Raw genomic sequence first — 144,179 nt, 5'->3', positions numbered from 1 at the left:
AACATAACCTAGGAAGGTTACTTGAGTCTGATGGAACTCACATTTCTCGAGTTTACAAAACAGGTCGTTCTCACGTAGTCTCTGAAGAACCCGTGTAACATCAGAACGATGAGCCTCAAGTGTGGGTGAGTGTATGAGGATGTGGTCTAAGTACACCCCAACACACTGTTGCAACATATCTCGTAGGACATCATTAATAAATTCCTGAAAAACAGCAGGAGCATTACATAGGCCAAAGGGCATTACAAGATACTCATAATGCCCGCACCTGGTGTTAAATGCTGTTTTCCATTCGTGGCCCTCCTTAATCCTAACGAGATTGCACGCTCCTCTCAAATCAAGTTTAGTAAAGACCGTAGCTCCCTTGAGGCAGTCAAAGAGTTCCGTAATGAGCGGAATAGGGTAAGCATTCTTAATGGTAAGTCGATTAAGACCCCTATAATCGATACATGGTCTTAACTCGCCACCCTTTTTCTTCACAAAGAAGAAGCCAGCCCCTGCAGGAGAGCAGGATTTGCTGATGATCCCCCGCGACAGAGCATCGGCAACATACTCCTCCATAGAACAATTCTCTGCAACAGACAGAGGGTGCACCCGACTTCGAGGAGGAATGGCTCCGGGTTGCAGGTCTATGACACAATCATAAGACCGGTGAGGAGGCAACGTACCGGCACGCACCTTATCAAACACGTCTAGGAACTCTCGGTACTCCTTTGGCAATTGAGATACCGAAGAAGTGCACAAGACTTTAACTGGTTTTCGAAACAAAGTGGAAATACATTGAGGACCTGCGCCAGTCAAGACTGGGATTGTGCTTTTGGAGCCAAGGATAACCCAGAACAACTGGAACTGGAGGGTTTCAAACAGGGCCGGTGCTAGGATTTTTGACCACACAGGCGAGGATACATTTTGCCGCCCCCCTTCCCGATTACAAAGCATTCAATTTCTAGTCTTTGACAAACTGTTACAGAGATGTTCTAACAAAACCTACAGATAACTATTTTATCTATAATTATAGAGATTATATATTCCCCATTTGAATGTATATTTGTGTGTGTGCTAGTGCGTGAGTAGTGCATGTATGTATGTGTGTGTGCAGACATCCCTGTATGTGTGTGTCTGTATTTATGTGTGTATGTCTGTCCATCTGTGCATGTGTGTGAATGTATGTGTTTGTATGTAAGTGTGTGTGTAATGGTGCGTAATGCATATGTGCATGAGTGGTATATGTACAGTATGTATGAATGTATGTGAGTATGTTTGTAGTGTGTGAATGTGTATGTATGTGTGTATATATTTGTATTTGTGTGTGTGAGTAATGTATGTATGTATGTCAGTGTATGTGTGTATGTATTTGCAGTGTGTGAATGTGTATGTATGTGTGTGTATGTATTTGTATGTAAGTTTGTGTGTGTAGTGGTGCGTATGTGTGCGAGTAGTGTATGCGTGTATGTTTGTAGTGTGTGAATAAGCATATGTGTGTGTATGTGTTTATATGTAAGTGTATGTATGTGTGTGGGCGTGGGTGCATCAGGACAAGCACATTGAACTAATGTAAGCCATATTTAATATTTATACACCTGGGGCATTTACAGAACATACTAGACAAACGCATATTAAAAACTTTTAACCACAGGGACACAGCTAGTACTGACCAATTTGTACGGTATAACAGAAGGCACAAGGCAGGTAGCCACTTGCCAAACTTCAGTTCAAAATAATCAGCAGTCAATCACAGTGCCGCTCCCGGGCCACACCGAAATCACTCTGCCGCCGTTGGCCAAGGTTGCCAGGTGTCCTCCACAAAAATACTGAACACCAAAGCTAAGGGATGTGGCGGTGGGGGCGGGTATTAAAAGCATTATATACACACACATGGGGGATTAATATATATTTAAGTTATTAAAAACAATAGATGCACAAACACTCACACATATGAAAAACTTTTACCATTTAAGGGGAAATACTAGCCCAAAATTGTACTAAAATATTTAGATAAATATATTAATTTTACTAAAAAAAAACAAAAAATAGAAAACATTAAAATATTAACCCTCCTTTTCAGGATGTATAGACCATTTAACATTTTTAATGCAGTGATTAAATAATTAAAGGTGTTTGCATAAAATTAAAAAATAAAATTATTACATTATTAATAGTATAAGTAAACTTTTAAATCAAATTATTTAAGCACTTGACTGCCTTAGAGGGCTGCACATCTACTACTAACATAAGGTATGACAGCCCTCTATGGTGAGCAAGGGGTTAAATACTTTGACTTCCTAGACTAAAGTAATGAAAAAAAATTCACAAACTGTAGTAAGGTTCACAACTCTGGCTCTTACATATAGCAGGGCCAAGGTGTAGGTCTGTTGCAGCTCATATGTCAGAGGTAGGGAGCAAAGAAGCTTTAAAAAAAAAAAGAAATGAGCAGACATTCCAGCTGCTGGCCTGGCTTCCTACTCTTCCTTCCCCCGTTAATTTATTGTCTCTCTCTACAACTTTAGAAGACGTCCCTCCTCCGCAGCATGGACAGACCTGTTAGCTTTGATGTCTCTGACAAGGCAGTTCCTTATTAACCCCCTGCACTCTCCCTGAACAAATTAAAGGTGGAAGATAGGCAGAATTGCAGAGAGCTAAAACAATTGTGCACTTAAAACTGTCCGGTCAAATCTCACACACAACACTGTCCTCTCATGCAGCCCTCTGCATTCTAATTTCCCCCCGCCCCCAGACCAGACCCCTTCCCTCAGATCCCTGCCATCCTACCTCCCTAGTACCGGTCTGGCCGTCTGGATGTCACTCGTGGCTCAAGAATTTTTTCACTTAGAGGGGTGACTGTCAGTGAGTCACGCTGCACCAGGCATGCAAAGCATGATTTCCCTCTCAGACTCCACACTGACTACTAGTGCGTAGGCAGCGCAAGCGTGCTCCATACAGCACATGCCACATAGCAATGTACCCAATGTAGGAAGTTGCAGCCAGGGGCGCAGATAGAGATGAATGTTGATTGAGCTGTGTCTTGACTCCTCCGGCTCCTATGTGTGCGCACCCTACAGGCAGCTCAGCTGCAGCGCATGGCAACATAAACATTTTTAGTCATGCTTTCAGGCAGATCCACTTCGGCATCTCCCGCCCTCGGCGCCCACCTGCTGGGGGCGCCATAAGGCGATTGCCTATTCTGCCTTGCACAAGCGCCGGCCCTGGTTTCAAAATGGAGAACCCCAACAGCCATGGACAACGGAGCAGTTTCATGAGTAACGAGTGCGGGCTGAAGGGGCCTGCCATCAATGGCCTCAATAGCAAGCGGAACGGACCGAGGCAAAACAGGAATGGAGTGCTTTGATACAAAAGCACTGTCAATGAAATAGCCCGCAGCACCGGAGTCAACAAGAGCCTGAGTGACTATGGAGGAGTCCAGCCAGGAAAGGACAAATGTGACCAAAGGTTTCTCCTTAAGCGGTTCCAGGGACGAGGATAAACCACCCAAGGTCTGCCCCCGACAGGACCTTAGGTGTGAGCGTTTCCCGACCGTGTAGGACAAGACTTCAAAAGGTGGCCCTGTAACCCACAATAGAGGCAGAGCCCCTACCTCCTCCTAAAGGCCCTCTCCGCCGCGGAGAGACGCGTGAATCCCAACTGCATCAGCTCAGCAGTACCTGGTGACTTGGGACCAGGAGGCATGGGAGGAGAGGGAGGCATGGGTGGGAACGATCATGTAGGAGACAACGGAACAGGAGGCTTCCGCAAGCGCTCCTTAAAAGAGGGCCTCTCTCTGAGTCTGATGTCACTTAGGATAAAAAAAGACACCAATGCCTCGAGATCCTCTGGTAAATCTCTGGCAGCAACTTCTTCTTTAATCGCATCAGATAGCTCATGAAAGAAGGCGGCAACAAGGGCTTCATTGTTCCAACCTACCTCTGTGGCAAGCGTACAGAACTCAATAGCATACTGAGCAACAGATCTTGTACCTTGCTGAATGGACATGAGTCGTTTAGCAGCAGAGGAGGAGCGAGCCTGAACATCAAATACCCTTCGAAAGGAGGCCACAAATTCAGGGTAATTTGAAATCACAGGTTTATTAGTCTCCCAAAAGGGATTAGCCCAGGCAAGAGCTGTGTCAGAGAGTAACGAGATGAGAAATCCCACCTTAGTTCTGTCAGAGGGAAACGTCTGAGGTAACATCTAAAAGTAAATGCCCACCTGGTTCAAAAACCCTCTGCACTAAATAGGATCGCCTCCATATCGCTGAGGTAGAGGTGCAGAACCGGACATGCTCCTGGTAGGCATAGGTGCAGCAGCGGAAACAGGAGCAGCCATAACTTGCGGGACACTTTGGCCCAAATGTGCAGTGCTAGTCAGCAGGGTTTGCAGAGCTAGTGCAAATTGATCCAAGCGGTGATCCTGTACATCCATCCTGGAAATGATGGCAGGTAAAGGTGGATAATTAGCAGCATCAGGATTCATGGCCTTTGCGTAATGTCAGGGTGCCAGGAATCAGACTGAGACGAGAAGTGCAAAAATAATCACACCTTTATTAATAGCAAAAAATAATAAAAAGTCCACAAGTCAAATAACAAGCCAGAAGTCAAAACCAGAGCTGGTAGTCAGACGAGCCGAGTCAGGAGCCAAAGCGAATAGTCAGACGACCCGGAATCAGGAACAAGGAAAACAGCAGAGTCAGGAACAAGCCAGGGATCAGGAACCAGGAAGGACGTCAGACAGCCAGGTAATACACAGGAACTCTCACAAACAAGTCTGAGACAATGCAAAGGCAAAGCATACTGAACAGAGGCCCTTTAAATAATAAGTGATGACATCACAATTCTGAGACTGCATCCTGTCTCACATGGATGATGCACACCAGTCTGGCCATAAAAGGAAGTGCAGGAAATGAGCAGCATCCCCCACAATGCACCATAGTCAGGAAGGGAGGTGAAAAAAATGGCTGCCAGCAGCACATGGCAAACACAACAGGGAAAAAACCCTGACAAACAGTCAATAGGATTTTAGCAGCTCTCATTCTATTGGCTGATTCATCATCCAATAGAATTAGATCTGCTTAAATCCTATTGGCTGATTTGAACAACCAATAGGCTTTTAGCAGCTCTAATTCCTATTGGCTGATTAAAAATTTTCAGCCAATAGGAATGCAAGGGACACCATCTTGGATCGCGTCCCTTGCATTGAAGATTCAGTGTACGGCGGCGACCGTATGAAGAGGATGCTCTGCGCTGAATGTATGAAGAGGATGCTCTGCGCCGAATGTCTTCAGGATGGACCAGCTCCGCATCTCCGGGATCAAAATAGAAGATGCCGTCTGGATGAAGATTGAAGAGGTCGTCTAGATGAAGACTTCTCACCGTCTGGATCAGGACTTCTCCGCCGGGATGAAGATCGTTCAAGCGGGACTTCAAAAACTGTAAGTGGATCGTCTTGGGGTTAGTGTTAGGCTTTTTTAAGGGTTTTTTGGTGGTGTTTTTTTTTTTAGTTTAGGGTCAGGAAAGTAAAAGAGCTAAATGCCCTTTTAAGGGCAATGCCCATACAAATGCCCTTTTCAGGCCAATGGGTAGCTTAGGTTTTTTAGATAGTTTTTTTATTTTGTGGGGTTTGGGGTTTGTAAATTTTTTTTCACTAAAAGAGCTGATATCTTTGGAGCAATGCCCTACAAAAGGCCCCTTTAAGGGCCATTTGTAGTTTATTCTAGATTAGTTTTTTTTTTATGGGTATTAGATTAGGAATATTTTTTTTATTTTTGATAATTTGTTAATAACTTTAGTATAGTGGCAGCGATATTGGGAGTGGCAGATTAGTGGTTAAAGGGACAGTAAACCTTAAAAATAATGTTATATAATTCTGCACATAGTGCAGAATTATATAACATTATATTAGCCAAATATTATTTAAACATAATTTCCCCTATTCATTTTTAAAAGAAAGCGCTGTTTCACAGACCCGCTCTCTGCTCTCTGCTGAGCGGGTCTGTTATATTTCCTCAGCGCATCGGGCCAGCTGTATAGTCACAGCCTGGCCCGACCGCGCCATAAGACTAAGTGCAGCTCGCTCCAGTTATTAGGGGGTTAATAACTGTAGGTAGGTGGCGGCAATGTCGGGGGCAGCAGATTAGGGGTGTTTAGACTCCGGGTTTATGCTAGGGTGTTAGGTTTAAACTGTATTTTCTTTTTCCCCATAGACATCTGTTGCGCTGCGTTACGGAGCTTTTGTTTCCGCGATCGCAGGTTTCAGACTTTTTTTAGCCGGCTCTCCCCATTGATTTCTATGGGGAAAGCGTGCATGAGCATGTCAAAACACTGCTGCTTTTGTGTGTGGTATGGAGCTCAATGCAGCCATATCGCCCGCACAAGCCGGGGTTTTTTAACCTTGTAATGGCAGCGCCATAGGGGGTTACATAACCAATTTTTTTGTGTTCTTTACTTTCCCTATAGCGCTAAAAACTTGTAATCTAGGTGATTGTGAATAATTTTATGTCTTTATTTATTAGTGATATGGGCCTGTCATTTTGACACTATTGTTTACTCTTCCCTGGTTTGGGGATTACTGCTATCCTAGCCTGCAGCATTTCTTGTGGGATTGTATTGCCTTGCATGAACGCGTTGAATATTTTTACCAGTTGTGGGACCAGTACATCAGAGAAGGTTTTATAAAATATTCCTGAATAGCCATCAGGTCCTGGAGTTTTATTTATTTGAAGATGTTTTATAGCTAATAGAACTTCCTGGGATGTAATAGGGGCATAAAATTAATCTGCTTCTAATGAGGAGATCATAGGTAATGATCTATTTTTAAGAAAGTTAAGGAGGTCATCCTTTTTAGTGGTCGTAGTTTGATCTGTTGGGAGATTGTATAGTTTTTGATAAAAATTGGCAAAGATGTTTGCAATGTCTAATAGGTCATTAGTCGGCTGACCAGTGGTTTTAAGTCATTGAGGTACAGTTGGGGTTCTCGTAATGTCTTGTAATTTGTTTGATAACATCCTGTCTGGTTTGTTAGCTTGAACAAAGTACTGGGTGTCTAATAATTTAATAGATCTGTGTACATCTTCTATTAATAGTCTATCTAGTTCATCACTTTTTTGTTTCAGTTGTTTGGTAAGATTATGTCGGGTTTGAGCTATTGCCTGTCATTTTAGGGTTGAAATATAATTTCGAAGTGTCTCTATTTTATGCCTCTTGAGTCTAGTTTGCTTTTTTGATTCAGTTATTAATACTCCTCTTATATAGGCTTTTAATGCTCCCCACGTATATATATGATTGGTGGTGGATCCCTCGTTAAGTTGTAGTAATTTTAGTTTTAAATTTCAGTGTAAATAAGATGCCTTTAAACACGTTAGGGTTTAAAGTCCATGATCGTGTTCGTTTAGGATTAACAACACCTTCCATGTTGACTGCTACCTTTGTATGGTCTGACAAGGACAATTTATAATTTGAGCTTTTGTTACAAGAGGTATTAATATTTGACTGAGTAAGACATAGTCAATTCTAGAAAAGGAGTTGTGTACTAATGAGTGAAAAGTAAAGTCTTTTTCCCCTTGGTTCAAAGTTCTCCATTCGTCAATTAAGTTAAGGAGGCCTATTTAACAAAGGTCTTGCGGACCTGATCCAACAGTGCGGATCAGGTCCACAAGACCTCACTGAATGCAGAGAGCAATACGCTCTCCATATTCAGCATTGCACCAGCAGCTCACAAGAGCTGCTGGTGCAACGCCCCTTCCTGCAGATTTGCGGCCAACGGGCCGCCAGCAGGGGGGTGTCAATCAAATCGGTCATACTCGATCGGGTTGAATTGTGGAGATTCCTGTCCGCTTGCTCAGAGCAGGCGGACAGGGTTATGGAGCAGCAGTTTTTTGACACGGGCCCTCAAGCTCCAATCGGAGCTTGATAAATGGGCCTCATGGTCTGTGGTAAAGTCTTTTAGTAGTGAGTAGGTTGGGTTTCATCTTTGTCCTTGTTGTTGAGTTCCTCTTGTTCTATCAATTGTGTCGTCTAAGGTCAAGTTAAAATCCCCCCCTAAACCATTCTATATTTCTTCCAATGAGTCAGTATATGGCTAATTTTTGAAAGGAATGGGGCTTGTCATTCATTTGGAATGTATATGTTAGCTATTAGAACTGGAGTGTTGTGTATTAGGAAGTAGTGTGAGTGCCGCTGCAGAAAATCCCATCAGTGAGAAAAAGACCTGGTCACAGCCAAATACAGGGGTAGTGTGGAGCCAGTAAAAAAGCGGTGGACAGCCGCGCACCAATACAAGAAAGAACTGGCTACTGAGCAACAGCGTGAGCATGTGAAAAACTTCTTCTTTATTCCATATAAAACATGAGATACAAGACACAAACGGAAGGGCTCAGCTATCTTACGCGTTTCATGCCGTAAGGCGCTTACTTATAGATACAGTATCATTTATCAAGGTTTCAGCGCTTATTCATCTTGATATCCTATTGCTGTTTGGGCCTTATTGTTGCAAAAGTATTGTGTGTCACTCCCGTTTAAATTTGTTTCCCCCTTCTTACTGGATTGTCCAATAAGCTTTATTAGCTTAGTTATTTAAGTCCAGTTTTTATTAAAAGCTTGGCCTTAAGTTTATGGTAGGGGATTTGTGTGATTGGGGTAGATTTTGTCTTTTGACTGGTAGTATAGCACTTTTTTGCCCCAAGTGCATTGGTGTATTCTTTACTTCGTGTCAGGGGTGTATAGGCCTTACCCTTATTCTGCTCCTTTAGTCCTCCGTGTGTCAAGCGATCTCCTTGACTCTAATATTTACTGCCCGAGTTGTTGCCACTAATTGCTGTGTGGGATTCTGGGGGCTGTATTCACGATTACGCTGTAGTAGTATGGCATCTATTGCAATCGCGGCAACATTAAAACAAAATTTAAAAAAAAACGAATCTAAGAATAAACTAATAAAATTGAATTTTGTAGGGCATTGCCCTGAAGCAATCAGCTCTTTTACCTAAAGAAATTACAAAGTACCCCCTAACAGTAAAAATTAGTTTATTTTTTATTTTTTTATGGGCAGCAAAAGAGCTGATTTCCCTTTTAAGGGCAATGTCCATACAAATGCCCATTAAGGGGCAATGGGTAGATTAGGTTTTTTTAGATTTAGGTTTTTTTATTTTGGGGGCTTGGTTGGGTGGGGCGATTTACTGTGGGGGTACTTTGTAATTTTTTTAGGTAACAGAGCTGATTGCTTCAAGGCAATGTCCTACAAAAGGCCCTTTTAAGGGCTATTAGTAGTTTATTTAGGGGGTGTTTTTATTTTGGGGTGGCTTTTTTGTCTTTATAGGGGTATTCGATTAGGTTTCATTTGTATTATTTTGGATAATTCCGTTTATTATTTTTTGTAATCTTAGATTTTTTTATTTTTCGTAATATTAGACTGTTTTTTTTTCTAATTTTAGTTTTTCGTTTATTTCCGTTTTTTAAAATAGTAATGTTAGGTTAATTTATAGTTTAAGCTTCGTTTTTTTATATTTCACAGGTAAGTTTTTATTTATTTTAAGGTAGTTATATTGTAACTTTAATGTAAAGTTAGGGGGTGTTAGGTTTAGGGCTTAATAGTTTAAATTAGTTTGTTTGCAATGTGGGGGGCCGGCGGTTTAGGGGTTAATAGGTTTAGTTTAGTATTATCGATGTGGGGGGCCGGCAGATTAGGGGTTAATAGGTTTAGTTTAGTATTTGTGATGTGGGGGGCCAGCGGTTTAGAAGTTAATAGATTTAGTTTAGTATTTGCGATGTGGAGGTTGGCGGATTAGGACTTAATAGGGTTATTATAGTATTTGCGATGCGGGGGGTGGCGGTTTAGGGGTTAATAGGTTTATTTAGTGTTGGCGATGTGGGTGGGTGGATGTTTGGGTGGGCGGTGGGTTAGGGGTTAATAGGTTAATTATAGTATTTGCAATGGGGGCGGTTTAGGGGTTAATAGGTAGTTTATGGCTATTAGTGTACTTTGTAACATTTTTGTTATGAGTTTTGTGAAACATTTTTGTTTCGCAAAATCCATAACTACTGGTCTTTGATCGCGGAATGGATCGTTGCGGTATAAGCTATAACGCTAGAGTAATAGCCGGACCGCACAACCTGTAATATGGGTATATTAGCGGTATAGCCGTATCGCCATGACTTGTAATATGGGTGCCCTTCCATTCCACGCGCAAAGGCCAATTTTTCAGCGGTATAGCCATACCGCACAACTTGTAATCTTGGTGTATGTGAGGTATCAATTATTGCATTTTTATCATAGACATTTGAAATGCAATCTGTTCTATGGAGCTTTTTTTGGTAATTCCTTCACTTAGTAAATACTATTTTTTGGATGCAGTAGATAGATCTAATGTAATTGTTTTCTCTTAACATTAGAATGTAAGTGGTCATGTGATTGGTAGTCACATGATCAGAAAAGTAAGAATGTAATGTCATGACATGTGGGGACTGACTGTTTCCCTATACTTGTAAATTATTTTATAATCTGCAGCAATCCTATAAAATGTGAGATAATATTTACATACAGTATATAGACTGAATATAGTTACAAATAAGGATTTATTAAAGGGACATAAAACAGTATGAACTAACATAAGTTTCTAAATATATAATTCAGCCAAACGTTTACCTGCAAAATGGTTTTTGTTTTAACCCCCCATTAACCCCTTTAATTCAGGCATAGTTTTGTTTGCAGCAAGCTCCCCCCTGGGCATTTCCATATAAGGGAGGTGCTATCCAGGCCATAGGTTCTGCAGAAAGCACTCGTGCTCCTGCATGGTAGGGGGCAGTCACATGGCACCTAACTAAAACAGTGCACAGTATAATGTTGAAGCTTTCACAAAGCATGCAACATTATGCTCATGGAAACGAGCAAGCCTCTTGGCAACAAACAATAGCCGTACCTGTTGTCCCTCCTCAAACCCCTTGCTTGCATAAGTAATTATCCTCACATGCACACTATGTTATATGATACCACAAGGTTTGGAGTAGGACACTGACAAGGGGGGTGGAGCATGCTACACATGGCAACACTAAATTGTGAGTCATTTTGCAGATATTTGGAAATTTTATTAAAACACTTTTTTCACACACTGTTGTACCTCAGTTGACCCTTTTATAATATGCACATAACTCAAAATGTTTTATGACACTTTAATAGTATTTGTGAGTGTTCCAAGCATTTTATTAAAGGTCCCAATGAGCATGTGCAATGAGTATTTAAACTGATTGTCTAATTGTAACCTAATGAAACAGCCATGCTGTGAGAGAGCTGTGAGACATTGTTAAAGGGACACTGAACCCACATTTTTTCTTTCATGATTCAGATAGAGCATGACATTTTAATCAACTTTCTAATTTACTCCTATTATCAATTTTTCTTCGTTCTCTTGCTATCTTTATTTTAAAAGCAGGACCATCCCATTTTAGGTTCAGTATTTTAGGTTCAGTACCATGGATAGCGCTTGCTTATTGGAGGATTATATTTACTCACCAATAAGCAAGCATAACCGAGGTTCCCAACCAAAAATGGGCCGGCTCCTATGCATCACATTCCTGCTTTTTAAATAAAGATAGCAAGAGAATGAAGAAAAATTGATAATAGTAGTAAATTAGAAAGCTGCTTAAAAGTGCATACTCTATCTGAATCATGAAAGAAAAAAATTGTGTTTAGTGTCCCTTTAAGGTCCTTTTATTAACATTATACATTTGATTTTGTTGTTCCTTCACCGGGTTGGTTGGAAGCAGTCCTGTCTCCATGTGAGCCTGTGAATCAGTCAGCTAGGAGGCTTGTGGGAAATTCCCAGCATGCAAAATATTTAGCAATCAGGTGCTTCATTTTTGTTAGTGTATTTAACATATTTCTTTTTAACACTGGAATAATTTTGGAAAGTAATACATACTGTTGGCACCCCTCTATTTGCTTTATTTTGTATGCTCACCATTTTGGGCTAAATTTACTTTACATTTCACACATTACATAGAAAGGAGAGATTTTAGTGAAATACGTGAAATAAATGTTCCACAGCAAACATAAGCCAGTATTTACCTTTGTTATGAGTGTAAGAACTACCTTTTCTACAATTACAGCTCTGATTGCAATCATTTTCAAAAGAATGTCGGTCATGTTTTAACATAGTAAGGCCCAGATTACAAGTGGAGTGCTATTAATAGTGCAGGGTACACTCTAAGAATAGCGCACAATCTGAAATTAAAAGTCAATAATAACTTACCAGAGAATGTAAGCGCAGCTGAATTTTTTTAAGCATTCCCTATACTTTCAATGGAAAGTGCAGCCTTTCTAAACATCACTCAAATCAGATTTTGCTCCACTTGTAATCTAGGCCTAAAGCAGATTACTATGTTATCAGATGATAGCCTGTACTGTTTATCTTAGATCCAGCATATACCTATATGCACTACTAATTTTGGACTGTGGATCATACTGTAAACTTTTCTGATTAAAGAAAATAATATTTCCCAAATGAATACTTCCTACTTGGGGCCTGATGATCAAAGGTTTGCTGCATCTGATGAGAAATCTTCAATTCCATCTTGCAATATTCATACTAGGTGAAATGTTCCAAAGCAGTGGGCTTTCCCTCAGTGGGCTTCTATAAGAGTAGGCCTTGCTACCTTAGAACATTCTGGCAACTTGCAGTGTGGAGGGTGCATATTTTAAATAGATATTTAATTAAATTATATAATGTGTGTTTTCAGAATCTGAAAGTCAGATAATCTATTTTAAAACAAAATTACCATAAATGATGTGTAATTCTAAAAATTGCTTATCTCGCCAAGACAGGTATGTGTGAAAATGTTTGACTTATTTTATTTAGATCATTCAAATTATCCTGCAAAGCTTTCTTGTTGCAATACAAATTATACCCCAGGAATGTCCATGGATATCTTCACTATATATTGTGATAACCATTCATTAAAAACAAATAAAAACCATTATCACATTATTGATTATTACATTTGTACTAGGGCATTATGGGTACACTGGGAAGTTGTGTAGAATATGATATTTATAAGCATAAAAGTCCTTCTGTTAAATTTGGCTTTTCCTTACTGGGCCCTACCATACATTTTGTCAACTGAATCCTGTTTCTTATAAATTAATCTACCCTTGTCTTCTCCACAGTGGCGTATTTAGGTTTTGTACTGTCCTAGGCACTCAAAATTTCAGGTGGGTTGATTTAAACCTAAATGCATATGCAGAGTGACTCTTATATATACTGTATATATATTTAAATATATAAAGGGGTACCCCAGCAGTAACACCCTCTTCCTTGATATTTAGCCTTGAAGTCAAGTTTTTGCTCACCAAAGTTTGCTGCCCCATGTATTATAGCGTAGAACCATCCCTGAGTTAATTTAGCCAACACAGAGCAATGACTTAACCCACTTTTATGCAGTGAAGTGATTTAATATTGGCGGTAACACACACTGAAGAGGGATTTAATACCAATATTGTCAGTGACATGAACAAAGCAGACATCATCATGTAACACACAGATCAAGGATTAAACACCCATATTGCCATCGCTACAAACACACAGCGCATATATTTAACCCCTTTTATTGCCAATAACACATAGTAGTTGATTTAACCCTATTATTGCCATGCCAGTTGACCGCACAAAAAAGTGAATAAACTCCCATAGGTAGCGGCTCCCAGATAGTGGAAGCTGGCTGGTCGCAAATGTCAACTGACCGTGGCGAAAAGCCGCCTGTTCAAACTTTTTTTTTAAAGCAGCCAGATATTCAAGTGCAGTGGACAAGTGCTGCCCCCCAAAATTTGCTGTCCTAGGCAGCGGCCCTGTTGGCCTATCCAGTAATATGACCCTGCTTCTCCAGGAATGCATTTTCCAGATATCACTTCCAAAGCCTGCAGTACAGAACGGATTTTGAGCTGTCAGACTTCTCTAAAAGCAAATCCAGAAATCCAATTACAATACATTGTGCACTGGGATAATATTTTGCAGGAAGGTCCTGGATTTCCTAAAGAGATGTGCTTACTTATTTTTTGAGTCATTTCACAATTCTCATCCAGAAAAGAAACACTTAAAAAAAGGTGGAGAAATTAGGGAAACATTTATTTGAAAAGCCCACTACATTCTCCATTCTACACTCCATACATTTTTATAATAACATGAATTTGCACTAATAAGACTTAAATACGTTGGCTGAAAACACTGGTAATCAGGCAAAATAAATAAAATCAAACACAGGATCATATAGTATGGATTTCTTTATTGTTACTTTACAAAATTATTGTTACAGGTGAAATAACTTTTACTTTTAAATATAAAAGTGCTTCTTATTACAATAATTAAGGCCTGTTCTTTTATAATACAATTTCAGAAACTGTCCTACCATGAAGAGCAAATATATTGTGGTCACAGCACTGAAAATAAACATCACATACAAAGATGGCTTTGATAAATGATGAAAGGGCATAGTAAAACTTATGGCCATTTTGTTTGGAGGATTGTTTTTCCTCCCCTGAGAATGGGATTGTAGTTTGTGGAAGATGAAGTACTAAACCATATTATAGTAAAATGATGTTTATATGCTTTGTAGAATGTGTGCACTAATGTATCAGACCTGCTACATAATGATGGCACTGTTACACTGTGTATTCACCAATATGGCAACATATTGTGATCATGTTGCTATTACGTGCTGTAAAAGGATCAGCAAGATAATGCTGTAAATCTTTTGAAATTATTCATTTACTACGTTGTCTGTAAAGTACTAAGCATGAAATGTTTCAGAATTATTTTACATTTAATTTAGAGAATTTAATTTAAACGGTATAAACTTTAAATACAACAGTTAAAAACAAAAAAATGAACATCTTTTTTTTTCCTTCAAAAAAGAAGGAATTATAAAACAGGTATCACACAAAAAAAGTAAACAAAAATCATAAAGATAAACTGAAAACTGCAAATTTAAATAAAATAAATAATCTTTTTAATCCATATTGGGCCAGATTATGAGTGGAGTGCAATTTTGCACTTATGCAAGTGCGTTATTTGTGCTCCACTCAGTAATACTAGCACACAGAAATGTGCACTGGTATTCCAGGCACGGCCAGGAAGCCAAAAACTCATGAGAGCGCACTTCCATGAGCTACAATGGGAGCCTCGTTTTCATGCCGACAGCCACGGCAAACCACCTAGTGCAGTACAGGGAGCAAATCACGCAGCAAGATATAAATATATCTGTGCTAATATACATATATTTATGTATGTGTGTATATATATATATATATATATATATATATATATATATATATATATATATATATATATATATATATATATATATATATATATATATATATATATACTGTATATATATATATACAGTATATATAAAGTATCTCACAAAAGTGAGTACACCCCTCACATTTTTGTAAATATTTTATTATATCTTTTCATGTGACAACACTGAAGAAATGACACTTTGCTACAATGTAAAGTAGTGAGTGTACAGCCTGTATAACAGTGTAAATTTGCTGTCCCCACAAAATAACTCAACACACAGCCATTAATGTCTAAACCATTGGCAACAAAAGTGAGTACACCTCTAAGTGGAAATGTCCAAACTGGACCCAATTAGCCATTTTTCCTCCCTGGTGTCATATGACTCATTAGTGTTAAAAGGTCTCAGGTGTGAATGGGGAGCAGGTGTGTTAAATTTGGTGTTATCGCTCTCACAGTCTCTCATACTGGTCACTGGAAGTTCAACATGGCACTGATCTGTTAAAAAAGAATTGTTGCTCTGCATAAAGATGGCCTTGGCTATAAGAAGATTGCCAAGACCCTGAAACTGAGCTGCAGCACGGTGAGCAAGACCATACAGCGGTTTCACAGGACAGGTTCCACTCAGAACAAGCCTTGCCATGGTCGACTAAACAAGTTTAATGCACGTGTTTAGTGTCATATCCAGAGGTTGTCTTTGGGAAATAGACGTATGACTGCTGCCAGCATTGCTGCAGAGGTTGAAGGGGTGGGGGGGGGTCAGCCTGTCAGTGCTCAGACCATATGCCGTACACTGCAGCAAATTGGTCTGCATGGCTGTCATCCCAGAAGGAAGCCTCTTCTAAAGATGATGCACAAGAAAGACCGCAAACAGTTTGCTGAAGACAAGCAGAGTAAGGACATGGATTACTGGAACCATGTCCTGTGGTCTGATGAGATCAAGATAAACTTATTTGGTTCAGATGGTGTCAAGCGTGTGTGGTGGCAACCAGGTGAGGAGAACGAAGACAAGTGTGTCTTAACTACAGTCAAGCATGGTGGTGGGAGTGTCATGGTCTGGGCCTGCACGAGTGCTGCCGGCACTGGGGAGCTACAGTTCATTGAGGGAACCATGAATGCCAACATGTACTGTGACATACTGAAGCAGAGCATGATCCCCTCCCTTCGGAGACTGGGCCGCAGGGCAGTATTCCAACATGATAACGACTACAAACACACCTCCAAGACGACCACTGCCTTACAAAAGAAGCTGAGGATAAAGGTGATGGACTGGCCAAGCATGTCTCCAGACCTAAACCCCTATTGAGCATCTGTGGGGCATCCTCAAATGGAAGGTGGGGGAGCGCAAGGTCTCTAACATCCACCAGTTCCGTGATGTTGTCATGGAGGAGTGGAAGAGGACTCCAGTGGCAACCTGTGAAGCTCTGTTGAACTCCATGCCCAAGAGGGTTAAGGCAGTGCTGGAAAATAATGGTGGCCACAAAAAAAATTGACACATTGGGACCAATTTGGACATTTCCACTTAGGGGTTTACTCAGTTTTGTTTCCAACGGTTTAGACATTAATGGCTGTGTGTTGAGTTATTTTGAGGGGACAGCAAATTTACACTGTTATACAGGCTGAACACTCACTACTTTACATTGTAGCAAAGTGCCATTTCTTCAGTGTTGTCACATGAAAAGATATAATAAAATATTTACTAAAAATTTAAGGGGTGTACTCACTTTTGTGAGATACTGTATGTATATATATATATATATATATATATATATATATATATATATATATATATATATATATATATATATATATATAATGTGTATATACACATATTAACACATAAATATATATATGTATATAAGCATATACAGTACATATATATATACACAGTCCCCTATTGATTTCCATGTAAAGGCACTTTAGGTGCCGTTTTGGTTCTAACACCCCACATGCCCTCATATTTATTTGATGTTACTGTACTGTCCTCTTTATTTTGGGTGCAATTAGGGCAACTTTTTTCATTAACCAGAGGTCTGACCTCTGGTTAATTGCACTTAGTGCAAAGTGAAACCGCAAGTTTGCGGTAGCATTAACCAGTCATTTGTAATGGCTGGTTAGTTAATGTGTGCCCGTAAAATGGTCAAATTTGCTTCTTTACGGGCGCACGTTAAGATAGTGCTCCACTCGTAATCTAGCCCATTATCTTTTGACATAGTATGAAAAGAACTGAATTGTCAAAATTAAACTTTCATGATTCAGATAGGGCAATCAATTTTAAACAACTTTCTCCAACATAGGTGTGTCCGGTCCACGGCGTCATCCTTACTTGTGGGATATTCTCTTCCCCAACAGGAAATGGCAAAGAGCCCAGCAAAGCTGGTCACATGATCCCTCCTAGGCTCCGCCTACCCCAGTCATTCTCTTTGCCGTTGTACAGGCAACATCTCCACGGAGATGGCTTAGAGTTTTTTAGTGTTTAACTGTAGTTTTTTATTATTCAATCAAGAGTTTGTTATTTTGAAATAGTGCTGGTATGTACTATTTACTCAGAAACAGAAAAGAGATGAAGATTTCTGTTTGTATGAGGAAAATGATTTTAGCAACCGTAACTAAAATCCATGGCTGTTCCACACAGGACTGTTGAGAGCAATTAACTTCAGTTGGGGGAACAGTGTGCAGTCTCTTGCTGCTTGAGGTATGACACATTCTAACAAGACGATGTAATGCTGGAAGCTGTCATTTTCCCTATGGGATCCGGTAAGCCATATTTATTACGATCGTAAATAAGGGCTTTACAAGGGCTTATTTAGACTGTAGACTTTTCTGGGCTAAATCAATTCATATTTAGCCTTGAGGAATCATTTTATCTGGGTATTTTGATATAATAATATCGGCAGGCACTGTATTAGACACCTTATTTCTTAGGGGCTTTCCCAAAGCATAAGCAGAGTCTCATTTTCGCGCCGGTGTGGCGCACTTGTTTTTGAGAGGCATGGCATGCAGTCGCATGTGAGAGGAGCTCTGATACTTAGAAAAGACTTTCTGAAGGCGTCATTTGGTATCGTATTCCCCTTTGGGCTTGGTTGGGTCTCAGCAAAGCAGATACCAGGGACTGTAAAGGGGTTAAAGCTTATAACGGCTCCGGTTCCGTTATTTTAAGGGTTAAAGCTTCCAAATTTGGTGTGCAATATTTTTAAGGCTTTAAGACACTGTGGTGAAAATTTTGTGATTTTTGAACAATTCCTTCATGTTTTTTCGCAATTGCAGTAACAAAGTGTGTTCAGTTTAAAATTTAAAGTGACAGTAACGGTTTTATTTTAAAACGTTTTTTGTACTTTCTTATCAAGTTTATGCCTGTTTAACATGTCTGAACTACCAGATAGACTGTGTTCTGAATGTGGGGAAGCCAGAATTCCTATTCATTTAAATAAATGTGATTTATGTGATAATGACAATGATGCCCAAGATGATTCCTCAAGTGAGGGGAGTAAGCATGGTACTGCATCATTCCCTCCTTCGTCTACACGAGTCTTGCCCACTCAGGAGGCCCCTAGTACATCTAGCGCGCCAATACTCCTTACTATGCAACAATTAACGGCTGTAATGGATAATTCTGTCAAAAACATTTTAGCCAAAATGAACCCTTGTCAGCGTAAGCGTGGCTGCTCTGTTTTAGTTACTGAAGAGCATGACGACGCTGATATTAATATCTCTGAAGGGCCCCTAATCCAGTTTGAGGGGGCCAGGGAGGTTTTGTCTGAGGGAGAAATTACTGATTCAGGGAACATTTCTCATCAGGCTGAATCTGATGTGATTACATTTAAATTTAAGTTGGAACATCTCCGCATTTTGCTTAAGGAGGTATTATCCACTCTGGATGATTGTGAAAAGTTGGTCATTCCAGAGAAACTATGTAAAATGGACAAGTTCCTAGAGGTGCCGGGGCTCCCAGAAGCTTTTCCTATACCCAAGCGGGTGGCGGACATTGTTAATAAAGAATGGGAAAGGCCCGGTATTCCTTTCGTCCCTCCCCCCATATTTAAAAAATTGTTTCCTATGGTCGACCCCAGAAAGGACTTATGGCAGTCAGTCCCCAAGGTCGAGGGAGCGGTTTCTACTTTAAACAAACGCACCACTATACCCATAGAGGATAGTTGTGCTTTCAAAGATCCTATGGATAAAAAATTAGAAGGTTTGCTTAAAAAGATGTTTGTTCAGCAGGGTTACCTTCTACAACCCATTTCATGCATTGTCCCTGTCACTACAGCTGCATATTTCTGGTTTGATGAACTGATTAAGGTGCTCGATAGTGATTCTCCTCCTTATGAGGAGATTATGGACAGAATCAATGCTCTCAAATTGGCTAATTCTTTCACTCTAGACGCCACTTTGCAAGTGGCTAGGTTAGCGGCTAAGAATTCTGGGTTTGCTATTGTGGCGCGCAGAGCGCTTTGGTTGAAATCTTGGTCGGCTGATGCGTCTTCCAAGAACAAGTTACTAAACATTCCTTTCAAGGGGAAAACGCTGTTTGGCCCTGACTTGAAAGAGATTATCTCTGATATCACTGGGGGTAAGGGCCACGCCCTTCCTCAGGATAGGCCTTTCAAGGCAAAAAATAGACCTAATTTTCGTCCCTTTCGTAAAAACGGACCAGCCCAAAGTGCTACGTCCTCTAAGCAAGAGGGTAATACTTCTCAGGCCAAGCCAGCTTGGAGACCAATGCAAGGCTGGAACAAGGGAAAGCAGGCCAAGAAACCTGTCACTGCTACCAAGACAGCATGAAATATTGGCCCCCGATCCGGGACCGGATCTGGTGGGGGGCAGACTCTCTCTCTTCGCTCAGGCTTGGGCAAGAGATGTTCTGGATCCTTGGGCGCTAGAAATAGTCTCCCAGGGTTATCTTCTGGAATTCAAGGGACTTCCCCCAAGGGGGAGGTTCCACAGGTCTCAGTTGTCTTCAGACCACATAAAAAGACAGGCGTTCTTACATTGTGTAGAAGACCTGTTAAAAATGGGAGTGATTCATCCTGTTCCATTAAGAGAACAAGGGATGGGGTTCTACTCCAATCTGTTCATAGTTCCCAAAAAAGAGGGAACGTTCAGACCAATCTTAGATCTCAAGATCTTAAACAAATTTCTCAAGGTCCCATCGTTCAAGATGGAAACCATTCGAACTATCCTTCCTTCCATCCAGGAAGGTCAATTCATGACCACGGTGGATTTAAAGGATGCGTATCTACATATTCCTATCCACAAGGAACATCATCGGTTCCTAAGGTTTGCATTCCTGGACAAACATTACCAGTTTGTGGCGCTTCCTTTCGGATTAGCCACTGCTCCAAGGATTTTCACAAAGGTACTAGGGTCCCTTCTAGCGGTACTAAGACCAAGGGGCATTGCAGTAGTACCTTACCTGGACGACATTCTGATTCAAGCGTCGTCCCTCCCTCGAGCAAAGGCTCACACGGACATCGTCCTGGCCTTTCTCAGATCTCACGGCTGGAAAGTGAACGTGGAAAAGAGTTCTCTATCCCCGTCAACAAGGGTTCCCTTCTTGGGAACAATTATAGACTCCTCAGAAATGAGGATTTTTCTAACAGAGGCCAGAAAGACAAAGCTTCTGGACTCTTGTCGGATACTTCATTCCGTTCCTCTTCCTTCCGTAGCTCAGTGCATGGAAGTGATCGGGTTGATGGTAGCGGCAATGGACATAGTTCCTTTTGCGCGCATTCATCTAAGACCATTACAACTGTGCATGCTCAGTCAGTGGAATGGGGACTATACAGACTTGTCTCCAAAGATACAAGTAAATCAGAGGACCAGAGACTCACTCCGTTGGTGGCTGTCCCTGGACAACCTGTCACGAGGGATGACATTCCACAGACCAGAGTGGGTCATTGTCACGACCGACGCCAGTCTGATGGGCTGGGGCGCGGTCTGGGGATCCCTGAAAGCTCAGGGTCTTTGGTCTCGGGAAGAATCTCTTCTACCGATAAATATTCTGGAACTGAGAGCGATATTCAATGCTCTCAAGGCTTGGCCTCAGCTAGCGAGGACCAAGTTCATTCGGTTTCAATCAGACAACATGACGACTGTTGCGTACATCAACCATCAGGGGGGAACAAGGAGTTCCCTAGCGATGGAAGAAGTGACCAAGATTATTCTATGGGCGGAGTCTCACTCCTGCCACCTGTCTGCTATCCACATCCCGGGAGTGGAAAATTGGGAAGCGGATTTTCTGAGTCGTCAGACATTGCATCCGGGGGAGTGGGAACTCCATCCGGAAATCTTTGCCCAAGTCACTCAACTATGGGGCATTCCAGACATGGATCTGATGGCCTCTCGTCAGAACTTCAAAGTTCCTTGCTACGGGTCCAGATCCAGGGATCCCAAGGCGGTTCTAGTGGATGCACTAGTAGCACCTTGGACCTTCAAACTAGCTTATGTGTTCCCGCCGTTTCCTCTCATCCCCAGGCTGGTAGCCAGGATCAATCAGGAGAGGGCGTCGGTGATCTTGATAGCTCCTGCGTGGCCACGCAGGACTTGGTATGCAGATCTGGTGAATATGTCATCGGCTCCACCTTGGAAGCTACCTTTGAGACGAGACCTTCTTGTTCAGGGTCCGTTCGAACATCCGAATCTGGTTTCACTCCAGCTGACTGCTTGGAGATTGAACGCTTGTTTTTATCGAAGCGAGGTTTCTCAGATTCTGTTATCGATACTCTTGTTCAGGCCAGAAAGCCTGTAACTAGAAAGATTTACCACAAAATTTGGAAAAAATATATCTGTTGGTGTGAATCTAAAGGATTCCCTTGGGACAAGGTTAAGATTCCTAGGATTCTATCCTTCCTTCAAGAAGGATTGGAAAAAGGATTATCGGCAAGTTCCCTGAAGGGACAGATTTCTGCCTTGTCGGTGTTACTTCACAAAAAACTGGCAGCTGTGCCAGATGTTCAAGCCTTTGTTCAGGCTCTGGTTAGAATCAAGCCTGTTTACAAACCTTTGACTCCTCCTTGGAGTCTCAATTTAATTCTTTCAGTTCTTCAGGGGGTTCCGTTTGAACCCTTACATTCCGTTGATATTAAGTTATTATCTTGGAAAGTTTTGTTTTTAGTTGCAATTTCTTCTGCTAGAAGAGTTTCAGAATTGTCTGCTCTGCAGTGTTCTCCTCCTTATCTGGTGTTCCATGCAGATAAGGTGGTTTTACGTACTAAACCTGGTTTTCTTCCAAAAGTTGTTTCTAACAAAAACATTAACCAGGAGATTATCGTACCTTCTCTGTGTCCGAAACCAGTTTCAAAGAAGGAACGCTTGTTGCACAATTTGGATGTTGTTCGCGCTCTAAAATTCTATTTAGATGCTACAAAGGATTTTAGACAAACATCTTCCTTGTTTGTTGTTTATTCAGGTAAAAGGAGAGGTCAAAAAGCAACTTCTACCTCTCTCTCTTTTTGGATTAAAAGCATCATCAGATTGGCTTACGAGACTGCCGGACGGCAGCCTCCCGAAAGAATCACAGCTCATTCCACTAGGGCTGTGGCTTCCACATGGGCCTTCAAGAACGAGGCTTCTGTTGATCAGATATGTAGGGCAGCGACTTGGTCTTCACTGCACACTTTTACCAAATTTTACAAGTTTGATACTTTTGCTTCTTCTGAGGCTATTTTTGGGAGAAAGGTTTTGCAAGCCGTGGTGCCTTCCATTTAGGTGACCTGATTTGCTCCCTCCCTTCATCCGTGTCCTAAAGCTTTGGTATTGGTTCCCACAAGTAAGGATGATGCCGTGGACCGGACACACCTATGTTGGAGAAAACAGAATTTATGTTTACCTGATAAATTTCTTTCTCCAACGGTGTGTCCGGTCCACGGCCCGCCCTGGTTTTTTAATCAGGTCTGATAATTTATTTTCTTTAACTACAGTCACCACGGTACCATATGGTTTCTCCTATGCTATTATTCCTCCTTAACGTCGGTCGAATGACTGGGGTAGGCGGAGCCTAGGAGGGATCATGTGACCAGCTTTGCTGGGCTCTTTGCCATTTCCTGTTGGGGAAGAGAATATCCCACAAGTAAGGATGACGCCGTGGACCGGACACACCGTTGGAGAAAGAAATTTATCAGGTAAACATAAATTCTGTTTTCCAAATATTTTTATGATCAAATTTGCTTTGTTCTTTTGGTATTCTTTGTTGAAAGCTAAACCTAGGTAGGCTCATATGCTAATTTCTAAGCCCTTGAAGTCCACCTCTTATCTCAGTGCATTTTGACAGTATTTCACAGTTAGACAATGCTAGTTCATCTGTGTCATATATATAACATTGTGCTCACTCCCATTAAGTTATTTAAGAGTAAGCACTAATTGGCTTAAATGCATGTCTGTTAAAAGCACTGAGATAAGGGGAAAGTCTGCAGAGGAGTAGACACAAGGTAATCAAAGAGGTAAAAAGTGTATTATCACAGTGTTGGTTATGCAAAACTGGGGAATGGGTAATAAAGGGATTATCTAGCTTTTTAAACAATACAAAATTTCAAGTAAACTGTCCCTTTAAGTCAAGAAACATGATACTTGCATACGGCTGCCTACGGGAGTAAACCATGAGGATAAGTATTTGGAAGGCTGTGGAAAGAGCTTGACAATGGAACAAGAACAAATGTGTTTTTGAAATGTTGCTTAATTTGTATACAAACATTTATGACTTTTTAATATCCTGACTCTCCCCCCTTAAGAACATCACTCTTATTATCCTCCAGTGAAATATATAGGCTATTATGTGTAAGGATAGAGAATGATAAAATAATAAGAAGTTGCAATGGTACAACTAAATATGACTCATGCATGGTAAATCAAACACCTAACAATGGCCTAGTGTGCAAGTGAGGCGCAAACGGTTTTGTGCTAGTGTAATCATGTTTTTGCAAGCCATTTTCATTTCACTGATATTACAATTGGAGCAAAATCGCGATTTATGTTTCAATCCTTACCGCAATCTCAAAGCTGTGGGTAACTGTTTTCTAAAACAAAAAGTTGCACAAAGAATACATACAAAGTACAGTTACACTAATAAAAAGTATTTAAAAAAAATATTGCACAAAAAGGTTAGAAGGGCTCAAAGATATGAGATCTGCAAGGCTGCAAAGGGCTTTAACATAGAGATACATACATATACATTGCTAAAGATGTTTTTGTATGGGGGAACTTCCGGGCGGCGGCCATGACTGGTCGCATAGCTGTGTGCTGCTACGGCTTTCTTGGGATAACTGAAAGAAATCACCTTACAGCTGACTGATCTACTAAATATTTGCTCGGAACCAGCTTATATACTAGATGCTGCATCTATTCAACCTTGCTATTCAAGAATTGCTGATGGGATCGGCGCCTGGAGCCGGTCTAACATCTTGGCCTGTATCATACCCCCCGGCAGGGCGCCCTGGGCCCTGTCATTATGTGGCACTTCTAGTGCTTTAATTTGCAGCAGATTGCCTACGATTCTACACTCCTGTCAATATCCCATATTTATATGACTGTTTAATATGGATCCTGCTAAGGCCGCTATCGAGGGAATCTATCACCTACTTGAGGGTTACTTTAAGGCGTATAAGACACCATACAGTAAAGATCCCACGTGGGGTAAGACCGAAGCCTTTGAGCAGCCTAGGCATAGCGATTTACCCTTCTCTCAAGCGGAGAGAGATGGTGTATGGAGGGCTTGGAGTTTATCACCCACCAGCAACGGGCCCCCTGCAAGCACCACAGCTGATTGGAAAGAGCCGGAGCAACGATGTCAAAGAGATATGGCTGCGGCGGCCGTGCATATTATCGGGAGACAAGTATGCCGCATAGCCGAGACAAACAACTGCCTAACTTTTAACAGCTCCCCTTACAAGTTATCAACAGAGGTTTGGGTATTCGGATATAATTATATTCCTGCCGGATCCATTGAAAATGCACCATTGCAGCTGATTTCTGCACTGAGACCTGTATCCCCACAGTTTGGCGATTTCTTCATCGCGGAACCATTCAGTGCTCTGCTGCAGGCGGCGAAGAGGACACTGAGATGGAATGAATGCAATCCACATTGGGGAAGTTCTGTGTATTTCACCCTCGCTGTCTACCAAGTTATGGTGAGAGCTGGAATAGGCTGACTTACAATACACTTTCCAGATATCAAACTCCCTGCTTATTGATATCGACACTTGAGACCTCCCAAGCTGGGGCAAATTTATATGTATACCATACTTATGTACTTTGACGTTACCACTATCCTGAGGTTTCCCTCTCTATCATACCCAAGAGGTTCAGGTATACTAATGGCTTTTGCTCTAATTGGTTTACTGAAGAAATTCAGCGACAGTTTGCCTTTTACCTTGATGTTCTGTTTGCTGTTATTATTTTCATCTTATGTTCTCTCTTTGTTGTTGTTAAACCTTATTTGTTGGACCTTGGTAATAATTTTGTGATCTATCAGTTTGTTTACACATATTGCATGACTCATGGTTACATTTGGTCTAGATTAAGATGGAGCGATCACTAAAGCTGTCCTAGCATAGGGGGAAATCACAATGTATGATATTGGTTAATAGGCACTTTTACCATCTTTCTGCCTGCGGCCGGGGCTAGAATTTTGGTTCATACTAAAATAGACAATGTCATACTACTCTGGGACCCTATTGTTTGTCTTTATTTTACCAACTATAATTAGGTCTTTTGTTTTTGTGATAGACAGCTCCATGTTACCATGATTCGCTACTATATTATACTATATTTGTATATTTGTGTTCTACAAACCATAACTAGTCAACTGTTATATATGACACTGTATACAAGAGGTGAACGCCAAGAGGGGTCAAACTCAGTTTATACACCTCATTCTTTTGACTGATACCTGAACCTAATAATGATTTTTCAATGTCCAAGTTCTGGACTTTTTGTATAAGTACCAGTTGTCTTATGGGATTCGGTCCAGTTAAGAGAAGAGAAATCCGTCCGCTATGTGAGGTAACCAAACTTTTATTTTTTTTTCAAGGTCCCTAGCTTTTATTTAAAAGTTTTTATGAGGTCAGAAGGGATTTGTTTAGCACTGGCCCTCACGCCTTTGAGGACATATTAAGTTGGCCCGCTTATCAATATAATTTATCTCCATACCGTGCTCCTGATTATAACTCTCCATACTAAGAGTTGAGACAAGGCAGAAATTCAATAAATCCCCTCTGGAGGCCTTTCTTACACCATAAATACTTAGTTGGATAGTTAAGTGCCTTGGCGGGGCAACATTATAACCATTTGAAATTATGGGTCCCCTATGGTAAGCCCACTCTTCCACTGTGTAGTTTCCCAAAGTTCAATCTCACAGTTATTTGTTCAAACAAACCTTGATTGTAGATAATTTTTCTGTAGCTCTATAAAAGAAGTCTTAAGCATAAGTCCTTATTAAACTTTTAAAACCTTTAAACTCAAAAAAAAAAAGAAAAAAAAAAAAAAAGATGTTTTTGTATGTATATATATGTGTACATATATATTAATGTATTTACAGTCATATATACACATATAAAAACATTAATATATATGTACAGATATATATATATATATATATATATATATATATATATATATATATATGTGCATTATAGCCCTTTGCCATTAAGCAGATAAAACATGATCAAACATATTTATGCAATATTCCTATTTAATAAAGATTTGAACTATGTATTTACTGTAAATATTAGATATTTGCTAATGCAAATATGCTATGTTGTTTGAGCGATGGGTGTCCCCCCCCCCCCCCCCCCATTAATTGGGAATGCGAAAAAGGCAATGGTGTTTGCTCAATCTCAGGTGTTAGGCTTTTCCCAGCTTTTTTTCTCCATTGATCTCTATGGGGGAATACATGAACGGGTTAACACTAGCACAAAATATGTTTTTTTGGAACTTGTACGAACGCAACCCAACAGCATAAAAATGAAAATCCTGGCAGCGTTGTCGCCTAGGCAAAAAAAAATAATAATACTGAGCCACTTGTAATCTAGCCCAAAGTGTTTTCCTCACACAATTTGTGATACCACATGGCAATTATTCATACCTGCAGGTTATGTATACCATAGCTAACTAAAGAGTACATTTAAATATGCTTTATGTCTCAGTATAGAGGCAGAACTCACTAGTTTAAGGCTAAGTTTTCTTTCACTGACTCTATGTGTAAAAACATTATACAAACTGATTAAATGTTTTTTAGTCACAACTTAACAAATAATCAATATGGCTGGAAAGCAGCATGTTTGATGCTGCCACTACTTTTTTTTTTTTTTATTAAGATATTAGTTATGCAATCCTTACCGCAATCTCAAAGCTGTGGGTAACTGTTTTCTAAAACAAAAAGTTGCACAAAGAATACATACAAAGTACAGTTACACTAATAAAAAGTATTTAAAAAAAATATTGCACAAAAAGGTTAGAAGGGCTCAAAGATATGAGATCTGCAAGGCTGCAAAGGGCTTTAACATAGAGATACATACATATACATTGCTAAAGATGTTTTTGTATGGGGGAACTTCCGGGCGGCGGCCATGACTGGTCGCATAGCTGTGTGCTGCTACGGCTTTCTTGGGATAACTGAAAGAAATCACCTTACAGCTGACTGATCTACTAAATATTTGCTCGGAACCAGCTTATATACTAGATGCTGCATCTATTCAACCTTGCTATTCAAGAATTGCTGATGGGATCGGCGCCTGGAGCCGGTCTAACATCTTGGCCTGTATCATACCCCCCGGCAGGGCGCCCTGGGCCCTGTCATTATGTGGCACTTCTAGTGCTTTAATTTGCAGCAGATTGCCTACGATTCTACACTCCTGTCAATATCCCATATTTATATGACTGTTTAATATGGATCCTGCTAAGGCCGCTATCGAGGGAATCTATCACCTACTTGAGGGTTACTTTAAGGCGTATAAGACACCATACAGTAAAGATCCCACGTGGGGTAAGACCGAAGCCTTTGAGCAGCCTAGGCATAGCGATTTACCCTTCTCTCAAGCGGAGAGAGATGGTGTATGGAGGGCTTGGAGTTTATCACCCACCAGCAACGGGCCCCCTGCAAGCACCACAGCTGATTGGAAAGAGCCGGAGCAACGATGTCAAAGAGATATGGCTGCGGCGGCCGTGCATATTATCGGGAGACAAGTATGCCGCATAGCCGAGACAAACAACTGCCTAACTTTTAACAGCTCCCCTTACAAGTTATCAACAGAGGTTTGGGTATTCGGATATAATTATATTCCTGCCGGATCCATTGAAAATGCACCATTGCAGCTGATTTCTGCACTGAGACCTGTATCCTGTATATATATAATAAAGATTTGAACTATGTATTTACTGTAAATATTAGATATTTGCTAATGCAAATATGCTATGTTGTTTGAGCGATGGGTGTCCCCCCCCCCCCCCCCCATTAATTGGGAATGCGAAAAAGGCAATGGTGTTTGCTCAATCTCAGGTGTTAGGCTTTTCCCAGCTTTTTTTCTCCATTGATCTCTATGGGGGAATACATGAACGGGTTAACACTAGCACAAAATATGTTTTTTTGGAACTTGTACGAACGCAACCCAACAGCATAAAAATGAAAATCCTGGCAGCGTTGTCGCCTAGGCAAAAAAAAATAATAATACTGAGCCACTTGTAATCTAGCCCAAAGTGTTTTCCTCACACAATTTGTGATACCACATGGCAATTATTCATACCTGCAGGTTATGTATACCATAGCTAACTAAAGAGTACATTTAAATATGCTTTATGTCTCAGTATAGAGGCAGAACTCACTAGTTTAAGGCTAAGTTTTCTTTCACTGACTCTATGTGTAAAAACATTATACAAACTGATTAAATGTTTTTTAGTCACAACTTAACAAATAATCAATATGGCTGGAAAGCAGCATGTTTGATGCTGCCACTACTTTTTTTTTTTTTTATTAAGATATTAGTTATGCATTTAGTTTTTGTGCTGGCCTAGGCCCAGGGAGATGTTTTGATTTCTGTGTGTAAATAAAGTGATAGATCAAGCTTCTTTGAATTGTTGGTGCATATACAAATGAGGGATCAGTTGCTAGTGGTGTTCCACACTACTTGGGGCTACATTTACTAAACAGGAGTTGCTTCGCAGCTGTTGTGGCTCTGCAGGCTCTGCTGCTTCTTAGCCTTTTGCCACCTCAAAATTGGTGGAGAGAAACCCCAAAACTTGTTTGTTTGAGTGATTGACAGGTCACACAAGAGCAGGGATGTCACTGCACGAGAATATTCTTGTGCAATATTCACTGCTGTGCACTCTTAGCAAAACAGGCAGACAGGTTCCCTAGCTCAGAACCATGTATTACTGTCTTTTCATAACAGCCTATGGTCCTGTTTTGTTAAATATATTTATCAGTAATATTGGTAGTGGGCTCCAGTGGAAGTTATGTTTTATTGCTGTTCACGCAAAAATGTGATTTTTGATGATAAAAATCGAGGATTGGACACAAGGGGTCTAAAGTTCAATATCACAAAGTGAAAAATTATGCATTTTGGACCAAAAAGTTAATTATAGACTCAACGGTACTTCAGAAACAATAACAACAAAGTAACAGGTTTTGGAATAATTTTATTTTAGACTAGGCGATAAGCCTGCACAGAGGGCAGTCTATGTGTAAGAAATACAAACCCCTAAGCTAAAGTTACAAAAAATAAAAAAGTAAAATTACAGAAAAAAATGAACAAAGCTATCCAAAATAAAAAAAATTAAACCTATACTAATACCCCTATAAAAATAAACCCCCCAAAATAAAAACACCCCCTCATCTAATACTAAACTACCAATAGCCCTTAAAAGGGCCTTTTGTAGGGCATTGCCCTAAAGTTAAACAGCTCTTTTCTTAAAACAAATGACCAACTACCCCAACTGTAAAACACCCCCACCCAACCAACCGCCCAAAATAAAAAAACCTAACAATAAAAAAACCTAAGCTACCCATTGCCCCAAAAGGGGCATTTGTATGGGCATTGCCCTTAAAAGGACATTCAGCTCTTTTACTGCCCTTAAAAGGACAATCAGGTCTTTTACAGCCCATTAAATCCCTAATCCTGAAATAAAAAAAAAACAAGAATAAAAAAAAAATCCTAAACCCCAAATAGGTACTCATCGTTCATGAAGTCCGGCGGTGAAGGTTTTCTTCCAGGCGGCTCCATCATCTTCTATCTTCATCCAGAGCAAAGGCAGCACGGAGAGGAGGTGCGGAGCGGTTTTGCCCGATGCGTGGATCCGGAGTGGTGGTCTTCAGCGGCAGTGATCATCAGCAGCGTGGAGGCTCCTTTTCATCCGATCTCCAGTGTACACTGAAAATTGAATGCAAGGTACCGCATTCAATTTGGGGTAACTTGCATTCCTATTGGCTGAAATTTTGAAATCAGCCAATAGGATTAGAGCTGCTGAAATCCTATTGGCTGTTCAAATCAGCCAATAAGATTTCAGTAGCTCTCACTCCTATTGGCTGATTTCAAAATTTCAGCCCATAGGAATGCAAGGTACCCCAATAAATATGGGGTACCTTGTATTTAATCTTCAGTGTGCGGCGGACGATCGCATGAAGAGGAGAGTCCACGTCGCTTTGGACCACCGCCGCTGAAGACCACTGTTGAGGACCGCCTCTGAGGACCGCAACTGAGAACCGCCGTTGAGAACCAGCGCTGAGGATCCGTGCATCGGGGAAGCCAGCTCCTCACCTCCGCTCCGCGCCACCTTCGCTCTGGACTTCAGGAACGGTGAGTACCTATTTGGGGGTTAGATTTAGGTTTTTTTTTTATTTATTTTTTTATTTTTATGATTATGGATTTAATGGGCTTGTAAAAGAGCTGAATGCCCATACAAATACCCCTTTAGGGGCAATGGGTAGTTTATTTTTTTTTTAGGGTTAGTTTTCTTTATTTTTTGGGGGGGGGTTTGGTGGGTGGTGCTTTTTTACTGTTAGCGGGGACTTAGTATTTTTTAAACATAAAAGAGCTGTTTAACTTAGGGCAATGCCCTACAAAAGGCCCTTTTAAGGGCTATTGGTAGTTTAGTTTAGATTAGGGGGGTTATTTTGGGGGGCTTTTTTATTTTCATAGGGATTAGGTTTAATTTTTTTATTTTTGATAATTTTGTTTATTTTTTTATGTAATGTTAGACTTTTATTTTTTGTAATGTTAGATAATTTTTTGTAATGGAATATTAGGATTTTTTATTTTAATTGTAATTTTAGTAGTAATTGGGGTTAATTTAGGGGGTGTTAGGTCAGGGGCTTAGTAATAAATTAGTTATTTGCATTGTGAGGGGTTGGTGGTTTAGAAGTTAGGTTAATTAGGTTTATTGCGATGTGAGGGGTTGGCGGTTTAGGGTTTAGTAGGTTAATTAGGTGTATTGCGATGTGGAGGTTTGTCGGTTTAGGGGTTAATAGTATAATTAGTTAGTTGGCGTTGTAGGGTTTGGCGGTTTAAAGGTGAGGTAGTTTCTGTTTTTTTTGTTAATACTTAGTATGGTTGGTTATGTTTTGTTTTTTTTTTATACTTTGTGCGGGCGGGTTAGCTTTATTTTTTTTATACTTCATGTGGGCGATTAGTTTTTTTTTTCTTAATACTTTGTGTGGGTGGTTAGTTTTTTTTAAATTTCTTGCGGGCAGTTACGTGTTTTTTAGTTATTTTGTGCTGGCGGTTGCGTGGATTTTTTTTTTTAAGGCTTTGTTTGCCTACGCGGCATCCAGGTGTTTTCCGAAAATGGTAGGGTGGTGCAAAGGTGGATTCTTTTGGCTGCACGTTCAGCCAACATTCTTTTGGCAGCCTCGCGCAGCCAACATTCCTTTGAGGATGCGTGCGCAACTGGCGACACCAACGGACAAACACAATTATAGTAAAGATTATTTAAAATTTGGTAAACAATGCTTTAGCGCAAAAGGTAATTTCACTAGTTAGGCTTTGTTTTTAATACTTTTCAAAGTGGTAGAGCTGTTCCTGCTAGAAGTATGTAAATAAACTAGAAACTGTTGAAAGAAGGGCTACTAAAATGGTTCATGGTGAAACCATGCCAGGGAATCTACATGTCTTTAAAATGTATAGCTTTAAAATGTATAGGGGGGTTATATGATAGAAACCTCCATGTATATTATGGGCTTTAATAAAGCTGAGATAATACCTCCAGGAAGGTGGATGCTAAATCACACAGATCCAGGGTTACAGTAGCGGAAAACTATGTTGAATCACACAGGGCCACTAGTGGAGCGCAGGTGGGAAGCAGGGGGAAGTGGGAATTACATGGACATTATAGGGGAGGATCAGGGATTGCTCTCCTTAGAGCCCCTTTGCTTTCCATAAGAAGACGCTTGCAGCTCATATTGAGGTTGGTATTTGCTGATCCTAAGAGGTATGTAAGCAGCCAGCTCACATTCCAGACACGTTTTAATGAATCAAGTCTATGTGGTATTCTTTAAAAGAACCTAGAAGAGTGAAGCAGAGAATGGCTGCCTTTAAAACAGGGTAAAATGTGTTTTAATCTGTTTTATATTCCCTGTTAGTTAGCTTTCCTGTTTTAAAATACTGCAAAATGTAATGCTGTTGGATATCTCCTTTGATAAGAATAAAGTTAATAACAGTGCTGTGCTAACCTGTCGAGAAGCAGAACTCATACATTCTCGTGCAGCACAATATCTTGGTAATCCCAAAGGGAGAGAAGACATTAATAAATGAAATTGGCTGCTCAGAATATGTATGACATGAAATATAAATCGAGGGTTGTCTGAAAGCTGCTGTAGGTCACACGTATACTGAGACAACCACAAGCTGTGTCTAGAATAAAAAGTGTGTTATCTTGCTACACTTTAATATATATTATATAGTAGCATACAAGCATCAAATAAGTATTGGAATATTGCATTAAATGTTTAAAAGCACTGAAATTCTAAAATGAAGCTTCCTTATCAAAGAATATATTTTATTATTATATTTAATTATTAAAATCTGTGAGGCTGGGGACATTTATATCAGACATTCAAAGCTTTTTAACATTATGTGCTAGATTACAAGTGGAGCACTATTTAGCACTAGTGCTAATTGCGCTAGAAGTAAACTTTTTGAGCGTGTCAGTTTGTGCTGGTATTACGAGTTGAAAGTAAAACGTTATTGCACTCACGCTAACCCGATGTGCGTAAAAAGTGGAACTTAGAATCAATGGAGAAAAAAAGTGAAAAAAACTAACACCCTACCAGCATGCTAAAACGAATACATATGAATATTTCACATTCCAATGTTCTGCACATAGCAATACAAAAAATAGAGAGCACCTCATGGTACCGACCAATATGGTATCCAATGGTAATGAAAGGCAGAATCAGATCTACTTACATGTGATGAAGCACTAAGTGTGCACCAATGGCAAGCCGGATCCAAAAAGTCGTCCGGCAGACTCACACCAGCATAACAGCAGCAACAATCCTCATCTACCAGCGCAGGATTCCAGTGATCCGTCTAACACTGAGAGTGCAGCAAACTAGTAGTGCAGGCGAATGCAGGATACAGTCAAGTGCAGGATACGAGCGGGCAATAAAAGTAGCAGCAGATAAATGTAAAAAGTTTTATTAAAATCAATACAACCCCAGCAACACATTTCTCTGTGTCACAGCACGGTTTCCTCAGGCTTATAACAAACTAACAAGCTGCTGCTACACTTAAACATCTATTCAACCAATCCAATCACTGCACAGGGTTACACACCCACAGTGACGTAGTTAACAATCAAACAAAGTAGACTTAGCATGCTAACATGAGTATCATAGCCACAAAATGTTCGATACATCACATACCTTTTTCTAACATCAAATAATAGGATGAAAGGTGGAAAGGGGCGTGAACTACACTGATCAAAAAGACAAACGTTAAATAATTATATAAGTTAAAAATTAAAAATAGACGTAATATAAATATAAATATAAACCCTAATATAAATGAAATCTAGGCTGCCCACATCCTAATGATATCACACAATAGGGCTAATTTTCCATCGATGAAAAACGGAATCATGTGACAATTGTCAATACACCTAGTATTCCTTAGTAAACCCCATGTCTATACTTGTCAGCTGTTGTTACTCATAAATGATCCATATCCAAGATAGTTTAAACACAGGGATGAAAATGCATCTACAATTTAAAGAGTCATCTGTGGATTAGTGGTTATAGCAGAATATGTTCTATTTATTTATATCTGATGGTATTTTGGTACAATATATACCTATACCTATATATGCACAGGTATACATGATTATATATAGGTATATATATATATATATATATATATATAAATATATATACACAGATATATATAGGAGTATCTATTTATAAATACTTAGAACATATTCTGTTATGTGCAGAACATTGGAATGTGAAATATTTACAGTAAATCCACATTATAACACTTTATTTAATATGAATATTGCATAAATATGATTTGACATGTTTTCATCTACTTAACTGCAAAGGGCTCCAATGTACTTCTATATATGTCTATATATATGTGTTTATATGTGTATATATAGACATATATATATATATATATATATATATATATATATATATGAAATCTACAAAAAGAAGCGCAACTAAATGGTACACCAAAAGGAAGAAATAGCCTAATAAGAAAACAACAATATAGTTGTGTAATATGGAGCACTGTTAGCCTACTATTAATCAATATCACAGTAAAAAATATTTTTTTAAAATACTTTAACTAAAATAATAAATATTTAAAAATAGTATAAAAATAGTATAAAAAATAGAATTACAAATTACAACCCAATATATTCAAGTCTCTGTCCTGTAGAAAATGTAGTTACTGGGTTCACAATATATATATAAAAATAATATAACACTATCACCATAATCTCATAGGTGAATTTCAGGTGTCCCAGTGAAGTTTCTTTCAGGATCGGGTTTTAGTACTAAGCCAAGGTCAATATTCTGTCCACTTAAATAGTGTGCTTTTTCTTGCAAGTGTCTTTCCGAATCGTTCCGGTGCTGCTGATCAGAAAACCTTGATTGTTGTCAGATCTCTTCAAACGAAATTGGAATAGAAAAAAAAAGACAAGGGCAACCGCGATTCACTGTACCAACTTTATTTCAGTCAGATCCCTGACTATAACAAAACTGACACTTACAAGATGCAAGGTTAAAATATGCCCATAATGTCAATATCACCACACTGTTTTTCCCGGTCCTGCTTACGGTTCTCCGTCAGATCGTAAGAATGGAGTGCTGTTGTTAATATCTCTCCAATTATAGTTGGAATTAGCTAGCAAATGGTGGATTATTTACCGACAATGGTCTACAGTCCTTCAGGATATCACTTTATACCTGAACGCGTTTTGTTTACTCACGGGTAAACTTTCTCAAACTTTTCCCAACTATAAAGGGATATTAACAACAGCACTCCATTCTTACGATCTGACGGAGAACCGTAAGCAGGACCGGAACATCAGTGTGGTGATATTGACATTATGGGCATATTTTAACCTTGCATCTTGTAAGTGTGAATTGTGTTATAGTCAGGGATCTGACTGAAATAAAGTTGGTACAGTGAATCGCGTTTGCGCTTGTCTTTTTTTTTTATATATATTTATATATACATACATAACCATCTTTAGACATGTATATATATATATATGTAATCTCTATGTTAAAGCCCTTTGTCTGCCTTTTTTTTTCTAACACCTGAGACCTCATATCATTGAGCCCTTATAACTTTTGTGTGTGATATTGTTTTTGAATAATTTGTAATGTATTTTTGATGTGTTTTGTGACACTTTTTTTTCTTCCCCCAAACAGTTAACCACAGCTCTGAGGACGCGGTAATCATTCTAGCGTTAATTGTGACTGCGCTTAAGCAGTCACATTTACTTTTTAATTGTAATACCTGCACAATTTAACCTGCTTGCAAACGATTGCAAAAAAAACTATATTATTTGCGCGCAAACGTTTGCGCTGCGCTCTACTCATAATCTGACCCTATATTGGGAACCTAAACTCTTTAATTAGTGTGTGTTATTTTCCATTTAATTTATAGTTTTTTTATTGCAAAAAAAATATGTGTGTGCATTTGTGTGATTGTACTTTTGTCTGTGTATGTGTTTGTGTATCTGTGTATGTGTGCGTGCATGAATATATTTGCATGTGCTTTTGCATTCATGCTAATCTGTGCCTTTGCATGTTTGCATGTTCTTGCGCGAGTGCATATATGAATGTTTGTGTGTTGTGTTGTTTCAGTGAGTGTATTTGTGTGTGTTTGCTTCTGTGTTGAGTGTGTTGCTGTGTGCACATTTTTGCATGTATGTTTGAGTATTCGTTTATAAAAGCATAAGTAAACACATGTTTTTGCATGTGAGTGTGCAGGTGTATGTGTGAGTGTGAGTGCATACATGTGTATGCTATAAGACATCACTGCAGGCAGTCACAATCCTACAGACGATGGTGTCATGCAAACCAATCTGACACTAGGGGCGAGATTACATATGCAGCGAAAGCTTCAGCGCAACTGCTGAAACCAGAGCCAGCCGTAATTTCACCTCACACATCGGGGTATCACATAAACCCCAACGGCAGCTCATAAAGTGCCATAAGTCGGATAAACTAGCGATGACTATAAATGAGCGTAAATACAAATTTCTGGAGTTTCCAGTGACTTACGGCACTTTAGAAACTGCCGGCGCCTAAGAAAAAAAATAAAAAATAAAATCTCCCGTAAAAGTCTAACCCGCCTCCCAAAAATAAACCTGACACGTAAAAACCCCTATATCCGCAATCCCACCACATTGCAACTAATATTAAATAGAAAAACCCCTAAACCGACAACCCCCCCACAAGGCAATATGCCTAATTAACCTATTAACCCCTAATCTGCCAAACCCCCACAACGTAAATAACTAATTTAATTACTAAGCCCCCTAAATTAAGCCCAAATTACATAAAATAATAAAATACTAAATTCTAATTAAAATAAAAAATCCTAACAGTACTTACAAAAATAAACCTAAGATTAAATTAAAATAAATTAATCTAAAATTACCAAAAAATAAAAAAGTCTAACATTACAGAAAATAATCAACAAAATTATCCAAAATAAAAAAATTAAACCTAATCCCTATGAAAATAAAAAGCCTGCCCAAAATAAAAACGCCCCTAATCTAATGCTAATCTAATAGGATGAGAGCTACTGAAATCCTATTGGCAGTTCAAAACAGCCAATAGGATTTCCGTAGTTCTCATCCTATTGGCTAATTTCAATTTGAAGAATCAAAGCAGCTAGTAGGAATGCAAGGGACGCCATATTTAAACGTGTACCTTGAATTCACTATTCAGTGTATGTCGGCGATTGTAAGAAGAGGATCCTCCACACTTCATGGCTTCGTGGTCCCCGGTCCTGCTCCGTGCTCATCTCCGCTCCGCGCCGGCTTGATCCTGGATGAAAAAGTAAGTGGTCCACGCTTGGAAGATGTCGTCTGCTTGGAAGAAGACTTCATCGCCTGGAACAGGACCTTCTCCGCCGGACTTCATGAACGGTGAGTACCTATTTGGGGGTTAGAGTTAGTAATTTTTTTTTTTTTTAGATTAGAGATTTATTGGGCACTCTTAAAAGAGCTGAATGTCCTTTTAAGGCGCAATGGGTAGTTTACGATTTTTTAGTGTTAGGTTATTTATTTATTTTTACTGTTAGAGGGTGGACTTAGTAATTTTTAAGGTAAAAGAGCTGTTTAATTTAGGGCAATGCCATACAAAAGGCCCTTTTAAGGGCTATTGGTAGTTTAGTATTAGATTAGGGGGTGTTTTTATTTTGGGGGAGTTTGGAAGAGTTTTTTTATTTTTATAGGTATTAGGTTTACTTTTTTAATTTTTATTATTATTTAGTTTATTATTTTATGTAATGTTAGACTTTTTTATTTTTGTAATCTTAATTAAATTTTTAGTTTTTTTATTTTATTTTGTTTAGCTTCTTTATATTTATTTAATATTAGCTTCTTTATTTTAATAGTAACTTTTAATTTAGGTAATTGGGGTAAATTTAGCGGGTGTTAGGTTAGGGGGCTTAGTAATTTAATTAGTTATTTGTATTGTAGGGGTTTGGCGGATTAGGGTTTAATAGATTTATTAGGATTATTGCGTTGTGTGGGTTTGGCGGATTAGGGGTTAATAGATTTATTAGGATTATTGCGTTGTGTGGGTTTGGCGGAGTAAGGGTTAATAATTATATTAGGTTTATTGCATTGTGTGGGTTTGGCGGATTAGGGGTTAATAGTTTTATTAGGTTTATTGTGATGTGGGTTAATGGCAGATTAGGGGTTAATACATTTATTAGGTTTATTGCGATGTGGGTTAATGGTGAATTAGGGGTTAATAGTTTTATTAGCTATTGCGGTGGGGGATTGCAGTTGACAGGTAGATAGATATTGCGCATGCGTTAGGTGTTAGTTAATATTTTCAGGCAGTTACGGTGCTCACAGCGTAAGGCTTGCTGCGCCTGCCTATGTGTGGCAAGGTGAAAATGGAGTAAAATCTTTCAATTTTCGCCACGTAAGTCCTTGCGCTTAATATGTGATACAGATTTGCGACACGGTTCTATGTTATCTTATGGGAGTACAAATTGCGGGCGACGGGTGTATATATGTAATCTTGCCCTAGAACTCTCAAAAACTCCTGATGTGGCATTGCTACTGATCATTTCTTAAATTTATTCCGGCTGTTGCTTCTCCTGAGCATGCTTCAAATATATAACATTTTAAGCAACTTTTATATCTCAGTAACCAAGGCTATTTTCTTTTCCAAGTAAACAAAAACAAACAATAACAAAGTAACAAAAAAAAGCTAACAAACAAAACTACTAATTAGAAAATAAAATCGATCTCCATTCCACATTTCAAAAAGATTGGCGCATCAGATTTTGTTGTATGGTTGGCTATTTTATTTGCCTAGAACTTTACATTGAAAATTACCTTTTGCTCAACAATTAATAGCTCCCAAATTGCTCAACTAATTACTTCATTATAAGGCTTTTATGCCCTTTTAAAGCACTCTCGGCATTTGGTGATTTGAAGAATGATAATAAGTATGATGTAAAACTTGACAAATAATAAGGGAGATCTAATCTTGAGCAGTTATGATGATCACTGATATAATATATATATATATATAAGCTATAGTTTAAATTCTGTGGCAGTGGTACATTCACAGCGTGTTTTTTTACTCTAATTTCACAGTGTTATTTTGGAATGTTGAATGTCATTGGTTATTTATGTGCATGTAGTGTTTTTATTATAGTACAAAGCAGCTGAAGGTTGTATTCTCAGTGCATTTGCTGTTTTTGTCCAATAAAATGGAAGTGTATTTTGATTAAAAATAATTTTAGATTCTTTTTTAGGTAAATGATCAAGTAAAATAATTTAGAGATATTTTGAACCTTTTTAAATGTTAGGACAGTTTACTGATAAATAGCATAAATATTGTTGTTTTAATTCCAGCTAAAGGCACTTTTTTTAAACAAGTGTCAGAATTTGTTCTAAAATCAAAAAGCATCCACATTTTATAAGATTACCAGACCTCTGTTAAATAAATATCCTTGGCTCTAATTCCTTAACCCCTTGGTTGTAGGATTGACACCTTTCTTGGTGAAAATGCAGACTTTGCTAATTAGCATACAATTTGCGTAAGTAATTATACAGCATATCTCAAAAACAAAATGTCGTAAGATTGATTTTATATAAACTATTATGATTAAACTTCTATGTTTATTTTAATTATCTACATTTACCTGAACCTTAAAAATACCAGACATGTTGGTAAAATACTGCCTTAGTATCAGCCCTATTTGGTTGCAAATATATAAGCCCTTAAAGGGACATTAAACACTAATGGCTAGATTACATGTGGAGAGCAATATACTGCTTTCGCAAGGGCAATATTTGAGCTCCACTAATTAATACCAGTGAACGCAAATGTGCACTGGTATTACAAGTTAGCCGCAATGCCAACATAACCTTGCATTCACATTGCATGGAAGCTTTGTGCTCACAAGAGAGCACTTCCATAGGCTCCAATGGGAGCCTCGATCTCATGCCGTCAGACACATCATGAGAACCTTGCACAGCGAAGGGGATAAGTCGCGCAACGATGGGCAGCAAATGTTAAATATATATGTATATGAATATATACATATATATTTATGTGTTTATATGTGTACATACACACATTAACACATAAATATATATGTATATGAGCATATACATATATATTTACAGGAAACACACAGTTCCCTATAGACCGCAATAAAGGCACTTTTCAGTGCCGTTTTTTTTTTTTCTAACACCCTACACCCACCAACTTTAACCTCTAAAAACTGCTTTGTGCTACATTTTTTTTTTGGGCCAATTGGGGCACTTTTTGAAAATTAACCAGAAATCTGATCTCTGGTTAATTTTCGGAAGTGCTAATTGCTACCACTAGCTCGCGGTAGCAAGAACATGCCACTTGTAATAGCTGTCTATTTATCACACCCCTGTAAACGGACAAATTTGTCCATTTATGGGCCTGCAATAAATTAGCGCTCCACTTGTAATCTAGCCCTAAATAAATGATGGATAGAATAAAGCATCCAAAGAAAATGAGAATGAGAATAACATAATGAAAGTATATTGCAGAGTCTTTATATATATATATATATATATATATATATACACACACACAATTTATAATTTTTATAATACTATCTCAAAGTGTTTTATACAGGTGGCCCTCAGTTTACAACGGTTCAATTTGCAACATTTCAGAATAACAACCTTTTTTTCCAGTCATGTGACTGCTTTTGAAAAGCATTGAGAAGCAGTGCATTGATTAAAATAGCCGGTAGGTGGAGCTGTCCTCTTGTGTTGCAGCAAAGCCAAGCAGGCTGAAATTAATCAGTTTAAACAGACCTGAGCTATCGAGCAGATTTCATAGGAACAAGAACTTCCTGTCTATAAATCAGTCCAGATTGGAATGCATAGAAAGAACTGTTTGCAGAAAAATGCAAGTGAAGTCTGTGTTGTGTGATTATTTTATTAGCATTTAAAGTCTTCATTTCAAAGCTTTAAAAATAATGTATTAGGTGTTACTTATAACAATTTTGAGAGGGGCCTGGAACCTAACTCCCTCACTTCCCATTGACTTACATTATAAACTGGGTTTCAATTTACAACGGTTTCGATTTACAACCATTCCTTCAGGAACCTAACCCAGGCGTAAACTGAGGGCTACCTGTATTACTATCTCAAAATGTCCCTTTAAAGTATGTTCTGTTTGCTACCCTCAATGGCTATTGTGTCTATGAGGCCCATTTATCAAGCTCCGTATGGAGCTTGTGAGCCTGTGTTTCTGGCGAGTCTTCAGACTCGCCAGAAACAGCAGTTATGAAGCAGCAGTCTAAAGATCGGGTTGATTGACATCCCCCTGCTGGCGGCTGATTGGCCGTGAATCTGCAGGGTGTGGCGTTGCACCAGCAGCTCACAAGAGCTGCTGGTGCAATGCTGAATACGGAGAGCGTATTTCTCTCCGCATTCAGCGAGGTCTGTCGGACCTGATCCGCACTGCCAGATCAGGTCCGACAGACCTTTAATAAATAGGCCTCTATGTCTTAGAAGAAATGATATATTTTGACCTGATAATTTAAAGCAAAATAATTTGGAATCAAGGCGAAAAAGATCTGTGGCACATTGCTTAGTAATATAGTACTGCCTTTTCTAGCAGTCTAGGGCCTATTCATAGTGGTGTGATTGGGTACTATGGACTATGAACGGATTTACTATTACCACTAAATTGCTTATCCTAAGTCACTTCAGGTTGGTTATAAAAAACAAAACAAACAATAAAAAATAGTTGACTTGCTATTAGAAGTATAACCAATCTCTGTTTCTAACCATTTAATACTTGAGACAGGCTATGGTTAGCTTTTAAGTCCTAACTATAGGAAGTCTGCAGGTAACTACACACAACTTGACATTTCTGACAGCAAAATACAGCACTTTAACGTTAAAGGTTAAAAAAAAAGTGCTGCAAATGTAATTTATAACATGTTTCTGGTATCCAAACAATTCATTGGCACTGGTTATAAATGAAGCCTGTAGATTTTGCACTGCATTTTACTGGTGCAAAGTTGTTTTAAAAGCAATCAGGTTCATTTAAAGAAACAATCAAAATATTTCCGAATACATTGACTTAAATTAATTTCTTGTTCTTGCAACTAAGTTTGAGCTACTTCAGCCGACACTTTTTCAGCCAAAACGTCTTGTATGTTTTTATGTTGGGAACGTTTGCAGATAACCAGTGGCCTTGTCAAGTGCACAGGATAATATTTTATTGAGCTGATTTAAATGCTGAAGTAGACCGATATTCGTTTAAACTTTCATATGTTGTATTGCTAAAAGGTTCGGTTTTTCAGACTCGCCAGAAACAGCAGGTATGAAGCAGCGGTCTAAAGACTGCTGCTCCATGACCCTGATGAGGCGGACAGGAATCGCCAGAAATCAACCCCATCGAGAATGATCGGGTTTATTGACACCTCCCTGCTGGCGGGCGATTGGCCGTGAGTCAGCAGGGGGCGGCGTTGCACCAGCAGGTCTTGTGAGCTGCTGGTGCAATGTTAAATGTGGAGAACGTATTGCTCTTCGCATTCATTGAGGTCTTGCGGATCTGATCCGCACTGTGGGCCCCATGGTATAATATCGCTTATGTTTGTTTCTTAGTTCACAGTGTTTTTAGTTTTATCATGGTATTAAATGAATTCAGTCTTTGGGTTAACATAGGTGTACAAAATAAAAATAAATAAATAAATAAATAAATAAATAGAAATCAAAAGTGACACAGGGATTTTATAATCATGAACAGCGAAAAAAAGATGGAACACCACTGTATAAATACATAGATCTGTATGTTGCTAACAAATAATTTTGAAGAACTAATGCATATTTACTTCTAAATGATATCTCTAGAATATATTGCTATAGCAATTCCTACAGGTGAATTAAGAGAACCCTTCTTTTGTACAGTGTAACTTTCACCCAAAGGTTCTTGGCTGCTGCTGTATAAGTATTGGTGTATACACTAGTCCGCTGCACAGTGTTATTTTCCAATCCACTTAGTGTAATGATTGGTGGCTTGCTTTGATCAAACAACAAAAGTGCTGATTTATATGGGCAGGGTATGAATTACCAATACAAAGATATTAATATATAAATAATTTGTGAGCACAATAAATTAAAAACAAATTGCTCTGTAATATTTAATGCTAAAGAGTAATTCATCACCATTTATAAAAGTGCTGTGACAGAGCTCTTGCATAGCACAGTGCTTGGAATCATCATGATGTGACAGTTCTGTTGGATCACAAGTTGCTAAAGCATCTGAGTGCTGTGCCGTACCCAGCGCAGTCCTTGTCTTGTGTACTGGACCAAGTGCTCCATTGAACTGTGTAAGGTGACAGGTCCCATTAATGCATCAAGTTTGTTAAAGAAATCTGCAAAGCAATATAAAAATTAAAAAAAAAGATTAATAAAATACAAAAGGAGACTTGCATGTGCCACATTCTTTAAAGGAACATTAAACACCTTTATAGGATAATATAAAATGATACATTGCATATATATATATAAAACTCTGCAATATACTTTCATTATTTATTTTGTCCCCTTTTCCTGTAATTTTATTCTGAAATTGTGAGCTTTTCAGTTCCTGTTAGAAACGGAAGTGCAGAACACAGTTCTATTCCACACAGCCATTGGCTGCACACTCTAGTGACCTAATTATAACTGTCTCTAATTGGCCACAGGAGAGAAGGTAACCTAAGTTACAACATGACAGCTCCCATTGTTTTAGAAACACTAAAACTTAACACTTATTTTATTAATGTTTAAACAGCTAATTAATCTTTAAAGAAAAGTTTCTACTTGTTAGTCTCAGACTAATCTTTTCTTCGAATGCTTCATTCTATCTAACATTTGTTTAGTGTTTAATGTCCCTTTAACCCCTTCAATGCCAGAGATGACTTCATGCATTATGAAGAAAGAAAGAGCAGCACTCCTAGGCAGCCAATGATTTAATATAACTATTTAAAAAGAAAAGGAATTACATTAACATACTGTTTAAATTATATTTTAAGCACGTTTGGAAGCATAAGTGCTTTGCACTGAGGATATTTAAAATAAGAGTAGTGGTGTGTTGCTGGGGTTTTGACAGGATGGACCTAGCCCTGTACCACTGACCTATGGGAGATCTTGGACTGCAGGAGGATTCAGAGTGGTTAACCTGGGTTGAGGGCATTGTTTGTCCAGTACACCTGATCCACAGATTCCCTTGTTGACCCTCTATAAAAGCTTCCTTCACTCCTCCCACTGTGCTCTGACATTTAATGAAGTTTCTGCTGTGGAGCCTGCCTGTTTTGTTCTGTTTTCTCTGTCTTTAGTTTACTGTTTGCTATCCTGGTTTGCTGCTGCTTCTGGATTTAAAGGGACATGAAACCCAATTTTTTTATTTTGTGATTCAGACAGAGCAAATCATTTTAAAAAAGTTTCCAATTTACTTATTTTCATCAAAGTTGCTTCATTCTCATGGTATCCTTTGTTGAAAAGCTACACAGGTAGGTAGTGTGCACATGTCTCGAGCACTACATGGAAAAAAAGTGCTGCCATCTTGTAAATGTATAAAATTTGATAATAGAAGTAAATTGGGAAGTTGTTTAAAATTGCATGTTCTTTCTGAATCATGAAAGACAAGAGAGCTGCTTGAGAGGGATCAGGTAGGGATCAGGAGCTGGGAAGTGTCAGGTAGGAGGGTAATCTCTACACTAAAGCTAAAATTAACCTTACAAGCTACCTGATTAACATACTGGATTAAACATCTTTGGAGTTTACAACCATCTGAGCTGAATATAGACTTGGACATTCAGATTTCCTTGTTTAACCTATGTAATTAGTTTAATTACGTCCAGGTGCCGAAACATGTTAGCATTTGTGGTCAAATCTCTCCCTTGCCTTGTACTCAGTGTTTTTTACATGTAATTTTAATTTGCCACAGACAATTAATTAAAAGTGAAGTTTTATTTATCTACCTGGTGCTCCAGACTTTCCATTTTTGTTTGTAACCTATGTAATTGCCAAAAGGTGTTGTAAATTTTGACTCATAAGTCTATATTCGAGAGGTCTGTCTAACACCTTATAACAGAGATTTATGAGGTTTTATCTTGCTAATTGTTTTGAGGGACATCACAAATTATGATTAGTCATCTAGGTCAATTTCTTCTCTTTTTTTATTGATCATAGAACCGTTCAGGTATTTTTTGTTAGATTATGTTAGTTTGAATACGGAGCATTTTTCATCCATATAGATACAGTTATAGGAGAGGATGTTTTACCCATTTAGCTAAAGAATTGTGTATTTCTTATTTAATAGATTTTTATTGTTCTAAAGTTGTACAATATTTTTTATTGGTTATGCGATTTGATTTATTCCATCATATATCAGTGATTATAATGTGTTTTTAACATGTTATTAATCAATTATACATTTTATATGATGCTTCCTGCATATAGCTGTAGCGATTTGTATTCCTAATGGTCACTTTAACAACCCATAGATCCTCCCTCTGTTGAGCTATATAAGCGCCAGCTATGGACAGGGTTCTATACTCCTGATGAAGTTCAGTCGTAACAGAATGAAACGCGTAGAGGAAATTAGGAAGTTTGTCTGGTACAGGCATCTGTAGCATCTTTGAGCCAGTTGTTTGGGAGCTCTGCTTTGAACTGTTTCAACCTAGTGTTTTGGGACGACATCCAGACACAATACTAAAATGAGTAGCTGAAGACGGCGGTCAGAGAGATTACCATCTAATCCTAGACTTTCAGAACACTGCATTGCTGACAAGAGTATATGAGCTACATTGTTAATATACTCTGTAAGTTGCTATCTTACAGCAGGAGCATTGATTAATAAATTGTTACTTTTTAATTTGAGTCGGAGGACATGTTCTCTGATTACTTTTTACAGGCTTTATTGAGATGTCTGCGGAACATCTGATGTGAGCAGGGCTGGCTCAACCATTGGACCAAGTGGGTCCAACAGACCCAGGCAGCACTTGACAAGGGGCAGCACTTCAGTGACTAAGTCAGTTACTGTCAGACCCAGACTTCTACTGTCCTCCGTCCCCATGGGGAAAGTCGCACGCTCCCAGCAGCATAACCTCATCATGCACAAAGACAAAAAAACGGTCAGGGGCAACATTCAAGGTGGGTCAAGTGCATCTCTTCCTGAACTTCTTTCTCACTTATTGCACAATTGTGCATAAGCATTGGTTGCCTGCAGGTAGGCAGGCTTAGTTAGATCAGCAGCTAGATTAGTAGGTTGATGTGCTAATCAGTGATGTTACTACCGGGGGTGGGGGGGCATCATTTCATTCTCGGCAAGAGGCAGCACAAAATCTTGAACTGGCCCTGGATGTGAGATGAGCAGCTCTTTATTTGGCATATATGGATTAAGAATATATTCAGTGAATTATCCCCTGTGGGGTTGAGAAAGGAATCACAGTTTACATATTATCATCTTACATTAAAGGTACTGTGATGCTACCAGTTAGGGGGATTTATACCTACATCACTTTCTACTGAGAAACGTTTCACAAGTGGTTGGCTTTATTGTATGAAGATTCTATAGTGGGAAACACAAGCATTTCTGTTTTTCTATTTTTCCATTCTTTTCAGAGATTGACTTTTATTGATATCCATTTATCTTTTTGATTTATATATATATATATTAATTTGAATTACTTAATATATTTTTATATTAAAGGGACACTGAACCCAATTTTTTTCGTTTGTGATCCAGATAGAGGATGCAATTTTAAGCAACTTTCTAATTTACTCCTATTATCAATTTTTCTTTGTTCTCTTGCTATCTTTATTTGAAAAAGAAGGTATCTAATCTGGACAGCAATGAAGAAAATTTGATAATAGGAGTAAATTAGAAAGTTGCTTAAAATGTCATGCTCTATCTGAATCATGAAAGAAAAAATGTGGGTTCAGTGTCCCTTTAAGTACTCAATTACATATAAGTTATTGTAGTGCTGTCCCTTGATGTTCTTTTGTACTGTTGTGTTTTTTTTAGAAAGTTATGCTGCATAACTTTCTAGTGATTTTGCATATGAGCATTATGTCCCTTTAATTACATAGTAAGCATGAGTTATGTTTTACAGCATGGATTTCATACAGGTATAAAAAAAGAAATAAATATTTCCTAAAAAAAAGACAAATGTTTGTCAAGCACTATTAGAATTTCACACCCAGCTCAAAAAATCCCCTATGAAACTCATGGTTGAGATGCTGCTCAAGCTGATAAACCAGAATAACTCCTCTTTCTCTAACTCAAAAAAGTCTGATTCCTCATATGTCACAAGAATCCCATTGTCAGAATGATGTAAGTTCATAATGGCACTAGGCTTTCTGATCATAACAATCCAGACAAAAAAGAATCAAATGAAAATAAGTCAACAAACAGAGCAGCGTAGTGAGATATTGTATACTGTGGTATATTAGTTTCTATTTGCCATAATAATATACTTGATTTCTGGGGTGTTGTGCATTACTCTTTGAGCTGGCACACTACCACTGCTCTCAGGTGCTGGAAAGTTTGGACTGATAATAATATACTTACCTATGTTGTCTTTTGCAAGATTATCCGCAATCTCCCAGTAGTCATAGCTGTGAAGGATGCTGTTGGTAATACTGACATGGTTGGCTGCCATCTGGTGGATACGCTGCGGAATGCTAATGATAGATGTGTTTGAAGGGCCACCAGCGCTGGAAATGCTTCCTTGGGATCCAACAGAACTCACTGGGGAAGGGCTGGGGGACAAGGGTGATGGAGTTCCTGTGGTTCTAAATGGATGAAATCAACAAAAGGACAACAAATATAAATGGGAAACATGGAATTCACCTCTTCCAAAGGACATTACATAATTAACATGCAACTTAATTTTTTATTTAGTTCTTGATTTATTTATTATTTTCATAATTTTATAATTTACAACAAGACAGCAGGGATGCCCAGACATTAAGGATTTGGGGCAACCAAACACACCCCTGTAGAGCACAGCGTTCACAGCTGGTATACCGGATGCGTGTCAGCAAGTCACCTGATACCTCAAAACTGCCCAGAGTGCAGTAGCTTGCGGCGGATCAAACCGCTGAATTCAAAATACTTTAGAAAAAATAGCAGGCACTGCTCAGAGTGTGATGAAAGTAAAAACACACTTAGAGCTTACTCATAGAGTCTATGAGTAAGCACCACTAGGGGGCTTGAAACACGTCAGACCAGTTTGCCTCTGTACTTTGTCCATGTCTGTGTGATTTTTTAACATTTTATTCAATAAAGTGAGTTTTTACTTTCATCACACTCCGAGCAGTGCCTGCTATTTTTTTCTAAAGTATTAAGGATTTGGGATCTACTTTGTTTTTTGCAGTTTGTAAGTGTGGCCTGTTTGTGTACATGAAATGCACAGAACTTTAACCTGGGGTCAATCCATTTGAACCCAGGAATATACTTGTACAAATAATTTTTTTACATACATATACAGCCTCCTTTGCCTAAAAATAAGAAAATATTTGGTTAACAAGGTAACAACCAGTGAAAATAAGTATTCTACTATGGGGCAGCTAACACATACAATTCTTAAAGGGACATGAAACCCAAACATTTTCTTTCATGATTCAGATAGAGAATACAATTTCAAACAACTTTCCAATTTACTTCTATTATTTAATTTTGCTTCTTTCTCTTGTTATCCTTTGCTGAAATGTTTATCTAGGAAAGTTCATGTGCAGCAGAGAACCTAGGATCTAGCTGCTGATTGGTGACTGCATATATAAACTGATTGTCATTGGCTCACCCAAGTGTTCAGTTAGAAACCAGTAGTGCACAGATGCTCCTTCAACAAATGATACCAAGAGAATAAAACATTAGATAATAGAAGTAAATTAGAAAGTTGTTTAAAATTGTATTCTCTATCTGAATCATGAAATAATTTTTTGGGGTTTCATGTTCCTTTAAAGTCCCCAGCTAAACAGTCATATGCAAAGTTTGAAAAAGAATTTGGGATCATATGTGTTGTCAGTAGCCCATGCTTACATATATTGTCAGTAGCCCATGCTTACATATGTTGTCAGTAGCCCATGCTTACATATGTTGTCAGTAGCCCATGCTTACATATGTTGTCAGTAGCCCATGCTTACATATGTTGTCAGTAGCCCATGCTTACATATGTTGTCAGTAGCCCATGCTTACATATGTTGTCAGTAGCCCATGCTTACCTATGTTGTCAGTAGTCCATGCTTACATATGTTGTCAGTAGCCCATGCTTACCTATGTTGTCAGTAGCCCATGCTTACATATGTTGTCAGTAGCCCATGCTTACATATGTTGTCAGTAGCCCATGCTTACATATGTTGTCAGTAGCCCATGCTTACATATGTTGTCAGTAGCCCATGCTTACATATGTTGTCAGTAGCCCATGCTTACATATGTTGTCAGTAGCCCATGCTTACATATGTTGTCAGTAGCAAATGTTTACTTACTTTCCATTGGCACATCTAGAAGAGGGAACTTGATGGACTTTAGATGTATTCTGCAAAAAAAAAGTTATAAAACTGAATAAATATCTAAAATTACAGGTAACTATTTACCTTACTTGTAATAGGCTTGACACATCGATCAACCTATGTAGTAGATACATTTGCATTTTGTGTATTTGTAGAACACAAACGATATTACACTATATTAGATTTTTTCTTTAAGATAAACTGTTTCAATACTGAAGATTTTGTATTATAACAGACCAGACTTTGTACAATTATATGCATATCCTTTGATCACCTTTATTTCACACTCGTTGTTATTGTGCCAGGGAAGTGTCTGGGGGTTATTGTGCACATGCTCTGTGTGTTGTGTTGGCTCATATATTAAAGCCTCTGATTGGCAGCATGTCTCCTGTCTCCAAAAGGAAAATAATAACAAACCTAGAGTGGAGGCTAAACAGTGTACGTGAAAGGAAGTTATCTTATATATAATAATAATTACACAACAACGGAAATTAAATAGTTGTAATATATATTAATAGTAATATTTTTAAAGCCTCTCATGAAGTATCCTCACTTCAGTCACCTACATTTCACACCCTTCACTAATGAACCAGAACAGCCTCACAACATTTACTCCTGACTAACAGCGACCTCCCATGTCAAACATCTACCCCCATTCTAAAACAAATGAATAATTCACCCAAAAGATCTCCCTAATGCACCTCCTTTCACCCAATTAACCCTACAGGTGTCCCTCCCCCATGGAACTCTGAACACAAGGAAACCATCTATGACCCCTTGAACCCACACCCAGAATAAGCTTCCTTCATTAATTATTTTTCTGTAATTAATTCACTCTTGTTTGAAGTATTGGATCCTCATCTTTATATCCCAAAAAACATAGCATTTCTATTTTAATGGACAACTACGATCGTCATCCCCAGCATTCTCTGCAAATAATCCTTCCACGAGTCTCCCTTGAAACAGACTGACCTTTGTGGTAGAATTAATTTATAGATGTATTGCAAAATTCGGACTTCAATCACTGTTAAAAGAGCAAGCTGAATGTCTGAATTTGGACTAAAATGCTGTTTTAACTACTATTAGGTTATTTAAGCCAAGTGGAAATAGAGTTTTCACGTGGTATAATTGGTAAATTTGGAATCTACTATAAAATGTATGATGATAGAAAATCCAATGTATATTAAACCAGAATAGGTGATCCCATGTTAATCCCCCTTGATATGCTGCTTTCCAGAGATCCACATGTATGTGTAGAAGAAGCAGCCTGTGGAGATCTTGATGTTTTGCCCCTCTTCTTATTGCATTCCTTAGTGACCACCTCTGAGAGATCAAACACAGTTGGTCATAGGCAGTGGTTTGATGTTGCGTTGTTGCTAAGTGAAAAGGTGTTGGATAATTGGGTGTTTTTATAGAAACAGGGCCATATTTCTCCATAGGCAATGTAGGCAACAGAAAATATACTTGAGTGTTTTAGGTTGTTTTAACACAACAGCTCATTCATATGAATGTCAACCTGGCCATTAATATAACAAAAACACTTTTAACAGTAATTAAAATTCACATAAAAATCAGATTACTGCAATTTACAATTAAGTGATGAAAGTCATGCTAGGCAAGCTTAGTTTGACAAGAAGAATAACATTAACCTTCCAAAAGTTACTTATAATGGATATGCAAATGATATACTAATGACTTACTAGTATTTTTTTATTCTTCCATTTACTATAATCCATAAAGCTTACTGAAAGTACGGTAATATGTATTATTAATATATACATTATCATTGCTGAACAATATAGCAGTTAGTTGTAATCCACCATGAATGAAAACTATACTGCACAAGTGATGAATTGGTTAATGACAATATTAGAATTGCATATACACACCATACATACTTATACACAATCACATATACACATGCAGAATAAAGCAATTGTTATTTTAGCTATATTTTATTGAGAAGAGATATTTCTTGCACTAAGGCATGTCTCACTTTCTTAGCAATAACAGGGATAAAAAAAAAATAATATTCACTAAAGGTGCATTATACAGACAATTAAAAGAAATCCCTTTTAAATGATCAATAAACTTGTTTTTCTCTACATATTATACATAATAATGATGGACATATACAAGTTTCTACCATATATCTTCTCACTCTTCTCTCCTCTAAACTAAGCTATATATATTTAGGTAATTGAGATAGTCTAAGTTGTATTTTTTAGACCATATTTCCTACTGAGATAATATTATCTAGAAGAAATGTATCTGCATTCAAAATTGGTTTAAAGGGACAGTTTACTTTACAATGGTGATGGTTTAAAAAGATAGATGATCCCTTTATTACCCATTTCCCAGTTATGTATAACCAACACAGTTATACTAAATATACTTTTTACCTCTGTGATTACCTTGTATCTAAGCCTCTGCAGAATGCCCCTTATTTCAGGGCTGTTTACGACTTGCATTTTAGCCAATCAGTGCAGTCTCATTTATAACTCCACTGGAGTGAGCACAGTGGTGTCAATATGGCACACATTAACTAGCTTTGTCTTGCTGTACAAAGCTTATAAAATTGACTGAGACGAAAGCGGCCTTCAGGGGCTTAAAAACAGGCAGACATTTAGAGTTTTAGATGTTATAAAGTATATTAAATATAACAATATTGGTTATGCAAAGCTGGAGAATGGGTAGTAAAGATGTAATTTATCTTTTTAAACAATACATTTTTATGGAGGTCTATTCAGTTTGTATCTATTCCAGTCTTGATGAATGCTGTATCAGACAGGTTAAAGGGGACCAATAAACCCTTTCCATATTTTAAGCCATCGCAATCTGTCTATTAAACACCATTTCAGTACTTAATGAATGACTTTTAAACATCTCAATCTTATAGATATTTAGTACAAGTCCACCCTCCTACTTCATATAGTACCAAGACCTCCAATCTACTGTATTTAATACCCTTTTATTTAAATTACTGGACAGTTCTGAGAGGCTATCTGATAATATTTGAAATGCAGTAAAAAGGGGACTTTGAAAACAAATGTATAAGATCTATTTATATAGATTATTTATATGAATATTGAGAATTGAGAATGTAAGTTAAACTAATGAGCACATACACTACCCATACAGAACTCATAACACTCTGTGAATGGCTTATTTGATATTGTCCATTGTGTAATGAAAACATGCTCTCTTTTATTTTTTGTCTAGGAAAACAGGGGCAGTAGCAGTCAAAGTCTTAGTTGAAACAAAGTATGGGGGAAAATAAATTGTAATGGCAATTTAAAAAGGTTAATTTTGTATAACTGTATATGTATAAATACAAACATGTTTTATGATAAACTTTTGCAAATGTATTATTTACTACTAATACTACTTATAATAATAAATATGCAAACATAACTGGAAGCAAGCAAATAAGTAAATATTTAAAAAAAGGAAATTCTCAAATTCAGGTATATTATAATGTGCTGATATAGGGTTAGATTACGAGGGAAGTGGAAATTATCACTCCCACTTGCAAGTTAACTTCGTTAGACAGAGTCTTTTTGCACGCATTTGGCTGCGTTCGTATTACAAGTTGAGTAAAAAGTTTTTGCATGATTGCTTACCCGCGGTGCGCAAAAATCCGAACTTTGAATATGGCAAACAAGTTAATGTATTCTTCCACAGACCTCAATGGAGCGTAAAAAGTGGAAAATAACCTAACACTCTTACTAGTGCACAAACCTGCAGTGCGCTAACCTGACATGAAATATGAATATTTCACATTCCATTGTTCTTCACGTGGAAGAATATGTTCTATTTATTCTTAAATACATACATACATACATATATATATTATATATATATATATATATATATGATGTTTTATAGATATACACACACACATATATATATATATATATATATATATATAGATAGATAGATAGATAGATAGATAGATAGATAGATACATACAGATATATATATAGGAATTCCTCTATGTGAAGGACATTGGAATGTGAAATATTTACAGTAAATACATAAACAATTTATAAAAAAATAATATTTCATAAATACTGTATGATTTTACATGTTTTTTTTCCCCTAACTCCTAAGACCTCATATCTTTGAGCCCTTATTACTTTCTTATGCAATATTTTTTTTAAATATTTTTATTAGATAGTGTTATTATGAGTGTAACTGTACTTTTAAATGTATTTTTGATGTGTTTAGTGTAGCTTTTTTGACTTGCTTAATAGTTTACCAGAGCTCTGAAGTTGTGCTATCACGACACATGTTAAATTAATTTGCATTCTATTGATCGCAGTTACTTTCAACTTGTAATACTCACGCTACTTCCGACATGCGTAAAGAGACGCAATCAATCCCTTATCGCTCCTGCGCAACAGTTAGCGCTTCACTCATAATCTAGACCATAATATGATATGCACCTTGACTTGCTATTAGGTAACATGCTCTTGCAAATAATATATGTGCCGTAGCAAATTATCAGAAGCCAATGAGAAGATTGAAAACGGAATAAGCATCATGCCAACAAATATTTTACCTAGGGTGGCCTTGTGACGGCGTCTAATTTGGATGAAAAAACTTGAGAGCAAACAAGATTTGGGATTTTTTAAAACAAGTATTTAGTTAAACATGATAGATTTTAAATGTATAGTTTCGATTTTATAGCCTTTATTGAGATGTAACATCTGCTCTGATGCCATCTTAAAGTGATGGTAAAATCTCCCCTTTATTAAAACAGATCCGGAACATTAGTGATATTTTAGAGTTTAATTTGTCAGTTGTAAAGAAATGCGCTATAACTTACTTTTTAATATAGTGCTGAAATTTAAATAACCCTGGCAGCCCAGTTTAAAAGCCAATTTTTTTTTTTTTTTCTGAGAGCTAACGGTTTGAACTATTCTCCAATCAGCGCTCTAGATACAAAAAAAGTTCCTAAAGGCAAGAGCTCTGATTCAAGGACAGTTCAAACCGTTAGCTCTCAGAAAAAAATAATAATTTTGAACTGTTATTAGAGTCTTTAGTTTAGAGTCTTTGACCTGGGATCTTGTTTGCAAATTCCTGGATCTTAACCTCAGCTGTGTTTTTTTACCTTGCAAGTGTTTTTTCTTGTACTTGAACTTTGGACAGTGACAAATTGTATTTTTACTTTAGATCCCTTTGTTACATTCAGAACAGAAAACAAGTTTGCAGTAGATAATCACTGCATGAAGTTGGCGCCTGTTCTGTGGCCTGTGGTAACCTGTGTCATTATTACATACCTTTTATACAGTTTTTGTAACAGTCACAAAGAGGACAATACAAGAGAACAATAATTGTGGGAGGACTACACTGAGCTATATGAGCTGAAAATTGTAGCAAGCATGAAGAAGGCTCTATTAAAAAAAACTTCTAAAATGCAAGAAACAACTAAGAAACAAATAAAAGGGACAGGACCACCAATCAAATGGCAATTGCTTGGTTGTCACAGCTGCCTCAGTAGATTTTCTGGGCTTTTGGTTACCCTCCTCAAAATTTTGATCCATTCTGCTACCTGGGGATTAGATTATGGTTTGGCAGAGTAAAGGAAGACAGTAAACAACTTGAGATTGTTTCATAAAATGTTTAGTTATGTATAATGAAAGAACTATGCAATATATTTTGATTAATTATTTTGCCTCCTTTTCATGTCATTTAGCTTTGAAAAGTGAGCAATTTTTAATTCTCAGAACTTGAAATGCACCCTGCTGCCTTCTCAAGGCTGCTACATATCTGTCCCTAATTGACGTTATCAAATAACTGCAAGCAATACATTTTATACTAATTTATCAGTCCTTGGGGTACTAAACACATGAAATACTGGCTATTTTAGTTTTTAACTTTATTGGTAAGTTATCAGAACAGACATAATTGCATAAACATAACAATTGGCTAAAATAAAATACAAGGTAATACAGAAGGCACATAGAGAATCCATGGAACACCATTTCTACCAATGTTTCTTCACAATAGGAAGAGATATAGGGGTATATTTATCAAAGGTCTGGCGGACCTGATCCGACAGTGCGGATCAGGTCCGACAGACCTCGCTGAATGCAGAGAGCAATACACTCTCCATATTCAGCATTGCACCAGCAGCTCTTGTGAGCTGCTGGTGCAACGCCGCCACCTGCAGATTCGCCAGCAGGGGGTGACAATCAACCCGATCGTACTTACAATGTCTGTCCGCCTGCTCAGGCGGACAGGTTATGGAGCAGCAGTCTTTAGACCGCTGCTTCATAACTGCTGTTTCTGGCTCGCCAGAAACACGGACCCTCAAGCTCCATCCGGAGCTTGATAAATGGGCCCCATAAAGTCTAATGATATATAATCACCACTAGTCTGAAGCAAAGCATCAGGGAGAAAGTATAAAACTTAATTGAAGAACCAGAAGACTAATGAATGTGACCCTTTTCTTGGACATACCATGTTGTGCAAACAATAAACAGTGTAACAGGGGAGTTCTTGCTCTTGGGAGGGGTGAAGAAAACTCAAATAAATCTCTTGTTTTATATCCGCAGCCCTGCCCCACCATACCCACAGCTTTCCTCAGTCCCTCAACATTCAATCCAATAGCCCCCCAAGATTGGGAGTAAAATGGATTGTCTCAAAACAATCCAGAATAAAAATAGGGGTAAATTGATCAATTAGTAATTTTTTCTCCTTCAGCTCATAAATCTCCGCATAGAAACCGGCCTTAGGCTAGAATACGAGTGGCGCGCTTACTGTTGTGCACAAGCAATAAGTAGTATATTGTGGGTCTTTGTGTGCGCTGGAAGTAGTGTGCATATTACAAGTTGAAAGTAAACGCATTTTCTTGAGTGCAATTGAATTTAATGCGTGTCAGGATAGTGTTACTTCAGAGCTCTGATTAACTGTGCATTGGAGCCCTATGCAGTCAAGTAGCTAAAAACATGTAAAATCCTATTTATGCAATACTGATATTTAATAAAGTGTTTAACTACATATATATATATATATATATATATATATATATATATATATATATATATATATTGCCCAAGATAGCGCACTCCCACTCGCCAACAATTCCTCCAAACCAGGGTGCATAAACAAACAATAAGAACAATCCAATAATATGCACTCCCTGGATTTAAGCACAGCACACTTTATTCAGCAGTGACGTTTCGGGGCATTCACCCCTTCCTCAGGTTGTCTGATGAAGGGGTGAATGCCCCGAAACGTCACTGCTGAATAAAGTGTGCTGTGCTTAAATCCAGGGAGTGCATATTATTGGATTGTTCTTATATATATATATACTGTATATATATATATATATATAAACCAAAAAAACATTTTATATATATATATATATATATATATATACATATTCTGCTTTGTGAAGAACATTGGAATGGTCTTTTTTGTGCGAGTCGGGTTAGAGGTTGTGCAAAAACTTTTTATTTTCAACTGATAATACACACGCTACCGTATTTAGTCTTCTGAAATGAGATACAACCTAGTAAACATTTATAGTGGACAGAGAGTGGTTTGTAAGTTGTGCATCCATCCTTTAGCTTGCTTCCCAAACTGTAAATGGCCTACCCAAACACCATATGTAAGAAGAAAATATGGATTGAAACTTATCAAGAATAGAAGCATAAACCTTGAAGAGCAAACAGCGAAAGAGATAAGTCAATTTAAGTAGGAGTGACATATTAAAGCAGCCACATGTCCCAGAAAGGAGATCTTCAAAAAGTAAGACTGTTTCAGTAAGATTTGCATAGTTTGTTTCAACCACTACATCAAGTTCATGGGACAGAAAGATGCCTAGATGTTTGAGACCTTTAATTGACCACCAAAATAGATGATTCCTCTAGACCAGCGGTCGCCAACCAGTGGTCCACGAGAAGATGTTGGTGGTCCTTGACACCATCAAGCAGGAATTAATCTCCTCTGATGGTGTCACCCCCATCGCACCGCAACTCCCTACAGTGCCTTGCTGGAAATCAGTGAAAACCGACGGAGGAGTTAAATTACAATCTCCCTATGCACATTGCGTAGTACTGCGCAACTTGCGTAGCTAGATTGTATTTTTAACTTTTCCCGCCTGGCGCGCTGCTCAGAGGAAGATGCTTCCATTCTAAAGCCAGCAGAGGTTGGTATAGTCTTGGCTTGAATTAGTGGAATTAAAGTATATAAAAAAAGATTTTTTTTTTCCTCATATTCCATTTATTTTCTTCCCTTTACCTGTCTCTTTGTAGTAGTTTTCCTAATTCCTTCAGATGGACTTACATCCATGTTTGCCTTCTTCCCCTCCATCTTCTTTTTTGTTTTATTAAATATTAATTATTTTTCATTCTAATAATTTTCCCGCGCACAAAGCCATTCCACCTGAATTCTAGTAATTGCCATCCAGCAGATCAGCCATATCCCACCAGTATTATAGTAATTGCCAACAACATCAGTCGTGGTTAGCTCACATCCATATTTAGAGCTTTCTGATATAAACTTAATTTATGACTCCAATGTCTGTCCAAGATCATAAGTAGTTTTGAATAATTCCTAATTGGGGAGGTAACTTGGAAGTCTTGTGGTCCTTTTAAACATAATTCTTTTTTTCTCACTTTCTGCCTCTCTGTTTCCAGCTCAAAAGTTGGCACTCACTCTTCATCTGTCATTTGGAAGTATTCTCTCAGTTCTGTCAGTCAGTTAGTTAATCCCCCCCCAAAAAATGTTTAAAAATGTGTAAATATATACATAATGTTAACTTAGCTATGGTTATACTAGTTATGTAAAGTGTGTGTGTGTGTATATATATATATATATATATATATATTATACATACATATATATATATATATATTATACATATATTATACATACATACATACATTATAGAGGTTTGTACCTTTTTTTAAAAAAAATCATGTTTAGTGGTCCACAGGATTCAAAATTGTGAGTTTGGTGGTCCCTGAGGTCCGAAAGGTTGGCGACCCCTGCTCTAGACAACTTGGTAGTCGGTCTGGGAGATTAATGCAAATACACCTCAGTCTTAGTAACATTAAATTTATAGTAGGAAAAGTCCCCAAACTACCAAATAGATGAGCAAGTGAGTGTAGGGAATCAGACAGGAAAAGGGTAAGGTCATTGGAGAAAAGGTCAAGGACTGAACACTGTCATGTAATACAAATGGACAGAAAAAGGGAGCGCTAATCAAGCAGCTATATATGAGATCATAGAAATAACATATATATCACTAATTGTACCAGTATATATAGAATCAAAGTTCAAACAATAATAGTGTAACACTTTATACAGTAATAATTTAACACTTTATTATTGACATCATAAAACTAGACCACTGGTGGTTGGCAAATAAAAACATAAAAAAGCAAATAAAAAGTGCTTAAAAATAGTAATGACTGATATCAATGTCCCAATTTATTCTAGAACGTTGTAAATTCATGAACCTGGATCAAACAATATCCTTGTAAAATTCCCAAGATAAATCTAAAACTTGTTGAATAGTAGAAACGAACTATGTAGATACAGGCATGGAGACTATAAAAGTTGCTGTGGATATAGTTGCAAATATAAAAGGGTGTGTATGGATACGTGAGTACGTGAGTCCGCTGTTATTGTGCAACTATATATATATATATATATATATATATATACATATACAAAGAAAGATACTAAGAGTTTTCGTCAGGGTCAGTGACTGGTGCTTCCTCTGGAATCCGAAATTCACTAATTTCTTTGCTTTTTATGGTAAGCTGTTTTCCCCCTCTCAGGCACGGCGTCCGATATCCAAATGCTTGGGACACTGCCATCCTTGGTTCCGGGTCACGTGCTCTATGTCACGTGATATCGCTCACCAATGGAAAATGCGGAAAAGGCAATATAATTTGTTTCTACTATTCAACAAGTTTTAGATTTATCTTGGGAATATTACAAGGATATCGTTTGATCCAGGTTTGATCAAGGTTCATGAATTTACAACGTTCTAGAATAAATTGGGACATTGATATCCGTCATTACTATTTTTAAGCACTTTTTATTTGCTTTTTATGTTTTGGTTTGCCAACCACCGATGGTCTAGTTTTATGATGTCAATAATAAAGTGTTAAATTAAAACTGTATAAAGTGTTACACTATTATTGTTTGAACTTTGATTCTATACATACTGGTACAATTAGTGATATATGTGTTATTTCTATGATCTCTTATATAGCTGCTTGATTAGCGCTCCCTTTTTCTGTCCATTTGTATTTCATTTTGGGAGTAACTGGGACATTACTCCTTAAGGGTAGCTGAGCTATTTGCATTAGGGTCTTTTTGTATACTGTCATGTAACAGCCTGGAATATAAGCTGGGTATACTGGGATCTGAGCCCTGTTGCCTCTAAGAAAGCCAACCTGGTCTATATGCACAGGGAGGACAGAACCCAGCTGTGTAGCAAGTATTTTAGTGCATAGCTTAACTTTTACATTAATGAGAGAGATTCTTTATTGAAAGGGATACCTAGGAAGACTCAGAAGCTGCTGATTGGTGTCTGCACATATATGCCTCATACAGCTAGACCCCGGTAGTGCATTGCTCCTTCTTCAACAAAGGATACAAAGAGAACAAAGCAAATTAGATAACAGAAGTAATTTAAAAAAAAGTGGGCTGAACCTCATTGTGCTGACGAGTGGTGATGCGTCTCCCATAGGATTTGATGGGTATTGCAACCTCATCAAAAGTCTGCCGACATTGCCACTGAGCCGAGATGTAGGCGGCAGGGCTGTCTTCAAATCGTATTTACACAAATATAATGTGCGTTATGCATATGTATATTCAATTTCACTGTACATTTACTAGATTTGTCACACTGGGAAATATCACCACGGAAAAGCAGGCGAGACTGATATTTGCATATATGTTAAATAAAGTGTTATTTTTTAACTACCATATTCTGAAAAGGGATAGCTAAGATGTAGGACAGTGCTTTCAATGTTTGAAACCCATGCCGATATTTGCCCATTGAAATACAGGTTATTCCCATGGAACGCCGTGTAAACTCCCACAGAATGCCTATGGACTCCATTTCACAAAGGGTGGCACACAAGGTTCACAATAAGCTGCTCACAGTTAACATTGCATTGACAATCATGTACAAGAGGGGGCTGTCAATCATCTTGTTTGAATCGTATCAAAATGATTGCAATCCGCCACCTAAAATGTCATAGATAGGTTAAGCTTAACTAGCATTTCAGGCTTGCTCTGAGCGAGAATGAAATGTAGGGGCTCCGAAGCTGCTATCCATTCTTGTTAAATGTAGCCCTATGTATTTGTCATGTCTGTGATCGAATTTGTTAATAAAGACAAAAAAACTAACCAAAACACTTCCTATAAAAGCTATAGGAGCTTGGGAATTGTATAGTGTAATGTTAGAATATGTATGCAAACTAATAGTCTATTGTATTCTTAGGTGTGTATTTTTACTCATTTTTAAGATTGCAATTGCGGTTCTAAATATTCATATTTACATTATATTGAGAACGAACATTGGTGGTAGCAATATTTATCTTTCACAATATTGCGATCACGTTTTCACGATTGTAATATTCATATTTCAAAGTATTGAGATTGCGATTCTGTGATTGTGTTTTCCTTATGATATTACAATCGCACTGTAGCAAACGTCTTATATAATAATATATATCTATTTTTATAATATAAATATGAATATAAGAACACGCAATCACAATCTTAAAATAAGTAAAAATACATGCCTAAGGACACAATAGAATATTAGTACAATCAATTTACAGTTTACATATATATTCTAACATTATACTATACAATACATATATATTAAACAATGTATATAGACATATCATATACCCACAATCCCCCAGCTCTTATAGGTGTATTATTGATATGTTTAATTCACTATTGCATTGAACGAACAGGGATTTAGTTTCTGTTGACACATTTACATTTTTATTATCAAAAAGTACAGATCAATTACATTACACCTTCGATGTAAGTGGCAAAGCTGCTTTGAATATATTGCTGGTATCAGAGCAGCATCACAACCCACTGAAATGTATGGTAAGACGCCTCTTGGTGATGCTGCCTTTAAATAGTACTGTCAGCACTTTTGAATATTTTGCCAGCTTTCTCGACATCGCTACGGATCCCTTTTAATATCTTGCCACCTGGTGGCACTTTCGATCATCAGGGCCTTATTGTCAAAGGGGATTATGCATTCTGACACTGCAAAGCCAGCAAAATAATAGTCCTGCATGCTTGAGTGTGAGCACCCATAGAGAGTTATAGTGTTCCTTTTTAGGAGACCAGGTACATAAGCTGTTTCAGTCTACACTGCTCCATAAAATTACTGCTAGGTGTCCTTAATCAGCAACGAGTGAAAGGGATCAGGCATGAGTGTAGACAGGAGCACAGCACAGTTGCAGGGGTCAGTGGAATTTCAGAAGTATGTACAGATCATTGCTGATAGGCAAGAGATCAGGCCAACAGTTTACAGGAATCACGAAGGGTTGTTCACCTTGAAGGACTAAGGTAATTAATTAGATAGCTGAATTAATAAGATAGTTAACATTAGGGTTGAGTGCAAGTGACAAGGTCTTTCAGTTGTTAGTGCTGAGGCTCTAACATTCAGCCACAGGTAGGCTTCAGCTAATACTGCAATTGTTTCTCAGATCACTACTTTTGCATTTTGGACTCTCTGGCTCCACCTGCCTGCAGTGGCGGCTGGTGAATTTTTAAGATGCTGGTGCACAAGACCCCACCCCTTTAAGTAAACCCCACCCCTTAAATGGCCCCACCCATTTGAACAAAAGTAGATACAATTTCTAAACTCTATAATCTGATTATATATATATATATATATATATATACACACATATATATATATACACACACACACTAAACAAAAATGCACAAAAAACATAGCAATAGTTCCCATTTCAGACTCAATTAAAGGGATGGTCTAGTAAAAATTAAACTTTCATGATTCAGGGCTTTTATCATCAAATTTGCTTTCTGGTTACAGTTTGTAATTAATACAAAAATAACCCAATAAAAGCAACTCTAATAAGAGATATATCCCTTATCTCTTAATAATATATTGCCACAAAATAGAGTGCATAAACAGCCCAGATCTAAATATTCTATAGAATAAATATTACACCAGTACTAGTAATATCAAAGTATCTCTACGCAATTCATAAAAATAATAAAATCAATTGATAAAATATATAGTTTAATGATAGTAAACAGATGTAATGGTAGTCATAAACTTAAAATGTTTAAAGTAAAATTATTTTACAAGAAAAATTATTTTACGCTAAAATCCTGAAAAAGAACTAAATTCTCTATTTATCACTTCATAGCATTAAACATAAGTGATTTCCACTTTGGGAAGTAGAAAGAAGTATATTTCAAAAGTCAGTGACTGCCCCTTTAAGTGCAATTTTTAACTTTGTTAGCTAGCATTCAGCTCAGCCTTTGTATGAACAGATATATGTGTAATAATCTATGTAACATAGGCAAAATCCATCTCACAGTTTGCTGTTTTTGGTTATTTATTCCTTCATATAGATTTGCAAAGTTTTAAAAAAGTGCTAAGATCTTTGTATAGGGGCAGGCTAACATAGCCACTATATGCAGCAGCGTTAGGTGAAAGCAGTTTGTCTCCACACAGTGCAATAGTTCGAATTCCTGCATCTCTCTCAAGAATGCAGGCTGTGGGCTATTAATAGTTATGTCTATGACTCACCGGAATCTGAAGCCTGTATTTCAGGTTTCTCTGTCAAGTCTTCTTTGGAGCAGTCTGTTTAGCTGTCCGTGAACTTCGGCGTGCATCCAAAGCACTCTGCCCTTCAGTGCTAGGCATGTGACTTGATCCTCCAATTAGAATTGCAGATTCACAGTGTTTTGGAACTGTAAATCAGCTGTGTACTGGTACGTTGTGTATTCCAAACTAGTGACTGTTTAGCCTTTAGCAGATTCAGCCTTTTTCACACTCAATCTCCCAGAGCGCTCATGGGTGTAAATATAGGAAGATACTGTTTATCTTTTTGAAAAAAGTGCACAATTAAAAGTTATTTTGATTGATTCATTGACTTGTTCTTATATTCTGAATATAAGAACAAGTCAATGAATCAATAAAAATAACTTTTAATTGTGCACTTTTTAAAAAAAGATAAACAGTATCTTCCTATATGTATTCCCATGAGCGCTCTGGGAGATTCATAAGACACAAACACTGCACAGGTCAAATCACATCAACGCATTCAGCTAGTAAGCTGCCTGCTCTGTCATATGCACTCCTGGGGCTTTTAGATCCAGCCTCTACCGTCAACTTCTGTTTTAAAATGCCCACGCCACCAACTTCCACCTGGTCACTGTCACTGACTAATTACCAAATGAGGGGGAGGAGCCATGACATATGCGGCGGTGTGGTCTGGTATAGCGTATCAGACAGAGGCAGAGCACAGGCTGAAGTCCCACTCACACAGTTCAGCCTGTGCGATTAAAGCCTCTATAGGAAGGAGCTGGGAGTGACGTCTAGTGCAATGCTGCACAATAGATCACTGACAGGCATAGGGTGCTCTACCGCACGTGCGGATGAGAAAAAAAAAATACACAATCATTTTTTTTTATAATAGTTTTTTGTTTTATCTTAAAAAAAAGCCTAGATATCAATTTTTGGGGGTAAAAATAAAATATATTTTTTGTTTTAAATAGGGGGCTATTTGAAAAATTATATTTTATTCAGCAAAAAGTTTTTTTCCTTTTCTGCCTGTTTGGGGGTTCACGTGCGGGAGTGCACAAATGGAGGAGCCTCCACTGCCTGCCTGGCAGCTTCAGTACATCTGCAATTAACTCCAGTCCATAAATATGCAGCACTGGATATTTATGACCTTCATACTACAACATTGTTTGCAGCTCTAGGCTAACACCCATGTTATTTTGCCTTACATTACCCCTTCATCTGGTGTACCAGCATCAGATCAACGTGTGAAAGACTTACTGCTGCATTGGAGGAAGATTTGTCTCCTTTTAAGGAATGCTGCAGGCAAATATAAGACTTTTGCAAATAGATGAAAACACTATATACCTCTGTATGCTGTAGGAGACAGAGCATGGTTGTGTACTAGGAATATTAGACTGAGAAAACCAAAAGACAAGTTGGGACCTCGATTTATTTCACCTTACAGAGTACTTTCTTGAGTCGGACCAGTCTCTTATTAGTTAAAACTACCCTTCTCTCTTCGGATACATCCAGTCTTCCATGTTTCTCTCCTCAAGAAAGCTGTCTTTAATCGTTACTCCAGGGCACATCGACCACCACCTCCTCTTCTCATTGATGACCAACATGAGTATGAAGTGTCTAAAATCCTTGATACTAAAAGGCAGGGTTGTGGTATAAAAATGAGTTCTCCACTGGATGGGCTATCCTGTTACAGAACTTTCCTGGTTTCCTGCAAGGAACTTACATGCTTCTGCTCTTATGGGTGACTTTCATGCAGCTCTTCCCCTTAGCTATTCCCCCACCTAGATCATTGGAGGACTCCGTTAGGGGGGCTCTGTTATGTACATTTCTGTCTCACAACTGTTTAATAGAACTATGTGGGGTTTGAACCTCGGTCTTTCAGTTCATACCATTCAGCCACAGGTAGGCTTCAGCTATTACTGGAATTATTTCTCAGATCAGTAGTTTTATTTGTTTGGACTCTCTAGCTCCACCTGCTTGCCAGCTTCAGCAAATCTGCAATTAACTCCAGTCTATAAATATCCAGCACTTCCTGTATTCTAAGCCCCTTTATAAGAATTAATTTCCTGGGTGTGCTGTTCCTGTGTTTACTGCTAGATTTTGGTTGAAACTTTTTGCTTGATTCCTGCAAATTCTGTACTTTGCTGCCAGATTGTGTTTAGATCTCTGGCGGTCCTCAACTATTCTTCTGGATCCTGATTTTGTGCTACACTGCCTAATTGTTGCCAACACATCTTTGCCTTATACTTCAACATCAGCTCCACTACTGACTTAATAAAAAATGAGGACACCTCTTCACTAGCAGCCAGTAAGTAGCAAAGGGAGAACCTTGCAGCTGGTACCTTACGTTAGTCAACCAAAGGTACAAAATGATGTACCTTCAGGTAGCACCAGTCTCGTCAGGAACCTTAGAGTAGAGGTAGTGGGGGGATGGAGTTAAGTAATGACAGATGTAGTCCCTTTATTTGTATTTGAATACATATATTTGATATATATCATATGTTATAATAAATATTGTCAACTGGGATCAGTATCTGTTGTGGGATCTCAGAGAACAGAACTAAACAACTAGAAAAACTAATTGTATGAGGAATACAATAGAATTCACAGCAGAGATTGCCACAGATTGTTTATCATATAAACTCCAAATAATGGATTCAGATAGATTTTATATTATATTTTTTTTAAAAGTTCCATAACATTCATACCTTATAATCTTTATTAAAGCAACTAGGAACCAACATTCACACAGTGGTAGCGGTTAGAAAATTAAAAACACTTAAACCCAATCATGCATCTTAATTGTATATAGATATACAGGTCAACATGGGCGTACTTAGAATTATATAAAAATAAGCTAAGCCCTTACAATCCGAGGGCTGTATTAACTTTTAACTATTAGTCTAAAGTAGGCACCATGATTGACCCGTTTTTAGCAACAGAATTTCTATAGTTTATGCACAAGGGTAAGCAGTTAAAAATGGCAGACAAGAGAGACAAAGCTGGGGTCCAGCAGGAGCAGCTTTGTCTCTCCTGTCTGCCGTTTTTAACTGCTTACCCTTGTGCATAAACTATAGAAATTCTGTTGCTAAAAACGGGTCAATCATGGTGCCTACTTTAGACTAATAGTTAAAAGTTAATACAGCCCTCGGATTGTAAGGGCTTAGCTTATTTTTATATAATTCTATGTACGCCCATGTTGACCTATATATCTATATACAATTAAGATGCATGATTGGGTTTAAGTGTTTTTAATTTTCTAACCGCTACCACTGTGTGAATGTTGGTTCCTAGTTGCTTTAATAAAGATTATAAGGTATGAATGTTATGGAACTTTTTAAAAAAATATAATATAAAATCTATCTGAATCCATTATTTGGAGTTGATATGATAAACAATCTGTAGCAATCTCTGCTGTGAATTCTATTGTATTCCTCATACAATTAGTTTTTCTAGTTGTCTCGTCAGGAACCTGATGAGACACTCTTGGGAGTTTCTAGGTGGGGGAGAAGACATCTTGATAGTAAAAGCTGTATTTTGTCTGGCGAGAATTTGACCTGCACCACCATCTTGGCAGTGCTATTTCATTATTCTTTCTAACAATCTTTAGCTGAAACCTGCAGCCATGAATTAAATCCCTTGTTCCTTAATACTGAAGATAATCATCTATTTACTCTTATAAAATATTTGTTTAACATTCTCATTTGTTAAACAAAATACTTGACAAAATATGTTATACAAGTCATCATTTAATCCTGGTATACAATGTGCTCTTTGAAGAGCTGATTCATTGGTTTTATGATGTAGGGAGATATTTTTCATTAAAATAGATATTAGAACTTTATTTGCAAATCTCACTTTTTTATCTAACAGTGCTGAATAGGTAATAAAATAATATGTTATAAGACAACTCCTTTGCTAGAATGTATAATACTTTACAGCACATAGGAAATCTGGCTGCAGCCCAAATAATGCTCTGTTAACTCAATAGTACACTGCAGAGTAGTACAAACATTTGTGAAAGTTTTCTCCTCTCTAACATCCATCATCAGATTTAGAAATGCCAATAAAACATAAGGACAGCAAAGAACACTTGTAACTGCAAGATTTAAACAATTATAAATATGCTACTGCATGTTCCTACCTTAAAATAATCAATAAGGGCTTTAGAATACTTCACAGCATGATCCTTTTTGAGTCTGAACATCCTCCAGTACAGAAGAGCTAAACAACGATAACTATTATAAAAAAAGATAAATAAACATATATATTAAAAAGCACATCAGAGACAATTTTACTTAAAGGGACAGTTTACTCAAAATTTTTCTCCCCTTTAATTTGTTTCCAATGATCCACTTTACCCGCTGGAGTGTATTAAATTGTTTACAAGTAGCTCCTTTACCCTTATATGGGCATTTGAAATAGTTGATTTAGCATGTGGTATCCCCACCTATGCTGAAAGTTTGTGGCCACAGGTCCAAGCTATAGATAAGCTTTGTAAACACAGCCAGCAGAAGAAATCACACTCCCAGTGGGATATAGCAGAGATAAGGTAATAAAACGCTGATTTTCCATTGTTATCTCCAAGTATTGGTGATTGTTTTATGCACAGATATAAGATAAAGAAGCAGGCATATGTACACAATGTGATACAGTAATGAGATCTTATTAAACCTACAAGCTCAACTAATTTTATTAGGTTGTGGCTTCAAAACACAAAATCAGAGCTTTAAAATACACAAATAACCCATAATATGCTAAGTTGGTAAAAAAAGCAATTGTAAACACATTAAGGAAAAAACTATTTTACAGTATACTGTCCCTTTAAATGTTTTCTGTTTATGATGCAATTGTATTACTATATAAAATATTTACAGTGCTTTTTATGTTTCAATTAAAAAATAAATACTTAAAGTACTAAACTATGCATATAGTTTTCATGCATGTAGTTGTGTATGTGTATAGTCAGGTCAACAAACAAACTCTGTAACCTAACAATGATGCAATCATATATCTGGTTTAGGAAATTTGCAGCATTTTCAAAACCTAGGTTACCAGATTTTGCTTTTTGGCCACTAGTGAGTGATGGACAAAGTACAGTTTTTACACGAAAGCAAGAGGTGTTAAATGTCCCTTTAAGAACATGCTAGAGTAATTCAGAGCTTTATATTTGACATGTATTAATATGATGATGTGGGGTTGCTACTCACAAAATTATCATATTTTATTATGCTTCTGAAATAAAAATGAAAAGCACCAAACACCCCCCCCCCCCCAAAAAAAAAGTTAAAATATACATTACATGGGTTTCACTAGGGAGGGGATATTTAGGGACACATAATAAAAAAAATCTTACCTGTTTGCACCCCCCCAATAAAGTTTATTTTAAAGTGTACAAAAGTCCTTTTATTAACAAAATATGTAATTTTTTTCTAAATAGCTAGGTAATCACTATGGTGACAGTAATTACCTAGCAGGAAAAATGTGCCTTTATTTCTATTCAGGTACAAAGGGGCCCTTTTAGTTTTTATTATTGGCCCCTCTTTACAAATTGAATATCCTTGATAACACTTTAGTAAGCTGATCATAGTAGCAGCAGTGGTCACCTCTCTATTTTGAATGTTATTTAATAAAATATTAACAATATGCATTTTTTGTTGCAGACTTTTTACATTCAATTAAATATAATAATTGTATATTCTGGTCTAGTGACACCCCCCTACTAGAGTACTAACTATGCTCAAGTAAAAAATTAGCGGGGCCGGATTAGCGCTTGTATTACAAGTTGAATGTAATCAGTTAGAGAGTGAGCAAAACGTCTCAGGCACACTAAGTTCAGAACTTTGAATACTGCGACCACGCTAACGCCTCCCATAAACTTCTATGGGTGCAACAAAAAGCCTTATTAGTTATTGCTCGCGCACTAACCCAACACTACGCTAGATCAACTGCGCTAAAGCCAAAGGTGCTTTTGGAATACTTTACATTCATATGTTCTTCACATAGAAAACATTTTTATTTTTATACGTATCTCATTATTTAAAAAAAGAAAAAAAAGAAAGAATATATATATTCTTTCCTTTTTAAAAAAATATATCATCTCTATCTATCTATCTATCTATCTATCTATCTATCTATCTATCTATCGATACCTATATATCTATATGAATATATAAACATATTAATAAATATATAGATAGATATTGTATATACAGATACTGTATATATAGAAATATATATTTAAAAAGTGAAGAACATAAGACACATTAAAACTTTAAAAAATAATAAAAATTATTTTGCATGTTTAAAGGTATTTGACTGGGAAGGGCTCAAATGTGTGTGTGAGTGTGTGTCTGTGTGTATGTATGTATATGTTTATATACATATGTGTGTGTGTGTATATCTGTATACATGTGTTGATATGTGTATGTATGTGTGGACATACATATTTACACCTATAAACACATACATACACATGTATAAACATATATAGACATGTATACATACGTATACACACATACACATATTTAGTCATGATATCCATTGAAAGCATAGGTTGTATTAGAGCAATATCGGCCTAACCCATCTCTGGTAAATGGGATTCATCAAGTTGCACGCGAATATTAGCACAGTCCAGCGATAATGCTTATCATTAGCGTGCCCCTTGTAATCTGGCCCTATATAAATTTTGTTGGTGACTAATTGAAATATGACTTACAATAGCGTTTACATTTAAGCAGCAAAAAATGCTCAAAATCAGCTTAGCACAGGAGTGTGAAAAAGGCTCAGCAGCAAAAGGGTTAAGTAAAGTTTTAAGAAATAGATAAAGACAATCAAATAAAAGGTCTCATTAGGTCTAAGATCTTTCACCTTAGTTTTCAAATTCATTATGGCACCTGTTTGCAAACAACACCTTCTTATATTGTAACCTTAAAATGAGCTATACTGCACCAAAGTCACTAATTTAAATAAAAATAAAAAAGTATAACATTGATACAAACATTCTTGCAAACACTGCTGCTATATAATACCCAAGACAGGCACACTCCTGAGCATACCTTTTTTTACATTTTAAATGCTTAATATATTTGTAAGTTTATTCCAATGAATAATGTTCCTGATCTCACACACCCTAATTAGCTTTAGCATAGAGTCTTAGAAAGAAACATGTACTACCTAAAAGTGACCCCTTTTTTTAAAGGGACAGTAAAGTCAAAATTAAACTTTTATGTTTCAGACAGTGCATGCAAGTTTAAACAATGAGTAGCAATGCACTGCTGGGAACTATCTCAACACATCTGGTAAGCCAATAACAAGAGGCATATATGTGCAGCAACCAATTACAATCTAGCTCCCAGTAGTGCACTTCTTCTTCTGAGCCTACCTAGGATTACTCTTCAACAAAAGATACCAAAAGAACAATATGCATTTGATATACTCTATTTACATCAGGAAAGTTTAATTTTGACATTACTGCCCCTTTGCCCCGAAGCTGTTCTCTTCCTTACAGAACTATATTTGTTACAAATGCAAAAGAGATGGCAGAACACCACACTGCAACAGAGAACACATCTGATTAATATGCCTGGATCACTTTAATGAGTAAAAATGGGCACAAAAAAGTTTTATATTATAAGAAAACAGTAGAGAGTATAAAAAAGAGCCACAAACCATAAAGCTGTGATTTTCTTGTCCTGGCTACTTGAACTGGGACCTGAATGTGATTTTAACCTAAGGGCATACCTATGAAAAAAAGGGATAATAGTAAAATGTGTGCAATTGCTTAATTAATGAACAGTAAAATGACTTTATCATCCTATATTAATGGGAAGAAAGGTAACTATTACATTTATCATCATTGTCCAACAGAAATATAAAAACCTTTCAGAGAATAGTTGTCACGTAATGTTGAAATAAAATATACATTTCACACATCATATTAGTCCAACAGAAAACAGCTGACACTGCAGAGTTATATGCAATATATTTAATTACCATCCTTGCAGACGGGCAAGTTTACAAGTAGGGAACCTGTCCACCTGCAATCGGCACTTGCGACTCTGCATTGCACAGAAAAATTTAACATTGCAATTTAACACTTCACAACCAATTGCGCTAGAGCACACAATGGGGGATACTTATCAAGCCGTCAACCGCACACCGGAATTCTGCAGCGTAATTGTTGCAAGCTTGATCCGACCTAGTTATCAAAGCCTACAGACCGGCAAAAGTTGAGATTTTGTGATGTAACATACGATCCGCCGGTCTCAATCCGATGCAGATCAATGATTACGTCATTACAGATGTTCCGAAAATACACCTTTGGCTCTATTTGACACTTAAACTAAAAAGTAAAACAACCGAACAGGGTAGTGCCTTGTTGCTAACAACAGGTACTTATAGATGTGGCAAAAGTAGATGCAGAGCTTGCAACTATGTTATCAAAACAAAGAAATTTAAATCTCATGTAATTGATGAGGAATTTGAAGTTAAAGGCTGTATTAATTGCAGTACCAACTATGTAATTTATCTGATTTGAGGAACATAAAAAACAGTATATAGGGATGACTACCCATGACGTAAGGACACGAATCTGGGAGAATCTTTCATACATTGAGAATGAAGTGTATTGCTTGGCATTAGCAAAACACTTTATTGAAGATCATAATAAAGATGTAAAGAAATGTAAATGGAATTCAATTGAAGAGATAAAAAAGCCACAAAGAGGAGGGGACAGGCTAAACCAGCTGAAGGGACAAGTGGCATACTGGATCTTTAAATTTAAGACGCAGGTGCCTCTAGGATTTAATTCAGAGCATGACATTATTAACTGCTGGTTCTAGACCAGCGTATTCTGATATCGTTAGGAGAATCTCATCTATGAAAGCATGGTGTAAATGGGTACACACTTGGGGTGCACATAACACATGTCACTCTAGGATATGTATATAAAAACTTTAACTTACTATCAGGTTAAGTCTTATACCATTGCCTATTATACAATAAATGACATGAATAGGCTATAAGATAGAGGTTAATCCCAATTGATAGTAACCCCTTGAATCATTGTTAGGATAGTCCTCCAATATAACGGCTCAGGTAAAGAGCAATGTTATCTATATAAAACTATGGGTTTAAAAGAATTAATGTTTATTATATGGCTAGAATATGTAATTATTAGTTTTATTAGTCCTGTATATAGAGAATAAAACATATATTTCATAATATGGAAATGACACAGGGTGTCATGATACAATGGGATGTATAACTTGAACAAATGGGGCAACAATTTTTCAACTTTTTAAATTATACTATATAATATTACATATAGGTAAAGTATAATATGAACTAAAATTAAACATTACATATTTGTTTTCAAAACTAGATTTAAAAGCCTAAATTTGTTAGCGTATACATTGGATCGTATATAATCATATGTTATTGAAGATATAAATATAACAAGGATAACTATATAGAGGCATTGATCAAAGATTGTATCTACATTTAAACTTTTTATTGTATCTGAACCTTTAGTTATTGATACAATCGGCCAGATTACGAGATGAGCTATGCGGTGCTACCGTGCAGTTTTTTCTCACCGCTCACTTACCTGCAGCACTGGTATTACAGGTTTTTACAAACCCGGCGTTAAAAGGCAAGAAGTGAGCGTTGAGCAAAATTGTGCTCCATACCGCACTTCAATACCAGCGCTGCTTAAGTCAGCAGTGTGCTGGTCGTACGTGCTCATGCACGATTTCCCCATAGACATCAATGGGGAGAGCCGGCTGAGAAAAAGTCTAACACCTGCCAAAAAGCAGCATAAATCTCAGTAATGCAGCCCCATTGATTCCTATGGGGAAACAGCCAATAGAATGCCAGCTCAATCATATTGGCTGATTGCATCAGCCAATAGGATTTTTTCTACCTTAATTCCGATTGGCTGATAGAATTCTATCAGCCAATCAGAATCTAAGGGATGCCATCTTGGAAGACGTCACTTAAAGTGATATTCATTCTGAAGAAGACGTTGTTTGAAGAGGATGCTCCGCCCCGGATGTCTTGAAGATGGAGCCGCTCCGCGTCGGAAGGATGAAGATAGAAGATGTCATCTGGATGAAGACTTCTGCCTGTCTGGAGGACCACTTCTGCCCGTCTGGAGGACCACTTTTGCTGGCTTCCTTGAGGACATCTTGCCACTTGGATGAAGACTTCTCCCGGTAAGTGAATCTTCGGGGGTTAGTGTTAGGATTTTTTTTAAGGGTTCATTGGGTGGGTTTATTTTTTAGGTTAGGTCTTTGGGCCTGCAATAGAGCTAAATGCCCTTTTAAGGGCAATGCCCATCCAAATGCCCTTTTCAGGGCAATGGGGAGCTTAGGTTTTTTTAGTTTTGATTTGGGGGGTTGGTTGTGTGGGTGGTGGGTTTTATTTTAGCTAGGTACTAGGTAGTTAGTAAATAGTTAATAACTATTTAGTAACTATTCTACCTAGTTAAAATAAATACAAACTTTCCTGTAAAATAAAAATAAACCCTAAGATAGATATAATGTAACTATTAGTTATATTGTAGCTAGCTTAGGGTTTATTTTATAGGTAAGTATTTAGTTTTAAATTGGAATAATTTAGTTAATGATAGTAATGTTATTTAGATTTATTTAAATTATATTTAAGTTAGGGGGTGTTAGGGTTAGTCTTAGGGGTTAATACATTTAATATAGTGGCGGCGACGTTGGGGACAGCAGATTAGGGGTTAATAAATGTAGGTAGGTGTCAGCGATGTTGGGGGCAGCAGATTAGGGGTTAATAAATATAATGTAGGTTGTGGCGAGGCCCGGAGTGGCAGATTAGGGGTTAATAAGTATAATGTAGGTGGCGGCGATGTTAGGGGCAACAGATTAGGGGTTAATAATATTTAACTAGTGTTTGCGAGGCGGGAGTGCAGCGGTTTAGGGGTTAATATGTTTATTCCATTGGCGACGATGTCCGGAGCGGCAGATTAGGGGTTAATTTGTATAATGTAGGTGGCGGCGATGTTAGGGGCGGCAGATTAGGGGTTAATAATATTTAACTAGTGTTTGCGAGGCGGGAGTGCAGCGGTTTAGGGGTTAATATGTTTATTCTATTGGCGGAGATGTCCGGAGCGGCAGATTAGGGGTTAATAAGTATAATGTAGGTGGCGGCGATGTTAGGGGCGGCAGATTAGGGGTTAATATTATTTAACTAGTGTTTGCGAGGCAAGTGCGGTGGTTTAGGGGTTAATATGTTTATTCTAGTGGCGGCGATGTCCGGAGCGGCAGATTAGGGGTTAATAATTTTATTATAGTGTTTGTGGGTGTTAGTGTACTTTTTAGCACTTTAGTTATGAGTTTTATGCTACGGCGTTGTAGTGTAAAACTCATAACTACTGACTTTAGAATGCGTTAGGAATCTTGGAGGTAGAGGGTGTACCGCTCACTTTTTGGCCTCCCAGGACAGACTCATAATACCAGCGCTATGGAAGTCCCATAGAAAAAAGGGTTTACAAAGTTTGCGTAAGTCGGTTTGTGGTAAGGCCAAAGAAGTGTGCGGTGCCCCTAAACCTGCAAGACTCGTAATAGCAGCAGTAGTGAAAAAGCAGCGTTAGGACCTGTTAACGCTGCTTTTTCATCTTAACGCAAAACTCGTAATCTAGCCGTATGTGTTTATGTTTCTGTACCAATAAGATTGCGGAGAGGAAAGAGTTAAGTGGGAGTAGTGCAAATAATCACCTGAGTGTTAAATACTACAGGTTAAGACAAAAGGCATGGTCTATGATTACGGCACAACTGTTCAGCCGAAACGCATAAGACCGCTGTTGTCTTGCACAAGTAAATTTATTTTTTGCTTTATGTGAAGCCAATAAAGAGGATTATTTTACAAGCATAAGGATCACCTACTTTCTGAATTTGTTTTGGCTACTTTTATCCTGAGCAAGGAGGAGCTTGGGATATGTGCGGATCCTTGCATATAGACCTAGACGTCAAAGGGGAGCGGATGCAAGGCCTTTCAGCATAGGATACAACCATGTATTATTCGTTGTAGAGACCCAAGTGTTTACAACTGCAGTTTGTTGCGGGACAATCACATATTGAAGATGCCTATTAAGCATACGTGGGATTGTATCTTTTTGCATATCTGGTAACACAGAGCACAGACTGCGTTTATTGTTACTGATGTTAAAAGCCTGTTTGTGGACTTCGAGCATTTGCCTTCATATGGTAATGGAGCACGATCAGTCAGTGTCACTGTCTGTAACAATTATCCATTAGGAGGTGTGGGAAGGAAGGCAGGAGGCGGAAAAACCTTTTGGTGGGATTTAAACAACTAAGTTTTTTCTGAAATTCCTGGTAGCGAAGGGGTTAAAAAAACTTTCCAATTTACTTATTTTATCAAATAATCTTCTTTGTTCTCTTGGTATTGTTGAAATGCAATTTTCTAAAGGATGTTGCCCTGGATTTCCATACAAACAGTCACGGGATACAGAGGATTTCCTTCCTAAAAATTAAAAGCTATTCTCACAGAACCCAGACAGCTCAAAAAGTATAATATAGGAGGGAACTAAATAAAATTATAAAATTGATTACTCACAAAAGCACACTTTATAAAATACAGTACAATTATAAAATGTCAAAAAATCATGAAAACACGTGTCAAATAAAAAGTAAAACCTAATTTATTGTATCATATGAAACCAATTATAAAATGTCCATAAAACATGAGTACATCCTCCTTTTGGGGACTTCAGTGTTCCCAATGTCTCCAAATTTCCCAAAATTTCCTATGGAATGAGACAATAAACTTTCCTTAGGCGTAGATTAAATATAATATATCAACATTATTTGAGACTGCTGCTGATGTCTATATCCCTAGCTGTAGTTGGTAAATATCCTGCTTTCAGGTTTAGCAGCAGCTATGATGACCTATGACTGATGTGTATATTATAAAACTTTAGATTTCACAGATTGTTAGCCTCTCTACTGGATTCATAATATGACTTTATCTCTCGGTCTCACTCTGTCTCTAGGTAGTTGAAGACAGCAGTCTAATCTAAATATTTGGCACCTCTCTGCTTTTTCACCACATTTTAAAACCCTTTAATACAAAGCTTATAGCCTGATACACCTTAGATCATTGACTTACCTTATCAGCTCTACTGTCTCAGAATACATTGTGTATGGGGACTTGGATTCCATGGGTCCATGTTCCATTGCATTCCCACACTCAATAAATGATAGGGCTGCTTCAGTGTAGTTCATCATCTTCTCAGATTTATCCATCTTGTAAACAAAGTACAAAAGAAAAGAAACACTTGTATTACAAATGCATTCATACTTGTGGACATACTTGGAATACATTCTGAACTTCATCATTGTTAAACTAGGTCTCACTAAAGTAATGTGTATAATATATATATATATATATATATATATATATACACACATACACAGTATATATATATATATATAATTTCTTCTAAGTCAAGAACATAGGAATGTGAAGTATTCCTAAGCAGTTTCAGGTTAGTACACGATAAATAGAAAAATAGATAAATAGCATGCCCTATAGAAGTCTATGGGGAAAGGGAGTTAGTGTGGTTGTGTTATCCGTAGTCCTGAATTGTAATCTAGGCCAATAATATCCTGGTCAAAACCTTAGTTAATGTGAAAGATCATGTCTTTACTGAAGGTTTATATGTCCAGTGAGTGCATGGTATGGCTATATAGGTTTAAAGGGACATTCTGGTAAAAAATTTCAATGCACTTAGATGAATTACATCTTTGAATAGAAACATATTTGTAATATCCATGTATTGGCAAAAATGCTTCTAGTAAAAGTTAGCACTGTTTTAGTGTTAACATTTTTCTCTGCACGTGCATGTAAAGCATAGCTAGATATTCTCAGTGCACCAGCATTTTAAATAATGCAGCTGCTAAGAGCGCCAGCTGGGCTTGTATCATGTCAGCAATGAACAAATTGAGTCATTATCAGATAGTACAAGCATCTACGGCTCTCTGAGCAAGTGCTGTGTTTAAAATGCTGGTGCACGGTGCATACTTAAATACACATTTTGAAACAGCTATATTTTTTATTAGAAGCATTTTTGATAAAACATGTATATTACAAAAATCTATTAAAAAAAAAAATGCATCCATGTGGTTTTCAATTTTGGCTGGAATGTCTATATAAGTCCTTCTCATAAAAGTCATTACTGATTATTATTCAGAAAATAAATATTTTTAGCCAAATGCTAGGAATTAAGTTTCAAGCTTGTCTAAAATACATTTTCAACGAAAAGTAATGCGAGAGAGGAAATGTTCAATAAAACTAAGTTGTATTAATGTATTAATGTTTAATGCTTTCTGAATTGTGACCATAAGAATGTGCAGCTCTTTCACTATTAATAAGCAGAGGAAACAGGGTCAGTCAGTGCGTACAATTTGTCTACGTTTTCCATTTTGAATGACCTTATTAGGTAGGAGGGGCTTATTAATGTAAACATGTGGTGTTTGTTTACATGAGACAACAAACACTGAATACAGGTAGCATTTCATTTTAATCCATTTGGCTTTTAAGCTAAAAAAAAAATGTATGCAAGGACAATATAACCCTTGTTTTAAAGAAGTCTCTTACATACAAATTACTTAATTACCTAAAATCATTGTTTGACAAAGAAAAAAAACACTCAATGATACAAAAATGTCTTAAGAAAACCAGCCATGCTTGTAATAGGTTTCATAATTATGTTTGCTGGGTTGTACTGATGGTAACTTCACACACATAAAATACTAGGGAAAATGAATTTAGCATAATGTATCTGGGAAGAAAATGTTCTCACCATTGCATCTGCTTTATGCTTCATCCGCTTAGCTTCCTGCATAAAGTAGTCTGCATCGCGAGGCCTACATGACAAGAATATGAATACATTTGTGACTTATGCCCAGGCATACATATTACAGTGATCACTTCTTGACTTGCAGCTATATCATGCAGTGCAAATCATGTTCATGCCTCAGTATAATATATAGAATATAATATAGATATATAGATAGATAAATAGCACACTATAAGGCACATTCTAACAATATCTATGGCCTTATAGTTCCACAAACACAATCGTACCAAAATTGCTGGTTGATATAAATCAGAAATGTGCTTTGGTAAATCAATAAATGTATTTCTTTTTGTTGTCTTTAGAGGCAATAGAGATAACAGGTTCAAATTATTCCCCCCTCAACCCAGTGCAACAACATCATGTACCCTCATGACCCAGATCCTTTTTAGGCATTAACATGTATGTTGTGTGATATATAAAAGAAAGATGCTGGTAAGAATTTGACTCATTAGTTAATACATAGGGGACGATTTATCAGTCAAGCGGCTTATTCCGCACGAGCCTTCAGGCTCGCTGGAATCAGGCGTTAAAGGGACACTGTACCCAAATTTTTTCTTTTGTGATTCAGATAGAGCATGCAATTTTAAGCAACTTTCTAATTTACTCCTATTTTCAAATGCTCTTTATTCTCTTGGTATCTTTATTTGAAATGCAAGAATGTAAGTTTAGATGCCGGCCCATTTTTGGTGAACAACCTAGGTTGTCCTTGCTGATTGGTGGATAAATGCATCCACCAATCAAAAACTGCTGTCCAGAGTTCTGAACCTAGAAAAAAGCTTAGATGCCTTCTTTTTCATATAAAGATAGCAAGAGAACGAAGAAAAATTGACAATAGGAGTAAATTAGAAAGTTGCTTAAAATTGCATGCTCTATCTGAATCACAAAAGAACCTTTTTTTCGGTACAGTGTCCCTTTAAGAAGCAGCGGTCATAAGACCGCTGCTCCTTAACTCATCCGCCACCTCTGAGGTGGCAGGCAGCAATCATCCTGGTCTGATTTGATTGCGATGATTGATATCCCCTGCTAGCGGCGGATTGGCCGAGAATGTGCAGGGGGCGGCATTGCACAAGCATTTCACTAGAAATGCTTGTGCAAAGATAAATGCTGACAGCGTATGCTGTCGGCATTTATCGATGTGGGGTGAACATGATCCGCTACGGCGGATCATGTCTGCCCGCACATTGATAAATTGGCCCTATACTGTTATAAGATTATAGGTAACATTGCTTGAGCACAATTACTAGCTTTTTTACTTGTGTTCTCATATTACCATTACAGCTATTTTTTACATATTGGATAGAGCGAGTGCACTAAATTCCTCACTAAATAGACTTCTACGGGGGAGTGCAGTAAAATTCATATTGGATATTGCTTGAGCGCTAAGCCAATGTTCAGCTAAGCCTAGTGTGCAAGTAATGGAGTTTTTCATGTAGTTCTGTGCTATACTATTATTAAAGGGACATTCCAACCAAAATTGGAATTCACAATGATGCATTTCAGTTTTAAATAGAAGAATTTTTGTAATATACATGTGTTAGCAAAAATGTTTCTAATAAAAGCTATAGCTGTTTCAAAAGTGTATCAAAGTATGCAGCGTGCACTAGCATTTTAAACACAGCACTTGCTACTTGGTACTTGTTTTATCTGGCACTGGCTCAATTTCTTAATTAAAATGATTGTAAACTTTAACAAATTAAAGCTCAGTATCAAATAGCGGCACCCTCCAATCATTGTGTGTCCCCTTTGGCGTCCAGCTTGTGGGGCACACAACGATTGGAGGAAGTCTGATTCATCATCCATATGCTAATTAAAGCAGGAGATGCAGGAGGAGGCTTACCATAATGCAAAGTTAAGTATTTTTAAAAATACCCGTCATTGTAAACTTTAATGAATTAAAGTGCCTCTGTTTTTAAAATTATTATGTGATACTGGCCTTTAATTTGTTAAAGTTTACAATCACTTTAATGACATGATACAAGCCCCACTGGAGCTCTGAGCAGCTGCAGTATTTAAAATTCTGGTGCACTGAGAATATCTTGTTAGGCTTCACATGCACGTGCAGAGAAAAATGTTAACACTTAAACAGTGATAACTTTTACTAGAAGCATTTCTGCCAATACATGTATATTGCAAATGTGTTTCTATTCAAAGATGTAATTCATCTATGTGCATTTACATTTTAACAGGAATTTCCCTTTAGTAATAGTTTGCTTCAGGTCTTTTAAAAGTGTTACATTTTACAACAGTATTTAATGCGCTAAGATGCTCTAGTCAAAAATTGTAGCCATCCACTTGTAATACCAGATTGCATGTTATTCTGTTGGGGATGTGGGAAAGCAAACAATTATTAGTTGTATAGAACAGGCAAATGCAATCAAATTTCACTTAAGAGTTATCCATAATGATTCTTTATGTATGAACCCATTGTAAATTGTTTATTTTTTGTGCCTTGCAATAATTTATGGAGTGGGGAAATAAAACAGTTGAAATGGTTTTAGTGCTCTATATACTTCCAATGGATAGCACAGGGTGTAATATCAGCTTGTATTACAAGTGGTGAGTTAACTGTTGCGCTCATGCACAATCAAAATTATTGCTACAAAGGTTGCATTTCTTGAGAACCAATGTATAACTTTATTATTAATATTAGCACAGAACTACACTACTTGTTCACCATTGGCTTAGTGCTTCTGGGATATCTAGCATGAATTTTACTGAGCACCCCAATGGTAGTTTATTACATGAGGGATTTAGCACAACCGCAAAAAATAAAAGTGCTATTTATTTCGCTTGAGCACAATACAGGGAGTGCAGAATTATTAGGCAAGTTGTATTTTTGAGGATTAATTTTATTATTGAACAACAACCATGTTCTCAATGAACCCAAAAAAACTCATTAATATCAAAGCTGAATATTTTTGGAAGTAGTTTTTAGTTTGTTTTTAGTTTTAGCTATTTTAGGGGGATATCTGTGTGTGCAGGTGACTATTACTGTGCATAATTATTAGGCCACTTAACAAAAAACAAATATATACCCATTTCAATTATTTATTTTTACCAGTGAAACCAATATAACATCTCAACATTCACAAATATACATTTCTGACATTCAAAAACAAAACAAAAACAAATCAGTGACCAATATAGCCACCTTTCTTTGCAAGGACACTCAAAAGCCTGCCATCCATGGATTCTGTCAATGTTTTGATCTGTTCACCATCAACATTGCGTGCAGCAGCAACCACAGCCTCCCAGACACTGTTCAGAGAGGTGTACTGTTTTCCCTCCTTGTAAATCTCACATTTGATGATGGACCACAGGTTCTCAATGGGGTTCAATTCAGGTGAACAAGGAGGCCATGTCATTAGATTTTCTTCTTTTATACCCTTTCTTGCCAGCCACGCTGTGGAGTACTTGGACGCGTGTGATGGAGCATTGTCCTGCATGAAAATCATGTTTTTCTTGAAGGATGCAGACTTCTTCCTGTACCACTGCTTGAAGAAGGTGTCCTCCAGAAACTGGCAGTAGGACTGGGAGTTGAGCTTGACTCCATCCTCAACCCGAAAAGGCCCCACAAGCTCATCTTTGATGATACCAGCCCAAACCAGTACTCCACCTCCACCTTGCTGGCGTCTGAGTCGGACTGGAGCTCTCTGCCCTTTACCAATCCAGCCACGGGCCCATCCATCTGGCCCATCAAGACTCACTCTCATTTCATCAGTCCATAAAACCTTAGAAAAATCTTGAGATATTTCTTGGCCCAGTCTTGACGTTTCAGCTTGTGTGTCTTGTTCAGTGGTGGTCGTCTTTCAGCCTTTCTTACCTTGGCCATGTCTCTGAGTATTGCACACCTTGTGCTTTTGGGCACTCCAGTGATGTTGCAGCTCTGAAATATGGCCAAACTGGTGGCAAGTGGCATCTTGGCATCTGCACGCTTGACTTTTCTCAGTTCATGGGCAGTTATTTTGCGCCTTGGTTTTTCCACACGCTTCTTGCGACCCTGTTGACTATTTTGAATGAAACGCTTGATTGTTCGATGATCACGCTTCAGAAGCTTTGCAATTTTAAGAGTGCTGCATCCCTCTGCAAGATATCTCACTATTTTTGACTTTTCTGAGCCTGTCAAGTCCTTCTTTTGACCCATTTTGCCAAAGGAAAGGAAGTTGCCTAATAATTATGCACACCTGATATAGGGTGTTGATGTCATTAGACCACACCCCTTCTCAGTACAGAGATGCACATCACCTAATATGCTTAATTGGTAGTAGGCTTTCGAGCCTATACAGCTTGGAGTAAGACAACATGCATAAAGAGGATGATGTGGTCAAAATACTAATTTGCCTAATAATTTTGCACTCCCTGTATAATATTTTTGCACTAGACCTAAATGTTCTTAAAACACTTAAAACTGTAATTTAGTTAGTAAAATTTGCATTGTTTTGCAGTTTTTATTGCCCAGAGATTTGATAAAAACAATGAACTAATAGAGCCCCTCTGACCTACATTCAAAATATACCCAAACATAATACTCACGTCCTACCAATCAACGATTTACTTTTCCTAGATTCCTTGTGCCCATTGGATATGTGAGACCATTCATTTGATGGTAGGTCTCCTGCATTAGATCCAGTGGAATTTTCTGAGGGAATAGGGACTGATCTCTAAAAATAAAGATATAATTGCTCCAATATAATTAAGAAAGCAAGAAATATATTAATGTAGTTTTCATTCTATAACAAAAGCTGTTCCCACATCCTGTAATGTGTATTTATATTATTGGCCAAATTATTAGCAAGAAATGAGTAATATCTGATAGATCAAATATTATACTTTATTTCCGCACCTAAGAAAAGTTTGTTGTTTTTATTTAAGTAATCAATCAAAGGCATTTAATGTTTAATATTAATGTTTAATATTCTTGTATTCTTTATGAGATGAGAGACTACTCATGGTATGGTCTATGGAAGATTCTTTGTGCCAATCACATAAAAAGCAAAATCTTGTAAAATGTTTTGCTAGCCTTCAAACTCCCATGATGAGTTTTTAATAATGGCAGAATTTAGTCTACATTATTGCTCGTCAAAGAGGTGCAGCTGACCTCAATATTTAATATTATACATTCTTAGCATCCATTTGTTTCAATTGCTCAGTTGACAGTGTACCTATGTGTATATATATATATATATATATATATATATATATATATATATATATATATATATATATATATATATATAAATATGGAGAAAGTAAATTTAAAATAACACAATAAAATAAAACTTTTAATTAATGTTTTTATTTATTGCAGCAAGTCAAAGACCTTGTGAAAAGTTGTAACAGTTTTTTCTGAGGGAAATTCACATTCGGCGATCAATTTTTCTGAGCAAGCCTAAAATTGAGACCTTTTGAAAAGTAGTTGCAAAACACTGTCTCTCTATAGTGTTTGTTAACCTTTACTAATTGGGGTTAGAGAAAGTAAATTAATTAGTTAGTTTATGTGTGTCGTATAGTTAACATTGTGCTCACGTCTGTGGAGTTACTTATGAGAGAGCACTGATTAGCTAAAATACAATTCTTCAAAAAAACTGCAATAAGGGGGCAGTCTGCAGAGGCTTAGATACAAGGTAATCACAGAGGTAAAAAGTGTATTGATATAAACGTGTTGGTTATGCAAAACTGGGGAATAGATAATAAAAGGATTATCTATCTTTAAAAACAATAACAATTCTGGAGCAGACTGTCCCTTTAATAATAAAAAAGGTTACACATGTACATACATTACATACATTTTACTTACATGGTGTGACTGGTTTTCTGTCCTTCGATTTCTGCTAGCAGATAATACATAGCCGCAGCTTATTTTGCTGCCAGAGAGACCATCATTTGTGCATTTGTGTTTTGAAACATCAGGAAGGGGAGAGGTGGGTGATAGCAAAAGTTTTTCACTTTTTGTCATAGCTATTGCAAGACTGTGTGAAAAGAATCATAATACATTAGAGTATAGAAATGTTTTTTTATTTTCTAAATCAGGACTTATCATCCTATAGTACCCATACCATTCATTTACTATTTTCTCACATTTACGTCCACTATTGTGTCTACAGTATATATCTAGTAATAAGTCATGCTGATATGCTAGATAATGGATCTAATACTATATTGAATATATTTAAACTATTTGTTTTTATGTATTTAAGAATTTAATTCTAAAACAAATCATAATGAAAGTGTACATTTTTAAACAGCAGTACTCAAGTAACCCTTAATATTTTAAGTATTTCTGTGCTGTACAAAAAACACATCTACCAAAATAGTAGAGGAAAATGAATGCACTATGAGCCAGATTACAAGTGGTGCGCTATTAGCTGGAAGTAAACTTTTAATGAGCGTGGGTTAGCACACTTATTACAAGTTGAAAGTAAAATGTTTGTGAGCAACCGAAACCTGATGCGCGCTAACTTCAGGACTTTAGATATCTTCTTTTCATTTTCCACTACGTGAAGAACATTCAAATGTAAAATATTTACAGTAAATACACAGTAAACATTATTTAATATTAAAATTTAATAAAAATAATTTTTGATGTTTTAAGGTATTTGATTGGAAAGTGCTCCAAAGTGTGTGTATATATACATATATAAATATAAATGAAATAAAGATAAAGAAGGCACTCGCCGTTTTGATAACTTTTACTAGAAACAAAACGCCATTTTGAACCATGTACACTTTAATCAGCAGCAAACTGCTAATTAAAGTGTAAATGGTTCAAAACGGCGAGTGCCTTCTTTATCTTTATTTCATATGCAATCCTTTGAAGTACACCCCGGAGGCTGGCAATAGTGTGAATGCTGGATCCCATACTTTATATATATATATATATATATATATATATATATATATATATATATATATATATATATATATTTATATATATATATATATATATATATATATATATATATATATATATATATATATATATATATTATATATATATATATATATATATATATATATATATATTTTTATATATATATATATATATATATATATATATATATATATATATATATACTGAATATATGTGTGTATACATATGTTTATATGTACATACAGTATATATATATATATATATATATATATATACATAAATAAATACATGCACATGTATATACACATATATAAATATACTTATATATATTATGTATATATATATATATATATATATATATATAAAAAAAATATATATATATATATATATATATATATTTACATACACATATATTGACATACACACACATATATATACACACATATCATAGCCCTTTCCATGCAAATGCCTTTTCATATGCCATATATATTTTAACCTTTATAAACATTTTCTTATTAATATCTATCAGCTAGATTACGAGTTTTGCGTTATGAGTGAAAAAGCAGAGTTATGCTTCATAACGCTGCTTTTTCCCTAACGCTGCTATTACAAGTCTTGTAGGAATAGGTGTACCGCACACCTTTTTGGCTGTCACGCAACGTCAGTATTGCACTTTTTAAAAAGTCCTTTTTCAATGGGACTCTAATAGTGCCGTTATTACGAGTTTGCCTGGGAGGCCAAAAAGTGAGCCGTACACCCTACGCTGACAGTAGTTATGAGTTTTACGTTACAAAGCTGTAGCATAAAACTCATAACTACCGCCCTCTTAAGTCAGTAGTTATGAGTTTTACACTACAAAGCTGTAGCATAAAACTCATAACTAAAGTGTTAAAAAGTACACTAAACACCCATAAACTACCTATTAATCCCTAAACCGAGGCCCTCCCACATCACAAGCACTATAATAAATGTATTAACCCCTAATCTGCCTCTCTGGACCTCGCTGCCACTATTAAAATTTATTAACCCCTATTCCGCCGCTCCCCAACATCGTTGGCACTATAATAAACCTATTAACCAATAAACCGCCGTCCTCCTGCATCGCAAACACTATTTAAATATTATTAACCCCTAATTTTCTGTCCGCCCAAACCACCGCTTTAATAAACCTATTAACCACTAAACCGCAAGCCCCCTTAACAAAATATACTAATATAAATAATTAACCCCTAAAGCTCTGATCTCCCACATCACTAACTCTACATAAATATATTAACCCCTAATCCTAACCCTAACGTAATCCTAACCCTAACGTAACTCTAAGCCTAACAACCCCTAATTTAAATATAATTAAAATAAACCTAAATAAACCTTACAATTATTAACTAAATCAGTGGTTCTCAACCTAAGTGACCTCAAGGCCCGGTAAGTTTTAGCCGGACCGGTCCAGGGCCCGGTAAGCATCGGGAGTGGGTTGCAGTAGGTTTGGAAGAAATATATATATATATACACAGTCTCTTTCTCTCCTCCCCTCTATCTCTCTCTTCCCCCCTATCTCTTTCTCTCTCCTCCCCTCTCTTTCTCTCTCTCCTCTCTCTCTTTTTCTCTCTCTCCTCCCCTCTCTCTCTCTCTCTCTCTCTCTCTCTCTCTCCTCCCCTCTATCTCTTTTTCTATCTCTCTTCCCCTCTCTCTTTCTCTCTCTCCTCCCCCCTCTCTTTCTCTCTCTCTGTCTCTATCTATCTATCTCCTCCCCCTCTCTCTCTCTCTCTCTCTCTCTCTCCTCCCTGTCTTTCTTTCTTTCTTTCTCTCTCCTCCCTCACCCACTGACACCAATGAATTATAAAATGAACCTACTATAAACTATTTATATATATTATATATGGATCCCACACCACTGAATTATCATATAATTATAATATATATATATATATATATATATATATATATATATATATATATATATATATATATATAACAGTGGGTTAATTATATGATAATTCATTGGTGTCAGTGGGATATATATATATATATATATATATATACACACACACAGTTTACAAATACACATTGGTGTCCAGTGGCCTCCCTTAATATATACATTGGTGTCAGTGGCCGTAATTATGTCATTGGTGTCAGTGGGCTTACTTACCTGTGAGCCGATGCTTCACGCTCTGCACGCCGCCAGCCACTTCTACCCGGTCACAGTGCACCCGCCCGCCACTACATGCTCACAGTGCGCAAATTGAAATGCGCAGTGGCACTCTGACAGGCCCGTCCAAAATTTAGGAGATGTGTAAAGGCGGGCCTGTCAGAGCGAGTGTCTGGAGGCAATGTCGGGTCGCGGCCCACCAGCAGGGCCGTCGCGGCCCGGTAGTGGGCCGCGGCCCGGCTGTTGAGAAACACTGAACTAAATAATTCCTATTTAAAACTAAATACAAACTTACCAGTAAAAAAAAAACCTAAGCTAGCTACAAAATAACTAATAGTTATATAGTAGCTATCTTAGGTTTTATTTTTATTTCACCGGTAAGTTTGTATTTATTTTAACTAGGTAGACTAGTTAATAAATAGTTATTAACTATTTACTAACTACCTAGTTAAAATAAATACAAACTTACCTGTAAAATAAAACCTAACCTGCCTTACACTAAAAACTAACATTACAATAAAATGAAATAAATTAAATTAATAAAATACAATTTACTAATCTACAAAAAAATAAACACTAAATTACAAAAAATAAAAAACAAAATTATCAAAAATAAAACAAATTACTCCTAATCTAATAGCCCTATCAAAATAAAAAAACCCCACAAAATAAAAAAAACCATAGCCTACACTAAACTGCCAATGGCCCTTAAAAGAGCCTTTTGCGGGGCAATGCCCCAAAGAAATCAACTCTTTTACATTGCAATAAAAAATACAAACAACCCCCCAACAGTAAAACCCACCACCCACCCAACCAAACCCCCCAAATAAAAACCTATCTAAATAAATCTAAGCTAAACATTGCCCTGAAAAGGGCATTTGGATGGGCATTGTCCTTAAAAGGGCATTTAGCTCTTTTACGAATTGCCCAAAACCGTAACCTATAAAACCCCCCCACCCAATAAACCCTTAAAAAAACCTAACACTAATCGCTGACAATTCACTTACAGTTATCGAAGTCCGGACATTCATCCTCCTCCAGCCGGTGAAGTCCTCATTCAAGCAGCAAGAAGTCTTCATCCAGGTGGCCTCTTCGATCTTCATCCAGCCGGCGAAGTCCTCATCCAAGTGAGAAAAAGTCTTCATCCAGATGGCACGGAGCGGGTCCATCTTCAAGACATCCGGCACGGAGCATTCTCTTCTTACGGTCGTCGGCGTAAACTGAAGGTTCCCTTGAAGTGATGTCATCCAAGATGGCGTCCCTTACATTCCTATTGGCTGAAAGATTTCTATCAGTAAATAGGGATTGGAGGGGAAAAAATCATAATGACTGTTAGACTTAGGCTTAGGGGTTAATAACTTTAATATAGTGGCGGCGACGTTGGGGGCGGCAGATTAGGGGTTAAAAAGTGTAGGTAGGTTGTGGCGACATTGGGGGTGGCAGATTAGGGGTTAATAAATATAATGTAGGTGTCGGCGATGTTGGGGGCAGCAGATTAGGGGTTCATAAATATAATGTAGGTTGCGGCGGTGTCCGGAGCAGCAGATTAGGGGTTAAAATTTTTATTATAGTGTTTGCGATGCGAGAGGGTCTCAGTTTAGGGGTTAATAGGTAGTTTATGGGTGTTAGTGTACTTTTTAGCACTTTAGTTATGAGTTTTATGTTACGGTGTTGTACCATAAAACTCATAACTACTGATTTTTAAAAACGTTAGGGATCTTGACAGGGTAGGCTGTACCGCCCACTTTTTGGCCTCCCAGGACAGACTCGTAATACCGGCGCTATGGAAGTCCCATAGAAAAAAGACTTTACGAAGTTTACGTAAGTCGTTTTGCGGTAAGGCCAAAGAAGTGTGCGGTACACCTAAACCTTCAAGACTCATAAAACCAGCAAGCGTAAAAAAGCAGCGTTAGGACCTCTTAACGCTGCTTTTTTACCCTAACGCACAACTCGTAATCTAGCCGTATATTTGTAATAATATCCAGAAACCACTGCAATTTGTGCTGAAGATTCTACAATAAGGTTTGTCTATTATAAAATGTTGCAGTGTAGTGTGATAAACTAGGTAGTAAAACATATTTTAATGTTTATGTTAAGTTCTCTCTATCTAACCTTTGCTACTTTTGGGGCCAATATATTATACTGAATATTGGCATTGTGACAAGAGACCTAAAAAGGCAGACTCACATGCAAATGTAAAATAACATTAAACCTTTCTTGTTCCCACATTTGAATCTGTTTGTTTTTCTAACAATGCTTATATGTTGCTATCTTTCTAGAGGCTGTTTTTATTTAATAGGGGGTATTTAAAAAAATGCATTTATTAGGTGATTGCTCTAAAACCCCCCAATAGATCTTACTTTAGAATAGTTCACTACTTCCTAATGATCCTTATAATTTTACTATAATTATTTTATTGAGTAAAGAGCACAGGCTTAATTTTAAATAAATCATTCTTTTGTTCTTTTAAATTATCTGAATTAGCTGCTCTTCCAATTCCAAGCCCTAATACAATTATAATTAATCTAACCAAGTGGGTAACAAGACAAAGGAATATTTGTCTTCCATTGAAATTGTTGCTTGGGAAGTTTAAAACATTGTTGCAATCAATTTTCTTGAAAGATGTTTTAGCCCATCCAAGAATAAGACATATAAATGAATACTCCCTTGCTGAAAGATGTTTTAGCCCATCCAAGAATAAGACATATAAATGAATATTCCCTTTCTCAAACGAACATGATAAACTCATATTATTATTTTTATTTACATTTTCTTTTTTTTTAATTTCACCTACAGCTCCATCCCATATAAAATCAATACATCTATGTAACAACCATAAAATGCACGATTTCATAATAAAGATTTGTAAAACTTGGGGCGGATCTATCAACCAAGACATATTTTATTTAAAGCAAAAATAAAAAAATCATCCTACTAAAGAAAATCATTTTGTTGTAGGATAAACACTTAAAACTGGGGAGATGACAGTGAACTTTAGGAGGAACACAACAGCACTACCTCTCCTCATAACCTTGAATAGTACAGTAGCGGCTGTAGAGTCCTTCAGGTTCATGGGCTCTACCATCTCATGAGACCTAAAGTGAAAGCCTCACATTAATTCTGTATTGCAGAGGCCCAACAGAGGCTCTATTTTCTTCGCCAATTGAAGAAGTTTTATCTGTCACAAGAGATGCTGTTTTACACAGCACCGAGTACTAGAACAACTAGGTGCAGGAGCAGCTTTTTTCCACAGGCCATTTACCATATGAACAATTAGTCTACATCTATGGTTCTCCTCAGTGGTTGCTAGGGCAATCCTTACTGTAATGATCTATGGTTTTACAGCCTCTTGTATATATTGCATTTTTGTAACATAAGTGTACTAACTCCCAGAACATGTTATTCTGTCTTAGTAATTGTGTTTTATTTTGTACATTGTATCACTTTTTACTTATGTATCTGTTCTGATATTGTATGTATAACCTGGAAGCTCATTCACCAACAAAAATTCCTTGTGGGCATGCACATTTGGCAATAAAACTTTTCAGATTGAGATCTGATTCAATATAGATGCAATCATTGTCTTATATAGGCATATCAATGTTGCTAGGCTAAACAAATTGAATTGCGATTACATATTAATAATAATAATACTAAATATTAATAATAAAATAAAGGCTATTTATATCCTAGCTTATCTACCAGTAATTAGTTTCCCTTTTCAGCCCTCACATTTAACAAATAAATCTGTTTATGATATATGACATTGACATATTAATACACTAAAGAATGGGGTTCCATAATGGGTTTGAAAGGGGTAGGGTAGCAAGCATGGTGTGAACGCTGGAATGTGTACATACGAATATTAAATTATGAACTTTGGTGATTTGTTATAAAAAAATAAAAAAATGTTTTATATATTATTATTACCATTATTATTATTAATAATAAGAAGAAGAACTGTTCATCTAATACATATGAATATCTGATTTGGATATGCATTTGGATTCTTCCTGAGAATCCAAATGTGGAAGTGGGTGGCCACTTGTGCCATTCAGATCTCTTCGTAGCTAGATTGATTCTAGTGAAATATCCCCACACTAAGATCTGGATTTGCACAGATCTTAGTGGTGTGATCTTTCACTAGAATCAATCCGGCTACAAAAAAGATCTGAATGGCATGAACAGCTGCTTACTTCCGCATCTGGATCCTCACGAAGGATCCGAATGCTCTTCTTTAGTCACTGGGATTGGAAAAAATAAGCTTTTAGTAAAAAAAAAATATTTCTTTCTGTTCAGAGTGACTGCACATGAAGCAGAATTCTAAAAATATAAGTTATTACTTAAAGGGTCATGAAACCCAAAATATTTCTTTCATGATTCAGATAGAGAATACAATTTTAAACAACATTCCAATTTACTTATATTATCTAATTTGCTTTATTCTTTAGATATCCCTTGTTGAAGAAATAGCAATGCACATGGGTGAGCCAATAACAAGAGGCATCTATGTGCAGCCACCAATCAGCAGATACTGAGCATATCTAGATATGCTTTTCAACCAAGTATATCACGAGAATGAAGCAAATGAGATAACAGAAGTAAATTAGAAAACTGTTTAAAATAGCATGCTCTTTCTAAAGCATGAAAGAAAGTTTTTGGCTAGAATGTCCCTTTAAGCATGCACATGGTGAAAGTTGCTAAGCAAAAGTTGACTCCTCCCATTAAACCTATTCCTTTCATGTATTAAGCCATAACAGAAGCAAATAAGTAGAAGAATGGTGATAAACATATAGCACAGAGGCTAAAGCAGTCAGGCATTTTACAAGGAGAATTGGTGTGCTTTCATATGCTGTCTCTCTGAAGTGAGGACATTGATTTAGATATATGACATTAACAGATTTTGTTTGAATGTCTCACAGTCTATTTTAACAGCATTAGTACAGAAATTATTTACATTATGGCTCTGTGTCAAACCCGAACCACACCTGGGTGGGAATAATGAGATACCAAGGCACACTGATGCACAATGCCACCCATCTGAAGGGCCACACCAGAGTAATTAGAAGATTTGGTTACTGTGAATAACAATGAAAATCCCAAGAAATGTATGCACTAAAAGTCTTCCCTCAATTGAAGTGGAAACTTAACAAAGCATAATTAAAAAATGTGAGGAGCAAAAAGAAGCCAAGTCAGTGGAAAAAAGCCCACTAGAAATGTAAGGTGTATATTAACCAAAACAAGAGACATGCAGCTAAGGGTTTAGGGTCAAAAGATAGCAGATAAAATGTGCTTTGGAAGAAGGGCATCAATTATCTCCATTAAAAAAGAGGTGGAGCGCAATTTACAACATCGAGAAAACCACAAGTACAGATGATATAAGTGCAGCTCACAGGGAAGAGTGAAGAGATAAACCAATGCAATGAATAACGGTAAGAGCAACAGCATTAGTTTAGCAACCTGCCAACGTTGAAAGAAGATCCATGGGTCCCATTGAAATAAAAATCCAAGAGGAAAACATGGTAAATCTGCCTTCTAGAAACACATATTTTTATAAATAGGTGCTCTTCTACAGCATTGTCTAACAATAGTATGCTCTCTTATAGCTAGCTACAAGTAAAGGGATTGTGTTCACTTTTCACTGTGCTAAGAACTTAAGTGTGCAGAAATGTTCATCAAAAGCAATCTAACCACTAACAAAAGCAAAGGTTTGCAAGGGGTTGCCAATATTAATCCATAGAAGCCTGCCATTTTATTAAACAATTATTATTTAAACAATCACCCTGGCAGGTTGCAACAGAGCTCTAGGATGTGGAGCATCTCAAAAGGCAGACTTCAAAAAAGTGGGAAAGGTGATGACAAGAAGGGATATGTTAAGTGAGCACTTTTAAATAGTTTCTGTCTGTCACATTGAATTCCTATGTAATAACTCAGATGTATAGAATTCTGATTAATATGCTAATATACGAGAATGCTAGAGAAAATAAAATGTCTGATCACTCAATATGAAAAGTATAAATATAGGGCTAGATTATGGGTGGAGCACAAAATTGCGCCATATTTGCGCTCCACTCAGTAATATCAGCGCACGCAAATGTGCTCTAGTATTTCAAGCAAATTGCAATGCATTGCATGGAAGCTTTGCGCTCAGGAGGGCACCCTTTCATAGGCTTCAATAGGAGCCTTGTTCTGATGCCGATAGACATGACAAAGAACCTAGCGCAGTGAAGGTGGTAAGTCACGCAGCGATAGGCAGCATATTTAAAATTTATACGTATATGAATATATACATATATATTTATATGCTTATATGTGTATATATACACATATTAACACAGATATATGCATATAAATATATATTTACAGTTTAAACACAGTCCCCATAGACCGCTATGTAAAGACACTTTTCATTGCCTTTTTTTCTAACACCCCACATCCCCTCACTTTAACCCCCTATAACTGCTTTGTGCAGTTATTTAACCTCTTAAGGACATATGACGGAATTTTTCCGTCATAAAACAATTGAGCAAACTGAAAGCTGTATCCTTAAATGGTTAAAAAATACAAAGATACTCATAATATTTATTTAAAAAAAACGAACAGCACACTTTATTTTGGGGGAAATTGAGGGTCATTTATTTAATTAACCAGAGGTCTGACCTCTGGTTTATGAATTTAAGCTCGCTGTAGCCTTAACCCGGCCACTTGTAATTTGCCCGTTTACGGCCTCACTTTAAAATTGTGCTCCATGTGTAATCTAGCTCATAATACATAGTATAATCCATGCTTTAATTATTAGTATCTCTGCAGCTGGATAGAGGTTTGTACCTGTTAATATGTGTGCTGTGTGCGTTTGCCATGTCAAACTGATCCAATGATGAAGCCATTTGTGAGTACTCTTCCTTTTCCAGATATTTCTTCTTCATATGTTGAGATCTGCCATTTTCAGACTGCACAAAATAATAATAATAAAAAAATAAAATGAACATTTTATTACTGACTTAGTTTTAGAAAATATATTCACCGTATGACAAAACAGGATTGTTGAATAAACTATGACTGACTAGTCAGAAATAGTATTTGAAGTATTAAACGCAAAAGTCAAATAAAATTGAATTAAATTTTATGAAACAAGCAAAAAAAAAGAAAGATCTAAAATGCTTTTAGTGATGTAAATAATTTGATATTTATGTTTGAAGATTTTGTATTTGCTAAAGAAAGAGTTTAACAATATTTACATAAAAGGAAAACAAATGGTTTTATGAGATGGAAAGAAGAGATAAAAGAAAGAGAGTAAGAGACATTTAGCTTAAAGGGCCACTAAACCCAAAATCTTTCTTTCATGATTCAGATAGAGAATAGAAATTTAAACAACATTACAATTTACTTCCATTATTTATTTTGCTTCATTTTTTAAATATCCTTAGTTGAAGAAAAAGCGATGCACATGGTGAGCCAATCACACAATGCTTCTATGTTCAGCAACCAATCAACAGCTGGTGAGCATATCTAGATATGCTTTTCATCAAAGAATATCAAGAGAATAAAACAAATTAGATAATATAAGTAAATTAGAAAGATGTTTAAAATTGCATTCTCTTTCTAAATCATAAAAGAAAAAATGTGGATGGCATGTCCCTTTAATGAAAATATAGTACTAAAACCCTGGGTCACTGTTTTTTTTTTTTTCTCAGCTACAAGCTAAAATGTTTGGTCTATTTCTTGCTGAACACAATTAAGGGGACTTAGATTCTCTAAACCTCTTAATTTAAATGACATTTTCTAAACAGATCTTTCACTGTCAGGTAATTCATAGGATTATATAACGGGCATTGGAGCCCTTTGCAGTGAAGTAGATGAAAACATGTTAAAGAATATTTATGCAATATATTGATTTTTAATAAAGTGTTATACTGTATATTTACTGTAAATATTTCACATTCCAATGTTCTGCAAATAGCAGAATATGCTATATGTATTTTTAAATAGATATTCCTATATATATCTGGATAAATCTATACCTATATATACATTGGTATAAATATATATTTGTGCAAAAAAATCATATATAAAAATATATATATATAAAATAAATATTCTGCTACGTGAAGAACATTAAAAATATGAAATATTAATATTTTCATGTTGTGTTAGTGAACATGAGATATGCGATTGGGTTTGCTCGCCAGTAGGGTGCTAGGTTTTTGCCATATTCTATCTTCGGATTTTCACGTTCATCGGGTTATCATGCAAGCAAAATGTTTTACTTTCAACTTGTAACACGAGCGCTACCCGACGTGAGCAAAAAGCTTACTTCTAGTGGAGTTAGCACACGAGCGGGAGCGTTAAATACCACTCCACTTGTAATCTGACCCTCAATATTAACATCTCTTTAGGTTTGATAATATAGTAACTGGGTCCTAGACACTGTGCTGCCACTGATAGCGACAACGCTGCAACTAAACAATAGCCTCTTCACTATCAATAGCCTGAAGATATGACCGTCGCTATTAGGTACAGTAACCAGCAGTACTACTGCTGATCCATTTCTAAAACCAGCTGGTTCCAGCTGACCTACAAAAGTTTTTAGGTAATTTAAACTGGTGGAGAACCAACCCTGTGCATTCAGTTAGATGTAATCAGTGCTCACATGATCCTCCTCCTTCCATATTGCAAATTACCCTAACTGCTGCACACCCAATTTCCCACCGCATATATCACTAACCTCTGCTCACCCAATCCCCCACCCCAAATAATGCTAACTGCTGCTCACTAAATCCCCAATTCAAATGCCCCTAACTGCTGATCCCCCAATCCCCCACCCCAAATCATCCTAACTGCTGCTTATATAATCCCTCATTGCCAATAACCTGAAACCACTTCTCACCCAATTGCCCACTGCAAATAACGCTAACTGCTGCTCATTCAATTCCCCAATGCAAAAAACTCTAACCGCTAATTTTCAGTATAGGGCACAAAAGGTAAAATAAAGTTAAAAAAGCTATTTGTTCCCAATTATGCAATTTATCTGCTGGAGTGTATTCAATTGTTTACAACTAGCTTTTTATCATTATTTTGGAATTTGAAATAGCTGTTTTGGCCTATAGTATTATCAAGTATACTAAAAATGTCAATACTTAAAGGGATACTAAACCTATTTTTTTTCTTCTGTGATTCAGATAGAGCATGCAATTTTAAGTAACTTTAAGCTTAGGAGCTGGCCATTTTTATGTTCAGCACCCTAGATAGTGCTTGCTTATTGGTGGCTACATTTAGCCACCAATAAGCAAGCGTAACACAGGTTCTAAAAATATGTAAATATAGCCAGCAGAAGAAATTACACTCACAGGAGAGATAAATATAAAAAAAATAATTTCCAATTGTTCAGATAAGGAAGCATCTGTGTGTATTGAAGGTGATATGATAATGAGGTCTGATTTCTCTGTAAGCTCAAAGAACAAAATTGACTATTTCATATACAAAAATAAATACAAAAGAGCAGTTTATTATATATGTTATACTCTGCTGCTGTTATGACAAGTCATTGGAAACATATTGGGCTAGATTACAAGTGGATCACTAAATATCGCTTGTCTGCAAGCGATATTAGCATTCCACTTTGTAATAACAGTGCAGCCCTTTGCCCCAGAGCTCCGCTCTTTTGGGGATTGGTAGCCCCTATGGAGGACAAGAGCTGGTTTTGGACACCCCTAACCCCATAACTCCAACGGACTGTAACTTCGGTCCCCAGTAATGAATCACGCTGATTTATGGACTGTGGCATCTGGGGACCGGGATCACCCCAAAACCGCCACCCCTAAGTACTGGGATTCTGTGGGACTATGGCTTCTATGGAGGTGCCGGTCAGCCTGGAGGGGCGGGAATGGTGGGAAAATTGTGGGAATGTCCAGGGTCTTATCAAGATGAGCTGTGTGTATAAAAGGAGTGTATGTTTTACAATAAAATCTGTTTCTGTTTCACCTGAATGCTAGTATGTCTAGTTATTTGGGTGGGCTCCAGCTAAAATCACTTTCCTGGGCTACATAGCAGCCTGTTCCAGGCAGAGGAAGGACTGTTTGGCGGAGCTACCCAGTCGGGGTAGCCGGGGTATACGTCACATTGGTTGGCAGCGGTGGGATGCTTCCGTCTACGTGGAACGTCCAAACCACCAACTGAAGATCTTGCCAGATGGAGCAGTACCATGGGCTCCGGAAGGAAGAATTGAGAACTTTGCTGCAGGCTAGAAGGAAAGTCGCTGGCAACAAGACAAAGGCAGTGCTCCTAGCTTAACTGATGGAGGACGATCGGGCTAGCAAGTAAGCTGGTGGGTCGGACAGCGACCAATGCGGGGGACGGCCCAGTACAGCCTCCACTCAGGGGACTACAGTGTCCGACCTTCAGCGGCAGATACAGTGGCGACTGGCTCTTTATGGATCTAACCCCCCCGAGGAGATCATTACTCGGGTAGTGACTGAAGCCCCCAAGGTACATATGATGGAGCTTCAGAAGTCTATGGGGGTGGGGGGCCATGCCGGATCCCCTGGACCCCCCTTCCCGGCCCAAGAAACTACCTCACAGGGCTTTCAGAGCCTTCCAGGATGATAAGAGCGAGGATATCGACTGCTACCTACAGCTGTTTGAGACCCAGTGCCAGATGCATGGGGTCACTGATGCCGATAGGGTTACTATCCTAATTGGGAAACTGTCCAGTAGGGCCCTGGAGGCTTTCCACACCGTCCCCTCTGGAGATCAAGACAACTATGACCAGGTGGAGGAGTGCATCCTTGACCGGTATGGACTCACACCAGAGGCTCACCGGCTAAGATTCAGGGGGCTACAAAGGCAAGAGGAGCAGCCTTATACCGAGTTTGCCCACCGCTTAGCTCAGTCCTTAAACTCCTGGGTTACTGGGTGCCACATCACCACCCTAGACGAAGCTGTTTAACTCATCCTCCTGGAGCAGTTCTACAACCGCACTCCAGTGGAGATAAGGGACAAGGGACCCAGAACAGCTGACCAAGCCATCACCCTGGCCGATCAGTATGTGGATGCCGTGCGCCAGGTGGCAACAGACCTCCGGCCAGCAAACCACTCCACTCCAGCCCCAGCTCGACCCCCAACAGCTTTTCGGCAGCACCAGACCCGGTCACCCCCTGTCTACCCAGCCAGAGGCAGCCATCCCTGGGGGAGTTATAGGTGTGGACACCCCAGCCATATTATACGGAACTGCCCAACAACACAAAGAAACCCCCCAGTAGCCAAGGAACCCAACCAACTCCATGAAGAACTCCTCAAGCCCGCTGCCCATGTCAACTCAGTGGACCAAGACAACCGACAACAACATTGGCAAGATGTATGGGTCAACGGGCAGGCACCTCAAGTAACTGGGGCCACTGTTTCTTTGATTCAACATCACCTCGTGCCCCTCTCTGGTCGCACTGGGCGGACCCTTGCTGTAGGGGTAGCGGGAGGTGCTGTTCTGAGGGTCCCTACAGCCTGGGTCTATTTGGACTGGAAAATCGACTCCCGCAATGTAGAAGTGGGGGTTATGCAACACATCCCTGCTGAGGTCCTGCTGAGAAATGACCTCGGCCACCTTGTCTCCGCCTTTGTGGGGAATACCTCTCCGGACACCTGCCCAGTGACTACCCACCAGCAGGCCAGATGCCAAGCCACCTCACCAACTCTGGGGACCCAGGTAAGACCCACTGCCCCAACTCATACCTTACCCCAACTGCCCATCCCTGCTAAACCCGAATTTGCCGACACACCCTGCTGGGCATCCCCTTCTGACTTCACCAAAGAGACCTTGAATGACCCGACCCTGGCCCCTTTCCCAGACCAAGTAGGTGTTGATGCCCAGGGCCCCGGAACTGAATGGTTCCAGTGGGAGGGAGAGCTCCTGAACCGGATCTCCAAGAGGAGAAAAGGACCAGTGCCCAAATGCCAGCTGGTCGTACTGAAGAAGTTTCGGTCCAACCTGCTGAAAATAGGGCATGACATTCCCTTAGCCAGCAACTTAGGAAAGCAAAGGACCCACCACCGCTTGACTGAAACCTTCTTCTGGCCAGGCATTAGAGCCGATATTAAGGAATACTGTAAAACCTGTGAGGTTTGCCAGAAGGTAGGAAAAACGGGAGACCATACAAAAGCCCCCCTCCATCCTTTGCCCATTATTGATGAACCCTTTAGCCGAGTGGCAATAGACATCGTGGGGCCATTAGCTTGGCCCAGCCCCTCAGGGAAGAAATACATCCTTACAGTAATAGACTATGCAACCCGATACCCAGAGGCAATCCCCTTGGCCAATATCCAGGTGGAGACCATAGCAGATGTGATTCTCCGGATATTCACCAGGGTAGACTTCTCTCGGGAAATAGTTTCTGATCAGGGAACAAAGTTCACTGCAGAAATCACTCAACAACTATGGAAGTTGTGCGGGATTAAACCCCTGCACAGCGCCCCTTACCATCCCCACACGAATGGGCTGTGTGAGAGGTTTAACGGGACCCTAAAGCAACTGCTTCAGACATTCTTGGCCACTCACAAGGACTGGGAAAGATTCCTGCCACACCTCCTCTTTGCATATCGAGAGGTGCCTCAGGAATCCACAGGCTTTTCCCCCTTTGAGCTACTGAATGGTCGAAAGGTTAGGGGTCCGCTAGATTTGGTACAAGCCCACTGGGAGGGAGCCACAGGGGGGGAGAGCACTCTGTCGTGGGGTATGTACTCCAGCTCAGGGACCGGCTGCAGGACCTGGCTGCCCAGGTCCGCGAGAACCTTCAAGCCTCTCAACACAAACAGAAGCGATGGTACGATTGCAATGCCCGTACTCGAACCCTGATAATGGGACAGAAGGTCCTCGCCCTGAAGCCTGTCAAAACAGACAAGCTACAGGCCTCTTGGCAAGGACCTTACCGGGTTGTGGAACAACTGAACAACACTACATACCTGGTAGCGAAGTGTTCAGATGAAAGGATCCATCGGACCTTTCATGTGAACATGTTAAAGGCATACATAGAAAGACTCAGGGATGTGGCCGCTATCTCTGCACTGGCAGTGGAGGACTCTGAAAGTCTTCCAATGCCGGAGCTTCCCGGACCTACTGATGCCCCCCAGGGGGTGGATGATATATCCCTAGATGACAGGTTAGAAACCAGACAGAAAAAGCAGGTCCGGTGACTCCTGGAACAGAGAATTGACATGTTCTCTAGTGTCCCTGGGTTTACCACCACAGCCATCCACCGGGTGGAGCCCCCAGGACAGACTCCCCTGCGACAGGCTGCCTACAGGGTCCCAGAGGCCATCAGGGAAAGTATGCACCGGGAGCTCTGGGGAATGTTGCACCTCGGTGTCATTGAACCATCCAACAGTCCCTGGGCCTCCCCGGTAGTGTTAGAGCCCAAAAAGGATGGAACTACCCGGTTCTGTGTTGACTACCATAGACTCTACGACAGAACCACCACTGACGCCTATCCCATGCCCCGAGTAGATGACCTCTCAGATCGAATTGCCCGGGGCCACTTCCTGACCACCCTCGACCTATGCAAGGGTTATTGGCAAATCCCCCTCGACCCTGAATCCGTCCCCAAGTCCTTTTACAAATAAAGGGGCATTATCAATGGCACTATCACATATAGTTGTTTACTATGACTACACCCTCATTTTATTAAGCAGCTTGTGTGCTGAAAATTCAAATTGGGGTAGGTGGTGCTGTGTATTAGATAAATTTCAAAGGCAGAGAAAGAATGGGTTAAGTCCCATTCTAGAATACACTTATAGCACTCATTGTAGGCATAGAATTCAAATAATGCTTGAAATTTGAAATGATCACCAAATGGATTCGAAAGATCTCTAAAGTAAATAAAACATAACTTTTATTATATACACATAAAAAATGGAGTTAAAATTGAGGGATGTGCAACTTAAAAACAAATGCTCTAAATAGGATAATGCAATACAAATATTATATCTCAAAATATGGTTCAATGAGTTCAGATATATATGTAATACTCGTTATACATCTGAGGATTCTTGGATATATTTAAATGATAAATCCAAATCACATAATAAGCTTCACTTGTATTAGAGAATAATAATACCTATGAACCTTGTGGATTCTAAGAATGTAGTAAATATTTGTACAAATATCTGATATCAATAAGTTTGGTACCTATTAGGGTATTACAGATCAGTATATATATTGCATACTTGAGTATCCAGGAGTTGGCTGTGGTCAGTGTGTTTAATGCATACTTGGGTATCACATATCAGTGCGTTTTGTGCATACTTGGGTATTCGGGAGTTTCCTAAAAATATGGTCACTTGTAAGGCTAGCAGCTGAGTTAATGGGTTAATTCCAATACAACATTCAAGTTGCAAGAACAAGATTATGCTTGGGTATCATATATCAGTGTGTTTAGTGCATACTTGAGCATTCAGAAATTTCCTGAAAATATAGTTATTTGTAAGGCTGGCAGCTGAATTGCTAGGTTAAAAACAATACAACATTCAAGTTGCAAAAATAAGATTATGGTTATTATAATATATGCCCTGGAATACCCAAGGGTTAATGAATATATTAGTAATTAATTGTGTCCAAAGGCAACATTCGCCTGTCTTTTAATAAAGTATGATGTTTGCTAGGATATTGAGGCAAGCTAATTATGCAGTTTCTACAATCGGTAGAGGTAAGTTGTTAATGCCCTAATTAGCTAGTATTGTTGTGCAATTCCACCAACACTGGTTTGTTCATATTTATATTTGCCCAGTATATCCAATTTTTATACAGATAGTTTTTTACACGTACTCCTAAATACTAGGTAGGGTTAATAGTTCACTGAAGTATTGGGTGAACTTATCAGTTATAAATAACTAAATCCTGCATAAGTGTAACCAATAAGGATATAATATAGGTGCGCAAAGCAGATTATACAGCCCTTACACAATTGCACAAAAAATGTACAGTTCAGCTTCAATCAAATATAGAAAGGTAGAGGTCTCAACAGAACTATTGTTATGTTTGTGCCTGGTCGATTTATTCGGCTTAATATATCTTAGATAGCAACAGTTAGGTCCTTCATTTGACACCGCAGCAATGTACGGTTGGAAATTCACTTGTATACTTAAATTAACTGCAAGGTTTAGGCAGCTGTACCTAGAATCAATGTAAGCTGCAAGCGCACAAGGTTGTTTAGCACTTTGTATGGCTAATTTGACATAAGTCTTGAATTGGTATGAGCCGATGTTTTCCCTGACCATTACATTTACCCATAAAGTATATTCATGGTATGTAGGTGTACTTAAGCCTTAGGATCGAATCCATTTGGTAATCATTTCAAATTTCAAGCATTATTTGAATTCTATGCCTACAATGAGTGCTATAAGTGTATTCTAGAATGGGACTTAACCCATTCTTTCTCTGCCGTCCCCAAGTCCGCCTTCATCACTCCTTTCGGCTTATACCAGTTTAAGGTCATGCCGTTTGGAATGAAATACGCCCCAGCCACTTTCCAAAGAATGGTAGACCACCTGTTAGATGGCTTCCAGGACTATGCCTGTGCATACATGTATGACATTGCCATCTATAGCGAGACCTGGGAAGACCATCTGGTCCACCTAGGCGTCATCTTAGATCGTCTTTGAGCCACCGGCCTAACCTTGAAGCCAGATAAGTGTACCATTGGGTGCTCGGTGGTTCAGTACTTGGGCCACCGAGTCGGCTGCGGTAAGCAGCGACCTGAACCGGCCAAGGTCGAGGCAGTGGCTAACTGGCCCACCCCAGGACCAAAACCCAAGTCCTTGCCTTTCTGGGTACTGCAGGCTACTACCGGAGGTTTGTCCCTAATTACAGCACCCTCGCCAAACCCCTGACTGACCTGACCAGTAAACAACTTCCCCGACAGGTCCTGTGGTCCCCCGAGTGTGAAGAAGCCTTCCAGAGTCTTAAGTCTGCCTTAATCTCTGCTCCAGTACTGGCCGCTCCTAACCCAGCCAAACGCTTTTCTGTCCACACAGATGCCTCTATGGTAGGACAGTACCACCCCGTTGCCTACATCAGTCAAAAACTGCTACCCCGGGAAGTAGGCTATGCGGCGGTCGAGAAAGAGTGTCTGGCGCTGGTATGGACTTTGAAGAAGTTACAGCCCTACCTATATGGAAGACCCTTCACCATCCTCACTGACCATCATTCCCTTGTATGGCTCAACCGAGTTTCTGGGACAACGGGAGACTGTTGAGGTGGAGCCTAGCCCTGCAGCCATTTAACTTTGACATTCAGTACCGACCGGAAAGAGCAATGGGAATGCTGATGGACTTTCCTGGTGGACTGAAGTGGCATAAACTCCTCGGACATTCCCTGGCCGACCCGTGTGTGGATCTAGATGGGTCTGCCGAACTGGAAGGGGGGAGTTGTCATAAATACTGGGCTGCAAGGGTTAAACCCCTACCCTCCTACAGCCTCACCCCTGTTATTTATCAGTGGTTTTGGACTCCTCAGAACAACCACAATCTCCAGAAGCTTTTTGTTTGCTTGTTTTTTTTGTTCTAAACATGTTAAGAGAAGAGCTGGTCTAAGACCTGGAAAACCCTCCTAGGCTGGCCAGGCTCCTGGAACTCCCGGTCAGCTGCCTCACAACGGACACCCGCCTAACCCCTCGCAGGCTGGCCGGGCTCCTGGAACTCCTGGTCGGCCACAGGGCAGCAGGACACCCGCTAACTTTACCCCTGGTCGCTCCAGCAGCCCTTTGCCCCAGAGCTCCGCTCTTTTGGGGTTTGGTAGCCCTTAGGGAGGACAAGAGCTGGGGGAATTATCGGAGGGGAGCTCCTTTAGGAACTGGGGGTTTTGGACACCCCTAACCCCATAACTTCAACGGACTGTAACTCCGGTCCCCAGTAACGAATCACGTTGATTTTTGGACTGTGACATCACACATAAATCGCCACCCCTAAGTACTGGTATTCTGTGGGACTGTGGCTTCTATGGAGGTGCCGGTCAGTCTGGAGGGGCGGGAATGGCGGGAAAATTGTGGGATTGTCCAGGGTCTTATCAAGATGAGCTGGGTGTATAAAAGGAGTGTATGTTTTGCAATAAAATCTGTTCCTGTTTCACCTGAATGCTAGTATGTCTTGTTATTTGGGTGGGCTCCAGCTAAAATCACTTTCCTGGGCTACATAGCAGCCTGTTCCAAGCAGAGGAAGAACCCATTTGGCGGAGCTACCCAGTCGGGGTAGCCGTCACATTACCTTTAATTTTTTTTATTCTTCAGCCTCTTTTAGCCAATAGCATCTCTGTTCTATGATTCTTTTGAAATAAACATCCCACCTTAAATTGGAATGACTAATATGAGGTGAGTAGGATTGGAATGGTGTTGCTAACACATGAAGATTGCTAATTTATTACCCTTGAGAAAGCCACAAGCTGATGGGGAAATGTTGGGTTGGTGGATACTACTAAAAATGGCGTCTGTTGGTAACATTCCAGTTTGAATCCTGAAGACAATCCAGTGCCACCATTCTTGACAATTTGATATACATTATTTCTATGTATGCATGTAGCCCTTAATAATAGTCAATACTATCCCATGTTTTTATCATTTTTAACATTGTTCAGAATGACCTAATAGCTCTAAATCAGATCTGCGTTTAAATAACAGCTTATATACAGTTCCCGCAAATGTATGTATTTGGGGTTCATTTGTCTGTACGTACTGTACATGTACAGGGTTATACTAAGTTCTTTTTTTGAGTGACACGTAGACTTTGAGGAGAGGTTCCACTGATACTTCTCTTAAAGGGACATGAAACCCAAATTGTTTTTGTCATGATTAAGATACAGCATACAACAGCTGTCTAATTTATTACTGATGATCAAATTTTCTTCATTGTATTGGTATGCTTTACTGAAGGAGCAGCAATGCACTACTGAGAGCTAGCTGAAAATATTGGGTGAGCCAAAGACAAGGGGCATATATGTGTAGCTGCCAGTCACCTGCTAGCTCCCAGTAGTGGATTGCTGCTCCTGAGCCTACCTAAGTATGGTTTTTCAACAAAGGATACCAAAAGAACAAAACAAACTTGATAATAGAAGTGAATTGGAAAATTGTGTCTGAATCATGAAAGAAAAAAAATATTTTAATGTCCCTTTAAGTTGACACTTATAGCTGATATATCAAGATTGCTCAAATACATAGAGCTTTCACTCAATAATTTGTCAATGAGTATTATTAATTTATTACGGTATTACACTATATGTTGTTTTTACTTTTTTTTTGAAGATTTTAAGGGACTGAATTCACATATCGACTTGTTTTAAAGTTCTTTATATATAGATTTGTAATCACATTGATGTGAAAATTTAGCCTAAATAGATTCTTACCAGATGGATAAACTAATGACCAAAATATGCAAACAAAAAGTTAACCTATTTATAGGCTGATCTTTTATACTGCTAGCAGGACTTCACTTACAGACAGAAAGAAGTGAGCTCTTGCTACGTGACACAGATTATAAACCAGAAATATTTCTTGATAAGAGAAATATTTGTAATTGGTCATTGTTACTCACACCACACTGCATCACTAGCTGGGGCTGGAAAATAATAGATAGCACAAAGAACAATAGCAAAGATTAATTTCTCTAGTAAAACTACATTTTCTTCGCGGCATTTCATGTCAAGTGGGTTCCTTACAAACAAAGCTTTAAGATGCTAATAACAAATATTATATAACAACATTTATTATTTGTTTGTTTTGGGGTTTTTTACTTTTGGCCAATTTTAAATTTTAAAAAAGGTTAACCATTCTTGACTGAGCACAGGCAAGGTCAGGATTGAGCCCAACTGCAATAGTTATAGTGGTTGGGGTCATAAATGCAGTGGAGGCCAGTCATAGTGACCAGAGTCATAAGCTGCTATAATTTAACAAGCCGCATAGCTGTCACTAAGTAATACCGCTGCTTGTCTGATCATGTTGCTAAAATGGAGCTGCCGTTTCTTGATTTTTTCACAGCCGCTTGCCCATCATAGGATTTAGGCCCATGTGTTTAATAAACTAATTTTTAGCTCATTGGCGTCTACTAGAAAAACTAAAATGAACAAGTACCAATAAATTTATTGCACATAAAATAATTTGACAACGGATGTAATTACTTTTCTGTTACAAACCTCTGGCAGCAGGAATGATAGCGTAGCTGCAATTAGCTGTGTCCCATTAGTTATCTGACTAATTGTATTACATGAGGCGGCCTAAATTGACCAAACAGACAAAAAAGCTTCACATGTTAAACTGCTGTGCCATTTCTTTGGGTACTAAAATATGTATGGACTTTTTAAATAGAAAAGAAAGGATTTAAAAGCAATCTAACTCTCCATTAACACCTGGTCTCATTACGAAGCGTTAATGTACCCAGGAACGAGCCTGTTTTGGCAGAACAAGTTCACTTACTGGCAAGAATCAACTGTCTCTTTCCATTCATTATTAGAGAGAGGGAGATTTGGCCTATAGAAGCTCTGGAAACAGTTTCTAGCTGCACTACATCCCTGGTTTCTGTAAAACTAGGAGCAGCCCCAGAAAAGGGAATAGTTATTTACTTAGAAGGCAGCAAGTTTCTAGGAAATACCAGATAGGTTTATATAAATCATTAATAGGGATCTGTACCTAATAAAGAACACAGTACAAGTCAGTATGCTAGTTCTTTATAAATACTGCTGCTGCCTTTACTAAAGCTTATAGGTAACAAATAGTCCGTACAGTGTAGGAAGAAATATGTTTATCTTGTTATGTTTGATGTAATTAAACATACAATAGCATAGACACAGTGCAAAGGTAACTTTTTCCATCAGTGATGATCACAAAATAAATATTCAACTACTATCATATGAACTGATGTACATGAAATAACCATAGGGGCCTTATTGTATTACTCTCTTAAGGAAAACCTATTTTATGTCTTCTCAATACCCCCCTACACACACACACAGTTTCCAAAACTCTAAACCTGGCTCAATAAAGAGTTTATTTCCTGTTAAGCACAAGTAGTCATTATTTATTGTTCCCTGCACAAACTTGGGGAACATACAGTTTAAATTTAGATTTAGTTTTTTTAAATATCTACTGTATATATCTATCTCTTAACTATCTATCTCTCTTAGCTATCTCTCTTATATATATATTAATTTAAGACAAAGTCAAGATAAAACTTTAATGTATTGATTAAAGCATAAGATTTTAAACAATTTCCAATTTACTTTTATTATCTTGGTATCCTTAATCCTCGTTAAACTCAGAATTGTGCACGTGTCTTTAATCATATGACAGCAGGGTATGCAACAATGTTTATAGCAATGTTATACACAGCTAAAATCACTGTTGCTCTAGAGTGCTAAAGACACGTGCATGCTCCTAAGATTCTATCAGCCTACCTAGCTTAACCCCTTAACGACCAAGGACGTGTCAGGCACGTCCTCATTTGGATCTCAGTTAACGACCAAGGACGTGCCTGACACGTCCTCTGGGGTTTGAAGCTCTGTAAGCGATCGTGATCGCTTCCAGCCGCTTCCAGGGTATTGCAGTGAGGCCTCGATATATGCGTGCGCAGGTGTGCGGGAGCGGGTGGGACAGGGACCGCTACACTACAGAAAAGTCAAAGTGATAGAGGGAGAGGGGGGGAAATACATATTTGGAAAGGGATCTGGGAAGGACAGGGGTAGGGATATGAGGGGGGCAGCTACACTACAGAAAAATGTTTATTTATTTATTTATTTATTTATTTAAAAATAATGTTATTTTTGTTAACAAACTGGTTACTGGCAGACAGCTGCCAGTACCCAAGATGGCGGCAACTAGGTAGAGGGGGGAGGATTAGAGAGCTGTTTGGGGGGGATCCAACACTGCTGAATGGCTAGAAAAAAATAAAAAAATAATAATAATAAAAAAAGGCTTTTATTTTAGTACCGGCAGACTTTCTGCCAGTACTTTAGATGGCGGGGACAATTGTGAGGTGGGGGAGGGAAGAGAGCTGTTTGAGGGGGGGTCAGGGTGGGATCAGGGGGTGGGATGTGTCAGGTGGGAGGCTGATCTCTACACTAAAGCTAAAATTAACCCTGCAAGCTACCTAATTAATCCCTTCTGCTGGGCATAATACAAGTGTGGTGCACAGCGGCATTTAGCTGCCTTCTAATTACCAAAAAGCAACGCCAAAGCCATATATGTTTGCTATTTCTGAACAAAGGGGATCCCAGAGAATCATTTACAACAATTTGCGCTATAATTGCACTAACTGTTTGTAAATAATTTTAGTGAGAAAGCTAAAACTATGAAAAATTTTACATTTTTTTATTTGATCGCATTTGGCGGTGAAATGGTGGCATGAAACATACCAAAATGGGCCTATCTCAATACTTGGGGTTGTCTACTACACTATACTAAAGCTAAAATTAACCCTACAAGCTCTCTACAAGCTCCCTAATTAACCCCTTCCTTGCTGGGCATAATACACGTGTGGTGCGCAACGACATTTAGCGGCCTTCTAATTACCAAAAAGCAATGCCAAAGCCATGTATGTCTGCTATTTCTGAACAAAGGGGATCACAGAGAAGTATTTACAACCATTTGTGCCATAATTGCACAAGCTGTTTGTAAATTATTTCAGTGAGAATCCTAAAGATATGAAAAAGTTTGTGAAAAAGTGAACAATTTTTTTTATTTGATCGCATTTGGCGGTAAAATGGTGGCATGAAATATACCAAAATGGGCCTTGATCAATACTTTGGGTTGCCTACTAAAAAAAAAAATATATACATGTCAATGGATATTCAGGGATTCCTGACAGATATCAGTGTCCCAATGTAACTATCGCTTATTTTGAAAAAAAAAGTTTGGAAATAGCAAAGTGCTACTTGTATTTATTGCCCTATAACCTGCAAAAAAAGCAAATAACATGTAAACATTGGGTATTTCTAAACTCAGGACAAAATTTAGAAACTATTTAGCATTGGTGTTTTTTGGTGGTTGTAGATATGTAACAGATTTTGGGGGTCAAAGTTAGAAAAAGTGTGTTTTTTTCCATTTTTTCATCATATTTTATAATTTTTTTATAGTAAATTATAAGATATGATGAAAATAATGGTATCCTTAGAAAGTCCATTTAATTGAGAGAAAATGTTATATAATATGTGTGGGTACAGTAAATGAGTAAGAGGAAAATTTACAGCTAAACACAAACACCGCAGAAATGCAAAAATAGCCCTGGTCCCAAACGGTCAGAAAATGGAAAAGTGGTCTGGTCACTAAGGGGTTAAAGGTATACTAAACCCAAATTATTAATTTTTTTTCATGATTCAGATAGAGCATGCAATTTTAAGCAACTTTCTAATTTACTCCTACTATCAATTTTTCTTTTTTCTCTTGCTATCTTTATTTAAAAAGTATGAATTTAAAGCTTAGGAGACAGACCATTTTAGGTTCAGCACCCTGGATAGTGCTTGCTTATTGGTGGCTACATTTAGCAAACCAATAAGCAAGCATAACCCAGGTTCTAAACCAAAAAAATGGGCTGGCTCTTAAGCTTTAAATTCCTTCTTTTTAAATAAAGATAGCAAGAGAATGAAGGAAATTGATAATAGGAGTAAATTAGAAAGTTGCTTAAAATTGCTGCTCTATGTGAATCATGAAAGAAAAAATTGGGTTTAGTGTCCCTTTAACTCTTCTATAAAAGATAACAAAGCAATTTTGATAATAGCAGCAAATTGTATAGTCTTGAATGTTTAATTATGACTTTACTGTCCCTTTAAGCCTGAATAAAAGAAAACCAAAACCTTTGAAAATGCAAATGAGAATTAAAAAATACATTCTGTGCAAGTTGTTTTTTTTATAATACTGAATATATAAATATATATTTGTTATTAACTATACATTTTACTCTAAGCATAAATTAGATAAACCTTAACATTTATTTTGGAAAATAAAACAGACAAAATGGCATAACTGTAAGTTCCTGTGGGAACTTTACTCTCAGTGTCTTTGTATCACTATATTTACTTATGGTCAGGGATAATTATAGAACTTTACATTTGCAGGTACAATGAGTGCTTTTGGGTAGAGTTATTGATGGGTGGAGATTTGCAGTATTGGGGTGTAGCAAGCAGTACATAGATTGTGCAAATCAATGCTTAAAGGGCCACTAAACCCAAAATCTTTCTTTAATGATTCAGATAGAGAATACACATTTAAACAACATTACAATTTACTTCTATTATTTATTTTGCTTCATTTTTTAGATATCCTTAGTTGAAGAAAAAGCAATGCACATGGTTGAGCCAATCACACGAGGCTTCTATGTGCAGCAACCAATAAGCAGCTACTGAGCATATCTAGATATGCTTTTCAGCAAAGAATATAAAGAGAATAAAACAAATGAGATAGTAGAAGTAAATTAGAAAGATGTTTAAAATTGCATTCTCTTTCTAAATCACGAACAAAAAATGTGGGTTTCATGTCTCTTAAAGCGTATGCTGCAGAGGAATTTGGGATACAAGCCAAAGTTATTTAAAAACTATATTGTATATACAATCAATCAATTAAAATATTAGAATCACAAAAACACATATCAATCAAATATCCATTTTCGTTCTATAATGCACTTGCAGAAACAAATTTCTCCCAGCCCCTTGACAACTGGCATGTTAGGGGTCAGATAAGTCTTCCATGGGTTGTTGTCAAATTGAACAGTCTATTGGTAAAATGTAATGTCCATGTAGATGAATAACCTTATGTGTGTTATGTGCTACAGGAACCATGGTTTCTTGATTAAAGCCTGTATTTTCTTTAGTACCCAGGTTAGACTGTGTATATCAGTTAACCATACATTTTACATTTCTTGTCCTCCTTTAATCACTTTAGGAATATCTGGAGTTTAGAATTATGTACATCATTCATAAATTACTCATAAGAACCGCAGGGACATATACACATGCTCAGATAGTCTCTACACTTCTAAGCACACACATATTTAGTAGAACCAGGCTGTTTGTTGCCGCTACACTTTCTTTCTTTCTTTCTTTCTTTCTTTCTTTCTTTCTTTCTTTCTTTCTTTCTTTCTTTCTTTCTTTCTTTCTTTCTTTCTTTCTTTCTTTCTTTCTTTCTTCTATGCAGAGTTATGTAGGGAAATGGAAGTGGCTCTTACTTACCCACCTGATGTCTTCTGCAGCTCTCGGTGGCCCTGCCGGGAGCCACTGATGACATCATCGGAGGTTCCCAGCTTCACCGGGACCTGCAGAAGATGTTGTATTGATAAGTATCAAGCACTTCCAATGCCCAGGGAAATAACTCTGCATTTTCTTTTTTAAATATAGTAAAATGTTTAGCTATCCTAATGAGAAGGACTGGCTTAGGGGCCCTGAACTACCAGTTACAGGTATAACAAGTATAAATACCCCTATACATACACAGATCTATACATTTTTATATGTGTGAGTAGCTACATATAATTAACATATATACATATCATGTATCTAAAAATATGACAAGAATTCCTTTTTTTCCAGAAATTGTTGCAATACTGTTGAATATATTTAACATTTAAAATACTGCATATATATGAATATATTACATCAGTAGATAATTATTATATGAATCATGGTTTATTAAAAACATTCAAATTGTGAGACAAAAATCTTTGATCTTTAAAACGCTAACTAAAACATAGACGTTAGGGTCAGGTGTGCTAGATGAATGCGGTGTAAATGTTTTATACATTTCATTTGATCTATGTTGTATTATGATTCTGTAAATCTTGACAATGCCTGATTGAGTAAAAGTTCAAAACTAAATATAATGAATTAAAGGGATTTGAAAACTGATTTCTTTTTCTTTTTTTTTATTCAAACAGAGCATAATTTTTTAAAAAAAAGTTTCCAATTTACTTCTATTATCAATTTTGCTTTGTTCCCATTATATTATTTGTTGAAGAGATACCACTCTTAAAGGGATACTAAACCTACATGTTTTCTTTAATGATTCAGATAGAGCATGCCATTTACTTTCTAATTTACTCCTATTATCAAATTTTCTTCGTTCTCTTGCTATCTTTATTTAAAAAAACAGGAATGTAAAGCATAGGAGTCGGCCCATTTTTGGTTCAGAACCTGGGTTATGCTTGTTTATTGGTTTGCTAAATGCAGCCACCAATAAGCAAGCGCTATCCAGGGTTCTGAACCTAAATTGGGCTGGCTCCTAAGCTTTAAATTCCTGCTTTTTAAATAAAGAGAGCAAGAGAACAAAGAAAAATTGATAATAGGAGTAAATTATAATGTTGCTTAAAATTGCATGCTCTATCTGAATAACAAAAGCAAATGTTTCAGCTTCAGATCCCTTTAAAAAAATCCCATTTCCTACAATCAGAATTTTAATCTAATCTCATTTTTTACCAACTATAGTTTTACTGGATTCTTAAAATTGCATTAAAATATTGAAATAATATCAGTTCCAGCGCAAACACTTTGTGTTACATTTTGGTACAAACAGATGCGTCTTACCTTCCGTTTCCTTCTAGATTTCAGCAAAGCTGTATCTGTTATTTCTGATGAGTGCCTATTTCGAGGTGAACTACAAGGTTCCTTCATGTTGGTGTTCATTGTACAAGTTTCCTGACAAGGGCCCACTGGAATCCTTGATAAAAGAGATAAATCAATCCTAACCCAAAGTGACTTAGTTGCACCACTGCCCTTCAAAGAATGAATATTCTCATTCCTGCCAAAAGGAACCAGAGTATAATACTGTTCTTCCAGCTCTGTAGTTCTTGCATTAACAAAACCTGTATCACTGCTTTGATTGGACCGAGCAGTATTATTATTCTCACTTTCTTTTAGTCTATGGTTATTTTCACTTGCAATCACAGGGGTATCTGATACATTTTTGGACAGCGGAGACACCTCTAGCTCAGTTTCTGTACCATGATCTGAATAATGTGAAGAAGACTCAAATTCCTTAGTTTTAAGAAAGAATTTATTCAGAGCCCTCGTCCTCCTGATTTCACACCCAACTAAGCCCGTCCTTGGTTCTTTTCTATGCAAATTAGTTTTAGGTTGTTCAGAAATATTATTTCCTAAAATTCCTTGGTTCAAAAAAGCATTATCTGAGCTGTGGCAGTACACATTATCTCCACTAGAGGTCCTCTCTGTCCTTCTTGTTAGTTGTCTGCAAATAGGCCTTTTCCGAGACTTGCTCTCTGAGGGAACTGCAGCAAGAACAGTAGCAACAAGTGCAATGGGAGCAGACGATTTCTGCTTTACTCCTTTATTTCCAGAAGCTACACAAGCTGTTGGCAGTTTTTGCTCTTCTCTGCTGAGGCTCTGGATTTCCTTGTCTGCGGGGCTTGGAGGGCTGTCATCTGACACTTTCTCACAGCTTTTTCCAACCTCTTTTATGCCAGTATGACAGAGGCCATATGCATGGCTGAGAATACAGCTTCTGTTAGGGTTAACTTTGTTCAGCCATTTATCTAGCTGCCATTTGTTTGCTGTTGGCTGCTCAGGCTGTAAAATAAATACAGAAAATAAACTGGTGAATAGGATCATACACAGAGCCAAGAGCATCTTGGCACAGCGCTGCAGGCAACACTCAAAGAATTCACCGCTGGCCGACTCAGACTACAGGGTGTTATATGGGCAATGTGTGTTACTAGATAATTGTTAGATTAATATACTTTACAACATTTAAACCTCTAAATTTCTGCCTGTTTCTAAGCCACTATAGACAGCCTCTTATCACATGCTTTTTTATTTGCTTTTCACAACAGGAGATTGCTAGTTCATGTGTGTCATATAGATAACATTGTGTTCATGCCCAAGGAGATATTTAAGATTTAGCACAACACAGTACTAACTGCAAGTCAATAGATAATAAATACAAAGTCATGTGATAAGGGGGCTGTCAGAAGATGCTTAAATACAAGGTAATCACAGAGGTAAAAAGTGTATTAATATAACTGTGTTGGTTATGCAAAACTGGAGAATGGGTAATAAAGGGATTATCTTTTAAAACATTAAACATTATATTGAAGACTGTCCCTTTAAGTACTATTATTAAATTATTAATTTTTTAGACAGAATATAGTAAAATACACAAGCTGGGAAAATAAATAGCCCTGTAGCATAAAAGAAAAGCAAAGGTTAAGAATTCAGGCCAGACTCCAATTCATCTGAAACTTGTATTATAATTGTTAAGGGATCCAGTAGAAACTTTCCATATGTTTTGCATATGTGATGCCTTTATTTAAATGCTTATACTTAACTTAGATTAACCTTCAAAGTTAAAGATATATGAAACACATTTTGTTGTTGCATGATTCAGATAAAGCATACAATTTGAACCTTTTCAATTTATTTCTATTATCAAATTTGCCTAATTCGCTTGGTATCCTTTGTTGAAGGAACATCAATGCACTACTGAGAGCTAACTGAACACAAGATGAGCCAATGACAAGAGGCTAATATGTGCAGCCATCAAACAGCAGCTAGCTCCCAGTAGTACATTGCCACTCTTAAACCTACCTAGATATGCTTTTCAACAAATGATACTAATAGAACAAATTGTATAATAAAAGTAAATTGGAAAGTTGTTTAAAATTGCATGCTCTGAATTACGAAAGTTTAATTTTGACTGTGATGTCCCTTTAATCAGTGCAGCACAATATGAAAGACACATACTGTATGTATATTTTTATAATAATTTAGGGCTAGATTACAAGTGGAGCACAATAGTTTGCGCCATATCGATAAGGGGTATATTGTGAGGGTTTGCGCTCACTGGGCTAACCGCTCGTATTACAAGTTAAAAGTAAATGTGATTGAGCAAAAATAAAAAATACATTACAAAGTAAAGTTACACTTATATTAACACTGTCTAATAAAAATATTTAAAAAAATTGCACACAAAAGTTATAAGGGCTCAAAGATATAAGATCTCAGGTGTTAGGAAAAAAAAGCCGCCAAAGGGATTTAACAGAGATACATACAGATACATGTCTACCAACATATATGTATATGCATATGTATATATACAGTATATATATATATATATATATATATATATATAATATGAAGCGAAAAAGTTCCAGTCGTGAGTACAGCTTAAAAGTATGTCTTTATTTGGTCATTTAAAAGCATAAACACTCGGCATACAAATATACAAAATTGGGCGACAGATCAGGGCCTACACGTTTCAGCCCTCCAGAGCCGTACTCACAGACCACTGATCTGACGCTGTATATATATATGTCTATATATGTGTATTTATATGTGTATATATGAATTTACAGACATATATACACATATAAACACATAAATATATATGTACACACACACATATATATATATATATATATATATATATATATATAAAAGTGCATTAGAGACTTTTGCCGTTAAGTAGAAGAAAACATGTAAAAACATATTTATGCAATATATCATTTTTAATAAAACATCTATGTATTTACTGTAAATATTTCACATTACAATGTTCTGTACATAAAAGAATATGTTGTATGTATTTTTAAATAGATATTCCTATATACTGTTTATATATATATATATATGTAAATATCTATACCTATACATAATCATCTATATATATTTGTTTAACAACCCATAAGATATACAGTATGTATAAATATTTAATTATGAAAAAATAGAACATATTCCGTTACATAAAGAACATTGGAATATTAAATATTAATATTTTCATGTCGGGTTATTGCTAATGAGAATATGTGATGGTATTTGCGTGGGGTACTAGGTTTTTCCCCAACTGTTTTTCTCCATTGAATTCTACGCAATATTCTAAGTTCAGATTTTTGCGCTAGTCGTGTTATTGCTAAAGCAAAAACCTTTTACTTTCAACTTGTAATACCAGCGCAACCCGACTAGCACAAAAATCTTAATTCTAGCGGAGTTATTGCTATAGCGTAAATGCAAAATACCGCTCCCCTTGTAATCTGGACCTAAGTGTTTGGATGTTTTAAATATGTTGATTATGAAATGAATTAAAATTATATGAAACTGTAAATTGCACAAATCATGAACTGATATAAATTTAATAAATAAAACAAAACAAAAAAAACCCTGCATAATGGTCATCATTATCAATATTAAATCAGTTGCTATGATTTCTTCTGTTTTTGGCTGTGTATATTTTGGTTTTGTAAAGGTCTGTAGAAACCTTATGAAAAACACACTTCAAAAGCCTGTTTCTTTTGGATTTGTTTCATCTAGATGCATTTAATCTAAGTGTAAGAATGTCATATATTAATTAAGCTGTGGCGCCACAGAAGAGAAGGAAAAAAAATTACTAAGTTAAATAAGACTTTTTTTTACATGGTAATAGTAAGTTTTGTCATTTTCATTGTTATGTATCACAGACATTAATGGTCTAATGCACTGATCAGCCAATCAATTTGCAGAATGATACAGGCTATGCAGTTTATAATATGCAGCTCTCTGGGGGAAGTAGAAAAGCCCCCACAAAGTTCAAAATTTAAAAATGGGCAAAATTTATTAGGAAAGAAATCTGCAGATTTTCACAGTTAGACAGTACTAGTTCATGTGTGTCATATAGATAACATTGTGCTCACTCCCGTGGAGTTATTTAGGAGTCTGCACTGGTTGGCTAAACTGCATGTCTAACAAAAGCACTAAGATAAGGGCACAGTCTGCAGAGGCTTAGATACAAGGTAATCACAGAAGTAAAAAGTATATAAATATAAATGTGTTGGTTATGCAAAACTGGGGAATGGGTACTAAAGGGATTATCAATCTTTTTTAAACAATACAAATTCTGGTGCAGACTGTCCCTTTAAAAGCTAAACCTAGCAGGCTCATATGCTAATTTCTTAGCCCTTGAAGGCCGCCTCTTATCTGAATGCATTTTGACATTTACAACTAGAGCGTTAGTTTATGTGTGCCATATAGATAACATTGGCTCACACCAAGGAGTTACCTAGGAGCACTGATTGGCTAGAATGCAAGTCTATTAAAAGAACTGAAATAAGGGGGAAGTCTGCAGAGGCTTAGATACAAGGTAACCATAGGGGTAAAAAGTATATTAATATAACTGTGTTGGTTGTGCAAAACTGGGGAATGGGTAATAAAGGTATTATCTATCTTTTTAAACAATACAAATTCTGTTTTATACTGTCCCTTTAATAAGCTCATAAATTATAGCTTCTTACGGGGTCATTATAGTAAAAAAAAAATGACAAGCTCTATTCCGTTAGGACTTGTAATTTTAAGAATATCGACCCTGCAGTACTGTGTTTAACCTCTGCAATGGAGTGAAACATGCAGTGGAAATACCACTTGGGACTTGCGGTGCACTGCTGGTCCCAAGCGGAACTTGCTGCTGATCCAAACGATAACACTAGTCGCACGACTCAGATGTGCAACTAGAGCTGCTGAATGGATCATTGGCGTTTTCCTCTAAGGACCATCAGAGTGCACTGCAAGTCCCGAGCGGTATATCAACTGTGGTTTAAGTTTAACCCCATTGCAGGGGTTAAACACAGTACTGCTGAGTTAATAGTCTTTAAATTTAAAGGGCCAGTATAGTTTTAAAAACGACAAGCTCAAATCCGTTAGAGTATCTAATTTTCAACTATAATGGCCTTTAAAATGTCTTTTCTGACATGCACTTTTTTGCATTTCCTATTTTTTTAAAGCAGTGAATAAAAGTTTAAACACCAGTAAGTGCAAAATGAATACAACTTGCATCATTTGAGTAATATCATTGTCCTGCCTTTTCATCCAGAAATGTAGCAAGATCATTACTTCCAATGTTCTTTGCTTTTATGAAAATCTTGCAGCATCTTTTTTTATTTTTTATTAAATAAAACGCTTTATAACATATGGCACTGTGGTATACTTTTGTGCTCAGTATAACAATCATACACACAAGACAAAAATATAAATATTTCACTAGCGTCAAGAACATAAATATGAAATAAAATCACATATAACACTTCTAGTCTCTCCTGTTTTCTTCTGCTATTTTGTAATGTCACAATCTTTAAAGAAAATAATAAATAAAGTAAATCTATACACTTTATAAACACATTACATTCTTAATGGGAAAGCTTCACTCAGCACAGACGGCCGCACACACAGATTATTCTCAGGCTGCCTGAATGCTGCAAGTGTCTAACTTTCTCTTTCTGCTTGCTTGATAAACTTTGCTATCCTGCTTCTTTTGAATACTATACAGACATAGTCAGACTATATTTCAGCTTGGACTGCGCCTCTTAATTTAGATCAACTAAAGTCTGTAACACAATCTTCTACACTTGAGAAAAAAATAACAGCCAAGCCTTGTTGCATGTGCAAAGAAAATGTTCCTTTTTAAGCACAGAAAAGCCAAAAGCTGCCCTTACCTCAGGGCTTGTGCAGCCAGATGGCTTATTTTGTTCACTTTCGCTAGAAGTGCTCTCACTCTCCGAGTCGGATCCAGAGCTAGAGTCAGATTCACTGGAGCTGCTGCTTTCACCTTTGATGGAGACTCCTGAAGTTCTGTTATTGCATTGCTGAGCGTCACCACTGCCAGCATGAAACACAGGAGGGGGGGGGTGGGGTGAGAATGACATTTGGCAGCAAGGGGGAAAGGAAAGAAGATAGTGTTACAATTGTATACTTATTTCTTGTTGAAAAAATATATTACTAATTATTTCAACTATAAATAATCTTTAACATTCTGAATCTTCAGGTTTTAGCGCCCTTGGCATGTACAGGTTTTATGCCGTCACAAATTCTTTTATGCAGCCCAGTCTTTGTAACTGTTACTTTTTCCTTTTTATCATTTTGTTTCTTACTATTTAAGTAAATTGCCACCAGTAAAACTGTTGCAAACTGTGAAAGTTTTCAGCCTTTGTTTGATAGATACAGGCAGGAAACTCTTTATCCAAACTGTTTGGGACAAGAAAGGTTTGGATTTTGGAATATTTGATGTGTAAAAAGCGACAGTTTAGAGAAGGGATGGAAACAACAATATCTTATGTATTTTGGGCAATATTTACATGTAATAAAAAGCTTATAAATCTAACTTAAAAGTAGGTTTATATCATTTTTAATACATTTGTATACATACTGTAGTACCCTCAGAAAGATAGTGCAGTGCTGTAATCAGAAAGGTAATATTTACAGGCAGATTACAAGTGGAGCGCTAAATATAACTTTTGTGAATGTGCGTTGGTATTACAAGTTAATAGCAATGCGAACGAGAGCGCGCTTCCATAGTCTCCAATGGGAGCCTCGTTCTTATGCCGCCAAAGATGGAATGAGAACTAGCGCAGTGAAGGAGGTAAGTTGTGCAGAGATGGCAGCAAATTGTAAATATATATGTATATGACTATATACATATATATTTATGTGTTTATATGTGCATATACATATATATTTACCGGGAACACACAGTTCCCATAGACCGCAATGTAAAGGCACTTCAGTGCCGGGTTTTTTCTAACACTTCTTTCTAACTTTACCCCCAAAATACTGCCAAGTGCAGTTATTTTATTAAAACATAAAATTGCTATAATTTTAATTTATAATAAAATACACTGCACTGTATTTTGGGAGACATTTATAAAATTAACCAGATATCTGATCTCTGGTTAATTTTATAAGCGAATAATTGCTACCTCGAGCTTACGGTAGCAATAACCAGACACTTAGGCCTAGATTTGGAGTTTTGTCGGTAACGACCCGAAAAACTAACGCCGGCTTTTTTCTGGCCGCACCATAAAAATAACTCTGGTATCGAGAGTCCACATAAAGGCTGCGTTAGGCTCCAAAAAAGGAGCGTAGAGCATTTTTAACGCAGCTTCAACTCTCGATACCAGAGTTGCTTACGGACGCGGCCAGCCTCAAAAACGTGCTCGTGCACGATTCCCCCATAGGAAACAATGGGGCTGTTTGAGCTGAAAAAAAACCAAACACCTGCAAAAAAGCCGCGTTCAGCTCCTAACGCAGCCCCATTGTTTGCTATGCGGTAACCCTTCCTACGTCTGCACTTAACACTCTAACATGTACCCCGAGTCTAAACACCCCTAACCTTACACTTATTAACCCCTAATCTGCCGCCCCCGCTATCGCTGACCCCTGCATATTATTATTAACCCCTAATCTTCCGCTCCGTAAACCGCCGCTACTTACATTATCCCTATGTACCCCTAATCTGCTGCCCCTAACACCGCCGACCCCTATATTATATTTATTAACCCCTAATCTGCCCCCCACAACGTCGCCTCCACCTACCTACACTTATTAACCCCTAATCTGCCGACCGGACCTGAGCGCTACTATAATAAAGTTATTAACCCCTAATCCGCCTCACTAACCCTATCATAAATAGTATTAACCCCTAATCTGCCCTCCCTAACATCGCCGACACCTAACTTAAATTATTAACCCCTAATCTGCCAACCGAATCTCGCCGCTATTCTAATAAATTTATTAACCCCTAAAGCTAAGTCTAACCCTAATACTAACACCCCCCTAAGTTAAATATAATTTAAATCTAACGAAATTAATTAACTCTTATTAAATAAATTATTCTAATTTAAAGCTAAATACTTACCTGTAAAATAAATCCTAATATAGCTACAATATAAATTATAATTATATTATAGCTATTTTAGGATTTATATTTATTTTACAGGTAACTTTGTATTTATTTTAACCAGGTACAATAGCTATTAAATAGTTAAGAACTATTTAATAGCTAAAATAGTTAAAATAATTACAAATTTACCTGTAAAAGAAATCCTAACCTAAGTTACAAATAAACCTAACACTAGACTATCAATAAATTAATTAAATAAACTACCTACAATTACCTACAATTAACCTAACACTACACTATCAATAAATTAATTAAATACAATTGCTACAAAGAAATACAATTAAATAAACTAGCTAAAGTACAAAAAATAAAAAAGAACTAAGTTACAAAAAATAAAAAAATATTTACAAACATAAGAAAAATATTACAACAATTTTAAACTAATTACACCTACTCTAAGCCCCCTAATAAAATAACAAAGCCCCCCAAAATAAAAAAAATGCCCTACCCTATTCTAAATTACTAAAGTTCAAAGCTCTTTTACCTTACCAGCCCTGAACAGGGCCCTTTGCGGGGCATGCCCCAAGAAATTCAGCTCTTTTGCCTGTAAAAAAAAACATACAATACCCCCCCCAACATTACAACCCACCACCCACATACCCCTAATCTAACCCAAACCCCCCTTAAATAAACCTAACACTAAGCCCCTGAAGATCATCCTACCTTGTCTTCACCATACCAGGTTCACCGATCGGTCCAGAAGAGCTCCTCCGATGTCCTGATCCAAGCCCAAGCGGGGGGCTGAAGAGGTCCATGATCCGGCTGAAGTCTTCAGCCAAGCGGGCCAGAAGAGGTCTTCCATCCGATTGAAGTCTTCATCCAAGCGGCATCCATCCGGAGCGAAGCGGCAGCATCCTGAAGACCTCCACTGCGGAACATCCATCCTGGCCGACGACTGAACGACGAATGACGGTTCCTTTAAATGACGTCATCCAAGATGGCGTCCCTCGAATTCCGATTGGCTGATAGGATTCTATCAGCCAATCGGAATTAAGGTAGGAATATTCTGATTGGCTGATGGAATCAGCCAATCAGAATCAAGTTCAATCCGATTGGCTGATCCAATCAGCCAATCAGATTGAGCTTGCATTCTATTGGCTGATCGGAACAGCCAATAGAATGCGAGCTCAATCTGATTGGCTGATCGGATTAGCCAATCGGATTGAACTTGATTCTGATTGGCTGATTCCATCAGCCAATCAGAATATTCCTACCTTAATTCCGATTGGCTGATAGAATCCTATCAGCCAATCGGAATTCGAGGGACGCCATCTTGGATGACGTAATTTAAAGGAACCGTCATTCGTCGTTCAGTCGTCGGCCAGGATGGATGTTCCGCGGTGGAGGTCTTCAGGATGCTGCCGCTTCGCTCCGGATGGATGCCGCTTGGATGAAGACTTCAATCGGATGGAAGACCTCTTCTGGTCCGCTTGGATGAAGACTTCAGCCGGATCATGGACCTCTTCAGCCCCCCGCTTGGGCTTGGATCAGGACATCGGAGGAGCTCTTCTGGACCGATCGGTGAACCTGGTATGGTGAAGACAAGGTAGGATGATCTTCAGGGGCTTAGTGTTAGGTTTATTTAAGGGGGGTTTGGGTTAGATTAGGGGTATGTGGGTGGTGGGTTGTAATGTTGGGGGGGGTATTGTATGTTTTTTTTTACAGGCAAAAGAGCTGAATTTCTTGGGGCATGCCCCGCAAAGGGCCCTGTTCAGGGCTAGTAAGGTAAAAGAGCTTTGAACTTTAGTAATTTAGAATAGGGTAGGGCATTTTTTTATTTTGGGGGGCTTTGTTATTTTATTAGGGGGCTTAGAGTAGGTGTAATTAGTTTAAAATTGTTGTAATATTTTTCTTATGTTTGTAAATAATTTTTTATTTTTTGTAACTTAGTTCTTTTTTATTTTTTGTACTTTACCTAGTTTATTTAATTGTATTTCTTTGTAGCAATTGTATTTAATTAATTTATTGATAGTGTAGTGTTAGGTTAATTGTAGGTAATTGTAGGTAGTTTATTTAATTAATTTATTGATAGTCTAGTGTTAGGTTTATTTGTAACTTAGGTTAGGATTTCTTTTACAGGTAAATTTGTAATTATTTTAACTATTTTAGCTATTAAATAGTTCTTAACTATTTAATAGCTATTGTACCTGGTTAAAATAAATACAAAGTTACCTGTAAAATAAATATAAATCCTAAAATAGCTATAATATAATTATAATTTATATTGTAGCTATATTAGGATTTATTTTACAGGTAAGTATTTAGCTTTAAATTGGAATAATTTATTTAATAAGAGTTAATTAATTTCGTTAGATTTAAATTATATTTAATTTAGGGGGGTGTTAGTATTAGGGTTAGACTTAGCTTTAGGGGTTAATACATTTATTAGAATAGCGGCGAGATTCGGTCGGAAGATTAGGGGTTAATAATTGAAGTTAGGTGTCGGCGATGTTAGGGAGGGCAGATTAGGGGTTAATACTATTTATGATAGGGTTAGTGAGGCGGATTAGGGGTTAATAACTTTATTATAGTAGCGCTCAGGTCCGGTCGGCAGATTAGGGGTTAATAAGTGTAGGCAGGTGGAGGCGACGTTGTGGGGGGCAGATTAGGGGTTAATAAATATAATATAGGGGTCGGCGGTGTTAGGGGCAGCAGATTAGGGGTACATAAGGATAACGTAGGTGGCGGCGCTTTGCGGTCGGCAGATTAGGGGTTAATAAGTGTAGGCAGGTGGAGGCGACGTTGAGGGGGGCAGATTAGGGGATAATAAATATAATACAGGGGTCGGCGGTGTTAGGGGCAGCAGATTAGGGGTACATAAGGATAACGTAGGTGGCGGTCGGCAGATTAGGGGTTAAATTTTTTTTTCCGAGTGTCGGCGATGTGGGGGGACCTCGGTTTAGGGATACATAGGTAGTTTATGGGTGTTAGTGTACTTTAGAGTACAGTAGTTAAGAGCTTTAGAAACCGGCGTTAGCCCAGAAAGCTCTTAACTACTGACTTTTTTCCTGCGGCTGGAGTTTTGTCGTTAGATGTCTAACGCTCACTTCAGAAACGACTCTAAATACCGGAGTTAGAAAAATCCCATTGAAAAGATAGGATACGCAATTTACGTAAGGGGATCTGCGGTATGGAAAAGTCGCGGCTGGAAAGTGAGCGTTAGACCCTATTTTGAGTGACTCCAAATACCGGCGATAGCCTAAAACCAGCGTTAGGAGCCTCTAACGCTGGTTTTCACGGCTAACGCCAAACTCTAAATCTAGGCCTTAATAAATTAGCGCTTATTATTTTAAATAAATATAAACTATTTGCATTTTATAACACAAAAATCAAACCAAAGACACAGGCAGAGAAGATTGTGACTTACAGGTTGTGAAAAAAAAAGTAATTTTTGATTTTTTTTTATTTAATTTTTTTTTTTTTTATTAAAATGTTTGGATTTTGGAATAAATTTGGATTTTGGAATTCCAGATTTGGGGATTTTTACCTGTATGATATTACGGTTGCAACCAGGTCTGCTCTTCAGGCAGGGCAAGAGGGGCACCCAGTGCTTTTGGGTGAGGGTATAAGAAGGTACAGTGTGCATCCTGTATTTAGATTATGAAGAAGTGTTTATGGTATCAGGAGGTGATATATATATAGTGCTATTATTTATATAGGTAATACTGTATGTTAGGCCATTAGGGGGCTGGGCTGAGGGACCCCATACGTTTTTCTTGCTCTGGGAGAGAGGCAAGAGAGAAAGAAACAGGAGACCATATACATGCAGTACTGGTGAGAAGTGTTTGCAGTGCTGGGAAGAGAGGGATCACCAGGCACATCACATGTGTGGAAGACAAAGTGCAATGCTGGGGTGAGGGGCAGGACAGCACTGCATACAGTTGAACAGTGTACTTGCAGTGCTTGGAAGCAAGAGAAAATGAACACATGGGCCCCTATTTATCAAGGTATGGCTGACCTGATCTGACAGTGCGGATCAGGTCCGCCAGACCTCGCTGAATACGGCGAGCAATATGCTTGCCGTATTCAGCATTGAACCAGCAGCTCACAAGAGCTGCTAGTGCAACGCCGCCCCCTGCAGACTCGCGGCCAATCGGCCGCCAGCAGGGAGGTGTCAACCAACCCGATCGCACTCGATCGGGATGATTTCCGGCGATGTCTGTACGCCTGCTCATAGTAGGCGGACAGGTTATGGAGCAGCGGTCTTTGTGACCGCTGCTTCATAACTGCTGTTTCTGGCGAGCCTGTAGGCTCGCCAGAAACAATTTGCCCCATTGTACCACACAAGAGGAGATTGCACTTTGTACAAATGTCATTGCTTTATTGTGCATGTAAATTGTGGAGTTGTTGGGTCACATGAATTGCCACACCCACACCGCACCCTATACCATGCTCCTCATAGGGTGTTCTTGAAGTGGATGGGAAAAAAGGTGGCAACAGTAATGCAATATTTGTTTTTTCTTTCTCACATGGTCAGTGAACAAATTGTAAAAATGATATATTTCTCTATTATTGAATTTTTGGAGATTTACAAAGTGGAACACAATTAATAGCGTAAGGTGTGTTATCTTGTACTTAGTTTCACACTAAAGGCTGTGACACACTGCAAGCGGAGCGACGCGCAGCGTGTACATGCGGCTGTGTGCGCTCAGTGTGTCCTGCCTTTTCATCTCTGAGCACTCTGCTGAGTCAGGTCGCGTAGCTAAGCGCTCAGAGATGAAATATTTGAACTTCAGAAGCGATGCGACGCGGAGCGAAGCAGCTGCTTTGACTCGCACCGCATCGCTTGCAGTGTGTCACAGCCTTAAGAATAAAGCATTATCTGGTGTGAGAAGTGGATGATTAAACATTTTAACCAGAGCGTCTTAAAGTTGACACCTATCAAATCCTATACTTTTAATGAATAGCACAAAGAGTGATATTAGTGGGCTCATTGCACTTATATTACACATGATGAGTGGTTGATACATTTTTATGTATTATTAGTAGTAGTTGTGTGCTATACTGTATAGTACAGAACTACATGAAGCACTCCATTAACTGTGCACTATCCTTACTTAGCTTTTTAGCAATGTCTAACACAAATTTTACTGTGTGCCCCCACAAAAGTCTATTTTGTGAGAGATTTAGTGAATTCCCAAGCTTTTTCTAGTCACTGCCCAGTGGTTCTATAAAATCATCAGCACCCCCTACCTTACCCTGTACAACAATAATATTCAGACCACCAGTGCACAAACCCTATTAAAGTTAATGGAGCAATACATTTTATAGGAGAAAATATTAAATATATTCAAATTTTAAATTTTTTTTTTTTTGTTTAATGCAAACTGTATTGTCTTGATCTTCTGATAACAGCCTTTTAAAGTTATCAGTCATGTTGTAAGAGTCTTATAAACCACATTCAGTAACTCGACAAAGGGGCAGGAGCCCCCAAAACGTTGCTTGTCAATAAACCTTTTCACTTCTTGACCTGGAGTGTGCAGCTTATTTTGTGCTTTTTAATTACTTCACTGTTCAAAAACTGTTAATCTGATGTAATGATGAAATGATACTAGTTTCCTAATATCTGGTTTCATGTCACTTAGCAGGAGTCTTAAATTACTATAGTGGGAGATCTGGAGTTGATTTCTTTGCTTTGAGCATAGTTATACTACTGCACCAATAAATCAACCTTATAAGAAGTGTATTCTACTTACCCAATTATTTCTGATTAGAGACAATTTAAAAACTAGATGGACAGACAAGTACAGCATGCCTTTGCTGTGTTTCCTGCTACTACACAATGTTTCTAAACTGTGCAGTTAATGTTAATAATCTGTGCTAATGTGCAACTCTGGCGAAACAATGCATGCAAGGATAGAGAACAAGTGGCTGCGATTTATTGTAGTGGGAGAAACTGTAATTTGCTGATAAACCTGCACTATCATATAATAAAAAAGCCTGGTTGAAGCTGTGGCAAAGATCAGTAAAACTTTAAATACAAAGCGAGAAAGTTGTTTTGTTTTGTGCAACTAGTACAAAACACAACAAATTACGATAATTATACTTGAAGGGGCCCACTAGCATCCTCTTCCACTCCTTTCCTACTAGCACACCCTATGGTAGTTCCAGTGCCCCCCTTCCACCTGATATGCCTATTAGTGCCCCCCTCAGAAATCCCCCCTCCTGGGGTTAGTACTGTCCACTTTAAAACCACTGCCCTAGACTATATTGAGTGATAAACATGTTGTACTTTGTAATCTTCACTAGCATTAGAAAAGCTTAGTGAAGAAGCTAGAAAACAAAACACATGGACCAACTATTGTGTATTTTTCATTCCCTTCTCCAAGCCAACTCCTTAAATTGTTTGTGCTTCATTTATACCCAAGCATGACCCACATTTATGTCTAATCATTCATTTCTGACATTTTCATCTACATAATTTGAAAAAAGATCCCTTATGTCATGAGATGCAGGGCACAGCATAGTAGGTAGAACACTATTTTATTGCAAAGCATAGAAGTATACAGCTTGTACAACACATCTAACTTGGTAACTGCGACATAGACAATCACAGCTGTAAGCCATGCACCCATCCGGTGATGTCTGCCCATTCTTCTGGTCACTGCTCTAACTAGTGCTAATCCCCGATATCGGAATGGAAGTTTCACCACTCGTCCATTTTACATGAACTGTCCTCTGATACAGAAGAAGGTGATTGAGAGTCTGCTGGAAGCAAAGAACTATCCCCGCTGTGATCTTGCTGAGGGGAAGGCACCCCACTTAAAACAGGCGATCCCACCGGCGTGGCTCTGAGGCATCCAGTCCCAAACTCTCAGGAACTGGCTGAAGATGTCTTTAATTTTGACGTGTGACAGTCCCTCCATCAGTAAGGACTACATAAGACCTTGGTTCTGGAGAGTGTCCAATTACCGTAGCAGGTGTTTTCCATTTCTTCTCATCACCAGGTTTAACTCTGACACTTTGCCCCACATTTAGCTCCTGCAAGGGCCTCGCGGAGTGTTTTCTGTTGTAGAAGAATCGATAACCCCTTTTAGCCTCTTCATCCCTCCTAATGACCTCATCCCAAGGAACAGAGCTGGTCGGCTGGAAGACACCCACAGAGGGTAAAGTGGTGCGAATCTGACATCCTAGCATCAGCTGTGCCGGGCTAAAACCTGTGGCTTGGATGGGAGTTGCTCTATAGGCCAAGAGAGCTAGGTACAGCCTAGATTGCTTCAAAATGAACTTTGTTGTTTGAACTGCCCTTTCAGCCATTTTATTGGCCTGCAGGTAATGTGGACTTGATGTAGAATGGACAAAATCATATTCACTGCTGAAAGAACTGAACTCCATTGAAGCAAACTGCATTCCCTTATCACTCACTAACTCCATTGGTATGCCCCACCGGCCGAACAAGCTCTTGAGATGAGTGATAACGGCTTGACTTGTGATCTCATTCAAGGGTGCAATCTCCAAATACCTGGAATAGTAGTCAATCATAACTAGGTATTTTTTCCCGTGCAGTTCACACAAATCAGCAGCTATTTTCTGACCCAGGCAGCATCTTTCTTCAACAAATCTGTGATAGGGTGTAGTACTGTGGATAAATCCGGAAGGAACTTGCCCACATAATTCACAAGGCCCAATATTTGTCTCAGCTCATGTACATCAGAAGGACTTTTCATCTGTTCAATAGCAAGGATTTTATCAGGGTCCAGCTTGATGCCATCTCCATTGATGACATGCCCAAAGTAACATAACTCAGATTTTCTAAAATGGCATTTCTCTTTATTTAATTTCAGTCCGGACGCAATCGCTGGTCATGTTCTTCCAATGTAGACCACTACACTAAAATGTCGTCCATAATGACTGCCGTGCCCTTGTGGTCCCTTAGGAGGGAACTCTTCTCTCTTTGAAAGATTTCACGAGCAGAGGATATCGCGAAGGGGGGTCTGCAGAAGCAAAACCAACCTACCGGTGTAACGAAGGTAGTCAGTTTGTGGCACTGTAGATCTAGAGGTATCTGCCAGAAGCTGCAGGAATCATCCAGTGTAGAGAAGAACTTCGCCCCAGCCAGTTTTGGAGATATGTCTTCAAGCATCGGCAGCACATATCTCTCTCTCTTCATCGCCTCATTCAGCCTTTTAAAGTCTACGCAGATGCTACCTTCCCATTTTTCTTCGCAACAGGCACAATGGGGGCACACCAGTCAGTTGCTTCAACAACCTCTTCAATAATTCTCATATTCTTCATACGCTTAAGTTCCTTCTCCACTTGAGGCATGAGCGGGAATGGAATTCTACAAGAAGTGGTAATGCTGTATGGGACTGCATCACTTTTAAGTGATATACGGACTGGGTTGCAATTCAGTAGGCCCAGGGGTGGACTAAGACCAACCAGGGCTCCCAGGCAAAAGTGTGGCAGGACCTCCCACCCCGTCTTTGCTCCACCTTCCTACCTCCTCTGCCCCTCCTCCACCCTATTGCCCCTCCTATCTCGTGTGCCCCTCCCAACTCCCTTGCCCCTCCCAACTCATATGCCCCTCCCCCACCATGTTTTTAATTGCTATATAAAGAGACAATATTTTCCTTAAATATTTTTAATAAGAACTAAATATTGTAAATTAACAAGTGCTTATGCCAAAAAAAAAAAAAAATCCCCATGCCTATATGCACTTCAGTATGGAGCAGAAAGTAATGAGGAGCAGACAAGGGGGTAAAATAACTTGTTACTGGCAGCTAAAGAGGTAAAATCATTCATTTGTATTTGTATATTTCCTTTAAATAAGAGATGCATGATTCTATAAGTAGGCGTGTATACTAAATAAAGATAAAACTATCTCCATTTTACCTGAAACCATGGCAGATTTAGAGAAATCAATTTTAAAGGGAGAGTAAAGTCAAAATGAAACTTTAAAGGAACATGAAACACAAAACATTTCTTTTTAAACGATTTAGGTAGAACATACAATTTTAAACAGCTTTCCAGTTTACTGCTATTATCAAATTTGCTTCATTCTCTTGGTATCATTTGCTGAACACATGGGTGAGTCAATGACAATATATATGCAGCCACCAATCAACAGCTAGAACCTAGGTTTTTTGCTGTTCCTGAGCTTTCCTAGATAAACCTTTCAGCAAAGGATAACAAGAGAAGGAAGCACATTAAATAATATAAGTAAATTGGAAAGTTGTTTAAAATGTTATGCTCTGTCTAAATCATGAATACCTAATTATGACTTCACTGTCCCTTTAATGATTCAGATTAAACATACAATTTTAAACACCATCTATTACAATTAACTTCTATTATCTAAGTTGCTAAATTCACTTCCTGTCATTTGTTGAAAAGCATACCTGGTTAGGTTCAGGAGCAGCAATTGACTACTGGGATTTAGCTGAAGATTGGTGGATGCACATATATGCCTCTTATTATTGGCTCACCCAACATGTTCAGCTAGCTCCCAGTAGAACATTGATGCCTATAGCATCTCATGTAGAGATTTACAGTACTATATAGAGGTTTAATCTATTGTATAAAAATGTAACACAATGTAGAGATTCCCTATGCCTCACACACAGCCCCCTCTCCAGTACCTTATATACAGATATACAGGGAGTGCAGAATTATTAGGCAAGTTGTATTTTTGAGGATTAATTTTATTATTGAACAACAACCATGTTCTCAATGAACCCAAAAAACTCATTAATATCAAAGCTGAATATTTTTGGAAGTAGTTTTTAGTTTGTTTTTAGTTTTAGCTATTTTAGGGGGATATCTGTGTGTGCAGGTGACTATTACTGTGCATAATTATTAGGCAACTTAACAAAAAACAAATATATACCCATTTCAATTATTTATTTTTACCAGTGAAACCAATATAACATCTCAACATTCACAAATATACATTTCTGACATTCAAAAACAAAACAAAAACAAATCAGTGACCAATATAGCCACCTTTCTTTGCAAGGACACTCAAAAGCCTGCCATCCATGGATTCTGTCAGTGTTTTGATCTGTTCACCATCAACATTGCGTGCAGCAGCAACCACAGCCTCCCAGACACTGTTCAGAGAGGTGTACTGTTTTCCCTCCTTGTAAATCTCACATTTGATGATGGACCACAGGTTCTCAATGGGGTTCATATAAGGTGAACAAGGAGGCCATGTCATTAGATTTTCTTCTTTTATACCCTTTCTTGCCAGCCACGCTGTGGAGTACTTGGACGCGTGTGATGGAGCATTGTCCTGCATGAAAATCATGTTTTTCTTGAAGGATGCAGACTTCTTCCTGTACCACTGCTTGAAGAAGGTGTCTTTCAGAAACTGGCAGTAGGACTGGGAGTTGAGCTTGACTCCATCCTCAACCCGAAAAGGCCCCACAAGCTCATCTTTGATGATACCAGCCCAAACCAGTACTCCACCTCCACCTTGCTGGCGTCTGAGTCGTACTGGAGCTCTCTACCCTTTACCAATCCAGCCACGGGCCCATCCATCTGGCCCATCAAGACTCACTCTCATTTCATCAGTCCATAAAACCTTAGAAAAATCAGTCTTGAGATATTTCTTGGCCCAGTCTTGAAGTTTCAGCTTGTGTGTCTTGTTCAGTGGTGGTCGTCTTTCAGCCTTTCTTACCTTGGCCATGTCTCTGAGTATTGCACACCTTGTGCTTTTGGACACTCCAGTGATGTTGCAGCTCTGAAATATGGCCAAACTGGTGGCAAGTGGCATCTTGGCAGCTGCACGCTTGACTTTTCTCAGTTCATGGGCAGTTATTTTGCGCCTTGGTTTTTCCACACGCTTCTTGCGACCCTGTTGACTATTTTGAATGAAACGCTTGATTGTTCGATGATCACGCTTCAGAAGCTTTGCAATTTTAAGAGTGCTTCATCCCTCTGCAAGATATCTCACTATTTTTGATTTTTCTGAGCCTGTCAAGTCCTTCTTTTGACCCATTTTGCCAAAGGAAAGGAAGTTGCCTAATAATTATGCACACCTGATATAGGGTGTTGATGTCATTAGACCACACCCCTTCTCATTACAGAGATGCACATCACCTAATATGCTTAATTGGTAGTAGGCTTTCGAGCCTATACAGCTTGGAGTAAGACAACATGCATAAAGAGGATGATGTGGTTAAAATACTCATTTGCCTAATAATTCTACACTCCCTGTATACTATTATTGAGAGGTTACCTCTGTATATAAGGATCTGGGTAGGGGACTGTGTGTGTGTGTGTGACAGATATATTATAGAGGTTCCCTCTGTCACACACACAGACCCCTCCCCAGTTCCTTATATACAGGAATATATTATAGAGAGGTCCCTTCTGTCACATACACAGCCCCCTCCCCAGTTCCTTATATATAGATATATACTATAGATGTCCCCTTTGTCACACAGCCCCCTATCCAAATCCTTATCTACAGATATATATTATAGAGGTCCCTCTGTCACCTCCACAAATCCTTATATACAGATATTTTCTATTTCTCTTGTATCATGTGACACCCAAGTAACAAGTGTATAATATATATTTTCATTACAGTTACACTTTGACTTCCCCCCTTTACATGAATAACTGAAGTATTCATCTAAATGTGGGATACTTAACTTGGAAGTATTTATCTAAAGGGGGGGGGGGGGGAGTCAAAGTATAAAAGATAATAAAAATAAATATTTAAGTTGGGAGATCAAAATGAGATAATAGTAGATCATACTAAGCAGCCACGATTAGCCAAACCAATGGCCTCTAGTTATTAAGGTCTGGCGGACCTGATCCTACACTGCGGATCAGGTCTGCCAGACCTCGCTGAATACTGCGAGCAATACGCTCGCCGTATTCAGCATTGAACCAGCAGCTCACAAGAGCTGCTGGTGCAATGCCGCCCCCTGCAGACTCGCGGCCAATAGGCCACCAGCAGGGGGGTGTCAATCAACCCGATCGTACTCGATTGGGTTGATTTCCGGCGATGTGTGTCCGCCTGCTCAGAGCAGGCGGACAGGTTATGGAGCAGCGGTCTTTATGACCGCTGCTTCATAACTGCTGTTTCAGGCTCACCAGAAACACGGGGCATCAAGCTCCAATCGGAGCTTGATACATATGCCCCTATATATCCTCATCCGTTTAGGAGTAATCACAATCAAAAAGCATTCCATCTGCTCTGTAACCTCTGTTCAAACCCTGCTCTTTTGAAAATGCAAGAAAGAGGGGGTTCAGTGGCACTACCTATTGAATTAAACTGCCTACACCCTCATCATATTCATTGGCTCCTTGGCTATTGATCGGGGTGAGTGGTGCTGTGTATTAATTAATCAGAACAAACAAGTGATGGGTTAAGGACCCATCTCAGAATACACTAATAGCACTCCTAGTAGGCATATGTAGCACGAATTAGACTAGATGTAACATAGGCAACAAATGGTTAGAGAGATCTCATCGGATTAAATAAAATATAACTTTTAATTTTTAACACATAAAAACAGAGTTAAAATCCAGGGATGTGCAGGTTAAAATTAAAAAACTCATAGTAGGGTATTGAGATACTGAAATTGTTACCTAAATGTGAAATTATACCAGAGTAAGAAGTTAGGCTATAGGTAGCGATACCTGAGTGTGGATATTCCACGTTCTGAATGAAAATGAACACTCTTTCAGTGGAGTATTATCAAATGGCACCACAATTAAAGATAAGGTGTACTCCTCTGGTGGGCAATTAATTGGCCCAATATTAATGTTGGCGTTCTTAGATTCTTGTATATTTCAGAAGTGCTCAAATGTAAGTTCAGAGCCCCTTCTGAATTATAAATACAATTATATAGTAATATACACTTATACAATCAGTGTGCTTGGTGCATACTTGGGTATCATGTTACCTGCTGGCATGTATTAAATCAGATCACATAAGGTTAATAATATTTATTTGAGTTGGTATCTAATTCATCAATTGAATTGATTTATAATCTCAACATGTTGTTTAGAGGCGTCATGGGTAAAAACACTTTATTAACCACCTTTAGTGCAATATTGTGGTTAGTTCCTATTAGTTTTTCGCTTGAAAAAACCCACTTTCACTAATTATAGGGGATTGGTCATTGAGTGAGGGTATACATTGGTGGCTATTAGCTCGAGTATTAGATAAAGGATTGAGTTAAATAGTTAGGTAACGTAAGTTATGATGAGACACCCTAAATAGTGTGTTTATTTATATTGCTGCTATCTCTATGTCTGAGATCAATACACCTTGGTTATTAGCAGCTGTAGCAAGATTGCTTTCCCACACTTGTGACAGGCTCTGGTAGCATGCGGTACAATCAGAGCAGTCACATATAGGATGACACTCGAATCCTTACTATCATGTAATTCAGTTTCGGTTAACTAAGTATAGCATAAACCGTTAGTATCTATATATTGGTAGGTGCAGACAGAAAGGAGTTTATGGATATCTAGAGCGCAAAATATCAGCGTCTCTATGCACCTGTATTTAGTTTTAATTCACTCCATACTATGTCTGCCTATATTTGATGTTACATCCACCAACAGCCTTTGCTAATGCTTATAAATGAATGCTCACCCCTAAATAGTTACCAACATGAGAATACCCTCATAAGTAAATGTAGCTCAGAGGCTATACACGGTTAAGGCGACCAAACTAATCTCAGTGATTTATCAAGCACCAGATCGCTCTAAAACAAGTCTAGGCTGAATACATCATACACAGCTTAGGTTCAATTAAACGGTTCTGAACCGCCAAAAATAATGAGTATTGTGAAGGAGATACCAAACTAATATCTCTACTAAGAGTAAGCCCTAACAAACACAGGAGCTCCCTGACTCCTCACCAGTTCCCTAACATGTTTCACCGTTCTCACGGCTTTCTCAAAGGGGGGTGTGTCCCTTTGAGAAAGCCGTGAGAACGGCGAAACATGTTAGGGAACTGGTGAGGAGTCAGGGAGCTCCTGTGTTTGTTAGGGCTTACTCTTAGTAGAGATATTAGTTTGGTATCTCCTTCACAATACTCATTATTTTTGGCGGTTCAGAACCGTTTAATTGAACCTAAGCTGTGTATGATGTATTCAGCCTAGACTTGTTTTAGAGCGATCTGGTGCTTGATAAATCACTGAGATTAGTTTGGTCGCCTTAACCGTGTATAGCCTCTGAGCTACATTTACTTATGAGGGTATTCTCATGTTGGTAACTATTTAGGGGTGAGCATTCATTTATAAGCATTAGCAAAGGCTGTTGGTGGATGTAACATCAAATATAGGCAGACATAGTATGGAGTGAATTAAAACTAAATACAGGTGCATAGAGACGCTGATATTTTGCGCTCTAGATATCCATAAACTCCTTTCTGTCTGCACCTACCAATATATAGATACTAACGGTTTATGCTATACTTAGTTAACCGAAACTGAATTACATGATAGTAAGGATTCGAGTGTCATCCTATATGTGACTGCTCTGATTGTACCGCATGCTATCAGAGCCTGTCACAAGTGTGGGAAAGCAATCTTGCTACAGCTGCTAATAACCAAGGTGTATTGATCTCAGACATAGAGATAGCAGCAATATAAATAAACACACTATTTAGGGTGTCTCATCATAACTTACGTTACCTAACTATTTAACTCAATCCTTTATCTAATACTCGAGCTAATAGCCACCAATGTATACCCTCACTCAATGACCAATCCCCTATCATTAGTGAAAGTGGGTTTTTTCAAGCGAAAAACTAATAGGAACTAACCACAATATTGCACTAAAGGTGGTTAATAAAGTGTTTTCACCCATGACGCCTCTAAACAACATGTTGAGATTATAAATCAATTCAATTGATGAATTAAATACCAACTCAAATAAATATTATTAACCTTATGTGATCTGATTTAATACATGCCAGCAGGTAACATGATACCCAAGTATGCACCAAGCACACTGATTGTATAAGTGTATATTACTATATAATTGTATTTATAATTCAGAAGGGGCTCTGAACTTACATTTGAGCACTTCTGAAATATACAAGAATCTAAGAACGCCAACATTAATATTGGGCCAATTAATTGCCCACCAGAGGAGTACACCTTATCTTTAATTGTGGTGCCATTTGATAATACTCCACTGAAAGAGTGTTCATTTTCATTCAGAACGTGGAATATCCACACTCAGGTATCGCTACCTATAGCCTAACTTCTTACTCTGGTATAATTTCACATTTAGGTAACAATTTCAGTATCTCAATACCCTACTATGAGTTTTTTAATTTTAACCTGCACATCCCTGGATTTTAACTCTGTTTTTATGTGTTAAAAATTAAAAGTTATATTTTATTTAATCCGATGAGATCTCTCTAACCATTTGTTGCCTATGTTACATCTAGTCTAATTCGTGCTACATATGCCTACTAGGAGTGCTATTAGTGTATTCTGAGATGGGTCCTTAACCCATCACTTGTTTGTTCTTTTGAAAATGCCCTGACCTGTCTAGAGGAATATCTTTCAATGTGATCCACACAAGAGCTTCCTCAATATAAAAAAAACGTTTTAGTTTCGTGAGCATTGCCAATGGCTGAAATGACTGCAACCCACTGCACTTACTCCTTTTAAGATTATGTTCTGCCACCTATTGCAATCAGCAGCATCAAGGCCAGCAATGCTACTATAAACCTAAGTTCTGAAACCCACATCAATATCCATCAAGGCAAAGTGCTGCCACCCACTGTCATGGCTACCCACTCACACATTATGTACTAACCCACTGCAACAAAATACAGCCACTATCACCCACTGTATTTACACACCATCAAGACTAGAGTATGCCACCTATACTGCAGATCCTGAGCACTGTAAATTATCCTCAAAAGAGAAGGATATGCTTTAGTCCTAAGCTTGTAGAATATAGAATAACAAACTTTCGGCTAGATTTAGAGTTCTGCGGCCAAAGGGGTGCGTTAGCTACGCGTGCTTTTTTTCTCCCGCACCTTTTAAATACCGCTGGTATGTAGAGTTCACAGAATGGCTGCGTTAGGCTCCAAAAAAGGGAGCGTAGAGCATATTTACTGCCACTTAAACTCTCTATACCAGCGGTGCTTACGGACGCGGCCAGCTTCAAAAATGTGCTTGTGCACGATTCCCCCATAGGAAACAATGGGGCTGTTTGAGCTGAAAAAAAACCTAACACCTGCAAAAAAGCAGCGCTAAGCTCCTAACGCAGCCCCATTGTATCCTATGGGGAAACACTTCCTAAGTCTGCACCTAACACCCTAACATGTACCCCGAGTCTAAACACCCCTAACCTTACACTTATTAACCCCTAATCTGCCGCCCCCGCTATCGCTGACCCCTGCATATTATTATTAACCCCTAATCTGCCGCTCCGTACACCGCCGCAACCTACATTATACCTATGTACACCTAATCTGCTGCCCCTAACACCGCCGACCCCTATATTATATTTATTAACCCTTAATCTGCCGGATCGGTAATTTTGTAATTATTTTAACTAGGTAGCTATTAAATAGTTATTAACTATTTAATAGCTATTGTACCTAGTTAATATAATTACAAAGTTGCCTGTAAAATAAATATTAATCCTAAAATAGCTACAATATAATTATAATTTATATTGTAGCTATATTAGGGTTTATTTTACAGGTAAGTATTTAGCTTTAAATAGGAATAATTTATTTAATAAGAGTTCATTTATTTCGTTAGATTTAAATTATATTTAACTTAGGGGGGTGTTAGTGTTAGGGTTAGACTTAGCTTTAGGGGTTAATACATTTATTAGAGTAGCGGTGAGATCCGGTTGGCAGATTAGGGGTTAATTATTGTAGGTAGGTGGAGGCGACGTTGGGGGCGGCAGATTAGGGGTTAATAAATATAATATAGGGGTCGGCGGTGTTAGGGGCAGCAGATTAGGGGTACATAGGGATAACGTAGGTTGCGGCGGTGTACGGAGCAGCAGATTAGGGGTTAATAATAATATGCAGGGGTCAGCAATAGCGGGGGCGGCAGATTAGGGGTTAATAAATATAATATAGGAGTCGGCGGTATTAGGGGCAGCAGATTAGGGGTACATAGGGATAACGTAGGTGGTGGCGGTGTGCGGGCGGCAGATTAGGGGTTAAAATGTTTTAATAGAGTGGCGGCGATGTTGGGGGACCTCGGTTTAGGGGTACATAGGTAGTTTATGGGTGTTAGTGTACTTTAGAGCACAGTAGTTAAGAGCTTTATAAACCGGCGTTAGCCCAGAAAGCTCTTAACTACTGACTTTTTTCTGCGGCTGGAGTTTTGTCGTTAGATTTCTAACGCTCACTTCAGCCACGACTCTAAATACAGAAAGATCCCATTGAAAAGATAAGATACGCAAATGGCGTAGGGGGATCTGCGGTATGGAAAAGTCGCGGCTGCAAAGTGAGCGTTAGACCCTTTCCTGACTGACTCTAAATACCAGCGGTAGCCCAAAACCAGCGTTAGGAGCCTCTAACGCTGGTTTTGACGGCTAATGCCAAACTCTAAATCTAGCCGTATGATAATGCACCACGACTTCCAGCACAAATATAAATGAGCAAAGAGAACTCTAGACTAGAGACTAGAGTATTTTTAATAATATGCGCCAGTTGATATCTGATACACACACTAGGATTAATCATGGAGGGATTTACAATTTAAATGAAAAATCATTATTTGCTGTGAAATAGTCATATATTACTGCAAAATATTAGTATTAAATAGCATAGCTGATATAAACACATCCTGTGTCGCAAAATATTTTAACATAACACATAAGCATTGATGGGATTTGGAATCCCACAGTTCAGTTTTGTACTTTTGTAAGAAAAGAATAATGTAAGCACTAACTACTGTGTAAAGCCCTTGACTTACACATCAACACTCATTGCAGGACTGTGATGTCGAGTACATCTGTACATTATATTACAAGAGTTATGTTTTATTTACTTACGGCTAGATTATGAGTTGTGCGTTAAGGTAAAAAAGCAGCGTTAAGAGGTTCTAACACTGCTTTTTTACGCCCGCTGCTATTACGAGTCTTGAAGGTTCAGGGACACCGCACACTTCTTTGGCCTTACCGCAAAACGACTTACGCAAACTTCGTAAAGTCTTTTTTTCTATGGGACTTCCATAGCGCCGATATTACGAGTCTGTCCTGGGAGGCCAAAAAGTGAGCGGTACACCCTACCCTGTCAAAAGTCCCAACACATTTAAAAGTCAGTAGTTAAGAGTTTTATGGTACAACGCCGTAACATAAAACTCATAACTAAAGTGCTAAAAAGTACACTAACACCCATAAACTACCTATTAACCCCTAAACCGAGGCCTTCCCGCATCACAAACACTAAAATTAAATTTTTTAACCCCTAATCTGCTGCTCCGGACACTGCCGCCACCTACATTATATTTATGAACCCCTAATCTGCTGCCCCCAACATCGCCAACACCTACATTATATTTATTAACCTCTAATCTGCCGCCCCCAATGTCGCCGCAAGTAACCTACACTTATTAACCCCTAATCTGCAGCCCCCAATGTCGCAGACACTATAATAAACATATTAACCCCTAAACCGCCGCACTCCCGCCTCGCAAACATTAGTTAAATATTATTAACCCCTAATCTGCCGTCCCTAACATTGCCGCCACCTACCTACATTTATTAACCCCTAATCTGCCGCCCCAAACATCGCCGCCACTATACTAAATGTATTAACCCCTAAACCTAAGTCTAACCCTAACCCTGATACCCCCTAACTTAAATATAATTTAAATAAATCTAAATAAAATTACTATCATTAACTACATAATTCCTATTTAAAACAAAATACTTACCTATAAAATAAACCCTAAGATAGCTACAATATAACTAATAGTTACACTGTATCTAGCTGAGGGTTTATTTTTATTTTACAGGCAAGTTTGTATTTATTTTAATTAACTATTTTATAACTACATAGCTAAAATAAATACAAAAGTACCTGTAAAATAAAACCTAACCTAAGTTACAATAACAACTAACACTACATTATAATTAAATAAATTAACTAAATTAACAACAATTAAATAAATTAAATTAGCTAATGCCTTTTGCAGGGCATTGCCCCAAAGTAATCAGCTCTTTTACCTGTAAAAAAAATACAAACAACCCCCCAACAGTAAAACCCACCACCCACACAACCAACCCCCAAATAAAATACTATCTAAAAAAACCTAAGCTCCCCATTGCCCTGAAAAGGGCATTTGGATGGGCATTGCCCTTAAAAGGGCAGTTAGCTCTTTTGCGGCCCAAACCCTAAACTAAAAAATAAAACCCACCCAATACACCCTTAAAAAAACCTAACACTAAACCCCTGAAGATCGACTTACAGTTCTGAAGAACGGACATCCATCCTCAAGGAAGCGGCAGAAGTCTTCATCCAACTGGGCCAAAGTCCTCAATGAAGCCGGGAGAAGTCTTCATCCAAGCCAGGCGAAGTGGTCCTCCAGATGGGCAGAAGTCTTCATCCAGACGGCATCTTCTATCTTCATCCATCCGACGCGGAGCGGCTCCATCTTCAAGACATCCGACGAAGAGCATCCTCTTCAAACAAAGTCTTCTTACTGAATGATGGTTCCTTTAAGTGACGTCATCCAAGATGGCGTCCCTTAGATTCCGATTGGCTGATTGAATTCTATCAGCCAATCGGAATCTAAGGGACGCCATCTTGGATGATGTTACTTAAAGGAACCGTCATTCTCCCGGCTTCGTTGAGGACTTTGGCCCGGTTGGATGAAGACTTCTGCCGCTTCCTTGAGGATAGATGTCCGGTCTTCAGAACTGTAAGTCGATCTTCAGGGGGGTAGTGTTAGGTTTTTTTAAGGGTGTATTGGGTAGGTTTTATTTTTTAGATTAGGGTTTTATGCCGCAAAAGAGCTAACTGCCATTTTAAGGGCAATGCCCATCCAAATGCCTTTTTCAGGGCAATGGGAAGCTTAGGTTTTTTTAGATAATATTTTATTTGGGGGGTTGGTTGTGTGGGTGGTGGGTTTTACTGTTGGGGGGGTTGTTTGTATTTTTTTTTTTACAGGTAAAAGAGCTGATTACTTTCGGGCAATGCCCCGCAAAAGATCCTTTTAAGGGCTATCGATAGTTTAGTTTAGGCTAGGGTTTCTTTTTTTATTTTGGGAGGGCTTTTTTTTATTTTGATAGGGCTATTAGATTAGGTGTAATTAGTTTAAACATATTGTAATTTTTTTATTATTTTCTGTAATTTAGTGGGTTTTTTGTACTTTAGCTAATTTAATTTATTTAATTGTTGTTAATTTAGTTAATTTATTTAATTATAGTGTAGTGTTAGGTGTTATTGTAACTTAGGTTAGGTTTTATTTTACAGGTACTTTTGTATTTATTTTAGCTAGGTAGTTATTAAATAGTTAATAACTATTTAATAACTATTCTACCTAGTTAAAATAAATACAAATTTGCCTGTAAAATAAAAATAAACCCTAACGGCTAGATTTAGAGTTCTGCGGCCAAAGGGGTGCGTTAGCTACGCGTGCTTTTTTTCTCCCACACCTTTTAAATACCGCTGGTATTTAGAGTTCACAGAAGGGCTGCATTAGGCTCCAAAATTGGAGCGTATAGCATATTTACCGCCACTGCAACTCTCGATACCAGCGTTGCTTACGGACGCGGCCAGCTTCAAAAACATGCTTGTGCACGATTCCCTCATAGAAAACAATGGGGCAGTTTTAGCTGAAAAAAAAACCTAACACCTGCAAAAAAGCAGCGTTCAGATCCTAACGCAGCCCAATTGTTTTCTATGGGGAAACACTTCCTACGTCTGCACCTAACACTCTAACATGAACCTCGAGTCTAAACACCCCTAACCTTACACTTATTAACCCCTAATCTGCCGTCCCCACTATCGCTGACCCCTGCATATTATTATTAACCACTAATCTGCCGCTCCGTACACCGCCGCCAGCTACGTTATCCCTATGTACCCCTAACATCGCCGACCACTATGTTATATTTATTAACCCCTAATCTGCCGCCCCCGCTATCGCTGACACCTGCATATTATTATTAACCCCTAATCTGCCGCTCCGTACACCGCCGCAACATACATTATAGTTATGTACCCCTAATCTGCTGCCCCTAACACCGCTGACCCCTATATTATATTTATTAACCCCTAATCTGCCCCCCACAATGTCGCCGCCAGCTACCTACAATAATTAACCCCTAATCTGCCGATCGGAGCTCACCGCTACTATAATAAATGTATTAACACCTAAAGCTAAGTCTAACCCTAACACTAACACCCCCCTAAGTTATAATATAATTTAAATCTAACGAAATATATTAAGTCTTATTAAATAAATTATTCCTATTTAAAGCTAAATACTTACCTGTAAAATAAACCCTAATATAGCTACAATATAAATTATAATTATATTGTAGCTATTTTAGGATTAATATTTATTTTACAGGCAACTTTGTATTTATTTTAACCAGGTACAATAGCTATTAAATAGTTAATAACTATTTAATAGCTACCTAGTTAAAATAATTACAAAATTACCTGTAAAATAAATCCTAACCTAAGTTACAATTAAACCTAACACTACACTATCAATAAATAAATTAAATAAAATACCTACAAATAAATACAATTAAACCTAACACTACACTATCAATAAATAAATTAAATAAAATACCTACAAATAAATACAATGAAATAAACTAACTAAAGTACAAAAAATAAAAAAAGCTAAGTTACAAAAAATTAAAAAATATTTACAAACATTAGAAAAATATTACAACAATTTTAAACTAATTACACCTATTCTAAGCCCCCTAATAAAATAACAAAGACCCCCAAAATAAAAAAATGCCCTACCCTATTCTAAATTAAAAAAGTTCAAAGCTCTTTTACCTTACCAGCCCTGGGCATGCCCCAAAGAACTCAGTTCTTTTGCCTGTAAAAAAAACACATACAATACCCCCCCCCAACATTACAACCCACCACCCACATACCCCTAATCTAACCCAAACCCCCCTTAAATAAACCTAACACTAAGCCCCTGAAGATCTTCCTACCTTATCTTCACCTCACCGGGTATCACACCGATCCGTCCTGGCTCCGATGTCTTGATCCAAGCCCAAGCGGGGGGCTGAAGATGTCCATGATCCGGCTGAAGTCTTCATCCAAGCGGGAGCTGAAGAGGTCCATGATCCGGCTGAAGTCTTCTATCAACCGCATCTTCAATCTTCTTTCTTCCAGAGCCATCAGCTTCCAGCCGACGCGGATCCAACCTCTTCTACCGACGCCTACTCGCCGAATGACGGTTCCTTTAAATGACATCATCCAAGATGGCGTCCGTCAAATTCCGATTGGCTGATAGGATTCTATCAGCCAATCGGAATTAAGGTAGGAAAATTCTGATTGGCTGATGGAATCAGCCAATCAGAATCAAGTTCAATCCGATTGGCTGATCCGATCAGCTAATCAGATTGAGCTCGCATTCTATTGGCTGTTCCGATCATCCAATAGAATGCGAGCTCAATCTGATTGGCTGATTGGATCAGCCAATCGGATTGAACTTGATTCTGATTGGCTGATTCCATAAGCCAATCAGAATTTTCCTACCTTAATTCCGATTGGCTGATAGAATCCTATCAGCCAATCGGAATTCGAGGGAAGCCATCTTGGATGACGTCCCTTAAAGGAACCTTCATTCTTCAGTTGGACGTCAGAAGAAGAAGATTGATCCGCGCTGGAGGTCTTCAAGGTGGAGCCGTTCCTCATCGGAAGAAGATAGAAGATGCCGCTTGGATC

General features: G+C 37.9%; 1 protein-coding gene across 1 annotated transcript; it reads right to left on the bottom strand.

Moving 5' to 3' along the window:
- Positions 1–43,178: 43,178 nt before the first annotated feature.
- AFF3 (ALF transcription elongation factor 3) lies at positions 43,179–119,318 on the bottom strand. The gene is made up of 12 exons (XM_053705456.1): positions 119,109–119,318; positions 113,224–114,222; positions 94,521–94,642; positions 84,470–84,641; positions 83,206–83,333; positions 78,616–78,679; positions 76,920–77,056; positions 71,436–71,507; positions 67,909–68,002; positions 49,946–49,995; positions 48,027–48,250; positions 43,179–43,842 (listed from the first exon to the last, which is right to left on the bottom strand). The coding sequence occupies exons 1-12, from the start codon at positions 119,316–119,318 to the stop codon at positions 43,721–43,723; spliced, it is 2,394 nt and encodes a 797-aa protein (XP_053561431.1). The 3' UTR covers positions 43,179–43,720.
- Between the last annotated feature and the right edge of the window lie 24,861 nt (positions 119,319–144,179).

The sequence above is a fragment of the Bombina bombina genome, chromosome 3 (genome assembly GCF_027579735.1).
Source record: "Bombina bombina isolate aBomBom1 chromosome 3, aBomBom1.pri, whole genome shotgun sequence".
NCBI lineage: Eukaryota > Metazoa > Chordata > Amphibia > Anura > Bombinatoridae > Bombina > Bombina bombina.
This window is presented reverse-complemented; position numbering and strand designations above follow the sequence as displayed.

Bases quoted from the DNA above. Each gene is read 5' to 3' on its own strand.
- AFF3 (XM_053705456.1), bottom strand. From the start codon at position 119,318: ATGTCATTCTCACCCCACCCCCCCCCTCCTGTGTTTCATGCTGGCAGT. The intron at 68,003-71,435 runs GTTTGTGGCTCT...TTTTTATAATAG, and splicing joins AAGAAAATCACAGCTTTATG to TTATCGTTGTTTAGCTCTTC. The intron at 49,996-67,908 runs GTAGGAACATGC...TTTTTTTTGCAG, and splicing joins CCCTTATTGATTATTTTAAG to AATACATCTAAAGTCCATCA.